The following is a 144,179-nucleotide window of genomic DNA, read 5'->3' as shown; positions in this document are numbered from 1 at the left end:
CATATGTTTTTGCCAGATAAGTAAACAGTGTGTGTCGGAAATGAAAAAAAAGCATTTGCAATTTAATGACATTACAGCTCCCAGCTTAGCCCGCCGTGCTGCGAGGCGAAGAGCAGAGAAAGGGGAGAGCGGAAGAATGGAACCGGGTGTCATCAATGTTTTTTTTTCTCTTTTCCCTTGCAAGAAGCAGCACTGAATTCTCCTCATTCTTTTCATAGCCCTTCACTTCTCCATACCTTCCTGCTATTTTCTCCTCTTGTTCATAGTTTCCTCTCCTTTGTCGGGATGAAATGATCTATTATTTTATTCAGAGAACTTGCCATTTTTCCTGCCACCTCTAACATCAGATTTCTGGAGTTAGGAAAGATCCACCCTGGTTTGGAGTCCTCCTCTTTGTCTCTCTCTTCCTCTCTTCTTATCCGTCTCTGTCTGGCTTCATCAAAGCACAATGGCCTGTCTGCACAATAAAGCAGCAATGTCTCTGTGTTGTCATAACATTCAGACTTAATACCAACACAGCAAGTGGGAAAGTAAAAGCAGAAAAAGAAGCTTCTACATTTCAGAAGAAGTCAAAGATCCTTGCCTGTAAAGACTCAGTGATTTTCCTTTTTTCTCTTTTCTTCCTGTGGGCTGTCAGACAGCTGCCTTATTATAGAAGGCTAATTGTGCAGGAAAGCAGATTATGAGAGTGGTAGGATGTACTCCTTGACCATGTGCTAATGTGATGACAAGTTTGGGGACCCTCTAAGCGAAAGGCATTGCATGCCAGGGCACCTTTTGGCACTGGCTTTAATCTGCCTTTGGTATTAACTCAGCAAACCGGTTTGTTTGAGTACGGATCAATCGCTCGCTCATTATTTTTACAAGAAAGCTTTATATTCGAGACGCTTTCCTGGTGTTGATCTCTCATTAACCATGCTATGTAAATGCACTGGCAATCCCTGTGTAAGGGATACGATGTCACCCCCGGGCCCAAGCTTGCAGAGGCACGTTACCGAAAAGAAGGGGCAGGTATTTGGGTCAGCTTCCTTCGCCAAAACTTGAATTTCAGGTTTCTGCTTAAACCCCCTGCTCTGCCATTCTCCTTTAATGTGTTTTTTGTTTGGTGATGTTATGTTTTAAATGTCAGCCCTGGAGCTGTCCAGTAATTCAGGAGAGACAAAAAGAGCCCTGTGTCTCAGAATCTGATCCAAGTGTTCATGTTACCTCTGTAATCGCTGCTGGCTGCAATGTATACGCCCTCCATTCACTCCCTGTCTCTTCTACCACCTTCTCTATATTTACTGTATAGGCGCTGGGTGAGGAATAGGTTAAATAGGGCTAGAGTTGGGTGATACAGATATGGGACTAAATAGAAATGAGTCAATGGATCACTAAGTCAAAGGGTCATCTTGATAGCATAATGGGATGACTACTACCCATTGTGTAGGCTACGCTGTTCATGTAGAGGGAAATGAAACTGCATGAATAACTGACTGTTAATAACTGAAGGATTCAGCTACCTGAAATACCCAAGCAGTCAAGATGCATTGTACATCAAATTAGGGATACATATTCCAGCATGACTACTTGCTGTTCACCAAAAAACAAAAAATATATATGAGAGACATCCAACAATGTGAGATATTCAAATATCTGTTTGCATGTTTGTGAGAACAAGATGTCTGTGGTATGAGACATAGGTGAGAAATGTATTTGGCAAAAATATACTCTGGCATGGTGAATGACGCAACAGTAAAATTAAGGTGACAGCCCCAGTCATTGACTTTGCATTTCTAAAGCGCCCTACATCCATAAATCTATGTCTCATTAGTGCTCTATGTCAACTATATGTATTTTTACACCTGCCTTCCTTAATCTCTTCAGTAAAGTCTGGAGCTGGTTTGAACTCATTCAAGTTCCTAGTGTGTCACCTATGACACTTTCTATGGGTACCAGTCATAAGGAAAAGTTAGGGTGCTGGTGAAGGCTCTAGCCTTCAACCCATTTTGAAATAGCAATTCAAGAAACACTTTTCCACATGACCCATTTCAGATTATAGCAAACAACTACATTTCCTATTTGCTTGAAAACTTTGTGTGCAGGCAGTTTCAGACCTTTTCCACCTAGGAAACTTTAATCTGTGGCCTCATTGACTGCAGAAGCAGTGCTGCCACTCTGTACCATTGGGCCAAATAACTAGTCTTTACATTCATGTTACTATTGGCAGCTTTATATGGGAGCTATTTTATATGCACTTTAAGGCAGCACTAGGGCAGAATGAGACCATGTAAGCTAAGTGATATAAAAAAGCATGAACATTATTCAACACACTCTTCCAAATGAAGGGCCTCTCTGACTGAGGAGAGAGATCTCAGAATAAGGAATGTCCACAGGTACTTGAACATGTCATGCCTGCTTTTGTTAGTCTATAGTCATCACAATGAGAAAAGGAAGTATGGACGGACCTCTATTTCTCTCTCTCGCTCGCTTTTTCCATCCCTCTCTCCAGTCCTCCTCCTGACTTCAAATCAAATCACATTTTATTTGTCACATGCGCCGAATACAACAGGTGTAGACCTTACCGTGAAATGCTTACTTACAAGCCCTTAGCCAGCAATGCAGTTGTAAGAAAATAGAGTTAAGAAAATATTTCCTAAACTAAATGAAAAAAATAAAAAATAACATATTTTTTTAAGTAACACAATAAAATAACAATAATGAGGCTATATACAGGGGGTACCGGTAGCGAGTCAATGTGCGTGGGTACAGGTTAGTCGAGGTGTGCTGAATTAATTAATCAATTAAGATGTGAACATGTTACATCCAGGTCAGTTTCACAGCACCTCAAAACAAAGCCAATACACATGCTTTGTTCAAGAGTCAGTACTGCTCTGTATAACTCTACTATAATGACAAGGAACAGACAACATTACAACAGTTGCTCTGTTCTCGATGTGTTCACACAGCAACATGTGAAATCTGAGTGGACCATTCATAATAGATTTATTCTGAAGACCTTTACATTATTTCACAATTAAGGTATGAAGTCATGCTCTTAATGAGTACAACGAATGGCACGTTTCATATGCTGACCAAGTTTAAAGATTGAAAATGTGCATTTGCTGCTGAATATGACATGGGTCCCATAACAATTATGCATTTGTGACCATCAGTACACCATGACAGCACAGGCAGGGTATACAGCAGTAGCTATATACAATTTGAAGTATTGTAATACATAAATCATGATTCACACTATTTACATATGCACTACATGAACAAAAGTATGTGGACACCTGCTCATTCAAAAATAAAGGGCATTAATATGGAATTGGTCCCCCCTTTGCTGCTATAACAGCCTCCACTCTTCTGGGTTGGCTTTGCACTAGATGTTGGAACATTGCTGTGGGGACTTTCTTCCATTCAGCCACAAGAGCAATAGTGAGGTCGGGCACTGATGTTGGGTGATTAGGCCAATTCATCAGGTGTTTGATGGGGTTGAGGTCAGGGCTCTGTGCAGGCCAGTCAAGTTCTTCCACACCGATCTCGACAAACCATTTCTGTATGGACCTTGCTTTGTGCACAGGGCATTGTCATGCTGAAACAAGGAAGGGTCTTCCCCAAACGGTTGCCACAAAGTTGGACGCACAGAATCATCTAGAATGTCACTGTATGCTGTAGCGTTAATTTCCCTTCACTGGAATTAAGGGGCCTAGCATTGGGGCAGGTAGCGTTCTCCTGGCATCCGCCAAACCCAGATTCGTCCGTCGGACAGCCAGATGGTGAAGTGGGATTCATCACTCCAGAGAACACATTTCCACTGCTCCAGAGTCCAATGGCGGTGAGCTTTACACCACTTCAGCCGACGCTTGGCATTGCACATGGTGATCTTAGGCTTGTGTACGGCTGCTCGGCCATGGAAACCCATTTCATGAAGCTCCCGACTAAAAGTTATTGTGCTGATGTTGCTTCCAGAGGCAGTTTGGAACTCGGTAGTGAGTGTTGCAACCGACGACAGACGATTTTTATGCGCTACGTGCTTCAGCACTTGGTGGTCCCGTTCTGTGAGCTTGTGTGGCCTACAACTTCGCGGCTGAGCCGTTATTAGGGTTGACGGTCCCAGACGTTTCCACGTCACAATAACAGCACTTACAGTTGACCGTGGCAGCTCTAGCAGGGCAGAAATTTGACAAACTGACTTGTTGGAAAGATGGCATCCTATGACGGTGCCACGTTGAAAGTCACTGAACTCTTCAGTAAGGCCATTCTACTGCCAATGTTTGTCTATGGAGACTGCATGGCTATGTATTCTATTTTATACACCTGTCAGCAATGGGTGTGGCTGAAATAGCAGAATCCACTAATTTAAAGGGGTGTCCACATACCTTTGTATATATATATATATAGTGTATTCAAATGGTTTTTACTACGTAAAGAGACAGATTAAAGGCAGAAAATAGTTTAAAAGTGTTTCTTACACAGTAGACATGGGGCTGTTGTTGATGATGCCATGAGCGATTCAAGATACAAATTAAATTAAAATAAACTGACATCAGGAAATTGGGATTAAATTCACCTTTTGCTTTTCAGAATCTAATGTTAACCAGGTGGTGCACCTCCTTCCACTGATAAAGCCAAAGTTGTCATCCACTAAAGTGGGGGCTGAGGATTCAAAAATGTCAGGACATGGAGATTAGTAATGGAACAACATATCATTTGGCAATGATCTATTTTGCTGCTGTTGTTAATTAAAGCAAGTATGCAGAATTTGTGTGCAAAACCATGATATCACAATGCACAGAGTGAATCCCAAATCAAGCTTTGCATATTATAATCCTGTTGAAATGTGAATAAATAAAGCCTATGACTTAATGTGGGCAAGATTTGATTTTAATGTGCTGGGAGAAATGGAGAAGAAGTGAGCATTACATCTCACTTACTTCAAGTAGTTGTGGAGAGTGTGGGAAGGAATCATTCCTTCTCATTAAAGGTGCAATCTAGAGCCCCCCAGATCTCCAATGTAATAACCAGTTAAAATAATCTGTTTTATTGATAGGCACATGTAGCAGTGTGTGCCAACTGCCAGGTACTTATCTTTTGCCTGTGTCCTGTCTTATAGAAGGATATAATTCTTTGTGACTGCTCCTCGGGGCATCAGCTCTTCAAGTTCATTATTTCTCTTTCCGATATATATATTTTGCCCTAAAAACCTGAGAATTTAATATGAGAGCTGACAATCTCTGCCAGCGGTCATTTGGAAATGGAACAAAAAAATGTCATGTCAGTTGACAGAATATTTTTTAAAAGCTGTATACCTTCCATCTTATTTTAATGTATTGATGGATTCACAAAGTAATCCTACACATGCCACACACTTTGGATTTTTTCAAGGGGAGAGTGGATGCTCTTACTTCACACTGAGCAGTAGTAGAATGCAATATTTCAACAAAGTCTAATTTTGTCAATGTATATATTGTTTGACTGTGCTGAACAATAGGTTATTGTCTACATAATTACACGTTTGGCTTATGAGAGTAATCATATTTCTTTCCTTCAACACAGTAGAGGAGATTGGGTTTGGTTGTCACACTTTTTACTCGTCTGTATTTCTCAGCTCCAGTATATCTTACAAGACTCTTTTCAACATTAATAGAAAACCAAGGTCTTGGGTTGAAATAGGGACCCCCTTTTATCCTCATATCTTATTCCAACATGGAGTTATAAGCCATCAAACGCAATCTGTCCACTTATGACAACCAGCCCCATCGCGGGGTTGGTTGTCACACAGTATGTAGTTGGTTGTCACAATGTTTTCTAGTAGCTTATTCCTTTTGTAACAGGAAATGAAGCAATATACATTTACATTACATTTTAGCCATTTAGCAGACGCTCTTATCCAGAGCGACTTACAGTTAGTGCATACATTTAATTCTTTATACTGGCCCCCCGTGGGAATCGAACCCACAACCCTGGCGTTGCAAACGCCATGCTCTACCAACTGAGCTACATCCCTGCCGGCCATTCCCTCCCCTACCCTGGACGACGCTGGGCAAATTGTGCGCCGCCCCATGGGTCTCCCAGTCGTGGCCGGCTACGACAGAGCCTGGATTCGAACCAGGATCTCTAGTGGCACAGCTAGCACTGCGATGCAGTGCCTTAGACCACTGCGCCACTCGGGAGACTATACCATACAGAGTCTTAGAAATAGCCAAGCCTTTCTTTGATAAAACATATTCCTAACAAGATCCTGCATTTTATGCTTTGAGAACAACATATTTGTGTGTGTATGCGTGACAGAAGAAATGTGCGAGAGAGAGGCAACAAACCCAGATAGCACAGATAGCTCTGCCCAACAGATGTATACATGATGCATCGGGAAGATGCAGTTTTGACAGTTTGCTAATTGGCAAGACATAGATGTATTTAGAATACCTACATTCTAAATTCTACAGCTCAAAAATCGTTTATATGTCGGCCAGGCATCAACATTCTATTCTGATGTCTCGGCGACAACTTCCCAATGTGCAAACGCTGTCCATACCAAATATTTCCAACACATTTTGATAAGTTGGCCAAAGGTGTTCGTGTTTACTGGGAAGGGAGGTATTTAAAGCTACAGCACAAAAGAGCTTGGGATTTATTGTATACTAGTGGCAATGTCCCTGAACAATATGGTTATAATGGAGTTGATAGTGACTACCAACCCCACATTGCATGTGACAACAATCCCCCACATGGCTTGACCTAGCAACTCAGAAATTGGTTAGGAATGTAGCACTCCCTTTCCTCTTTTCAACAAACATAATTGTTTTATGTTTTATGTATACTCCCATAATTAAAACATTTATAATGAAAATACCAATACCCTTTTTGAAAAACACATACATTCCCCTCACCTCAATGTTTTGTCATGCTGAAATTAATTGACCCGGTGGATGAGTTCTTTCAAATAATTCAAACATTTTAATCTTTAAATTATTACACAATAATAAGCACTGTGACAACTAACCCGTGAGACAACCAACCTCGGTCTCCTCTACTTATCTGTCATGTCTCCACCATGATTCCATGTTAAATCATTCAGATCCGAGTCTTATCTAATCTCATCACATAAAATACTTAATCCAAATCACACCTTCGAATTGACGTTAAATGTCTTAAAATAAAATACAGTAAAAAAAGAAACAATAAATACCTCTCCATAGATGTTCCACATTTATTTATGTAAACACATTCTACTGAACCAGGGATCAATCTTGAACATATTAGAGTTATTCTACAGTTGAATTGACAATTCCCAGTAATCCTAGACATTGACTAATCGATCAGTAATCCCTACAATGAACCAGTACAGTGAGTACTCACTGAGTAGAAGGACTCACATTGTGTCAGTGGGAAGATTTCATACTGCCCCCTGGACCAAACCACTAGGATTCATGAACTGAAATGACACAATCTAGAACCATCAAGCAGCTCCACTGTTTCTTATCAGAGAATGTTATTGTAGTAATGTCTTTCAGACAGTAGTGGGAGCCTTAGTGTTAGACAGCTTATTACAGTAAGGACAGAGGAGAGTCTGTGCCTCACGAACTGTTGTTTACCAAGTCCTCAATGTGTGTTTAAGAAGGGATACAAGTGTACAGTCATGGCATGAAGACAGTGGAGTAGCCCTGGTCCTAGCTGTCTAACACCTACCTGTCTCTAACACCTATGGCAATTCGATTCATGTTCGAATCCTCTTACTCCTATGAGTAATTTGTAATTGATGTTGACAGTAAACATGATACTGATACAGTTAATAAAGACACCATTTTGAATTATACTCTCTGTGATATACCACAACTATTTACGAAAGGCACTGAACACTTTATACAGGAAGTCTAATCTTGATACTGTCAATAAAGACAAGGTATTCCCTAGAAATGGCTCCCAGATGACCTAGCTAGCTTTGTCTGGCAGGCTACAGAACACAAGAGCTGACCACTGAGTCAACTGCTGCTGCTATATCTACTGTAGATCATAATTTTTGTTATTTCGTGCGAAGATCATAAGGAAATCCCAGTCCTCTCCCTCATAATATCTTGCGTAACTGCTTGACTTCGTTGGATGAATTCTTGGCCTGGGGGAAAACGATGAGTAATTTGATGACCACACAAAGGCTGAACAAACCTTCCCTGAATAATTTTGTACAGTTATGCCAAAAATACTTACAGATGATCACAGATATCATTCCTCAGTGTCTCCAAAGCATGATGTTCCACAAACACAAGAACGAGGAAATAGTTTCACGAATTCCTCCTGCAGCAACAAATTTTTTTTACCACAGTGACAGTACAAGCATACGTATGTAAAGTTGTTGGAGTTTAACCCAGTTATTTGAGTTAAAAATGTCTCATCTTGTGGTGGCCTTTAATAATATGGATTCCTAAAAGTACTATTTGATAAAAGACCAAATCACCACTTCAAATATTTCCGAGATACCCATGGATAATGTTAGTGGAAATGTGATAAATACATTGGTTTCCACCATGCTCTCACCTGGGCATGAAGAGACCTTCAACTCACCCCGCAGTTCCTAATTTCAGCATGCCTTCCTGAGCCCCAGCAGAGTCCATACACCCATTGCATTATGTACTTTTAAACAAACTTGGACCTCCTAAAAGTGGAGCCAGACTTCAGAGGATGTGGCATGTTTATGGGAATGTACTGCATATAGAGATTTTCTCATTTCTTCTGGTCACCTTGGGCATAGTGACATGTATGGTTTGCAGCCTTTGATTTGAGACATGGAGGTGTGGTGGAAAAGGTGCAAAGCAAGATAATTTTTGAGGCATTTTCACCTCCTGGGAGCATAGAGAAGCAAGAAATGTAGCCAGTCCTTCTCTGGAGATTACAGGTAATATTGCACATAGCCTTCATAAACATTCTTGATACAACCTGGTGATGGAGAGATTGCTTCAGGAGAGAACATTTCACATTTTGATTTGCCTAAAATGAGCTGGAGAAGTCAGCGATCTCTTTGAGGTTCTTAAGAGAGAAACCTACCCTATAGCAGTAGCTCTCTGACTCCACACATACTAAATTAGAATATGCAGGCGATTCCCAAATACATGCCCCAAGTAAATACATAATATGTATAGAATGTATATACTGTATATAAATACCCCAAAAACAACAAAGAGCTGATGATGGTTTATTATTATTCATCTCAGAAAATAATTCTAAATGTGATCCATTTAAGCCATTGAAGCCCGGTTTTAATCCAACCCCTTGTGGGGTAGCCCCGAGCGAATTAGGAATGTAGAAACGTCTGTATATCAATCCGAGGTCAACATAGAGTTGAACCAGCGCTACATATGTATGATAATTTGCCTAATCTCCCCTCTACAAATGTCTTACAGGCACATAAAGGCTTTAACACTAAGACACTAATGATATCAGTGCATCAGAAGGGGTTTATGAAAATCTGAGACAGCCAAGGCTTGAAATCGTATAAGAGAAACCTTTACATTGCCTCTCAATATGTAATTGATGTAGTGTAGTGCAGATGGATTTTTTATTTATTTTTTATTTTAAATAATGTGAAACTAGAAAAAACATTTGCATATGTTGACAATGATGAGACTTCATTCTCTAATGCACTACATTATCTTTAACAGTACACTACATCTTTGTTTAATGAATTATTTTGTTAATTTATTCTGTAACTGGAAATAAAATAAAAATAATATAATATAATATGCCATTTAGCAGACGCTTTTATCCAAAGCGACTTACAGTCATGCGTGCATACATTTTTGTGTATGGGTGGTCCCGGAGATCGAACCCACTACCTTGGCGTTACAAGCGCCGTGCTCTACCAGCTGAGCTACAGAGGACCACAAATCACTTTAAACATCAATTTCCAAGATTATGTATAATGAGAGACTCATATAAGAGTTAAACAAATTCAGAAATGCCCAACTATTGAGTAATTTATAATAAATTACATATTGCCTTATGTAATCTATGGGAAATTATAGTGCTTTACTGTATTGATCTTGTGTGATCCCCTCATCTGAAGAGGCATTGTATTTTCAAATACATTGTGAAAATTACGTAAATACAACTCCTCTAGCAAAAGGTGATTGTGTCATTTTGAGTAACAGGGGAATTGTTTTACCCCATAGGGTTACCATCCAAGATAATGACAAAAATGTTGTCCCCTGCAAAGATTTCCACAGCCATTACTTAACCACAAGGTCCAAGACATAATGGTATAGCCAGCATGAATTGCCAACATGATATCTTTGTAGACCTCTCTACTCCTCAGTTCAATTACTGATAAATGTTGTCCTATAGTCAGTGACGAATAAAGCTGACTTTCAAGCTTACATTAGCAGTAACCCACACTAAACAATGTGCTAAATAACACACATGTAGTGTTCATTGAGTCGGTATGTAATAACCAATTCATTAAACATGGAAAATATGTTTTTCTCTTACAGCAAGTGTCCCAGTATCTGTGAAATGTCATTGATCCCGGACAAGCCTCTAATCTCAGAACATTAAAAGATGCAGGGCCTTTTTTAGAGCAGGAGTTGCTCTACAATACACAAACTGCCATCCCAGAACCCTTTCACAAAGACAAGACAAACACATACCATAGCTAGGCCTACAAGGCATCTCACAAATGTCCATAAACATGTGTGAATTAAAATCTACACAATCCAGACAATAAAATCCAGACAACTCCAGACAATCACTGATTATAAAGGGAAAGTAAGCCATGTCGTGGACACCCGGACAAGCGAAACACCTTCTTTGCCGGCTTTGATGAAAACAACACCGAGCTGCCGATGTGGGCCCCCGCCGCTCACGAGGACTGTGTGCTCCCGATCTCTGTGGCCTACATGAGTAAGATACTCAAGCGTGTTAACCCTCGCAAGGCTGCCAGCCCAGACGGCATCCCAAGCTGCGTCCTCAGAGCATGTGCAGACCAGCTGGCTGGAGTGTTTACGGACATATTAAATCTCTCCCTATCCCAGTCTGTTGTCCCCACTTGATGTTCACCATTATTCCTGTGCCCAAGAAAGCGAAGGTAACTGAACTAAATGACTATCGCCCCGTAGCACTCACTTCTGTCATCATGAAGTGCTTTGAGAGGCTAGTTAAGGATCACCTCCACCTTACCTGACACCCTAGACCCACTACAATTTTCATACCGCCCCAACAGATCCACAGATGATGCAATAGCCATTGCACTGAACACTGCTCTATCCCACCTGGACAAGAGGAATACCTACAGTATGTAAGAATGCTGTTCCTCGAATACAGCTCAGCCTTCAACAACATAGTGACCTCCAAGCTCATCACTAAGCTCAGGGCCCTGGGTCTGAAACCCACCCTGTGCAACTGGGTCCTAGACTTCCTGAACGGCAGACCCCAGGTGGTGAAGGTAGGCAACAACACCTCCGCCACGCTGATCCTCAACACAGGGGCCCCACAGGGGTGTGTGCTCAGCCCCCTCCTGTACTCCCTGGTCGCCCATGACTGCATGACCATGCACATCTCCAACTCAATCATCAAGTTCGCTATCAACACAACAGTGGTAGGCCTGATTACCAACAACGATGAGACAGCCAACAGGGAGGTGGTGAGAGCCCTGGCGGAGTGGTGCCAGGAAAATAACCTCTCCCTCAAATTTAACAAAACGAAGGAGCTGATCGTGTACTACAGGAGACAGCAGAGAGAGCACACCCCCATCCACATGGACAACTTGGTTCCTAAGATCCTCACAAACTTCTACAGATGCACCATCGAGAGCATTCTGTCTGGCTGTATCACTGTCTGGTACAGCAACTGCACCGCCTACACTACATGACCAAAAGTATGTGGACATGTGCTAGTCGAACATCTCATTCCAAAATCATGGGCATTAATATGGAGTTGAACCCCCCTTTGCTGCTATAACAGCCTCTACTCTTCTGGGAAGGCTTTCCACTAGATGTTGGAACACTGCTGCTGGAACTTCCTTCCATTCAGCCACAAGAGCATTAGTGAGGTCGGGCACTGATGTTGGGCAATTAAACTCGCATTCGGCGTTACAATTAATCTCAAAGGTGTTCGATGGGGTTGAGGTCAGAGTTCTGTGCAGGCCAGTCAAGTTCTTCCACACCGATCTCAACAAACCATTTCTATATGGACCCCGCTTTGTGCACGGGGCATTGGAAACACAGAATCATCTAGAATGTCATTGTATGCTGTAGCGTTAAGATTTCCCTTCACTGGAACCATGAAAAACAGCCCCAGACCATTATTCCTCCTCCACCAAACTTCACAGTTGGCACTATGCATTGGGACAGGTAGCATTCTCCTGGCATCCGCCAAACCCAGATTCGTCCATCGGACTCCCAGATGGTGAAGCATGATTCATCACTCCAGAGAATGCGTTTCCACTGCATCAGAGTCCAATGGTGGCAAGCTTTACACCACTCCAGCTGACGCTTGGCATTTTCATGGTGATCTTAGGCTTGTGTGCAGCTGCTTGGCCATGGAAACCCATTTCATGAAGCTCCCGACGAACAGTTATTGTGCTGACGTTGCTTCCAGAGGCAGTTTAGAACTTGGTAGTGAGTGTTGTAACCGAGGACAGACTATTTTTTATGCGGTACGTGCTTCAGCACTCGGCGGTCCCGTTCTGTGAGCTTGTGTGGCCTACCACTTCGCGGCTGAGCCGTTGTTGCTCCTAGACGTTTCCACTTCACAATAACAGCACTTACAGTTGACCAGGGCAGCTCTAGCAGGGCAGAAATTTGACGAACTGACTTGTTGGAAAGGTGGCATCCTATGACGGTGCGAAGTTGAAAGTCACTGAGCTCTTCAGTAAGGCCATTCTACTGCCAATGTTTGTCTATGGCGATTGCATGGCTGTGTCATCGGATTTATACACCTGTCAGCAACGGGTGTGGCTGAAATAGCGGAATCCACTGATTTGAAGGGGTGTCCACATGCTTTTGTATATATAGTGTGTGTGTATACTGTATTCTAGTCATGGCTCATCATATATAATAGTAGTTTAATAAAAAAAATAGTGTTTAACATTATTTTTGAATGACTACCTCATCTCTGTACCCCAAACATACAATTATATGTAAGGTCTCTTAGTCGAGCAGTGAATTTCAAACACAAAGACCAGGGAGGTTTTCCAATGCCTTGCAATGAAGGGCACCTATTGGAAGATCATTACAATTAAAAAAGCAGACATCGAATATCCCTTTGAGCAGGTTGAAGTTATTAATTATACTTTGGATGGTGCATCAATACATTTACATTTTACATTTTAGTCATTTAGCAGACGCTCTTATCCAGAGCGACTTACAGTTAGTGAGTGCATACATTTTCATACTTTTCAGTCACTACAAAGATACAGGCGTCCTTCTTAACTCAGTTGCCAGAGAGGAATGGAACCACTCAGGGATTTCACCATGAGGCCAATAGTGACTTTAAAACAGTTGCAGAGTTGAATGGCTGTGATAGGAGACAACTAAGGATGGATCAACAACATTCTCATTACTCCACAATACTAACCTAAATAACAAAGTGAAAAGAAGGAAGCATGTACAGAACAAAAGTATTCCAAAACATGCATCATGTTTGCAATAAGACACTAAAGTAAAACTGCAAATAAATGTGGCATAGAAATTAACTGTATGTCCTGAATACAATGTGTTATGTTTGGGGCAAATCCAACACAACACATCACTGAGTACCACTCTTCATATTTTCAAGCATGGTGGTGGCTGCATCATGTTATGGTTATGCTTGTCATCGGCAAGGACTAGGACGTTTTTTAGGATAAAAATAAACGGAATAGCGCTAAGCACAGGCAAAATCCTAGAGGAAAACCTGGTTCAGTCTGCTTTCCAACAGACAAATTCACCTTTCAGCAGGACAATAACCTAAAACACAAGGCCAAATATACACGAGTTGCTTAGCAAGATGACATTGAATGTTCCTGAGTGCCCTAGTTACAGTTTTCACTTAAATCGGCTTGAAAATCTATGGCAAGACTTCAAAATGGCTGTCTAGCAATGTTCAACAAACAACTTGACAGAGCTTGAAGAATTTTAAAAAGAATAATGTGCAAATGTTGTACAATCCTTGTGCAAAGCTCTTAGAGACTTACCCTGAAAGACTCACAGCTGTAATCGCTGTCAAAGGTGATTCTAACCATGTATTGACTCAGGGGTGAGAATACTTATGCAAATTAGATATTTCTGGATTTCATTCTTATTAAATGTGCTACAATTTCTAAAAACATGTTTTCACTTTGTCATTATGGGGTATTGTGTATAGATGTAAGAGAAAAAAATATTTTAAATCTAGAAACATGCATTTCACTGCATCTGCAATAACATCTGCAAAACTGTGTACATGACCAATAAACTTTTATTTGATTTGAGTAGGGGGTGCAAAGTTCAGGGAACTTTCAATACATTCGCTGGTTTTCCAGAAATCCTGGTTGAGGGATTTCGGATTTCCTGCTTCCGGGAATCCTCCAACTGGGATTTCGGGAATTCAGGAAAACCAGGGAATTTTATTGAAATTTCCCAGAATTTTGCAACCCTATGACTGAGCATGGGCTAATATAAATCTTCATTATTTTGTTTAATTATTTTAAATTTGAGAGTCATTATTTACAGTTGAAGTCGGAGTTTTACATACATCTTAGCCAAATACATTTAAACTCAGTTTTTCACAATTCCTGACATTTAATCCTAGTAAAAATTCCCTGTCTTAGGTCAGTTAGCATCACCACTTTATTTTAAGAATGTGAAATGTCAGAATAATAGTAGAGAGAATAATTTATTTCAGCTTTTATTTCTTTCATCACATTCCCAGTGGGTCAGAAGTTTCATACACTCAATTAGTATTTGGTAGCATTGCCTTTAAATTGTTTAACTTGGGTCAAACGTTTTGGGTAGCCTTCCACAAGCTTCCCACAATAAGTTGGATGAATTTTGGCACATTCCTCCTTACTGAGCTGGTGTAACTGAGTCAGGTTTGTAGGCCTCCTTGCTCGCACATGCTTTTTCAGTTCTGCCCACAAATGTTCTATAGGATTGAGGTCAGGGCTTTGTGATGGCCACTCCAATATCTTGACTGTGTTGTCCTTAAGCCATTTTGCCACAACTTTGGAAGTATGCTTGGGGTCATTGTCCATTTGGAAGACCCATTTGCGACCAAGCTTTAACTTCCTGACTGATGTCTTGAGATGTTGCTTCAATATATCCACATAATTTTCTTTCCTCATAATGCCATCTATTTTGTGAAGTGCACCAGTCCCTCCTACAGCAAAGCATCCCCACAGCATGATGCTGCCACCCCCGTGCTTCACGGTTGGGATGGTGTTCTTCGGCTTGCAAGCCCCCCCTTTGTCCCCATGTGCAGTTGCAAACCGTAGTCTGGCTTTTTTATGGTGGTTTTGGAGCAGTGGCTTCTTCCTTGCTGAGCGGCCTTTCAGGTTATGTCGATATAGGACTCGTTTTACTGAGGATATAGATACTTTTGTACCTGTTTCCTCCAGCATCTTCACAAGGTCCTTTGCTGTTGTTCTGGGATTGATTTGCACTTTTCGTACCAAAGTACGTTCATCTCTAGGAGACAGAACGCGTCTCCTTCCTGAGCGGTATGACGGCTGCGTGGTCCTATGGTGTTTATACTTGCGTACTATTGTTTGTACAGATGAACGTGGTACCTACAGGCGTTTGGAAATTGCTCCCAAGAATGAACCAGACTTGTGGAGGTCTACAATTTTTTTTCTGAGGTCTTGGCTGATTTCTTTTGATTTTCCCATGATGTCAAGCAAAGAGACACTGAGTTTGAAGGTAGGCCTTGAAATACATCCACAGGTACACCTCCAATTGACTCAAATGATGTCAATTAGCCTATCAGAAGCTTCTAAAGCCAATTTTCCAAGCTGTTTAAAGGCACAGTCAACTTAGTGTATGTAAACTTCTGACCCACTGGAATTGTGATACAGTGAATTATAAGGGAAATAATCTGTCTGTAAACAATTGTTGGAAAAATTATTTGTGTCATGCACAAAGTAGATGTCCTAACCGACTTGCCAAAACTATATATATATATATATAACCTACACTTTTTCATTCTGAACTTCTAACGCTAGTGAGATGGGTGTGGCTTCGACACAATGATCACAAGAGCAGCTGCTCACCGATTTGACAGCTCCAACTCAGTTCCACTTCTGGTTAACGCTTGATCTGATTGAATCCAGGCCCTAGTTCCATTTTAATTTCCCTTATCTACACGCAAGTGACCATCTGCCAATTACAGCACACGACAGAAAGGTTGTATTGCCACAAGGCTGCATGACCACTGTTCACTTAGAGAAATGGGTGTCAAACTCATTCCATGGAGGACCGAGTGTATGCTGGTTTTCATTATTTCTTTTTAATGTTGTGTCCAATTAAGACCTAGACCCCCAGGTGAGAGGAGTTCCTAACTAATCAGTGACCTTATTGATCAGTCAAGTACAAGGGAGGAGTGAAAACCCGCAGATTCTCGGGTTTGACACGTGACTTAGTTAGAGAATCATGCAGTTTATTTACAGCGGGGTATTACAATATTTAGTTTCAGACCTGAATAGAATTATACTGGTAGATGGAAGTCTGGACGAAAAGTGTAATAGCATAATCAACTGCAGACAAGCTGAGACAAGCCGTTTCCTTCCATGCTGACCTGTTGGCCATATTCACCTCAGCAGGGTCAAAGTAAAACCCTTCATTCCCCATGGGATGAATTTGACAGACAGGGATGGCCATCTCAAACACTTCCCTCAGTTCACATGTCCACATCATGCCATTTCAAAAAAATATGGTCAAACCTTGATTTATGCTGTACACCATACAATGTGTTTTTGGACTGTCACATAACAGACATACTGCCGCAGCCATTCTGGATTCTACAAGTGTGAGCCTGCATGATAGATGGTGTTTTGGTGGCCATGGTTTTGGCTATGAGGCTGAGTTTGGTTATACTGGAGCAATCAGAGACATTAAATACAATTTTGAGCTGTGATTGAGGGATTTGAGAAAGATCCTCAGTCAGTCTTTGTGCATTCAGTTTTAAGACATTTTTAGAAAATGAAATTATAATGAAATCCAATCTTGTTTATGAGCGTGATTGTTTAAAATGTTTAGGCCTTTTCAACACTGGCACTCACATTCAGGGAGTTCAGTCCTGAAAGTCTGTAATTCTATGACTTGCCTATTTTGGAATCAACTCTGGAAAAACATGTTCTAGGAAAAAAAGTTTCCTCCTAGTTATTTGCATAGTTGCATCTCCACCTTTCCCATTGAGTCCAGTTTTCTTCCATGGAGAAAAAGCATATCTATTCAAAAGGCATTTAGTCCATTTCTTTCTTTGCCGGATGACCTATTCATCAATTGTTCTGCCTTGTAGATTGCATTCTAATGCTAATCTAGCGTGTTAAATATATTTTTGTTCCTCTTTCACCGTTTTGTCATTCAGTTTATCCAGTTTTGGCCACCCATTTTATTTATTTATGCTCCTGCTTCTATTCATGTGCTCATGTATTTTTTATTGTGTTGTTTCACTGTCATGCAGTGTCAACTCACTCCATTCAAAGTGGGCTACTTGAAGGGCTTGGTGGGACAAAGCGTGTACACATCGCAGTGCTATTCACTCCGGCCAGCTGGATCGGCTGAAAAAAACCTTGTGAAAAGAAATCCTCCACAATGGACACAGAAGAAGTGCACAATGCTAACAGTTTTCCAAATACCACTGATTGCTTTCATCGCAATGAGGGAAAGCAGCCGCTTTTTGCTGAGCTCCACTTCAACAAACAACACTCTCACAAAAACCTCCCAACCCACGTTTTGTTCCCAGACAAAACCTCCTCGACCGTCTAAACGCTCCCAGTGAAGAAAAAGTTCTTTCAGGTTTCTTCCCCCTTTCCTTAAGTAAAATATAATAAAAGGGCAAAGAAAGAGAGGGAAATGGTCACAGAGCTGGTAATGCGCGCTCTTTTATCAACCTGGCGACCTTCTCAGGAGTTTTGGTCAGCAAACTGTTGGCTACACTTTCAGAATATCTTATTTCAAACCAAAAACAATCAAGTGATAGCCTAACTTTCAAGAAAACAATAATCAAAAGATATCCTTTCTGTTTTCGAAATAAAATCACACAATAGCCTATACTCTAGGCTATTGACGTGTAGGCCTATTATCTAACAAGGCCAAGCAGCAAGTTATAAAATATTGGTGTCAGAATGGGGACCAAAGATACAGATAAAAGTCCCCCGTGAAGCATTGACTTCGTTTGTTTTCAAATGTGCAGAAATAAATGAGAGGATAAATGTTTGTTATTTTTTTGTTTTATACTGCATGAAACAAGCTCAATGGCGCGTTATTTCCAGGGCGCAGTAGGAAGTTCCGTGGAGAGAAGTGATCGGGGTGTTACAATAGAGAATCCAGAGTGGTGAAAGGGTTTAATTAACCGTGTCGGAGATAATTATCCCTGGACAGTCTAAATTAGTTTTGCATAATCGCTCTGATCCATATGAATTAACTTCTTAATGTTATCTATGAGGGGTAGTTTGCTTGAATAACATGTCCAATGTATTACATGTCATAATGAGCATAAATTCAGATATCCCCGACACAGGCACACGCACACGCACACGCACACACACCACACACACAGCAGAGGTGATAAACTGTGCCATAGCTAAGAATATTGAAGTATTTTCATTGAATAAGAAAAATACATTAAATACAATGCTGTTAGTTGTGTTTTGTAATTGGACGCTGGCACTTAGACCTAATTCAGCCCTGTTTTAAACCTCAAAGAGATGCCTGTTCTACAGGCCCAAAGAGCTCCCTTTTTACTGGGAATAGAGGGCTTAAAAGAAACCCACTCAGTTGTATCTTCCTTCCTACTCACGATTAAAATTGAGATAAATCAGGTTTTGGCTCTTGATTACAATGGGTTGATTTAGATTTCCAAGTAATGCTATTCACAGCACCAACAAAAGCGGCCTTTGGAGGATACCTTACACTTCACCTGGACTGACCACGTCAGGGCAATTCAGATACAAATCTTGTTAGCAATTCAACAAGAACTACAGCGATGATTTATGTTTGTCCGCATACGCTTTATTATAATCCTTTGTTCAACAAATGAAAAGAATAGCATTTAAGAGTTTAAAGTACATGTAAGTGGTGTTAAATAAAACACAAAACAGACAACTTCATTAAGAGTTAGTAAAAACGAATGATGCTCCTTATGCACGTAAATGCAGAGGTCTCAAGAAACAAAAATGATCAGTGATAATTTTGTGTTTTGCCAATGTTGAAAGAAAGGCGAACGATTGTAGTCGAATTAAAAAACTTTTGAGCTGGTCATACTTTTAAATAAATTACATCCTATAAGCACTTCCTATTTCCTGTGCAAATGTTACAGGACAAGGTATGTCCTCTGTTCAATCGACAGGGTCACCATAATCATTCCACTAAACAATAAATATTACAGACATCTATAAAACAGTGTTTAAAAACTCAAAATATACACTGGATTTCTAGTCAAACAACCCAGTCAGTTCCAGGCCCTATCTCAAGCACTAGCCTAATGGCAAATTAACTATTAGCATCATTTATCTGTACACATTTACAGGCTTATGTCATTCTGATTGAAACAAGAAAGCAACATGAGTGTAGCCAGACGGACAAACAATTACCAATCCTTCTTGACCAACAATATAAATCATAATAGCCAGTGATAAGACTCCTTAAACAATATTGAATTATCAGATACAATATATTTAGAAAATTATGGCCAGTTCATGTTTACCTATATCTGATTTGTTGTGGGACGCAGTAAGCTAGGCCTACTTGATAACAACAAATAAAGCAGGTGCATTTGCAACAGATATAAATCAAATATGGTACCTTTCAAATGAGTATTCACATTGACACGGGCAAATAGGTCTCATACCCTTTCCTCCCCAGTTCAGTATTTCTGCCATCCTTTTGTTCTATCCCTCTGGGATTTGCCCGGTGATGGCTGAATATTAGTTTAGAGAGTTCTCTATATAAGAATTACCTTAGATAAAGGCATTAATCAATATACATACACATGTGATATCTGAGACAACGAGCACTTCATCACATGTACAAGTTTGTGCATGCATAATAAACTCTTGCATGAATATTTTTTTTCTTCACATTTAAACGTCTCCTAAATCCGATATAGCCTATCATAATGCCGCTGCATATGCAGGGTAGTCAAGTTGAGGTTTGCCCATGCCAGGCAGCAGGATGTAGGCTAGCGGTGGCTGAAGACCCGCAGAGGGCCAGCCCGTACAGTTACAGGGGATCATGTAGCCTGGGTTGCCCGGGGCTGGATGAGAGTGAGTGTGGGTGTGTGTTCCACCAACACCGCCAGTTCCAGAGAAAGCCGTGCCACCAGGGTACCCCAGAGATGGGTAAGGAAACGATGGCGAGGAAAGCTCTGACATCTTCGACCCGAGGTCAAAAAATGAATAGGGGTTCGTGGTCATGGACGGGTTGAAGAAGACTCTCGCTGCTGCGGCCGCCGCTGCCGCTGCTGCCTTGTCTGGGTTCCCTAATAGGGACTCGTGAAGTGCTCCATGAGATAGACCGCTAACTTTAAGCGCGTCGTGCTCCCCAAGATTGTAGGGGACTGGGAAGGCAAACTTGTCTTTTTTCATCAGAGTCTTTGGCTTCCGCCTAGGTCTGTATTTATAGTCAGGGTGTTCCTTCATGTGCATGGCTCTCAGTCGTTTAGCTTCGTCAATGAATGGCCTTTTCTCTGACTCGGTGAGAAGTTTCCACTCCGCTCCCAATCTCTTGCTGATCTCGGAGTTGTGCATTTTTGGGTTCTCCTGAGCCATTTTTCTTCTCTGCGCTCTGGACCAAACCATGAAGGCATTCATCGGGCGTTTTACGTGATCCATTGGTTTAGACATGTTGGTACAAAATACTTTTGGTCTGAAAAGGTAAATATCACAGACAATATGTCAAGTCTCTTTCTAGTATTTAGTGACAGTAAAGCCTCAGTTTGCCTAACACACGGTAAAAAGTTACATAGGCCTACATATATAATACAACTAAGTATTCCAATTAAAATATATTTAGCAGAGAAATATTATTGTGTGAGATAAAATGCTTCAAATAGTATATTTCCTTTACTTACGTAAAATATCAGTGCTTCATCACACCGTTGTAAGATATCCGTTTTGAAAAGAGCAATGCGCAGAATTCTGATGAGAAACTCTATAAAAGTTAGGTTCTCTGATGCATGTTGATATCCGACGAGGACAATATAGCATAGAAGACAGAAGGCAATATATCTAGCGCTGTAGTTCTTATCTTGTTTTGCTGCTATCGCCAGAGACTGTTAACCGCCACTCAGCACTTGAATCCAGCGTTTACGCAAATGGTTGATAACTCCGGGCTGCCCCATGTGAAATAAGGTTTTCAGAGGCAGGTAGTGAAAGTGCCCCAGGAGCATGCGCAGTATGTCTAACACACACTGAGCGCTCTTTTAATCCCACCCTGAGCGCGCGGAGGACTAGGGACTCCGAGGAAAACGCATCACCATATCCTTGGCTATATGATATCCTATGTGCCCTTTATAGTTAAATTAATCGTACAGTTCTTTAAAGCATATTATCATAAGGATCATTTATCACGATATTATTATATTATAATAAATTAGTAATATTATTAGTAAGGCAAACTTTTTTTTTTTAAGTAATCATTTTAGTATAGTTAGACATATTCAGGGACATATACATGGCTTGCAACCAAAAGTGGACGGTTCCTGAGAAGTGTTGTCTAGGCCTAGCTTTAGTAATTCCCCAAGTATGTAGAAAATTCAGCCCAAGACATACAGTAAATTTAAGATCACTAAAAGCATGAGGTTTCAATAAATGAACTAAAAGGTTTGTTTTAAAACAATTGATTGCATATGACGCCCAATGACAGGGGAAAGATCATGGAAACGTGAATAGGCTATACTCTCTCTCTCTCCCTTTCTCTCGCTCCTCTTTCTCTCCCTCTTCCCCGACTGCACACTATTTTATTTCTAAATAACTATTGTCTTTACTTGTTATTTGATCTAAATAGCCTACTGTTATAGTCTACTATGCACTGGCTCTTACATTTACAGTAGCCTAATATTGTCATTTAATCTCTTCCTGAATGGTAGGCTACTGCCTGTCCCTTGCTCCATGGTATTACAGAAATTTTACACGTCTAGACGCAAGATAACGTGGTAAAGAATGTCTTTTTTAATTTTCTTATATTGTGCAAAAGCATTTTGTCATAAATATGCCTAAATATAGAGGAGGGTAGAGTGTCTCTAAACGTGCTTGGTGAAATTAATTATTTTCCTGAATTTCCCTTTCACTTTCACTTCAAAAGACTTTCCCAAGGGCGGCGAATCGACAATCGAAATGAGGTTGTCGAATATTCAACTAAGCAATTACAGTTATCTGAAACCCTCGTTGAGTAAATTGTATGTTTAAGTGGTTTGTTCCCGCACCTTCTCTGTTGTGCATAATTATTAAAATGAAAAAGTGAAAAGAAGGCTGCATCAAACAATTTACAATGCCGATTTACAGTCATTGGGTTTTATTTGATATAGTGTATGAATTAATGCCAAATTGAATTAAATATAAAGTCGTCTTTCAAGAATGATTTGCACTTGTAGGCTGAGTCGGAATTTCTGACACCTCAGCTGGTAAGATACTTAACAGTGGCAATATTAAGTCTTATTCCTCCTGTAATTTCTTTATTATTATTATTATTAGTAGTAGTATTTGTAGTAGTAGTAGTAGTAGTAGTAGTATCATTATCATTATCATTATTATTGTTGCATATAAATGATGTGTCCTATGTAAAGTCTTAACATCAATTTCAATTAATTCTCATGAAAACTCTCATGTCCGGCACATCCCATCAGCCATTACAATGTTGAAATCAACAGTAATACAAGGAGAGGGGTTGATGCGATACGTTGCGATAATGTGCTATAAATCATGCATGAGAACAATTAATTAAGAAAAAAAGTTGTGATTGAATGACATTGGATGAACTCAATAGGATGCGCTATTTAGAAGGGAAATACAGCTCCATTGACTGCTGTCGTTTTCTCTCAGTTGGTGTGATATACGTTTTCAAATGTAATAAGCCTAAACGAGCGAGAATAATGTTGTATCATTGTGTCCGGGAAATGGTGCCCTCGGCACTGAAAGACCGCTCATTATCTCAACCTGGAGGAAACCTGATGATCAGGTGGAGATGATGCGCGTCAAAAGGACCGGCCGTTGATTGACAAGCGCGCGATGACGCTTCTGAGAGAGACAAGCTGCTGCCTTAACTGAAAGTGTCCGCGTCTCTCAACACTATGGTGTGCTCCTATTGTGGGGCTGTCATTGCCTTAGATAACATTCCAGCAGTGAACCGCGCGAATCATTCTGAAGAGCATCTCATTTTATGACACAAACACGCAAATAGCAATGAATTATATGAATAAGTTAAGGGAAAAGTTATCATCTGCAGATAGTGTGTAAGCCTACAGTCCATTGAGCACACAAAGTTATGCTTTTCATCCTCTCATAATCATGGACCTTATAAACGTTACTCCCCACTATTGCAATTTGTTGGGGGGGAAATAAAACACACATTTAATTCTGAACTCAGCAGTATTTAATACTGTGTATAATTACTGAATCATAATAGCCTGTTGCTGAAGCATGACCAGGAGATTATAGTGTGCCCCCAGAGATTGACTTTCCTGAAAATGCCCATAGTTCTTATAAATGATAAGGGCTTGCTGAATAAACCTTCAATTCAATTAGTATTTCCACACCTGAACCTCACCCCTATTTGATTTAGCAGATTGTCAATGATTCATTCATTGCCTTTTCTATTTAATGACACAGTAACACTATTTCCCAGCTTGGCAAACACATGTAATTAAGATTGAATAAATTGATGTAAATTAGTGTTTTTTAAGCTTTTTCTGTTGTGTTTCCCTCTCTGGGTTAGAATGGGAATAACAGTTAAATAATTCAAGATGGGCTAGTGAGAGTGGGAGAATTACCTTGTGATAAAGCCTGGGTCCATCCTCTGAAACGAAGGGAGCAGAGCACTTCCACCTCACAGCACACTGTTTGGTGATAAGGCTGAAAAGAAAAATTGCATGCAAATGGAAGGCAGACAGCACAACAAGCGCATGGGGACATTTTTATGGAGAGATCGCACACAGTTCACTCCAAAGCCATCATATAGTCTGAAATGGGTGAGAGGTGAGCAAATTTGCAGATAGGAGCACAAGTTGGTTGTTTTCCTTGCAGTAAAATCCATATAACTTTGTCTGTAATATGCAACGTACTGTATTACATAGTTGACAAGGACATTACCCTATGATCTTGCAGTTGACACAAAGAAACCCATCTACAAAGACACTTAGAGGATGTGCAGTTTCTCTCTTCATTTTCCTTTCACTGATAATTGCAGTATCAAGGCATAGCTGCACCCTGTTGTTTACTGTCATTCTCCAAAGCAGAGAGGGAAAATATCCTAATTATTTCTAAAGAGGAAATTGTTAGAGAGCAGATGACTTGTCCTCCTGGTATCAGACATCTTTTATTTTACACAGTAAACTGATCTGGGGTAAACAACAGCCAGCTACTGTCAACCACTTCAAACCACAGGACTCGACCATATTTACTCCAACATGAAAATGTGGTCATTATCATGGTTAGGGTTGGAGATGTGGAGAGGGAGGGGTCCAGATCATGTACCTGATGTGGTGGTCCTTTTCTGTCAGCTTGGCTGATCACAGCACTGCCTTCTTCCTTTCACCCTACTGTATCATCTCCTTCCTGACAACCAGGAAGAGAGTAAGGCAATCTATAAGTAGATCTATACCAATTAGACCAATAGGAAGGTTGTCAGGTATTCATGTTCTGGTATTCATGTTGCTTTACGTGTTTTTCTTTCAAACATTTCAAACCATCTTTATTGTTCCTGTTTTTAAAGCTGCTTCTCAATGTACAGTAAAGCATGAGAACATCATTATTTATTTATTTTAATTAAACAGTTTTGTTTGCATCATTGAGATACATTGAGATATTAAAGTGGATAAGGCTGAAATGAAACAGGTTCAATATTCTCTTCTCCATAATTGTACGAGAGCTTAGCCAGCTTACCTCACATAGCCCATTTTGTGTATCTGCATTGAGCAATACTGTGTATTGAGAATTAGGGTACAATGACAAAAAGCTATTAGAAATTAGGACAAAATTCTTTACATTTCAAAAGAAAAAACGCCAGAGCAGTGAAAGCTGTTTAGTTTCAATGTAATCTAATTAAACATAGAGGAGAAAATGTTCTCTGCATGATCTCCTGAGTCAGACGCTATTGAAAGTCAATTTGTCATCCATTAAATACTATTTGCTTCAGTATCTTATCTTAATACCTAGTCAGCTTTTGAGATAGAGATAATGCTTAAACAGTTCAGTCGTGTGTAAAATCCAATTGATTACTATTTAAAGATGTATGCATTTAGATTAGAAGTCATTTTGTCTCATGTCTTCTGTGTTTCTACAACGCCTAGTAAATGTTCTCAAGTGTCAGGGTACATAATGTCAGGTTTGGCAAATCAACAATAAGGTCTCCTGCATTACTTGTAATGAGCCACATTGAGCTTGGAATAAATACATAATTAATGTGAGCAAAGTTAATATTGTGTTGTGGATTAAAAAATTCTATGTGACCTATTTTGCATGATGTGTTCTTAAAACATTCAATAAGTGCCAAATGACTTCTCCAGTTCTGTAATTATTCTAATTATACAGTCTTTATTGGTCCTCAGGGCAGACTTTAGTGTCTTTGTTCTACTGTGAATTACTGTGGTAAAGAAGCAACACATTTACTCCACCAAAACCTAAATATTATGCATATCAAGATGATTTAATGAATAAAAATAATATTCTCATAAAGCTGAGTATTAACCAAAGCAGCAGTAAAGAATGTAACCTCTACCCTGAAGAATGTTGTATTCTACCATATTGTAGACACAGTTTGTCTATCAGTGGTACAGCAGTGGTACTGGATGTAATAGCAACTCACCTGCTTTACTCAGCACGAAGCTGAATTGATGTGGGATGTTGGGAGCTGGGGAGGGGGGAGGAGGGGTGCTTGTCAATTTAATCTTTTTGGACCTGAGAATTGGCAGATACAACAGATAATGCCAAAAGTTTGAAAGCACATTATGGAACAAGAAGAGCTATAGAGGAGGGAGGACAAGGAAATCACAAGATTGATAAGAACACCAAGTCTTGTCAGTGCATTACATATTATCTTCCATTGAGGGATATCGCCACACCTTGAGGCAAAACTAAATAACAGTGGCGGCTAAACAGACCACCTGAATCATTATAGAGCGACCTTCAGAACCTTTTGTCAAAAAGTCAGATTTTCTCAACGCAGATATCTCTGCAACCTCCCACAGGGCACATGTTTAGCTTAAAAAAAAACAATTTTCACTCTCGCTGGGTCCTATGGTTTAAATCCCAAAGAAGACACTTGTATCCCTGCAGGCATCGAGATGACTTTTGCCATGATACACTATTTCCCACCATTTAGCGGGTGCATTATCGCTGCCCCCTTTCCTCATTATTTCCTCCTTATCGGGCCTGGCATCGCTGCACAGCCCAAATAGAAAGTTGTAATTACCCACCCTGCCACCTGATAGCACCCCCTCCATCAGCTTTATCACCAGGTCCTGCTAACTCATCACAGGCACACAGGGAAGAAAGCAGCTGCGCCATAGATAGATAGCTCATCTCTCAGATACATTTATAGTTCCAGTTGGGATCAGAGGGAAACTGATGCACCCAGGCAATTTTTCATCCACCCTCTCCCTTAGCCACCACAAAGGCTCTTCTTTCTCAGTCCTCTTTTAGTCTCTCTCCCCTTTTCTGTGGAGGCAGAATTGAGGCCGTTTGGCACACAAAAAGTGATCCAATCTCCTTGGACCTGTAGCAGCGCACTGACATGCTATTTGGTCCTTCATATTGTGCCATCGTCCTTCTGCAAAAGAGAGTGAATGCCTTGTTCATCTGTGACATTGTACACAAGCTCAAAGGCAAGCAGAGACAACGTTGGCACTTCTGTGTAAAGGTTGAAAGTACATCTATCTTGTTCAACCTTTGACTTTCATTAATACTTTACTGATGTTACTGTGGGCCTGAAAATAGAGCCTTCAAGGGAAGTGAATACCTGTGTCACAATAGCGCCACAGTTAAAGCCTTACCATTCTGACTTTAGATGTGTGGATGTGACTCAGGATATTGGAAGCAATGGGGACCATTACATAAATGTTATACAACTGTACATGCATGGATCACAAGTTTAGACCTATAAATTAATTATAAATGATTACTCAAAATACCCAGCACACATTTCAAGAGCTATTTTACAACACATAAAAGTATTTAGTCAGCCACCAATTGTGCAAGTTCTCACACTTAAAAAGATGAGAGAGGCCTGTAATTTTCATCATAGGTACACGTCAACTATGACAGACAAAATGAGAAAAAAAAATCCAGAAAATCACATTGTAGGATTTTTAATGAATTTATTTGCAAATTATGGTGGAAAATAAGTATTTGGTCAATAACAAAAGTTTCCCAATACTTTGTTATATACCCTTTGTTGGCAATAACACAGGTCAAACGTTTTCTGTAAGTCTTCACAAGGTTTTCACACACTGTTGCTGGTATTTTGGCCAATTCCTCCATGCAGATCTCCTCTAGAGCAGTGATGTTTTGGGGCTGTCGCTGGGCAACACAGACTTTCCACTCCCTCCAAAGATTTTCTATGGGGTTGAGATCTGGAGACTGGCTAGGCCACTCCAGGACCTTGAAATGCTTCTTACGAAGCCACTCCTTCGTTGCCCGGGCTGTGTGTTTGGGATCATTGTCATGCTGAATGACCCAGCCACGTTTCATCTTCAATGCCCTTGCTGATGGAAGGAGGTTTTCACTCAAAATCTCACGATACATGGCCCCATTCATTCTTTCCTTTACACGGATCAGTCGTCCTGGTCCCTTTGCAGAAAAACAGCCCCAATGCATGATGTTTCCACCCCCATGCTTCACAGTAGGTATGGTGTTCTTTGAATGCAACTCAGCATTCTTTGTCCTCCAAACACGACGAGTTGAGTTTTTACCAAAAAGTTCTATTTTGGTTTCATCTGACCATATGACATTCTCCCAATCCTCTTCTGGATCATCCAAATGCACTCTAGCAAACTTCAGACGGGCCTGGACATGTACTGGCTTAAGCAGGGGGACACGTCTGGCATTGCAGGATTTGAGTCCCTGGCGGCGTAGTGTGTTACTGATGGTAGGCTTTGTTACTTTGGTCCCAGCTCTCTGCAGGTCATTCACTAGGTCCCCCTGTGTGGTTCTGGGATTTTTGCTCACTGTTCTTGTGATCATTTTGACCCCACGGGGTGAGATCTTGCGTGGAGCCCCAGATCGAGGGAGATTATCAGTGGTCTTGTATGTCTTCCATTTCCTAATAATTGCTCCCACAGTTGATTTCTTCAAACCAAGCTGCTTACCTATTGCAGATTCAGTCTTCCCAGCCTGGTGCAGGTCTACAATTTTGTTTCTGGTGTCCTTTGACAGCTCTTTGGTCTTGGCCATAGTGGAGTTTGGAGTGTGACTGTTTGAGGTTGTGGACAGGTGTCTTTTATACTGATAACAAGTTCAAACAGGTGCCATTAATACAGGTAACGAGTGGAGGACAGAGGAGCCTCTTAAAGAAGAAGTTACAGGTCTGTGAGAGCCAGAAATCGTGCTTGTTTGTAGGTGACCAAATACCATAATTTGCAAATAAATTCATTAAAAATCCTACAATGTGATTTTCTGGATTTTCTTTCCTCAATTTGTCTGTCATAGTTGACGTGTACCTATGATGAAAATTACAGGCCTCTCTCATCTTTTTAAGTGGGAGAACTTGCACAATTGGTGGCTAAATACTTTTTTCCCCCACTGTATAATGACAACTTTACATGTAATGGATTTGCAAATAGATGATGTCCTGCCAGTGTCACTTGGCAAACATTGAATGAAATGGGACTGAAAAGAAGAACAAAAACTGCTTATTTGTATGGTCACCTCCACTGTGTGTAAAACAATAACATTACAGAACTAGAGCAAGGTCATCTCCTTATTGTCATCCACGTCTATCAAGATGCACCAGATTGTCTTACATAAAGAGAATTTGCATTTATATGACACACACATTTACATTTTCAAAATTTTTAGTCATTTAGCAGACGCTCTTATCCAGAGCGACTTACAGTTAGTGAGTGCATACATTTTCATACTGGCCCCCCGTGGGAAACGAACCCACAACCCTGGCGTTGCAAGCCCAATGCTCTACCAACTGAGCTACAGGGGACCACACAAAACCATATCTTTTCCTAGCATGAATTGTGGAGGTATTTCTGCTCTTCTCAAGCAGTTCTAACAATGAAAGAGCCTTTGTATGTTAGGCCATCAGTATGTCAAGAGAGCACCCATAGTAGCTGTGACCTCTAGCAAATGAAGGAATTGTGAGGATGCATTGGAACCTTGACTATGGTTCCCATGGCCTGGATGCTTTCCAACAGAGCCACTCTAACACTGCTTGAAAAGGGAAATCAATCTTATTTGAGGAGATTAAGTGACCAGGATAATAACCATGTCATTGAAAGAAAAAAAAACTTGCTCTTTTCAATAGACTAAAATAACAGTGTCCCTGCAGATGGCTCATTGTTGCAGCTGAATGTCACATCTCTCAAGGTAAACCTATTATAGCCATGGTGTCTGACATGCCAAAGTAACAAAACAAGTGGCCATTCCTGAGACTGGGATATGTTTTCAAAAGGTCTGGGTTATAACATGTAGGGCGACACAGTTTTTTAAATTAACTACACAGCCTCTAGATGCTGCATTATGTTTATATTTCTGATGCATATGTACAGTAGGTATTTGTTTGTGTGTGTGATCACACTGTCATTCAAGCTGCCATGCTCTGCTTAAACATACACACAAGCCTACACAGACACTGGGAGTGCACACTGTTTGTGAATATGTGTGTTTAAGCAGAGCATGGCAGCTTGAATGACAGCGTGATCAATGGTGGGGGCATGTGTCCTGTCAGCACGTCCTGTGTGAGAGGGCTATGACAGAGGCTGTCTCAGGTGATCTCATTATTTGATGGACACAGCAGTGGAGAGGCTACATTCACACAGGGCCCTCACATGTTGCTTATTCAGCCTGTTCTTAATGCAGAGCACATGAGACATTTATGGGAATTATTGATCACATTTTGACAGAGTACACTCTCCTCTCCATAATCAGCAATACATTACTGCCATGGGGCTGGAGTTGTTACTGTGCAGACAGCAGCACACGCTGCTGCAGTGTTATTCGATGCTACTGCAAAAGGGGATATACTTATCAGTATTCTACGGCAGGCAGTCTGTATTTGGGCGTTAAGATAATGTTTGCTTAATGAGTTAAATAATCTGTTTATCTATGGAGCCTGAGAGGGAGGGGTAGTGATACGGTGGAACAGGGGCCTTCACAAATCAAAGACTTCAAAGCGCTAAACGGTTGCGTCAGGATTAATGCTGGGTCATTATGAACGCTCCTTTTGGTTTCCACCGCCGTTGCTTTTTATGGGAGGCAAAAGTCGATACCCGTGCAGAGCACCACCCCAACCGACTGGCCACACCAAAGGGTTAGCTGCACCCTCACACAGCACATTGAATGATCCGGTGGGACGTCCTCAGCTAAAGACGCCAGTGACAGCTACGTCCATAGAGCTCAGCTTCCCTATAGCCCCACAGAGCTGTTGTAAGGCATCAGACAGCCCAGAGTGTCTGTTTGAGCAGTCCAAATTAAGCTCTCTCTGCTGAGGGTCAAGTCAAATCAATAATGAGATCCATAAATTGTGCCCAGTGATAATTACTACGAGGAACAGTAATTACAAAGACCATTCATTTACTGCCTAGATTTTGTGCCAGTGGTTAGTTTCACATGCTCCTGATTCATCTGCAGGCAGACAATGTGAAGAGGAAGCTTCTCTTTTTAAGCAGCCGGGTTGATTCTTTGAAGGAACAGTAGGCACACACAGGCTCAGGGTCAAAGCAGATTTGGGTTCGCCCCGGGATCGTAAGCAGGTTTGTGAACCCCTGTGTAGTCCATTCCAGGGTTCTTACATTGATCAGTCACTTGCAGTGTAGTGATGACAAAGGTTTCCCATAATACACACTTTTGTTTTGCTTCCGACATTGTGTCCTGGGCATATGCATCATAAAACAAAAAAGTCCACAGGGACTATTTGGGGCTAAAACCTTGATGTCCTCAGCTCCACTAAAAGGCACAAAGGGATCCCATCCAAATGCCATATTGCTTTAGCCGAGAGACAACCTGTATACATTTTGGTCTTTTTCTTCCCAGCCACTTTGAGGCATGGCACAAACGTTGTACAGGCATTCTATTCTAAGCCGCAGGTTGCAGCTGGTCTGTCACTTGCTGTGCACTGCCAAGTGCAAGGAATGGTCTCTTTTATCAGAATGGAGCAAATCTGGGCTAATGTGTCTGCTAGAAAGAGTCCCAGGGAGCCTCAGTCCTCCATTCTTCTGCCATTCTTTCCACTTTTCTCCTCTCTTCCACTTGGGATAATTGCAGTTTAATTGGGTGACAAGAAATAAAAACTGTAGCCACATTATCTTGGATTATCTATTTTTCCTCCAGCCTGCCAACAATTCAAAGAAGCCCATTTATCAGTGCAGGGAGGCTGATGCTTGGTCAGCGACGGGGAAGCTTTGAACACCAGTTAGCAGAATGAAGTGAGAAGGGGGCCATGAGCTACAGTGAGGGAAAAAAGTATTTGATCCCCTGCTGATTTTGTACGTTTGCCCACTGACAAAGAAATGATCAGTCTATAATTTTAATGTTAGGTTTATTTGAACAGTGAGAGACAGAATAACAAAAAAAAAATCCAGAAAGACGCATGTCAAAAATGTTATAAATTGATTAGCATTTTAATGAGGGAAATAAGTATTTGACCCCCTCTCAATCAGAAAGATTTCTGGCTCCCAGGTGTCTTTTATACAGGTAACGAGCTGAGATTAGGAGCACACTCTTAAAGGAAGTGCTCCTAATCTCAGCTTGTTACCTGTATAAAAGACACCTGTCCACAGAAGCAATCAATCAATCAGATTCCAAACTCTCCACCATGGCCAAGACCAAAGATCTCTCCAAGGATGTCAGGGACAAGATTGTAGACCTACACAAGGCTGGAATGGGCTACAAGACCATCGCCAAGCAGCTTGGTGAGAAGGTGACAACAGTTGGTGCGATTATTCCCAAATGGAAGAAACACAAAATAACTGTCAATCTCCCTCGGCCTGGGGCTCCATGCAAGATCTCACCTCGTGGAGTTGCAATGATCATGAGAACGGTGAGGAATCAGCCCAGAACTACACGGGAGGATCTTGTCAATGATCTCAAGGCAGCTGGGACCATAGTCACCAAGAAAACCATTGGTAACACACTACGCCGTGAAGGACTGAAATCCTGCAGCGCCCGCAAGGTCCCCCTGCTCAAGAAAGCACATATACATGCCCATCTGAAGTTTGCCAATGAGCATCTGAATGATTCAGAGGAGAACTGGGTGAAAGTATTATGGTCAGATGAGACCAAAATGGAGCTCTTTGGCATCAACTCAACTCGCCGTGTTTGGAGGAGGAGGAATGCTGCCTATGACCCCAAGAACACCATCCCCACCGTCAAACATGGAGGTGGAAACATTATGCTTTGGGGGTGTTTTTCTGCTAAGGGGACAGGACAACTTCACCGCATCAAAGGGACGATGGACGGGCCATGTACCGTCAAATCTTGGGTGAGAACCTCCTTCCCTCAGCCAGGGCATTGAAAATGGGTCGAGGATGGGTATTCCAGCATGACAATGACCCAAAACACACAGCCAAGGCAACAAAGGAGTGGCTCAAGAAGAAGCACATTAAGGTCCTGGAGTGGCCTAGCCAGTCTCCAGACCTTAATCCCATAGAAAATCTGTGGAGGGAGCTGAAGGTTCGAGTTGCCAAACGTCAGCCTCGAAACCTTAATGACTTGGAGAAGATCTGCAAAGAGGCGTGGGACAAAATCCCTCCTGAGATGTGTGCAAACCTGGTGGCCAACTACAAGAAACGTCTGACCTCTGTGATTGCCAACAAGGGTTTTGCTACCAAGTACTAAGTCATGTTTTGCAGAGGGGTCAAATACTTACTTCCCTCATTAAAATGCAAATCAATTTATAACTTTTTTGACATGCGTTTTTTTCTGGATTTTGTTGTTGTTATTCTGTCTCTCACTGTTCAAATAAACCTACCATTAAAATGATAGACTAATCATTTCATTGTCAGTGGGCAAACGTACAAAATCAGCAGGGGATCAAATACTTTTTTGCCCTCACTGTATGGGAGAGGGGCTGACAGCTAAGAAAAATGCTCTTTGTATCTTAACGTAAATGTACATTCATCTTCAAGATTCAAATCTTGTCAAAGCTTCCAAATCAATATAAATACTGCAATAATATGCTGGAGAAATATCTCCCTCCAAAAAATAGTTACGGAACAATAGTATTTCATTGTCAGCCCACAGACAGAATTCAACAGCAAAAATGTCTGTGTCTTTCTCAAGTGACAGCAAAGCTTGAACTCTACTCTTGTAATCTTAAAATATTTCACAATTTCTACAAAACTGGCGATACATCACTTCCCCTTTATTCTACTTCCATCTAAATCTGTCTCTGAATACAGAGTGAGCTACAGGTATTGTGGTTTGGTTACTATACACGCTGGACCCAGTTTCATTCATTGGTGGAGCGTATTCATCCATTTCTCAGGGGTCTTGAATCTTACATGGTGAGGTTATACACATTGAGTCATTCTCAGGCCAGCGCTAGCCTACCTTCTCCTTTGTCAGAGCTGTACTCAACTTTAAAAGCCCCTTTCAGGCAGCCTGAATGCACTTCATTTTCTCTCAAAGAACTTTGCATTGATAGCTGGAAAAGGGAAGGTTGTTTAGAAAAGGAAGGAGAGACAATGAGAACAAAAATGAAAGCTTTCAGATTCCATTATGAACATTACCATCCATTCTTCTCAGCTGTTTATACATTTTCCGTAATGTTTCCCCCGTCTTTCAGCAGCTTTTCTAAATGGACCTTGCATCAGGGCTAGGGTAATAAATACTTGAGAAATGATGGAGAAATGCTGTTGCTTGGCATTATGGGGTAAGATCAAGGTACAGACGTAGGATCTCAATTTGAGCCAGTTTCCTACAGCAGGAAAATAATCCTGCAGCAATAGAATATGTGAATTATTATGTGGATTATTATTAATGGACATTTTTGAAGGTGTTGATACATTTTTTGTAAGGGAAAATCAAGTCTGAAATGTCAAAGTGGAAATTACAAACTTCAGAAGCCTTTTTGAACCTCAAATACACTACGATAGGGTGATCAAATTAAAATCCTACATCTGTAAAGCTAGCAGATCAGAAAACTGCTTCATTAATACTTCTCTAGACAGCTGAAAGAAAAGCGACCTTGCCAGAGCACTACATACAGTACCTATTCAGAGACGGGGGCATTGTGTAAATATCTAAGATGGCCTGATCGTTGGGTAGAAAGAGGCAGGCTTTGTGTGCCTCTGAAGCACTGAAATATGCTGTACAATGTCTTTGCAGGAGTGCTTTCTGTTCAGAATGCAGTGGGCGACCTTAGTCCTCTAAGCACAATACACATGAAGGTTACAGGAGATATTGTTTGCTTTGAGGTGATGTGTGTTTTTGTGTGTTTGTGTGTGCAAGCGTGCAAGTGTTTGAAGAGGGCCATCGGGCCTCGGCTTTACGCAATGCAACATCCTATGTGAAATCAGTTGCTGAAATCATAACCCATTTTTTCCTCTTCTCTTATCATTTTTGTTATTGTCATTTATTTTGAATACTCATATCATTAATACGGTCTAGCCTTCTTGTGATGGCAGACATTTGAACACAGCTACGAACAACATGTGGCCATGAAGGGCAGTTTTCAGTATACTCACTATGGGCCAGTTGTTATAACATGTACTAAATGGAATTCATTAATTTAGGACCCAGAGTTGTTCCTTGTCAGGCCACGTTGTCCGGAAGAACTCCTGGCGCAATGTGTTCCATGCAAAGCAAGTTTGAGTGTTTTTAACCGGAAAGGCCCACTAAGTTTGCTTTTGTTTGGCCTAGGGAGCGTGATAAGATCAGAACGTTAGTGAGAGGTTAGTCTCAGCAGCATTGAGAGGTGAAAGGGACCAGTGTCCTGCTGACTCAGCCAGTCCCTGTGTGTCATTGCCTCTCTCACACACAGACTGGGTGGCCCACCATACAGGCCAAACCTTGCCTGCTCCAAACTGTAGCCCACTATATCCACATACTATCACATGAAAACAGTGTTCTGATGTGGGAATATTTTGTGCGTCTCCAAACCACCAATACGCAAAAAAACAAATAGGCCTATAGGTCTAGAAATGTATAATAACACACAGTTATGGCATCAGACATTATTTGTACTGAATGATGATAAACATGATCCATGCACTGAAGATGAATTGAGTTATGTTCATCTATACACAGTGTCCATAAAAAGTGAATAAATGGTGTGATCAGAGAGAGTGAGGCTGCTCCCAGGACCCGGGCAGTGCTGCTAGGATATTGCTGCGGAGAGGTGAACGACCGGCTGCCACGTTCAGTCAGTCACTGTTAATCATTTTTACCACGGCCAGCCGTATAACATTACTAAAGGGGAATTGCTTCAGGCTGGTCAGTGCAGGGAGCAGTTTGTCTAATCACAGTGCAAATAAGGTTTGATCACTGTCCAGCATAATCTAGTCCACACGCTGCATTCACAGCCCTAAATCATGGCGCAGGGAGGCTGCAGGTGCTGCCTCACAGACAGCCCTCCCCCGGGGGCTGTAGACTGGGGAATAAACAGCAAATAAATGGAAGTGCTGGGGAGAGGGATGAGCTGATTAACTCGCTGCAGGGCAGTTTCTCATTATCCCCGTACCTGCCTCAGACCCACCCAGGCCCTGAGTCTTTAGCGCCGTCTGTCTCTCACTCTCACTGGGTGCTGCTGGCTCACTCCAGGCATACCAGTGGTACCTGGGCTGAAGCCACCAGTCTAATAGTATTTGTACACTGGGGGGGGGGGGGGGGGGGGGGGGGGTAGATTTGTGTGTGTGTGTGTGTGTGCTGTAGCTGAGCCCCGTGCCGTCCAGTCTTCCTATGCAGTCTCCTGGGAAAGTACTAATGTGTCAGTTCCATGGCTCATTTCTTTCAATTACACTGGCTGGTCCAGGAGAGCCTAACAGAGGGCCACAGACAGCTCCATATGCACACAGCCATCACTGCTTATCATGGGCCACTCAGGGGCTATTCATATAGCCTTCATTGGAGATGACAAATGGGTGCACATCCTGTCTGTAAACAAGAGTTGTTAGTTATATTTATCTCAGGATTAACATTCTATTCATTTAGGTCATGTTTTCTCCTAGGCATTTTAGATAGCAGTCATATATGATCATGTGATAACAGTCAAATCTGTGGTCATTTAACACTATCAGATATTCTGATAAAAGAGCTCTCCTTCTCACATGTTATCACCCAACAATATGTATTTCCAAATAGAATATCCAGTCAAGTTAGACATTGGATTGAATAAATAATACCCATTATAAAACATACAAGAACAAGACAAAACAAACAAAAGAGTAAGCTGTAAATGTGGGCAAATTTCATAAATGTGATCAGTATTGTCATCCAAGTCCAAAGCTCACATTACCCACATAGCAATTCTAGACTGAAAAATAGCAACAGCATTTAAATGCTACCTTATTCTGCCACCGGTAGAGTGTTATCTGTCCTCCAGAGAAATAGAGAGCATATTCTATTGTACAATGTTGATTTAGCACATCATCTGAATATAAAGCATTATCCGACATACTTTCAATGAGCTACTCTGTTTTCCATTGTGCTTTCCCCTATGGTTTCTAAGCAAATTAATTAACATGATACAAAAAAAAGGTAGAATGCAAATGTTGGAGGCCTCACTTTAGGCCTGCGTATCCTTTTGTTACACTTTATTGTACCAAATTATTTAATTGGGTCTCTCTGATTGTGCGCAGACACAGGAAGGAACACAGGCCATTGTGAGCATCCATACAAGCCACAATGCAGAATCAAATTCAATTCCCATCAAAACGGCTGGTTGCCACAGAGACCACAGCGGCCCAGGAGATTAATGAAGATCTGCATTAAGGAAAAGCGCGGGTCTGAGATGGGAGATTTCTCCCAAATAAAAGGGCCCTTCACCAAGAACAAAGGGGGCCCTGAAAAGCAATGCGACGTTCGGAGAGGATGAAATAAATCAAAATGAAAAGAAAGGAGTTGGGGAGGGAAGGGAAACGGTCTGAAATAAACCTATTTCTTTCCCTGTCGTTTGATTTACTTTTCTAAATCAACCAGTTGAAACTTATCATATGGACGCCTGATGTTTTTGATATATGGCACATACTTGTTTTGGGTCAAGAGCTGGGTATCAGACTAGATAAACCTTTTACAAGATATCCGGTTATTTAAAATGTTTAAATACGAGATCAATATGTTAGCGATAGCATTATGAACTACAGTATAGTGCTACAAAAACCTGTTCTCACATGAAGACAACAAAGTCATTAATCTGTTTATAATAGTTGTATTACATGTATCAATTCATTATGATGATCTAGTATGAAACGTGACATGCTGCACAGGAGGGCACACAATGACTGACAGTGTCTGAATTAAAAGTCTGTCTGCTTTGTTCCTTATTAAAACAGAATCATCCGCAGGGCGACATACAGATGTAGGATCTTAATTTGATCATTATTATGTTTGCTAAGATTTTTCCTACACAGCAGGAAATGCAAACTTGTAGTGTATTTGAGTTTTTAAAAGCCTTCTAAAGTTTGTAATTTCCACTTTGAAATTTCAGACTTCATTTGCCCTAATGAAAAATGTATCAACCCCTACAAAAATGTCCATTAATTACAATTCACATTTCCTGTTGTTGCAGGATTATTTTCCTGCTGTAGCTCAAATTAAGATCCTACATCTGTGCATCAACTGGATTTAAAAGGTGTGTGAATTGATTTATATTCTTCATTTGTTGTGATGTGTTTGGTATAACTTCAGTGATTAGAAGACTTGTTATCTGAATACAGCTTGTGTTGAAAGGTGGCCTGTCAACTTAGAGTTAGAGCAACACTATCTGTTTGGTCTGATACATTTGAATCTCTATGTCCCTTTGCTCATGTTGTGAGCGATTAACACTTTCTGACATAAGCTTCAACATTTCTCCATTTTCTCATCTTAACACTAAGATTGAGGCATTTTAAGTCTAAAATATTGTATGATATTGTTTTTAATAAAAATTCATCATTCTCAATCCTAAGTATCCTTTCAAAAGTAGTATTCCCACAACAATGTCGTTTTTTTCAGGTTTTGACCTTGATTTCAGGTGAATTATGATAATGTTTCATTGTTAATGCATGGTCTGAATGTCTCTAGCATCTTCCATTCTGAAAAAAGAGATTAAACCGAGAACACAAAGCAATATTCCATTCCAAACTTTTTGGGCGATGCCACCCAAAACAGTGCACTCCACTCTTTCACATTCTCCGCATGGTGTGTCCCGGTCCGCCATATTTACTTCATTTCCCCGGATTCATAGATGCTGCTCGCTGGAGCAGAACATTCCAGCTGCCACCTGAACATCTCATTATTTTTTGAAATATCAAGCTTGTATCTTCTTGATAAATAATTCGCAATAGTATAATGTATCAGACTAAAACATATTTGCAGGGGGCCATGGAGGTTAAAGTGCCAATCTCACCTTTTTAATTTTTTTTCGCCCTGAAGACAGTGATTTCCATATATAGAGTGACCAGGGTTTGTGTTGAACATGAGCAATCGGGATGAAGCGTGCGGCGACACATATTGCTGTCAGAGATTGGAAATGAGGCCTGCTAACCTGTAGGCAGCCTCACCGGACCAATCAGCTTTGCGCATTGCCAATGCGTTATCCGCAACTAAAAAGAATTGTGACTGAAGTTTTTATCGGAGTCGTTGACAAACATTACTCTTTAATGCAGTTTTGTAGAAATGCATTCTTATCCCTCTTGGAAGGCATTTATCTACTTGAAACCTGCAAAATGGTTGCCACAGGGAAGGATTTCTTTTAATAGACCACAATAGGCTCAGTATGGGACACGTTCTGATTTTGGTGAGCGATAGGGCCCCTGCCTTATATTCATGGGAAATTGTTTATCTTCAAGCAGGAGAGAAAAGGTAATTTTACAATAGCATTTTAACTTTCATCTGAAATGATTCTTTTCACTCATAAATTGTTCTTTAGAATTTTGAGGCAGGTGCTTTTCAAAGTGAATATTAATCTGCAAAAGGAGACATCGAATATGAATAGCAACCACCCAGGAAAAATACAAATAATATATTGCTACATGCAGGGTAAATATAAACCACATTGTTACTGCATTTATCAATTCAAGAAAAATATGTTTGTATTTTTACTAGAACTCAGCAACATTTTTTTACAAATAGCTGATGATAAATATCTTTATAGTATCTAGACACATTTTCTTTTTAACAAATTGAAAAATGATTACATCCACATTTTGGAGGGAGCGTTTAAATGAATCCCAACCCCCAAAAAGAAAAACAGTGTTCTGTGGGAAGCAAACGATCCATGCTCTATTCAGATTTGGCTACATTATGCACGGGCACTTTCTCTTAGGCCTATAGCTTGGGGTCCTTTTCTTGTGGGGTCCCTGTGATATTTGGGCAGGGCCTATCTCTGAGACAGAGCCCAGTGAGCAGGGGACACAATGCAGGACTGATGCAGAGCAGGGCCGGGAGACGGATGGCCTTGTGCACTCTTAACGCCGCTCTCAGGAAGCAGGGACAATAAATCAATAGACTGTCCCTCTCTGGCAGGGGCCAAATGTAAACAAATTGAAAAGGATCCCGAACAAATCAGATTGGTGACTGAAACACACAGACTCAATAGGGGGACTCCTACAATTGAAATGCCTTTGTGGAGCTTCCCTTACAGCTTGCACCCGGAATTGCTCCACTCACACCAACATGGCAGGTCATTGCTAGTCTTTTTTTTTGTTTTGTTTGTGCTTCAAACCTAAAACTTTAGACTACAAACCAACAGGTACGATGCCACACACTTAGTATCTAAAGTAGTTAGATTGTGCAACAAACTTCAGACCTGCTATATGATAAACAGACATGCTACAATAAAATAGGATCCAATGCATCACCAGCAGTGTAGAGGCTGTAGATTCTGAGTCCACTGCTGCTTTCCCGATCCTCTTCAGATGAACCACAGCATCCTCCTAACAGTATCATCCTACACTGTATAGAGCCCAAAGGCACAGGCAGAGAGCTCTCTGCATGTCAGTGCTGCACGCCACAAGTTCAATTAATGAATCTATAAAAGGTTTAGGTGTTTTTAATGAGAGAATCTGTTGTAGCTCTTTATCGAAGCACTTCATATTTCAGTGAGGTGGAATGTAGCACATTTGCGAGGCAGAACTAATGCTATATAAATCTCAAGTAATAAGCAGGTCCCGGGGACATCATCTAAATGAAGATTTTGTAGCAATTTGAACCTGCCTGCAATTTGATTCCAGCCTTAAGTGCATTTGTTTAACAGGTGCTTGAGATGCAAGCGTTTCCCCTCCAAAGTGTTGCTATGTCTCCTTTATTAATTTCTGGGGATTGGGTGTGGGCGGGAGTGTGTAGAAAAAGGGGAGTTTACAAACACTAATCAAAGGTTCAGAGGGGGCTGACTCTTACATTCACCCCATCTACTTTTTGCTTCATTTGCAAACTAATGATTTAAACCCCCACAATCTGTTTGGGGTCAGCTCTTGTGTATTTTGGATACGCTTGGCTATTAGCATCACTGAACGCTTCAGATGTGTCAAGGCTGCTCCCCCTCCAGTGGTAGTCACCTACTTTAATTTCCCTGCAGGCCTCAGAGGGGGATGGATTCAACTAAAATCACAAGCTGTTTTGTTGGCAATCCTTTGTGGCCTATAATGAATCTAATGAATATAAAGAGAGAGAGAGACCGAGGGGAGGGAGGGAGAGAGGGATGGAGGCGAATACATTTTGACCACGCTGTGTGGCTTTTACTCGACGATTTGTGACCCACAACAATGGGACAATGGCGAGTGTTTTTGTACCCTTAATTTGCCTTTGTATTTCAGCTTCATCACTTTCACAGCACCGCATTCAAAGTCGGCAGTTAGAGAATAACTGCTGACTCCACTGTCCCTCGGACAAAAGGGAGGCTTTAAGATGAATCCCTAACTATCATGGAGCCGGCAGAGCAGAAAGGGGGAAAAGAAAACAGACAAATCAAAAATAGTATTTACCAGGGGTTGCTAAATAGAGCCCTGAGGCACTCCACTTCTTGTCGAACAACACCAATCCGTGTTGCCAGTTCCTCCAGTCACCTTTCAAACCTGCACTACATTTACTCAGCCACCTCGGAGAGGACTTGTAGCAGGAGTTTGGCACGTTAATTAAAGTGGTACATCTGATAGGAGTGTGACTGTGTGCAGGTGGAGCCCCAGTGGAGTCGTGGTGATCTGTCGGAGCAGAGCGCTGATTTCACAGGCCCCTCAGGTGGCAGGATCGAATTAACAGCTCCATTGTTCACCTCTCAAACCCAAATTCAGGTCAGGTCTTAAACTAAAAAAAAAAAAACTTTTAAGAAACTCTCCTAAACACGTGTCTATTCTACAAAAAAAGACATAAAAAGAACACACCAAAGTCACAGACACACATATCACACCCCCAAGGGTCTGTAACTTTCTCACTCATCATTTTTCACGATTAATTCAGGACTATCCGTAATCATGGTAGCATCCACATTAATGTAGAAGTGTTTAGAAACATTCTATTCTCCACGGAGAGAATGACTTTTAGTCCCCTAAAATGGGGGGACTATGTACAAAAGTGCTAAATGGTACACCCGATTAGTATAAAAATGCCCTCAAATTAAAGCTGACAGTCCGCACTTTAACCTCAGTCATTGTATCATTTCAAATCCAAAATGCTGGAGTACAGAGCCCCCCAAATAATTGTCACTGTCCCAATACCTTTGGAGCTCATAATGGAATACTGCAAATCAAAACGTGTATGCATTATAACCATAAATATAGCTTTTTTGATACTTTGAGGGTTCTCTTGTGGACGGATATGCACATTTACAGGGTTTATGATAAAAAAAGGTGGTGTGTCACTGCTCTGTGTGAGTATGTTTCCCGGTCCCTATAATCATTTCTATTCATAAGCTACCCTCCACTTAGCAGCTGCCTCTGTGCATTGGAGATTACCATTATGCATCTACAGTGCCAGGGATAAACATCTTTCCCCACTTTTAAAGTTTGCAAGCATGAGGCATATTTAATACCATATGACTTAGGCATCCCTTCAGGTATCACTTGCAATCTTTTTTTAATTCTATATACATTGTTCAACTTTAATGGGTATCTAATTTGTGTTATCAGCTTACAGGGCAGTAAGTAATAATTTGCATGACTGCCCTAAGTAAATATGCTTCCATAAGCAGCCCATAGAATAGACTCTGGAATGGATTATACTCCATATTGGCTATGCCCCGACGATCAATGCTTTTAGAAATAGAGAGAACAGATAGTTTGGTCTGCTGGCAAAATCTTTAAGTCGAAATTGCAGCATTTTCCACAAAACCTCTCTACTTTTAGATGTTCATGATAAGGCCCTTTAGCCCTATGCTAGTCTTGCCTCCTACCAGAGAGTGACCCGTTTCCTCCATAAGGTCAATACCAGGTAAAGTACACCAAGCTGAACAAACACATCATTTGGATTTGTACTTGAATTATTCCATCCTCTCTGTGCACTGTGGTAATAAAACCCCAGTGATAAAATGCATGAAGTGCTGTCACTATTAGCTTCTTGCTCTCTAAATCTTCCTGCACTGTTCTGTGGCCCTGTTATGTACACAATTGTGTGTATTCCTATTTGAGTGTGTAGACAGACTACTGTACAAACTGTATCTCTGAGTGTATAAGTATTCAGGCAGCTCCGTCATCTTTTTCCATTTTTCCCATAGAAACCATTCCGGTCTGACCAATGATAACAAGACTGAGCAGACTGAAGGTCAGTGTGATTACTTGAACCTGTCGGCTTTACACATAAGGGGCTAACACTACTGATAACCTTCTGCCACTCACAACTCTACTAATACTCCTTAAGACACTGAGAAAGCCTCTGGCACCGTTTGATTATCTGAAACCACTTTGCCTCTGACAGCCCTGATAGTCTACCCGGTACACTCTACCATATGGAGGAAAGCTTTTCCTTTTGATTACTGTAAAGGATTACTGTAAAGGATCAAATCAGGTGTAGTCACTGGCATACTGCACACCCCCGCAAGGCGGGGGAGGGCCTCTCTCTGCCCCAAGGCATTATGAGTAGAATTGCAGGAAATTAGCTTTAAAACTGCAAATCTTCTCTTTGCCCCATGGCAAAATGTGTAGAATTGTAGGAAATTAGCTGCCCCCCCCCCCAAAAGAAAACTACAAAAAACTAAATAAATAAACAGACATATGCCTTGCTGTTGAAAGTCTTAAATTGGGAGGAAACTGAATAGACACTGAAGTTAAAGCCATTACTTTGTAAGGAGTAAGAACATCTCCAGTATAACTAACAATACAAGTCTTGACATATAGGCCTTGATAGAACATGTTCCATTGTGTGGGGTAAATAGGGATACATCTCAGAAGAAAACAGATTGGCATTGTACTAGGTTGCATCAGGCTTGTGGTGTGTTCATGTGTTCTGGTTGTTAGCTTACTAGACAGCTAATCACCATGGTGTTGGTGGGAGTGCCACTGTAGGAGGCTGATTATAGGAATATGTCAGAATTATCAATCAGACACGCAAATGCAAATAACAACAGACAGGCTGTGCTGAACATTAGAACACCATCTAAAGACTACCATCATTTGTTAGCTATTTCCCGCACAGCCCACATATAGTATTATGGTGCATGTACGTGGTATGTGCATTATTACTGCAGAGTTGTTTCCAGTATCCTATATCACATTATACCTGCATCAATTAAACCTTCAACCAACTGACTACCGTTGTGAGGCAACCGAAGCTGTAGGTAGTATGGCCTGCATAGCGAAGTGATCACTTGGCCATGCGACCTCATTGCCATGCCTACAATGATTTGCGATTTGCTAAACTATTAGCAAACCCCTGACAGTGTGGTACTGCCTCTTTAAAACCACGCTGGTCAAATATACATACGGCTAAAAGGTCTGCCCACAAAGATTGATTAAAATGCTAAAGATTTTGGATCAAAAGTGTCTCTGATTAAAGCTATCGGTTTCAGCGCCATAGAGGTGATGCTATTTTGCATGTGTCTGGTAATTTCTCCCACTAGGTGGAATTGTTGTTAACGTGGAAATAATATCAATGCAAAAAATATTAATAACCATGATGTGAGGAGCTGGGGAAATGTCACTTAATCAATGAAAACAAATCATGTAGACCGTGCTATGATTATCTGGAGGTGTGTGAATATTAATGCTACTGTCCAAATCAATGGAGGGGTTGCATACATTGTCTCCTCAGTGTAGTCACGGTAAAGAGATTTCTTATTATTATATTCCTGTTGCATCGCTAAGAATGATCCATCTGGGAGATGCTAAATGGCCATACGCTAACAGATCATAGTTGAACAACAAAACATTAGTGATTTTACACTTTCCAACTATCAAATTGGGATGCTCACATTTCAATTAACGTTGGTCTATTTTGGTGAGTGTAATGAAGAGGGTTTTGAGGGGGACATAAAAGAGACAGGTTCATTGTCTCGGATTATTCAGATGTACATAGTATTAGTATGTAGTGCAGCGCTCTTCAATTAACTGGTATGAGAAACAAGTCATTACTGTGGAAACTGGGCAAGAGACAGATTCTTTATTTCATTAATTGATAAGACGGCTGTTAATGAAAATATCAGCCAGGAGCGATACAAGTCAACACTCCTACTTCAGTCCACAGAACACACTTCCAGGGTTCTAGTTGGAGACAAGGAATCACCATAACACTCAAGCTCATTAAATAAAAGTTGAAAACACCTGACTTGATAATGGATTTTATATGACTTAGCGACTCCACAAGCAATAGCTTGAGAAACAATTTCAAAACAATACACAGGAATACAGCACTTTGTTAAAGCACATGCACACTGTAAATAAATACAACTTCCACAGGGACTCTCCTGAGTAGCTGTACCGAAACCCTGAACTGTTCTACCTATGAGCACACCTTCTCATGACTACCCAGGGTGAGTAACCTAACTAGGTATATAGCGTGGCATTATTGTATCAGTATCAGTGTCCATTAAGTCACTGAGAGCAATCATAACATTCCTTTCCTCAAGGTCTGGCTGGGCCAGATTAGGTTGTAAAGGATGCTGCAGGGGGTCAAATATACCAAATCTCCCTACAATAATGGCCCTGAATATCAGTTACATCTCTCACCTGTAATCATTGGCCGGCATTAAAATCATTTTTCAATGGAGGAGACTTCTGCATACTTTTCCAGTGAATGCTTTTGAACTGGGTATAATGTCATCCGTGCTGCAGATATCTTCTGCTTTTGTGTGTCTATCCACGGAGAGAATGGCCAGGCCTATCGGTTACACACTGGGGGTGATGCATATGCTCTCTAGAACAATGTTACAAACAGATTAAGACCATGATACGCTGTCCATTCTTGTTCTGTGTCATTTTCAAAAGGTTTTTTGCCTTCAAAATAATTGTTTTCCTTACAGATAATAAATGGATCAAACTTTCTCTGCAGGAGCACAAAAACACAAGCTTATATTTCCATCCAAATTGACTCAACTTAAAATAATATCTCCCAAGTGACGCGCACAAACCTCCACATAACAGGCCACTTCAGACATTGTGAGCTCACCAAACAAAGTTAGCTGAGGACAGGGCTAGTTCAATTTACTGTGTCAAACCCAGGGGACTGGAGAGAAGGGGGTCGTCCAACTGGCAACAAAAGCACACATTGACATCAACACAAGACCAGGTCTCTGAGAAAATTAGAAAATGATAAGTTGTTTGCTTTACTTCATTTTCTCAGTTTCAAACTTTCACTTTCTAACTTCCACTTTCTAACAAATGTAGCGTCGATTGAGCATGAAAGTCGTGCACATACAACAGATACCCTTTCATGACATTAAAGACTAATATTTTGACAATATCAGGCAATAAGCTCATTGGGGATCTAAGGTTTTTGACTGTTTCTTTTCATTCTATGACTGTAATACGTGTCAGATTATATAGCTTGCAGTCCCATCTGTATTACTATTTCAGATTCACTCAGACGCATTATAAAGACATAAGGCTTATATCATTCTATCATGTGTGTGAGCATTCTGTGACAGTCGTTTCAGCAGATAGTGTCACGATAATCTAAGAATATCACAGTATTAAATACATATCACATTTCCAGTGACAAAACTGCCAGATAAAAGCTAGTGAATAAATACCTTATGCAAAATTAACTTTTGTGAAAAGCACAACTGTTCATAGCATGGACAATGTGCCATTTCCTTTTTGGAATAACAAAATGTAGAAAAATAACAACCAACACAATTCACTTAGCAAACCTCTATCCAAATAAAATCACATGAAAATAAGTATATGAGGAGAAGATATACAAAACAGTTTAAAACTAATGAATGGACAAACGGAAGTCGTTTGAGCAATTGTAGAGCAACACGAAGCAGCCCAGTTAGTATACTCTGTCCCACTTTATCAGGCATCTAGACCATTGTCCATGGGGAGTTAACTTTAGACTGACTGTTTACTGGCTGAAAGGCTAGGTATGCATCTGAAGCCACACAGGCAAGATAATGTATCCCAGGCCACAAAAGCAGACGAATCACTGTGCATTAAGACTGACTATACAAAAGGCAACAATGGCTTGCATAAACACTATTTAGAACTGTTCACATGGCATTGAAGAGATGGGCGTCGACTCAGTATTTCAGCAAAGCCGGCGCATTGTGCCGAGGTGAAAAGAAGTCTAATGAACAGGAAGCCTTATTTGAGAGAGCTGACAGTAACCATACAACGGCGCCATTGTGGGCCTGCCACCAACCCTGTGGGTCTCTACATTAGGAAAAATGATGAGAAAGTAAGCCCAAAAGACACACTGGGCCCTTGGACCAACGTAAATGGAGGCCAACAATAACGGGGAACACAAGCTGTCTGCACCTTTACCCAATGCTGCACGTTTACATGCACAGAACATCACTACTCTCATGGTCCTGATTAAAAGCCCCCTGGACAGATGGAACTTTGAAGTACATTTGGAAAGATTTACCAGGAAATCCTTTAAATTTTAAAAGCAAGTTAAAATACATTTCACACTTTTAAAGTAAAATATAGTTTAGCAGGGAAAACTTGTAGACTGTCACACATATACACACACATGGTGTACACACACACACACGCACACAGCCCCTACCTCAAGCTCCATCAATCTTCCACAAAGGGATGACATCACCAATAAGCATTCCCTCCTTAAGCTTTAAGCAATAAGTAACCTTATTTACTGATGAGATAATCCCTCCCTATTGTCTAGCCCTCCACTTTGCCCTTTTCTCTCGCAGCGGAGGAATCAGACAGCATTTTGCTAAGGTGACGGAGCATGCACAGGATTCAGAGCTAAAGCATACAAAGGGTTTCCTATTTGGTGGCCTTTCACATGGCCACAGGCTTAGCCAGTTCAAAGCAACAGGACCAGGTAGAGATCACTGCCACTCTAAACCCGTTTGTTTTTTCCAAAGTATCTTCCTGTTTTTTACACCGTATAATAAGGCTTAATTTGTATGTGATGTTTTAAATGTAACAGAGCATTCATAGTTGCAATTTCATGAAGCTAGTTTGGAAAAAGGTATGACACTAACAATTTAGTGAGTATTGTGTCCACTCAATTCTTTGTGCAGATTACATATTTTATAAATTATGCATTCCTGGAATTTCATAACTATGCATTACAAAGTGGTATTGATTACAAAATGTGGTGGCTGCATCCGATTAATTTCCACGCAATTGCGATGAAAAATGACTAATCTTGATTTGACAGTTAGGCTTTATCCAAAGACATACAGCAGCCAAGAGAGCCTACCTCTGCACTTCAGACAAGTACACATGCCACCTAGCTATATAATTGGAGGTGTAACTAGTATCCCGGTCTTAGTAAGGTCAGGTAGGGGTGGGGAGAAAACTGCTGAGACAGCATGATGTGCCTAATAGAAAGGAAAGTGATGACAACGTGGCATAAACAATAAATAGTCAGCATGTGTTAATGTCAAACCTTTTTTAACGTTGTCAACCTTTTGGATTCTATTCCCTTATATACAAGACTAACACAAAAACACTGATTAAAAGTGTGGGGAGAAGACTAACCATTCTATTCATAAAGATTTTAGAGGAAATATAAAGAAAGTTATAAGTCACATAGTTCTCCCAGTTTTTCAGTGCCACTTGAGTTTAACTTTAACAGGGAAAATAAACAAGAAAGTGTAATAATTCTAGAAGATAGGAATCAACACAGGGAAAAAATAAAACATCTATTTTTAACAAGATATAATGCCACTTCATATCACATTTCATCCAGTGTCAGAGCAAGTCTCTTAAAAGGTGCCAGTTGTTGTTTGTTTTTCGGAGCGGTGCATAGACAGTCATGACAGGCCTTGGGAACTTATCAGATATTCAGTTTGCCGGCGCTTTAGAAAAGCTAAACACACAGTCTCAGGGGAATCACTCAAGACTCCCAATCTCTCCCCCATGTCACCAGAGAAGAACAAAGCTCCCATAGTCATTTCTCCTAATTTCACTACAGCCTGTCAAAATCCTGTTTTCCTTTTCTCCCTTTCTTCAACAAGTACTTTACGCTGGGATCAGTCAGGTCTGAGCCGCCCACAAAAACCTGCGGCTCTCGCGCCGCCGTCTTTCAGCACAAAGTTTGACAACTCCCTGCCATTCACTTCCCTACACCATGCAATTTGCTTCCATTTGTCAAACAACAGTATCCCTCACAAAAGAAGATGCTGGCACAATAAAAAGTTACAAAAACATTGTCCCATCAATCCAAAATGGCCACGTGACTAGCTCTTTATTAGCCCTAACAAAACAACCTTCCACAATTTGCAGTACTTTTTCTTGTTATGGATACTTGTTGTTACATTATGTTTTCACTCAATTGATAATGAAACACCTTTTCACAGAATAGAATGTCTTACACCTCTTTAAAATCAGCACCACCATATCATATGTCTCTTAAAATGCAGGCGGGCTGACTGACACGGTCTGAATTCATCCATCATGTCATTCATTGCCTCCTCATTGTGCTGACTCTCATTTTGTATTTGATTTCCTTGGGATTAACTTCATTGTGTGGCCGGATAGGTTTCTCTTTCTGTTGCTCAGACGGCTATTATTTATTAGAGCTACATCAGCACTACGTTGACAGCATTGCTATTTCCCCACCTATTCAGATAAGTCTTAAAATTGCCCTATTATGAGAAACGTGGAAAGGTATCAGGTTAATAATACTTATTGTGCCAACTTTGTTGTTGCCATTCTCGCGGCGGCCGTTATCGAGAGGCGAGCATAGGGATATACGCTGACTGTAATTGTAGATTGTGCCCCGAGTATTTCTATTGTGGCGGGTGGTGTGCGCTGCAGTCCCAGATAAGTTGTGAATGCTGTCAATGCTGTGTCAGGTGTATTAGCACCTCGTAGAGCCAGGCTGCTCCAGCTGCTGTGCGCCTCAGCCCTCCCAGGGCCCTGGCCACCAGCCTGACACCCGACACAAAGTAATCACAGATCACAGCGTTTAATCACTGAAACAAGCACTCCAGAGGACCGCCGTGTCAATATCCCACTCTCTCATTATCTGTTTGGATTGCACATCCACACTGTCAGATAAACAGAGTGGAAAATTAAGATTAAAAATATGGTAATTTCATTTCAGGCAGCCGGCTCCTCTCACTGGCCCATTATGCTATTGATTACCTCTGAATTCAATTTCTGTTTCAATGTAAACTTTAATCTATTCGCAACCCAACAATTCAACTCCCCCGGGGCTATTTGAGAGTAAGTAACCATTTAATATGACGGAGGCTGAAAATTCACTGCCGTTAATGAATTGTGTAAATCAGTCCGCTTTAAAAGCACCTAATGGCCTGCAGTTCACGAACCCACATCTCTGCCCCTTTCTAGAGCCTACTTAACCAAGGCTAAATACTGCCATTTAGACATAACTGTGTACTGACACCCCTCTCCAAATCTGGGATGATTACTGCTCTCAGTTTGAGGGGAGTCAAGTACCTCTCCTAATTTGAAAGGATAATAGTAGTATTATATTTCAATTAGAACATATTTGGTTATGTTTCTTGATGATCAAAATAAAAAAAGGTAAAAACTAAAGAATGTAACATACTCATTGTTTAATTGTGAAAATGTTGTTCAACTACGCGTATGGTTTGGCCTTGTACCACTTACCACTCGTTGTGTTGGGGGCGTCAGGGCTAAGACCGCTTCACACAGCAGCTAACTAAAAGGTACCTGAGGTGAAACAACATTCACACAACTTAATATATTGATTTAACTAAAGAAAATTATAACAGATACTAATAAGGTCATGACGGGTTGTACACTGAACAAAAATTAAACGCAACATGCAACAATTTCAAAGATTGTACTGAGTTACAGCTCATATAAGGAAATCAGTCAATTGAAATAAATAAGTTAGGCCCTAATCTATGGATTTCACATGACTGGGAATACAGATATGCATCTGCTGGTCACAGATACCTTTAAAAAAAGTTGAGGGCGTGGATCAGAAAACCAGTCAATATCTGGTGACCACCATATTCCAGAAGAGGACTGGCCACCCCTCATAGCCTGGTTCCTCTCTAGGTTTCTTCCTAGGTTTTGCCTTTCTAGGGAGTTTTTCCTAGCCACCGTGCTTCTACACCTGCATTACTAGCTGTTTGGGGTTTTAGGCTGGGTTTCTGTACAGCACTTCGAGATATTAGCTGATGTAAGAAGGGCTATATAAAATAAAATTGATTGATTGATTGATTTGCCTCATGAAGCGCGACACATCTCCTTCGCATAGAGTTGATCAGGCTGTTGATTGTGGCCTGTTTACAACATTGACATCAGCAAACTGCACGCCCACACGACGCCATACACGTGGTCTGCGGTTGTGAGGCCGGTTGGACGTACTGCCAAATTCTCTAAAACAACGTTGGAGGTGGCTTATGGTAGAGAAACATTACATTCTCTGGCAACAGCTCTGGTGGACATTCCTGCAGTCTGCACGCCAATTGCACACTCCCTCAAAACTTGAGATATCTGTGGCATTGTGTTGTGTGACAAAATTGCACATTTTAGATTGGCCTTTTATTGTCCCCAGCACAAGGTGCACCCATGTAATGACCATGCTGTTTAATCAGCTTCTTGATATGCTCCCGAGTGGCGCAGCGGTCTAAGGCACTGCATCTCAGTGCTTGAGGCGTCACTACAGACCCCCTTGTTCGATTCCAGGCTGTATCACAACCGGCCGTGATTGGGAGTCCCATAGGGCGGCGCACAATTGGCCCAGCGTCATCCGGGTTTGGCCGGTGTAGGCCGTCATTGTAAATAAGAATTTGTTCTTAACTGACTTGCCTAGTTAAATAAAGGTAAAATAAATGCCACACATGCAGGTGGCTGGATTATCTTGGCAAAGGCGATACACTCACTAACAGGGATGTAAACAAATTTGTGCACAAAAATTTAGAGAAATAAGCTTTTTGTGCATATAGAACATTTCTGGGATCTTTTTTTCAGCTCATTAAACATGGGACCAACACTGTAGATGTTGCGTTTATATTCATGTTCAGTATATTTACTCATGGCAAGATCATAAAAAAGTTAAGCAAAAAAAAGTATTCAACTAATACAGTTTTTATTCATTGGATTACATTCACATTGCATCTTTAATGGTCATATTGTGTCTTGATTTTTTGCATAGCTTATTGATAAAGCTTAAGAGTCAATCATCTGATGGTAGTAGTCCCACAAACTGAAACAGTGGATCAATGGTTAAAGTTCCATAACAGCATACATATAACATAAGCAGCATATTTAGCTCAGATGATCAGAGTGGAGAAAAACCTTTTGATAGTACACACTATTTCTTTCTTCAAAAACATTCATGCCTTTCGCATCATTTCATAGGCTCTTTGAGTGGTCATCTAGTATACATGCTAACACATAATCCATCTACTTCTGACCTGCTTTCCATTCATAGCTTTATTCCAAAAAAGAGGTAGCAATAGTCATTCTACTCAGAGAACAAGAAGACCAAATCTGGTCTTATAAGACAATCAATGAATACAGTGCAATTACAAAGGATCAATATTCTGATCAAGGCACAATGATTATTGAAAACAATTAGACAGGTGCATCCTCTCTGGTACACAAGTACAAAATCAAATTTGACTTAAAACTATTCAGAATCACTGGTCAAACCCACTGTACAGATAGGTAGGTTTTACTCTGAATAACCCAAAATGTGTATCCAACCAGTATAAGCTACTTTTTTATTGTACCATTAAAAAAACACTCCACACCCCTAAATCTTTACAAGCACCTAAATGCAAGATTATGAATAATCCTACCCCAGGGGCCATGCAACACACATACAAAACAAATATCGCAAAACATAAATCAATACAACACAACCAGTAATTTGTTTCAATAAAGGCACACATTGCTTCAAACAACTTCTCCTGGGCAGTTATGGACCCATAGCCTATGTATGCTGATCACATGTGACACACAGAGGTGGCACCACATGTCCCAGAGAGGTGGGGACATTTTTTTACTCATGATGGTAACCAGGTAAAACTACAGAACCTAGTTGTAGCAGGGACCTTAAGGGTTGCCCTATTGCCTGGGGCAAGTGAACTGAGAAGTCGGGCAAGTTGAGCCTGCTCTAAAGTTGCCCCAGTTGATTTTGTTTTACTGAAAACAAAACTCTAAGGAATTCCAGTAGGCTTAGCCTAAAACGAATCTTTCTGGTTCATCCCCATTGTTTAAGTGAAAGACAGACAATTTATGGCATTTATGGCAGCCGAGAAAGTTGAGCCTGCTCTGTCGCTGTTCCATTAGGCAAGGGATTTTGAACTGAAAACAACCAAACTGCAAAGAATTCCAGTCGGGGCATCGCAAAAGAAGCAGATTGTTTTTTATCTGCTACACTGGGAGCATAACTTTTGGTCAGGGCTAGCAGAGCGAGTCACTTTACCCTATTGCTCCGGCCAAGATACACTAAATATATAGCGGTGCCACGCTAGCCTAGCCTAGCCATGCTAGCTTTGCCCTCATGTGGGTGCTAACAAGCTAGCATGCATGTTAGGTAGTGCTACGTATCAACAGCCATTGTTAGCTTCCAACACCTACTGGATTGGCTATGACCTTTGAATGGTTACTCGCGCTGTGATAAGATTTGCCCAACTTTAGTCCCGCCCTGTTCAGCGCCCCTCGCCCATGCTCCTGTCGCCCAACATTCCCCTGCCCACTCTGCTCCTCACCGCTTTCCTTCCATTAGAAATGTTGTTGAAATTAATATGAGCGCCCAGGTTGTTGAAATGAATAGGAGTGTCTTGCGCTCTGTAAAAGTTTGAGATACGCATCCAATGTAGCAGGCCAGTTACAGATTTTTCTGCTTCCTCCCTGTTGTTTAATTAAGAGACCAACACCTCATGGCATTTCTGCTTGTAAATAACTATCTACCAATTTTCAGGCAAGTGACCATAAACTTCGGGCAACCAAAAAAATACTGCTGACTTGGCCGATGAGAAAGTACCTTTCAGACCTTATAGTCAATCTCTGTGTAGGGTATGACATAGTGATTAATCAGTTTCAAAACTGATTTATATGGGCTATGATGAGGACAGAGTTTTTCCTAATCAGGTCACATAGTATTAAACTTCTGGAAAAACTCCTGGCCCTATAGGGAGAATGAAAACCCTGTCAAACTGCAGCAACCTTGTACTTGTTCATATTAATTATATTTTAAAACTAGACTAACAGGACACAACTGTGATTAGACAATATAACTTACAGGACTGAGCTTGCTTTACGCAGGGTTGCATCCCCTTTAATGTCTATGGTTGCATCATGTAGGCCCAGGGATTGGAATGGCCAGTGCCCCCAAAAAAAGTTCCATCCCTGTGTAGGCCTATACACTGTACATCTGTAATTAAAAAGTTACAGGTGCATTAACAAAGTCTAGCCTATGTCATCACTATTTGTTGATTTGATACATTTTGGATTAAAAAAGGCCTAAGTAGCCTAGCTAACTGAAGTTTGAATATAAACACAATTTTATCACATTCACATTTCCTCTTAACACAAATAAATTGGCTTAGGCTATGAACACAACGTTACAGCTAGTTTCCCCTGGCCAGATGGGACAGCGCGCAGAGGCTAGGCCTGCAGTTTACCAGACTGATACAGCATGTCGGATCGAATTGCTTGAGTCTGTCGGGAGTGAGTTCTTTCCCCATTTGCTAAAATAATATCAGAGGAATGTGGAGTCTATTGGCGTGCGCCATGCCTGACCTGTGATTTTCATGAATCTGACTGGTCAACACACACGAGAAGGACATAGTGCATACATTGACGAATTATGAGGCAAGGCAAGTGAGTCTAAAAAAAACAGTATGCCTGCTTTGTCACTGTTTTCACTGCTTTTGCCTTTTTTTATTTTATTAAACCAAATCAAAACTGGTGGGGCACTGCCCCATCTAATTGAAAAGTGCGGAGGCAAATGCCTGCTCACCACGTTTGCCGGCAGCCCTGGCCACAAACGATGTCTTGAAGAAGGCATTGTGAATTCAAGAGCTGGATAATATTTGGTCACCTCTGGTACAGTGTGTGAGGCATCCTCATGGTGTGGCCAGCACAGAGGGCCACATTACAGGAGTCAAAGGTCAGACAATGGTGTCCGGTCTGTCACAGGGCCGTCTCAAAGATGACACAGCTCCCCTCGGACAGGCTCAGGTCCATCAGTCCGTTAGTCACATTGGGATGGCTTTTGTTCATATGAATCTGAAAGGGTATCAGGAGAGCAGTGTCACACATAGATTCTACTGTAGTTTGTCGTCTGAGGTAGAATCTGTGAATGGCTGACTTAGGATGGATCTCAGACTGGATTGAGGAATTTGTCTCCCACAGGAGCATGAGAGCATTCAAAGTGGTTATTTTGGTCTCGAAAGAACTGTGAAATTCTTCTGCGATAATCACAACAATAACGTAGACTTCACCACACTGGTTTCTAACTGACTCTATGCTGTTTAACATGACTATTTAGCACAGACAAGATCTAAATCAAGATCTTGCTTACATCAACCACTTTCAAAATGAACTTGATACATACAAACGCTCATTCAAAATGGCTATTGAAAAACTGTTGTTTTCCACAGAGAGCCAAAGGTGTCATTTTATCTAGTTCCAGCCGGCACAAAGAGACTATGACAAACCAAGTATTTTAGCAACACGAATGCACAAGGAGAGAGGAAAACAGGTGAAAACGGTTAGCCACAATATCAGATATACTCCCAACTCAGGGATTCTCATTCTGCTCGGACAAAGGAGTGTGAGGTTGGTATCAGATGATTTAATGTATTTAAACCTTGACTGACAACTATAGAAAGTTCACACTCGGTTTGTGAGACGTCTCAGTATTTAATAAGTGGTGCTAGAGAGCGGTTCTGGGAGTTGGAGTAATCTGATCTGGAGAGAGCAGCCCACAATAAAGAAAGGAGACGTAAGGGCCTGAACAATGTCCCTACCAATCCGCCACTGTGCAGGAGAAGACGATACCAAATAATACGACAGTGTGCTGAGTCTTTGAAATCAGTATTTTACCCATTTCAGTCTGTGGCTGGGGAGATACAGTTCTCCTGATAAATTTGTACCAGGGACAGAGAGAAAATGAAATGATGCCTACTTTTTCTTATTTCACAAAGACCTGTTTGAAGTTGCAATATCGTATCTGTAGTCCCTGACAGATGCACATAAAAATGGAATTGAACGATGAATAGCTACCCAGCCCTTATCTGGAGAGTGGCTGAAGGGGAAATACATCACAAATGAATTTCAAAGAAAAAATATATATAAGGATGTGCTCTATTACAGTAATCCCCATAGGAAGTTTATCCCAAATCGAGACAAAGTTAAAACCCAATATTTCAAAATAGATAAAGCGCAAAGAAAGCTGCTTTTCTAGAATGATCTCTGAAATGATTTCAAAATTACATTTTTGGAAATAGATTACACGGAAGATTCATTTGATAATATCAGTCATGTAAAATGACAAAAGGGCAATTTTTCTCATGAAATTAAACTTATGGTATAGAATATACAGTGAGGGAAAAAAGTATTTGATCCCCTGCTGATTTTGTACGTTTGCCCACTGACAAAGACATGATCAGTCTATAATTTTAATGGTAGGTTTATTTGAACAGTGAGAAACAGAATAACAACAAAAAAATCCAGAAAAACGCATGTCAAAAATGTTAGAAATTGATTTGCATTTTAATGAGGGAAATAAGTATTTGACCCCTCTGCAAAACATGACTTAATACTTGGTGGCAAAACCCTTGTTGGCAATCACAGAGGTCAGACGTTTCCTGTAGTTGGCCACCAGGTTTGCACACATCTCAGGAGGGATTCTGTCCCACTCCTCTTTGCAGATCTTCTCCAAGTAATTAAGGTTTTGAGGCTGATGTTTGGCAACTCGAACCTTCAGCTCCCTCCACAGATTTGCTATGGGATTAAGGTCTGGAGACTGGCTAGGCCACTCCAGGACCTTAATGTGCTTCTTCTTGAGCCACTCCTTTGTTGCCTTGGCCGTGTGTTTTGGGTCATTGTCATGCTGGAATACCCATCCACGACCCATTTTCAAATGCCCTGGCTGAGGGAAGGAGGTTCTCACCCAAGATTTGACGGTACATGGCCCCGTCCATCGTCCCTTTGATGCGGTGAAGTTGTCCTGTCCCCTTAGCAGAAAAACACCCCCAAAGCATAATGTTTCCACCTCCATGTTTGACGGTGTTCTTGGGGTCATAGGCAGCATTCCTCCTCCTCCAAACACGGCGAGTTGAGTTGATGCCAAAGAGCTCGATTTTGGTCTCATCTGACCACAACACTTTCACCCAGTTCTCCTCTGAATCATTCAGATGTTCATTGGCAAACTTCAGACGGGCCTGTATATGGGCTTTCATGAGTAGGGGGACCTTGCGGGCGCTGCAGGATTTCAGTCCTTCACGGCGTAGTGTGTTACCAATTGTTTTCTTGGTGACTATGGTCCCAGCTGCCTTGAGATCATTGACAAGATCCTCCCGTGTAGTTCTGGGCTGATTCCTCACCATTCTCATGATCATTGCAACTCCACGAGGTGAGATCTTGCATGGAGCCCCAGGCCGAGGGAGATTGACAGTTCTTCTGTGTTTCTTCCATTTGCGAATAATCGCACCAACTGTTGTCACCTTCTCACCAAGCTGCTTGGCGATGGTCCATTCCAGCCTTGTGTAGGTCTACAATCTTGACCCTGACATCCTTGGAGAGCTCTTTGGTCTTGGCCATGGTGGAGAGTTTGGAATCTGATTGATTGATTGCGTCTGTGGACAGGTGTCTTTTTATACAGGTAACGAGCTGAGATTAGGAGCACTTCCTTTAAGAGTGTGCTCTTAATCTCAGCTCGTTACCTGTATAAAAAGACACCTGGGAGCCAGAAATCTTTCTGCTTGAGAGGGGGTCAAATACTTATTTCCCTCATTAAAATGCAAATCAATTTATAACATTTTTGACATGCGTTTTTCTGGATTTTTTTGTTGTTATTCTGTCTCTCACTGTTCAAATAAACATACCATTAAAAATTATAGACTGAATTTCTTTGTCAGTGGGCAAACGTACAAAATCAGCAGGGGATCAAATACTTTTTTCCCCTCACTGTAGAAATGCATCTACATAAATAGCATTACACACTTTCAGTGCAAATATTCATAGAGCTCCATTGACATGCCAGGCTAATGAACACACAGTTGTGTATGACTGACTGTTGTTTTGGGCAAAGAAGGGACACCAGTTGTTATAAGGAGTGTGTTATAAGGATTAGGGTGAGTGTAGCTGTGTGCACTAAGAGTGCTGACAGTTAGAACAAAGGAGGGCGGGGTTGGTTGGGTTGATTACCTGTTTGGCTGCATGGAGGAGGGAGGCTGCCTCTGCCTTGCCTGTCTGCTGGACCATCTGGTAGAACGCTCCTTCCTGGTTCTGAAGCAGAACATAGGGCTCATCATACTCCTGGATCCTCCCAGCATCTAGAACCTGCAATCAGACACAGGAGAGAGTAGTAGGGCGTGGGCCACATGGGCTATATACTTTAATACTTAAAAACTAGCATTTCAGCTGTTTCACTGGTGAGTGATCCACACAGACAATAGAGGCCAAGTGAGAAACAGTAGTTCTCTACTGTCTCGGAACCATCCATTTCATGTGACTCATGCCAACAACAAACACCAGGGCTTGTTTCTGCCGGACGGGGCTGTGGACATTCCCTGTTGCTGCTGTGAAAGTGTACGCTGACAGTGTCAGACAGAAGATCAGGCCTAAGCAAGGTTATCCATGCATTTATCCATGCATGCATTTCAGCACCGCAAGGGTGGTCCTCAACTGTGTCAAAGGCAACAATCACACCTTCAGCACGCTTCAGAAAATTACAATCATGTCTCTGTCATCACATGCACTGTAAAACAGGCAAAGAATACCTTCTATTCAAGGAGCTCCATAAAGGCCTAGCATTACATTCTGGCTCCCTTTAAACAAGAGCAATCTCCTTAAAATAGGCAAAGCCCACTCTTACATCTTAAGCCTAATTTTGGAACAATAACACATAGCATTATAGAACTAGTGTGATCAACAACAGAACACTTTATTTCTCTGCCTTAGCTAGCTCCGTAGAACATATGCAGGCCTTAGAGTTTCCTACTCAAGAAAACTCTCCCATTCATCAGGGGTGCCGCTTAATAATTTGGACGAGGCAATTCAGGTGGGTCCCAAGTCTGTTCTATCAAACAGCGTGACAATCTGGGGGCGTTTGACACAGGGACAGGTGTGGAAACGTTTCCGCTGTGTGACATTTGGCTTTTCTCCTTGCCCATCTCAATAGCCAGCCATTTACCGGGTCAGCCAGTGTCCTGGAGGACAGGAAACAAATGCTGCCACAAATGGCACTAATTGGCACCTCTGCAGGCAGTGGGCTAGAAGAGGCCAAAGATCAAGTGGCACGGGGGTACGGGCTGGCCTGGTCACCTCTCAGTCTCTGCCCACCTGGCCCCACTAAGAGGGGGTGAGATTAGGGAGTAATGGGTCCAGCTGTCACAAACTCTGAGTGGTACTTCACTGACAGGGCTGATTGTAAAGTCTGACCCTGAGCTATTCTTAGATACTGTACTGTACAGTAGAGGCCTTCACAGGTCTAAAAAGTTGGACCCGTTCCGAAATGGACCTGGGGCTTTCCCATCCAGACCTGATATGCATAAATTAATTATGTAAATATAGAGACCCGTTCCTAACGGACCCAAGGACAACTAGACCCATTCCGTATAGACCCGTTTCCGATCAGAGTGAGGGAGCAGCCGAAAAGTCCATTTGTAAGCTACTTTATTAACCAGAGCTGATAAAGCACGAGGAAGAGAGAGGTGACGCTCTACAGGGGCCGTGTTGTGTGTGTGTGAGCGAGTGACACAGGGAGGAGGGAGAGAGAGACGAGTGACAGCAACCAACCAAGCCCACTAGCGCTATAGTAGACTAATAGCTGCCATAGCTAGGTTATTTATCATCCAATATGATTATGTAGTACCTGTCTTGGCTGCATCAAACCGGGAGAAGCTAGTTAAGCTAATTGAGGCTGCATGCACTTTCTCGTCCTACACAAACAACAACTCCATTCAGAATATAAAGGAGCAGCCTACTTTTTGGCTCTAGGTCGTTGTAGCCCATCCTTCTCCTTTTAATTCCATTGATATATATATATATATATATATATATATATATATATATATATATATATATATATATATATATATATATATATATATATACACACACAGTGAGGGAAAAAAGTATTTGATCCCCTGCTGATTTTGTACGTTTGCCCACTGACAAAGAAATGATCAGTCTATAATTTTAATGGTAGGTTTATTTGAACAGTGAGAGACAGAATAACAACAAAAAAATCCAGAAAAACGCATGTCAAATTTTATAAATTGATTTGCATTTTAATGAGGGAAATAAGTATTTGACCCCCTCTCAATCCGAAAGATTTCTGGCTCCCAGGTGTCTTTTATACAGGTAACGAGCTGAGATTAGGAGCACACTCTTAAAGGGAGTGCTCCTAATCTCAGTTTGTTACCTGTATAAAAGACACCTGTTCACAGAAGCAATCAATCAATCAGATTCCAAACTCTCCACCATGGCCAAGACCAAAGAGCTCTCCAAGGATGTCAGGGACAAGATTGTAGACCTACACAAGGCTGGAATGGGCTACAAGACCATCGCCAAGCAGCTTGGTGAGAAGGTGACAACAGTTGGTGCGATTACTCGCAAATGGAAGAAACACAAAAGAACTGTCAATCTCCCTCGACCTGGGGCACCATGCAAGATCTCACCTTGTGGAGTTGCAATGATCATGAGAACGGTGAGGAATCAGCCCAGAACTACACGGGAGGATCTTGTCAATGATCTCAAGGCAGCTGGGACCATAGTTACCAAGAAAACAATTGGTAACACACTACGCCGTGAAGGACTGAAATCCTGCAGTGCCCACAAGGTCCCCTGCTCAAGAAAGCACATATACAGGCCCGTCTGAAGTTTGCCAATGAACATCTGAATGATTCAGAGGAGAACTGGGTGAAAGTGTTGTGGTCAGATGAGACCAAAATTGAGCTCTTTGGCATCAACTCAACTCGCCTTGTTTGGAGGAGGAGGAATGCTGCCTATGACCCCAAGAACACCATCCCCACCGTCAAACATGGAGGTGGAAACATTATGCTTTGGGGGTGTTTTTCTGCTAAGGGGACAGGACAACTTCACCGCATCAAAGGGACGATGGACGGGGCCATGTACCGTCAAATCTTGGGTGAGAACCTCCTTCCCTCAGCCAGGGCATTTGAAAATGGGTCGTGGATGGGTATTCCAGCATGACAATGACCCAAAACACACGGCCAAGGCAACAAAGGAATGGCTCAAGAAGAAGCACATTAAGGTCCTGGAGTGGCCTAGCCAGTCTCCAGACCTTAATCCCATAGAAAATCTGTGGAGGGAGCTGAAGGTTCGAGTTGCCAAACGTCAGCCTCGAAACCTTAATGACTTGGAGAAGATCTGCAAAGAGGAGTGGGACAAAATCCCTCCTGAGATGTGTGCAAACCTGGTGGCCAACTACAAGAAACGTCTGACCTCTGTGATTGCCAACAAGGGTTTTGCCACCAAGTACTAAATCATGTTTTGCAGAGGGGTCAAATACTTATTTCCCTCATTAAAATGCAAATCAATTTATAAAATTTTTGACATGCGTTTTTCTGGATTTTTTTTTGTTATTCTGTCTCTCACTGTTCAAATAAACCTACCATTACAATTATAGACTGATCATGTCTTTGTCAGTGGGCAAACGTACAAAATCAGCAGGGGATCAAATATTTTTTTCCCTCACTGTATGTATGTATGTACAGTGGGGAAAAAAAGTATTTAGTCAGCCATCAATTGTGCAAGTTCTTCCACTTAAAAAGATGAGAGAGGCCTGTAATTTTCATCATAGGTACACGTCAACTATGACAGACAAAATGAGAAAAAAGAATCCAGAAAATAACATTGTAGGATTTTTAATGAATTTATTTGCAAATTATGGTGGAAAATAAGTATTTGGTCAATAACAAAAGTTTCTCAATACGTTGTTATATACCCTTTGTTGGCAATGACACAGGTCAAACGTTTTCTGTAAGTCTTCACAAGGTTTTCACACACTGTTGCTGGTATTTTGGCCCATTCCTCCATGCAGATCTCCTCTAGAGCAGTGATGTTTTGGGGCTGTCGCTGGGCAACACGGACTTTCAACTCCCTCCAAAGATTTTCTATGGGGTTGAGATCTGGAGACTGGCTAGGCCACTCCAGGACCTTGAAATGCTTCTTACGAAGCCACTCCTTCGTTGCCCGGGCGGTGTGTTTGGGATCATTGTCATGCTGAAAGACCCAGCCACGTTTCATCTTCAATGCCCTTGCTGATGGAAGGAGGTTTTCACTCAAAATCTCACGATACATGGCCCCATTCATTCTTTCCTTTACACGGATCAGTCGTCCTGGTCCCTTTGCAGAAAAACAGCCCCAAAGCATGATGTTTCCACCCCCATGCTTCACAGTAGGTATGGTGTTCTTTGGATGCAACTCAGCATTCTTTGTCCTCCAAACACGACGAGTTGAGTTTTTACCAAAAAGTTCTATTTTGGTTTCATCTGACCATATGACATTCTCCCAATCCTCTTCTGGATCATCCAAATGCACTCTAGCAAACTTCAGACGGGCCTGGACATGTACTGGCTTAAGCAGGGGGACACGTCTGGCACTGCAGGATTTGAGTCCCTGGCGGCGTAGTGTGTTACTGATGGTAGGCTTTGTTACTTTGGTCCCAGCTCTCTGCAGGTCATTCACTAGGTCCCCCCGTGTGATTCTGGGATTTTTGCTCACCGTTCTTGTGATCATTTTGACCCCACGGGGTGAGATCTTGCGTGGAGCACCAGATCGAGGGAGATTATCAGTGGTCTTGTATGTCTTCCATTTCCTAATAATTGCTCCCACAGTTGATTTCTTCAAACCAAGCTGCTTACCTATTGCAGATTCAGTCTTCCCAGCCTGGTGCAGGTCTACAATTTTGTTTCTGGTGTCCTTTGACAGCTCTTTGGTCTTGGCCATAGTGGAGTTTGGAGTGTGACTGTTTGAGGTTGCGCAGGTGTCTTTTATACTGATAACAAGTTCAAACAGGTGCCATTAATACAGGTAACGAGTGGAGGACAGAGGAGCCTCTTAAAGAAGAAGTTACAGGTCTGTGAGAGCCAGAAATCTTGCTTGTTTGTAGGTGACCAAATACTTATTTTCCACCATAATTTGCAAATAAATTCATAAAAAATCCTACAATGTGATTTTCTGGATTTTTTTTCCTCAATTTGTCTGTCATAGTTGACGTGTACCTATGATGAAAATTACAGGCCTCTCTCATCTTTTTAAGTGGGAGAACTTGCACAATTGGTGGCTGACTAAATACTTTTTTTCCCCACTGTGTATACACACACACACACACACACACACACACACACACACACACACACACACACACACACACACACACACACACACACACACACACACACACACACACACACACACACACACACACACACACACACACACACACACACACACACACACACACACACACACACACACACACACACACACACACACACACACACACACACACACACACACACACACACACACACACACACACACACACACACACACACATACATACATACATACATACATACATACATACATACATACATACATACACTACATTTTTTAGGTTATTGTCATTCGGATCCGCATGGATCTTTCTGGATAAGTCCGTTAAAATTACACATACCCGAGGCCCGTAACAATCATGTCAGATCCTACCAATCAAATTATTTAGAATTCTGGATCCGGACCTGCTCGGTTCCCGGATCGGTTCTCGGGTATTCGGGTACAGGTGGATCCGTGAAGACCTCTACAGTATAGTAGGAAGCAGAAATGTGTGCAATTCTTTTCATATCGAGTGTACTGTGAATGGTTAAGTGAAGAAAATGTGCAGACAGTGCTAGCCATATGGTTACTGGAGGGAGGCCTCACCAGGATCCGGTCACAGTCGATGATGGTGTTGAGTCTGTGGGCGATGGTGAGCACAGTACACTCCCTGAACTTCTCCCGGATGGTCTGCTGGATGAGGCCGTCGGTTCTAAAGGAGCAGGGGAAGAGATTACCTCGGCATCCATGCAGAAACAATACTCTCTTCCTATACACCCTTGGGCAGGGATTTTACTTTACACATCAAAACAATGGCTAATCCTTAGCCAGGTATGTGCAGCTGTACTGAAGTAAATGGGATAGAGTTACAGTGTCACTGAGTACCAGGGGCCATAGCTTTATTCATGAAGGTGTTAAACCTTTGTATATACTTTTGTTTTAGTTACATCTATATTATGTTGTTGTCCTAAAATGGAATGTACTGATCTATGGGACAGACCAATGTTACGAATCAAATCAAATTTTATTTGCCACATGAGCCAAATACAACAGGTGTGGACATTACAGTGAAATGCTTACAAGCCCTTAACCAACAATGCTGTTAAGTAAAACATTAAAAACAGCAAATAATTAAAGAGCAGCAGTAAAATAAGATAACAGTAGGAAGGCTATATACAGGGGGTACACAGGGGGTACCGTTACAGAGTCAATGTGCAGGAGTTACAACATCACAATGACAACTAGCACAAATATGTGGGTCAGTGTTCAAAGCGTGTTCTCACCTGGGGTCCACGTTAGCGGTGGCCTCGTCAATGATGAGGATGTTGTTCCGTCTGAGGATGGCCCTGGCCAGACAGACCAGCTGCCTCTGACCCACACTGAAGTTGGAGCCCGACTCAGCCAGCACCGTCTCCAGCCTCCCAGGCAGCTCCTCCACCACAGTCCTCAGCTGCACCTGCAGGGAGAGGAGAGGGAGCAGGGACCCTCCATTACCCCTGGAGAAAGGCCTCCCGGGGGGGGATCTCTTTAAAAAAACATCCAACACACACCCATTAACCGGCTGGCACAATGCAGGGCCAGGTCCACTGATGACCTTGGCCACCGCTCCCTTGTGACCAGCCTATTGCTTTAATCCAGGCCAGCAAACCCATTGAGGAGCGGGGAGACTGAGGACCAGGAGCTGGAGCCCTTCACTGTGGGGGAACCCTGCCTTCATCCTCTATTGCCTAACTGGCAAACACAGCACAACACACATTTCCCCAGCACTTTGAATGGCTCCCAGTTACAAGCTGCACATTGAGCTGGGCCCCACGGCCCTAATGGGATTTCCCCCCATGACTTGTGGCGAGCACGGAGGCTGAATGGCAGCATTGTGCATGGGGACAGAGGGATCCCCCCATGGGCCGCTGAGGGGGAAGCATTCAGAGCCCACGCTGGAGTACCTCTCCCAGTGCATTCCACAGGTCCTCGTCTGTGTGCTGGCTGAAAGGGTCCAGATTCTTCCTCATGGTGCCCGTGAAGAGGACCGGGTCCTGCATGGGGATGGATGGATATAGAAAGAGAAGGCCATGGCCAGTTAGGATAATGACGAGGGGGAGACGTTTGAAAGGGTTAAGACAGGCTGTATAAAGCGGTGCTATGTGTGAGGGATAGGTGTTCACAATGGGGCCTGCAATGCCACACTCAGGAGCCCGATTCAATACCTCGGCTCCGGCCCACTATCCAACATTAAGTTCTTTTTACTTTGGAAAAGCTTGTGCTGTGGTCTTGTTTGAGAGCAAAGGATGTGTATAAAGGTTGTCTGGACATAGAAAAGGTGCACCAGCTACTATGTATGCAATCATAAAACATTTTTAAAGCATTTCTCAAATTACCTAAAGGTAAACTATAGTCATAAATTTTTAAATCATCTCTCAAAAGCTGCAAAAAATATATATATAAAAAATTTAATTAACAATGTTCATTCAAATTCATGAAGATAGATGCTCTCTCTAAATTACAGTTGGAAAAGTTTATGTCAACATCCCTAGTTGAGTAAAAAGGAGTTATCCTTCAGTTGGCTGATTTTTCTCCATGCTATAAAATACAGCTTGGAGCAGTTCTGTGGGAGCTCTGTGTATTTACAGTGAGCTACACACCTACATCAAGGTTCAGGCATACAACCACCCTTAAGAGAGCAAATACAGCTCTTTCTTATAGTGCAGTCAAAATAGCTCGCCACTCCGAAGACACTGTTCCAGCATGCCCTTGTGTTTGCTGTAAACCTGGCAAACAGGAGCACGGCTACACGTCCTCATGCCAAGTCTCTCTAAAATATATTTATTCAGAAATCCTAGCCCAACATAAAAGTGATTTTACAAATCTCTTACAGGGGACTCTCCTTTCTAGCCATAAACAAAACGTCACAGCATTCACGGAACAATATAAAGCTAGATTACATTCACAGGATAATTTCCTCATTGTTTTATCACTAAGTAAATACTTGAGGGCTTTTCTTCTGTGACACACAACAGAGTTTATGAGGCTTTAATGGGTATAATGACTATTAAAAAAAACATTAACGAGTCTGTATAGACCTGTGTAATAGCAATAGAGATAAAGGAGGACATGGAGAAACTGTCAATCCACAATGCAGAGGAGGGAAGACGATAATAAAATCAAGTTTACTCAAGATGCTAATCTGACCTCCTACCTGGCAACTGCAAGATACGGCCAGGAACAGGAGTAAAGTACACAGTCACTGGAAGACTCACTAGCTGTTTACTGACTTTGTGATACTAATAATCATGTCTCGTGGTTAGAAGAATACTGTTGTGTGAGTGACTCATATCACCCATGCCCCGTTGGCTGCTTTGATGCAGGTCATAGGCTCTGAGCCAACACTGTGACAGCACCAATAACATGAGGTTGAGAAGAAAATGCGCACACACATACAGACTTTTGTGTCAGTCTCGAAACCCATGGCAAGTGTTTAACTTTGAGCAGATTCCTTGAAAACAGAGCTGTGAATTTTAAGCATTCAGGAGTTCATCCCTTTCGCTCTATAGCCTAAAAACTGTTCCACTTCTCTACTCCCAATGAGCTTTACCCCTGCCACCAGCAGACTGCCTTGTCATTAAGCCAGCTCAAGTCCCAATTCAAACTAGTTTTGTGACTCACTTTAATTGAGGATTCAATGTTAAGTTGGAAAAACTGCTTTCAAGCACAGCTTTCCAAAGACGATTATGTGCTCCAACAATTCTAAGCCCTCTGTTTGCCGCCGAATTCATTTTTTACTGTGAAGTCATTCCTGAGATTTCAATAGAACCTGAAATGGATTCTTTTTTAATGCCATATACTAATAAAAGTTTATCATAATCAAATCTGAGGGAAGCTGTAGAATAATAAAAAGTCCTCACTGGCAATGTATAGAATACATATCAGAATCTGAAGACTCCACATCACAAGGTAGAGCAACAAGCATCTTATACATCAAGTTATTTTCCATTTAAAAGGCTGAGTGAATAATCACTTACACTTTTCCGTTTCTAAGGGAAGTTCTGAAAAATGGGAATATAGGCAGAAGAAATCCAATCCTTGTAATATTAGTAATAGCAAATCATACTCTGTGTCTTTCATGCTTGAATTTTTTGAGTGGAATAATAGGACAATAATCGAACCCGATAGATCATCTCTATTCTGTTTGTGTACAGATACAGTGCTGCTCCTCTTAGATAAGCCAACATTTCAGTTATGCGTTCAGAACAGAAGTAATCTAAATATGCCTCCACTTTCCCCACCCCGCCTTGTTTGCTGTTTTACCCATGATGCAACTGGCTGTCCCCCTGTCAGAATGAGCAGTACCCAATAGGAAAACATTACCTTGACATCACTCAGGTAGTGGTAAAACAAAACCAGTTCTAATATAGGAGTGAAACTTAATCTGGTAAACTATTGCGTTACTAGAAACCCATCAAAGCCATACCAAAAACCTTTAATGAACTTGTTTTGGCTGCAATGTGTGAAATGTTCAACACTTGGGCTAAATGATGTTGGTAGACCTATGTGGGACTGTGAGGATGGGGATGGGTTGAGAAGTCTCCTAAGCAGCTTTGCTGATGTTTCGGGGGTAGAATGCTAATCTCCTGTCACTGACGGGTAGGGAGCTACTCTGCTCTCCTCTCAGAGCTGGGCCGTGGGAGTCTTCACCGCCACAGAGCGCTGACTCACCCAGGGGGTGGCATTTTCCTAATGCTGTATCACTTTCAACAAGCGGAAATAAAAGTTAAACTGTCTCAAGGCATCCGTTTGTCTCACTTTCCAAAATCCACTGAGTGACGACTGTAATTCTCCTTAGCCTGTTGTTGCTTTGAAACCAACAGGGACATAAAAAGCAGGCCAGACCTCACAAAGGTGGGAGGGTTTGGGTTACCAATGGAAGTTCACCTGGCCATTGAATGTGCATCATGTCTGGGGAATGCTAAAAATATGTCATAGAACCTTACAGAATATGTCAGGGAACCCTGAACCTCCCACATTCAGGCTTTAACTGTTTTACTTAATGATCTATAATGACTGAGGTAATGTTTGTCATTTTAAGGCTTCCATAGTCATGTCATGTGTACTATAAATGTACTATCAAAGGACTTACAGGATTATGCTGAAGTAACTAAAGATGTGCTATACAATGCAGCCTAGCCGATAGACTACAATAGGCGGTAGGAGGGCAGAGAATGTACATGCCTGGGGGATGATGGACATTCTCTGGCGCAGGGTATGCAGGCCGATCTCAGAGGTGAGAATGCCATCGATGGAAATCCTGCCATTAGGTTCAGCCAGGCGGAACAGAGCAGAGATCAGGGAGCTTTTACCAGCGCCAGTCCGCCCCACGATGCCAACCTAGAGTTCAACATACAGAGAATTCATGTTTTATTTTGTGTTTTTCTCTGAACACATTTTCTCCACTATAAAATCTGATGTTAATATTATATAACACCATTCAAAACCTCCTAGCCAAGACCTCTTCCTTGTACAAAGTTGACTTCCAAGTGCTAAATTCAAGGTCTACTTCACTTCCCATTGCATCATTGTAACCTTAATCATCTATGTCCTTTATGATGGAACCTTTGCCTTTCATGGCCAGTTCTCCAGCAGAATGAGAGATTATCTTTGTGGAGATGTTCCTTCCTGTTTGAGATCAGCACATCAGTTGTTAACGTGACAGCCCCACAAGCAATGTGACATTAAAACAGCAGAATACTGCTAAAGCTGGCATGATAGTATAAGATGCTATCGTAATGTAATGTATGCATTTCAGTGTCTTTTCTGTAGGTGCTATCAACCACGTTCCGCATGGATCAATCACATATCCCTTCCTACAGTAGCCTATATGCTCGGATTCCGATTCCCAAAGATGTGCGTCTAACTAATCAGCAATATTACATTGCCGCTTGGATTCAAACAAAGAATGCAAAAGGTTATCTAAATTAAATATATAAATCACCTTGTGGAATCACTACACTGGAAGTATGGAAATGTATAGTAAGACATAAGAAAATGAATAGTTAACAGTTAAAAGTAAATGTCTTGAACCTTTTGGGGCTGTGTTCCTACTGTACCAAATCATGCGTCATGTCGTGTGCATGCATGAGTGTTGTGTGTGTGTGTGTGTGTTTGTAGAGAGAGAGGAGTGTTCAGAGTGCTAGATAGGTGCTCGTTTCCCTGTGAAAACGTTGTCTCAGGGGGACTGTCAGGATGCACAAAGCCTGTTCAGGCCCACGGCATCGGGTGAAGATCCCTCCCATGGGCTGTCAAGAGTCCAGGCCTCTTCACTTATCAACCCATCCATTGTGAAATCAGCCGCCCTGGCGAACCGTGGCCATGCAAAATACACCCCCTGCATTAAACGCTGGGTTTCAATCACCCTCAACCATCTCCACCTCTCTCTCTCCCTCTCGTATTCTCTCTCTCCCTCTCGCTCTCATATAGTGAATAAACAGTTGTCACCGTCAGGTCTCCTAGAATGCAAATGGGAACAAAATGGATCCACTTGACTAGTCTTAATTACATGATATGTATTCCATGAATCACAAATGGTATATTCCTTGGGAATCAGCGGCACAATAAGGTGTCCCCTTAATAATTGATTTGAAAAATAATGACACATAGAAAAGAACAGCACCCCACCTATTACACTGGCTGCATATCAACTGGAGTGTGTTGGGGTGTGTTGTGCATTGTCGTAAACATGGACATATTTCAGAAGAATATCTAGTGGGTACCTTTTCTCTGGATCTGAAGACCGCAGTCATGTTCTTCAGGACCACAGGACTGTCCGCATAGTAGGAGAAGTTGACCTGGTCGAAGGTGATGAAACCATGCCTGGGCCAATCAGGTGGAGGGCGTTTGTCCGTCTCCCAGGGTGCTTCACTCTCCAGTTCGGTGTACTCCACCACCCTTTCCACAGAAGTCATCTAGAGTGTCAGAACATTATTAGAGAATCATTGTTATTCTATGGCCATTAACATCGAGATCATATTATTCACTCTGAGGGAATATTCTGTTCTATTTCATTCTGTGATCACCTACAGTGCCTATCATAAGTATTCACACCCCTTGTATTTTTTCACATTTTGTTGGGTTACAAAGTGGGATTGAAATTGATTTAATTGTGTGTGTTTGTCACTGATCTACACAAAATGCTCAATAATGTCAGTGAAAATTTATAAAAAAATGTATAAAACATGTCTTGGTTATGTACAGTGCATTCGGAAAGTATTCAGACCCCTTGACTTTTTCCACATTTTGTTACGTTACAGCCTTATTCTAAAATTGATTAAATTAAAAATGTTCCTCATCAATCTACACACAATCCCCTATAAAGATTATTTAGATTTTGTTTCCAAATGTATTAAAAAAATAAGAAAACAGAAATACCTTTACATATTTATTCAGACCCTCGAGGGAAAGATTAATGGAGCAACATTTCTAAAACCCAGTTTTTGCTTTGTCATTATGGTGTATTGTGTGTAGATTGATGATGTGTGTAGATTGATGATGGGGAAAAAACAATTTAATCAATTTTAGAATAAGGCTGTAACGTAACAAAATGTGGAAAATGTCAAGGGGTCTGAATACTTTCCGAATGCACTGTAAGTATTCACCCCCGTTGTTATGGCAAGCCTAAATAAGTTCAGTAGTAAAAATATGCTTAACAAATCACATGAAAAGTTAAATGGATAATAGTGGTTAACATGATTTTATAATGACTACCCCATCTCTGTATCCCACACACAATTATATGTAAGGTCCCTCAGTCGAGTAGTGAATTTCGAGCACAGATTCAACCACAAAGACCAGGGAGCTTTTCCAATGCCTCGCAAAGAAGGGCACCGATTGGAAGATGGTAAAAAAAGCAGACACTGAATATCCCTTTGAGCATGGTGAAGTTATGAATTAGGCTTTGGATGTCACTACAAAGATACAGGCATCTTTCCTAACTGAGTTGCCGGAGAGGAAGGAAACCGCTCAGGGATTTCACCATGAGGCCAATGCTGATTTTAAAACAGTTACAGAGTTTAATGGCTGTGAAAGGAGGAAGGATCAACAGTTGTTTTATATTAGTATTGTGGAGTAACTACAGAGTGAAAAGAATGAAGCCTGTACAGAATAAAAAATATTCCAAAACATGCATCCTGTTTTCAAAAAGACACTAAAGTAATACTGCAAAAAATTTAGCAAAGGAATTAACTTGTTGTGCCCAATACAAAGCATTATGTTTGGGCCAAATCCAACACATCACTGATTACCACTCTATATTTTCAAGCATGATGGTGGCTGCATCATGTTATGAGTATGCTTGTCATCGGCAAGGACAGGGGAGTTTTTCAGGATAAAGATAAACAGAAAACCTGGTTTAGTCTGCTTTCCACCAGACACTTTCGGCAAGACAATAACCTAAAACACAAGGCCAAATGTACACTTATGTTGCTTACCAAGAAGACAGTGAATGTTCCTGAGTGGCCTAGTTAGTTTTGACTTAAATCTGCTTGAAAATCTATGGCAAGACTTAAAAATGGCTGTCTAGCAATGATCATCAACCAACTTGACAGAGCTTAAAGAATTCTGAAAAGAATAATGGGCAAATATTTCACAATCCAGGTGTGCAAAGCCCTTAGAGACTTGCCCAAAAAGACTCACAGCTGTAATCGCTGCCAAAGGTGTTTCTAACATGTATTGACTGGGAGACTAGTCAGGATCAAGGGAAAGGTGGACGGAGCAAAGTACAGAGAGATCCAGAAGGGGACTGGCCACCCCTCAGAGCCTGGTTCCTCTCTAGGTTTCTTCCTAGGTTTCTGCCTTTCTAGGGAGTTTTTCCTAGCCACCGTGCTTCTACATCTGCATTGCTTGCTGTTTGGGGTTTTAGGCTGGGTTTCTGTATAGCACTTTGTGACATCTGCTGATGTAAAAAGGGCTTTATAAATACAATTTGATTGATCCTTGATGAAAACCTGCTCCAGAGCGCTCAGGACCTCAGACTGGGGCAAAAGTTCACCTTCCAACAGGACAATAACCCTAAGCACACAGCCAACACAATGCAGGAGTAGCTTCGGGACAAGTCTCTGAATGTCCTTGAGTGGCCCAGCCAGAGCCCGGACTTGAACCCGATCGAACATCTCTGGAGAGACCTGAAAACAGCTGTGCAGCGACGCTCCCCATCCAACCTGACAGAGGTTGAGAGGATGTGCAGAGAAGAATGGGAGAAATACCCCAAAATCAGGTGTTTAAAATCAGCGTCACACCCAAGAAGAATCAAGGCTGTAATCGCTGCCAAAGGTGCTTCAACAAAGTACTGAGTAAAGGGTCTGAATACTTATGTAAATGTTTCAGTTTTTAGTTTTTATACATTTGCAAAAAATTCTAAAAATCTGTTTTTGCTTTGTCATTATGGGGTGTTGTGTGTAGATTGATGAGGGGAAAAAACAATATAATCCATTTTAGAATAAGGCTGTAATGTAACAAAATGTGGAAAAAGTCAAGGGGTCTGAATACTTTCCAAATGCACTGTACATTAGCAAAACTAGAAACAAGTATAGCTACATTATTTTAATAGCTAACTATATTATTCAACTTTTCTTCAGCCAGGCAAGTCAAGACATTGATCTAATCAGTAAAGAGGTTTTTACCATGTTCTCCACCTCTGCACTCTGTCTGACTCCCCACTGAAACATGCCGATGAGGGTCACTGCATAGGACAGAGCCAGGCCCACAGCACCTGCCTTCAAGTCTGTCACACCAGGAAAGAGAGAAACTAACTCACTGTACTGCATGTTCCTCTAAGTACTGCAGAGTATGTGGTGTATACTGTTGATTATATGTATGGCCAGGTGATTATTATTATGGTTGATATAGGAGCCATACTGTACCATCCCTGAGGAACAGGCAGCCAAAGGTAGTGATGGTGACAAATATGGAGCAGATGCCATCCAGACGCACTGCGAACCATCGGGATGTGGTCAGGAATAGGAACCAGGCCTCTGCAAAAGGAACACAGCATGGTTACTGATTGTATACTATAGTTTTTACACCAAATTAAAACATGTAATTCTGTGTGTAGACATCAGTTCTGGTTCTTACCGGAGTGGAGGTCTTGATGTGCGTCAAATGCCTGCTGGAACCTCTGCTGGGCTTTAAAGGCACGGATGGTCCACAGACCTTGGAGGGATGAGGACAGGTGGGAGAAAACTGGGCTCCGGGCTGTAGAGGATAACAACCAAATTCTGAATGAAGAAGTTAACATTTAAAACACCTCTAGTATACACAGTGTTTATTCATTTCTTTCAAAAGAACACACCATTTTGCTAGACTGTACAAAGCTGGTTAAATCCGGCTTCAATACAGACGAATGAACACATTCAATTGTCTGTTTTGTTATAAAGCTCAGCTGACATGACAGTTAACGTGATAACCCCTCATGCACGTCTCCCATACATTTTCATGTACACCTTGCTACCAAAAGCAGTGCTTCTGAAAGAAATGGTTTAAAGAAAATGGCTAATATTAGCATTCCTGTAGTCCAGATGTATTAACGTTAGGCTTCATAAAAACAGAGACAAAGCCTGAACGTTCCATTGGAGCTTCTTAATAGCCACTTTTGTTCCTTAAGATCAGCGGACCGGTCCTTCTATCAGCCCAGAATAAAGAGGATGAATACAGAGGATGAACTAGTGCCTGCCACGGGCCCGCCATGCCCACTTGGCATTTCCTCCATTGTATCTGATGCCATGAACTCCCAGCGCTTAAGGAAACTGTGTGTGGGCAACCCATGGGCCACAACCACCTTTAGCCTTTTATGCTAATGCACAGGGCCTTCTTCAATGCTATTCAATGGTCTATTAGCATTCCCGCGCTAGCTCTCCCTTTGTCTCCCACCATAAACGGACATGTCCCTAAAGACAGTGAAGCCTACTGGTGGACTCCAGGCGCTTGATGTCCCTGGAGGTCTGCAGGAAGTAGCGTCGCAGGAACAGGAAGACGATGAGAAGAGGGACGATGGGGATGAGGATCCAGGGGATGACGGCAGCCGCCACAATGATCACCCCCAGGATCTGCAGGAACACCTGGGAGACAGAACACCGAGGGAGAGAACAGATCGGTGTGGTGAGCTCAACATCAGCTCAGTAAATGGACTCCTGCTGACTTGTGGGCTACCGCTGAAGTTGGAGGCCTGTCCTTACACTAGGGATGATGTAAGCAACCCTCTTGTTTTCTGTCACAGCTCCAAAGGCAGAAGGTGACAGCAACATTAGGAGAGTGTGTGTCAAATCAAATCATATTTGTCACAGGGGCCGAATACAACAGGTGTAGACTTTACCATGAAATGCTTACTTACGAGCCCTTTCTCAACGACGCAGTGTTAAAAAGTAAGTAAAATATGCACCAAAAAAAAGGAAATAGTAACAAAATAATATAACAATAATGAGGGTACATACAAGGAGTACCAGTACAGAGTCAATGTGCAGGGGTACGAGGTAGAGGGAATACGTACATGTAGGTAGGGGAAAAAGTAACTAGGCAATAAGGAGAGACAATAAACAGAGTAGCAGCAGCCTATGTGAAGAGTGTGTGCGTGTGTGTCACAGTGGTGAGAGGATGGTGGCACTTAGTGGCAGGTGACAATTTGCCGCTCTTCCACTGTGGCTCACCTCCCTAACCTTAACCCCCAGGGGCTTTCCCTTCAACACCTAAGGTTTAAGCCTCCCTCGCCAAGTTGCTGTGGCCTCAGCCAGTAGGCATTGTATAGTCACTGTGACTGGCAGAGAGCTGTGGGAACCACACTGTGGGTGTCTGATACTTCAGTACACGCAGACCGCATAGCCCTGACATAGGCCTCAATAACACAATGACTCATCACTCTTGTTAATGGCCACCTGACGCAGGTAGACCACTAGCCACATGCAATCTGATGCCTGAACGGGAGGGACTGCAGACAGTGACACAGCAGCACCGGAAACCTTGGTGGCTGCAGAAACACCAGTTTCCTACCCAATGACAGAGATTGAGGACCTTGCAGTGCATTATTTCACTGTACTGTATATCAGATGATTCTCATTGGTTTAACTTGGTGGATAGAGTAGATACTCTTTTCACAAATATGATCTTTGTATATAGTATTATTTTAGTACAAACAACTCATAAATCTGAAAACTAGTTTTATTTAACTAAACAGTTTAACTTGGTAGATTGCATTATAATAAACCGGTATGAGAGAGTCCTTCACTACATATTTTACCTTAAAGATATACTGCCACGGCATATTTGATATTCACTAGATAGCTGATAAAATTGAAACCTCACACCCTGAAATTAGAGACAAACTCAAAAATGACTTCTAAGACGAACAGATTAGGATCAGTATGTTACCTTCAATGGTCTCAGACTAGCCCTCCCAGATGAACATTTAATTTAGCACCTTAATTATGGATGTTATCGGGCGCTTAAGCGCACGTTTAAGCATGATCACTTTCAATGTCGTTTTATGATGAAAAGCCACTCAATTCCGTTTACAGTGCAGATAAGAAGGTATTACCAGCCCCACCATCGCCGCGCTGCAGCACACACAATCAAGCAGTGAGTGGAAACTACTGAGCACAACTGATCCCAAGAATTTCACAGTACATAAGTTTCAATCTGGGCTATGATGGAAGGCTACCGGACTGCAAAGTGAGATGGGAGCGACGCACACTATTACCGCATGTTATCCAAGCTCACACTGAGTGACTGGCATAACTATTTACACATTTCAACAAATGTGTAGGCCTATTTTATTTTCTGTCAATAGTTGAAATAACACTATTTTACCAAAAAACTTTGATTTTGAGCTTTGCTACAGTGATGTGTCATGATGTGCAGTATGTAACACTAGCGGAGTCCTTTTCAAATCCCTGAGATGCGACAAAACTGGCCTGCTGGTAGTCTAGTGTAAAGCCCATTTAATTCTTTACTGTCTACTGTGAGTGTCTGACAGTAGGGTCATCTGAGGGGAAGGAAGGAGTCTAGGAGGCAGTAGGATCCATTAGAGAGAGGAGTCCTGCCACAGCCTCTCCTGCTCCCCTGGGCAACACTGTCGCCAAGGCCTTAGCTGTTTGATCTCAGGCATTTGCGTGGTCTGCCGCTTATCATGTCAGCATCGGAGAAAAACCACGGCCCCCACCCACACTACACACAGATGAGCCCCGATAAGCACTGACCTACCTCCCCCACCAACCCCCTGTCCTCATCCACATCACATATACCCCGACTCCCCCCCCCCCCCCCCCCCCCCGGCAACCACACAGGAACAACAGGACAACTCCCTGTCCGAGGCAAGCCATAGCCCGCTGCACATAAAAGTGGATAAAAGCTTTTGTATATAAACAGTTTAAATAAAGCATTACCTCTAATTGCTCTTTAGCCAAAGAAGAAAGCTACAGTAGGTATGCGATGCCATGCAGCCCATTCATACCAACAGGGCACACTGCTGGGCCCAAAGACCATTCACATCTCCACTGACCCCTAATTGCTTTATTTTGGGAGGTGATACCATCAGGTCTTTGATGTCCAAATAAATGTAGAAAATTGAAGTTAATTGCTATATTTGTGCTGGGTGCTGATAGCAACTGTTGTTCCAGAGCGGAGCATAAACACTTCCCGACAATTAAACATCCCTCCGGACATGAGGACTCGGTACGCTTCTTTACAACTCTTTTTTCATCCTCCCCTTTCTTTAGTGACAGCGTGCAGTGTTTGAGAGAGAGACGGCTGCTGGGGGGAAAAAACCACAAACAAAACAGGAAATGGAGGGAGAAAAGGGGTAAAGAAAATCCTCTGTCATCGCTAGATTTTTTTCACCACACACTTTCCCTGACAGAGTAGGGTTTCCCTGACAGAGTAGGCACAATAAAATGTAGGGGTCAGTGGTACTGAAACAAAGCAAGGCCGTTCCACTTGGGCTCTGGTACAATAGGAGTGACCCAATCCATTCTGCTCTGCTTTGGGCTTTATTTTACCCCTAAATGCCCAGATGCTGGGGCCTTTCTTTGGGAGAAATTACTGTGGACACCTCCTTCACATTTTCCCTTTCTGTGCCATTTTCACTTCATAAAGCTGCAGTCAATGTGTTTTGTGTGTGGTGAGGAGGGCCTGACACATACTGTGGTGGTCTCAGTCGCTGTCTACATTGGTGGCTCAAGTAGTCCCAGGATTAGGCCTTTGTGTGCTGTGAAAAGGTAAGAGAAGTCACTTATTTGAGCTCAGTCAAGCTGCTGATTTCCACCCCCATTTTGGAAATAAGAGAAAGGCTTTGAAATGCTCTCCCTCTCTCTCTCATATAAATCACTAGCATCCACCAGAAAGCAGCTGCCCTGCCTGCCCAGCACTCTGCATGCCCTCACATACAGCCATACAACCGCCCCCTTTTCTCTCTCGCTCAGTCTGTCAGTCACACACACAAACCACAACACAAACATTTTCGTAGAAACAGGAAGGAAACTACAATACATGTTCTACAATAGCAGCCTTATAGTCAAAGCCATCATATGGTATCATCCTCCTCCTGATAGAGTTGTTGGTGCGGTCTCAGGGCAAAGCCTAGTAGACTAGAGTGTGTGTGCGCGCGCGCGCGCTCTCTCCGGGTTCCCAGGCTCATAGCAGTGGTTGTCCAGCTTGGCTGAGTCAGGAGATGTGCCAGACCACAGTGCCATGAGAGACCAGACCACACAGAGACTCTGGATCTTTTCACAGGCCAGTGCCTACTCGCCATCACCATGAGAGGTACTGCTAGGTGTCAGAGTCACAACTAACCCCCTTCCTAATGCACAGACACACAGAAAGACACAGTGACAGACACAGAGAGAGAGAATGAATGAGTGACACACACACTCTAAATGATAAAAGTGCATGTGCAACAACTAAATAAAATACACAAGTACACAACCCAAAATGTTAGTTTACTGAATATTTTCAGCCTCTCACCTTTCTGTGTCACTCATGTTTTTCCACCGTGAGCAGCAAGACAATGGTCCTGTCAGATAACAATGTTCAATAGGAATTTATGGCATATATATTTCCATAATGGATCGACCTCTAGTGTTTCTGACTAACCAGGTATGTGTGGTGCCTGGAGCCAATGCATTCTTCACTTCCTCTGTCACCCGGCTGGTAATGGCACCAGAGAAAGCCGGTGAAATCCCATCCCACACAGCACTCACGGTTACATCAGCAGTTCTCATAGCCCACAAAACCAGAGAAGAGGCCCACCACACAATGTACCACAATATACAGTCTCGCACAGCGATCACTGATCCACCCGCCAGTGTTTTCAAACAATGGCCATCCTCTGCCCTATGTGTCTTCAAAGTGTTTCTTGTACACTCAGACTGTTCTCTTCCCACCTCCAGACCACCGATGCTTTCCTGCTGTAATTTATGACGGGGGGCTGTGTTGGCCTCTGCTTGTTACTAACTGGTGAGACCAGGGTCAGTCCCACTCAAGCTAAAGGTCACCAGAAAACTAATTGGAATATTTAGTTCAGAATCCAAACAACATTGCAAAATGTAGGGATATAATTATTTTTAAAACATACTAAATATCCCTCTGAAGTCCCGTAAGTCCAAACAGACTTGGTCTCTTACCCAGATTCTACTGACAAACAACATTTTAACTGATGGCCAATGACTGTAGGCAGGGACCCCACAGTTAGTGGTGTGACTTGGTCAAGAGCCTTCACAAGGGATGGGTCCATTCAGAGCCCCCTGTATTGTCCTGCCCCATCTCTCAAAGCACAGGCAACCCAGGATTTAAAGGTCAAGTCCACACAAAGGCCGGCCGTCTACACTGCCTGAGGTGCTTTTAATTGACATTTCTGTCTTTGTCCCCATAACAGAGGGAAGAGAAAATTGCACTTTTTTTCAAAATACTAAATTGCGACTAAATGAAACCCGTGAAAAAATATGGCTTTGGAATGTAACTGGGTTCCCGAAGTTGAGGGAATCCCCTTGTTAGGAAGTGTATTGGGGGGGGGGGGGTGATGGCTGTGAAGCGCTCACTCCACCATAAAGGGCCCAGCTCTGATGCAAATCCCCACACAGAGGCGGCCTCTCCCCACAGATGGAGATAAACCACTTAGGCCATTGTTTATGGAGTTTACCTTTATTACCCCTGACAACCATTTAAACAATGACCGTGGGGAAATGTCCCTCCAAGAATGAGCAACAATGGTCAGGATCAGCAGCTTTTCTGTCCGGCTAATACTTTGATAAAAAGAGTGAAAATCTTCCTTCCTGAAAGCATTAAAAGAGTGCTCCATAAAAGGCACCTGCAAACAAGAGTAGAAAGAGCGGCAAACAAAAGCACTTGTCCAACGTCTACAAAAAAATAGAAAAATAATATCACGTGTAAAAGCGTGGTTCAGACACATGTATTAAGAAATCCCGTGTGAACAAATCACAAAAAATATATACTTTTTCCCGCCAGTTACAAAATCACACATGTGAAACGTATAATATCACGTGAAATGTCTGAGTCAATTTTCATGAGTCAGACACATTGTTTTTGGACACGTGAGACGTTTCACATGAATTTTTGACAAATCACATGGGAAAAATGTCACATGGGAAAATGGTGAACAATTAATTTTAAACGTCACATGTGTCCGAAAACCATGTCTGACTCATGAAAATTGACTCAGACATTTCACGTGATATTATACGTTTCACATGTGTGATTTTGTAACTGGCGGGATTCAAACCTGGGTTTCCCACGGGAGACGATGACGTCTTGACCACAGAACCAAGAGGACCAACACTAATGTTGATGTCGCGGGCAGGGCTACCTCATCATGTGACCATGAGCAACCATGACCGACTCATGACCTCTACACTTTCACATGTGCATTTTCACATTTGAATGTCAACTAGTGCTGTCAATCATAAAATAATGTAACTGAGTTTATTGCAGGATTTGCTGTGATTAATCACGATTAAGCGCAAATTCATAATTTGCTAAACTTGGAGCTGTAATTGAAATATTTGTTTTATACAGAAAGCATTTCAAGAATATTGCTGTTTAGATTTTGTACAAAGTAACAGTTAGCAAAATCAGGTAAATGGATAAACACACCTCAAAGTCAACTTGTTTTGACATCGCATTGTTGTTTTTACCTGTATAGATGATGTATTTTGGATGTTTTCAGTGTATTTTGAACGCTTTCAAAAAGTTAACTTGAGTTAAAAGATGCACTCTCAAACTTGTATAATTTCAGCCAGTAGTTTTGAAAGTGGTGCTCACGAGCCAAAACAGGTCCCCGTTTTTTGTGTACCATTTTTTGTGTACTACATCATCCATTTCGTGTGATATGTTACGAATTTTGCAATTCGTCTGATATGGTACAAATCCAAATAGTGCAATATGTTACGTACAGTATGTTGTGTTTAAGATCCCGGAGTGCATCTTTAACTTATCAACTCTGACAGTGCTAATTATAATATGTTAAAACAGATAAATAAGGAGACAAGCAGCGCTAGTTTCTCTATTCTTTTCACTGGGCTTCTTCCAACGGTCACTGACCAACGTATGAAGAAGAGAGGCGTGTGCCTGCAACAGTAACACTCTGAATTGATGGCTCAGACATCAGAAATAATACTTAACACACACTATTATTATTATTATTATTATTATTATTATTATTATTATTATTATTAGTTAGGCTAAGTTACCTTTTTACAGAATGGCATTACAGAATTTGCAATTCCATACTGTACGTGGAAACATTTCTACACCACCATTTCACATGTAAGGAGAATACAACTATTTCACCACCACATGAACTCGCAATTCCACATGTGAAATTTTTTTTCATATGAAAATCGAACTTTCACATGTAAAACTGCATATCCAATTTTCACGTGAAAGTTAACATGTGAAACCATTAATTTCGCATGAGCAACTCATGTGAAAGTGGTGTTAACATTTTAACTCTAAATTTAATACACATGAAAATATGGTTTCACGTGAAATTTAAGGTCAACATGTGAAAACAGCTATTTCACATGTAAAACAGATTTCACATGTAAAATTGAGATTTCACATGTGTGAAACTGCAAATTTGGCATGTGTTTTTTTTGTTGTAAGGGAAATGATGCCACCTTTGTCGCTCACACAATGAGTCCCTATTTATCTTGCAGTATAAGACCACATTGTGAATACATAGTGCCAGCACGGTATCTGGCTGGGCTCCAATATTAGATTTGACCAGCTAGTTCAAATCAACAAAAGCCTAGTTCTAACATGGGTTGCCTAGGCTACACATATTTTCTCACAGCAAAACAATGAACATAATACAATAATTAAAAGATAGTGTATGTTATTTGCGTATTGTTAAACTTCTGTTGTGTTTCTACAATAAGAGATGGATAAACATGAAGCTATAGAGTATGTGCAACACAAACACAAGACTCTGTTCTGTTATGACCTAGTCTAGCTTTAACAGTTTATCAGTTGGTGCTACAGGCCCTCCGCAGCGTTATTTTATTCTGCCCATTATCCACCTTATTATTAAAATGGGAAAACTATGGTGGACAAAAAGCCTTTGTGCTTATGATCTTTTGTGCTTTCACCATTTAAGATGGCTTTGTCTCCTGTGAGATGGGTATCTGCCACAAACATCACTCAGGCATTGTGGAGGAGGGATTCGTTTTCAGCCCAGCTTTGTTCCTTTCTTTGGCCCTAACCAAGGAGCCACGCCTGCTGCTCTACACCGGATTGTGCGGCGAACATTCCCTCTTTTGTGGTGCTAGGTGCATGAGCTGGCTCATCTTCGCAGGCCTTTCTTTCCTGGGAGATTATTGTTGCGCTGCTGTGTGGTGGCGGTGGGTAACTTTACCTGGCTATGCGTCAGGGTGGGCCTTGGCTACCAGGCCTGCAGTAGACAAGCAGCCAGGAGAGGATGCTAGAGGATAGTCTCCTTTTCTCTGTTTCAACTGACCTGTCCCATTCCTCCTCTACTGTTCCCTTCCAGCACCTCTGTCCATCCATCCATCCATCCATCCACATATTACATGGCTGCTACTCACACTCCCTCTCTTTGCCACTCCAGAGATCCTCCTACCTTCTCCTTCCTACTCACCACCGCCTCATCTCCCACATCTTCCTGATGTAGCCACTATTTCCTATGTGGTACCTTTCTTTCTCCCAATCACTCTGCTAGTCTCCTGACACATTCCCTGGCGTCGCGGCCTGTGTCGTGGCACCGCCAGGCAGCCACGGCCACACCCTCTGCCTATGTGCAGACACTTTTATTAAATCTGTGCGGGCGCTGGGCCGCGCTGGCGGGTAATCCTACAGTAATTGTTTCCAGATTAGGGGACCCGGACCACAAAGCAGGACTAGCCAGGCATGAAATGGCCTCCCCATGCAGTAGAAGAGAGAGGCAGGCAGCAGGAACCTGGTGAGGTGAGACTCACCTGGATAAAGTCCACAAAGGTCCAGGGAAGCAGAGAGTCCAGGTGACCGATGTCCTTAGAGAACCTGTTGAGGATTCTTCCTGGGTCACAACAGGGGATGGAGCACAGAGGTTACATATTAGACATGTGGACCAATGAGGGTATTCTGCACCATGTGTGCACTGTCAAGTAGTAGTATCTAGTTTCACTATGGTGTGTGATGTTGATTAGCATTAGCTTTTAAAAAACGTATTGAAAAATAAAAAAATTGACAAATTGGTGTGATTGAGTTTCACATTAGTTAAACCTTAGGAAAGCTTGATGTGACATTGTCTAAGACTTACAGTAGTAGGAATTCTATTCACAGGGCGGTGCGCAAACATGACTCATTTCGACTTCTGTTGAATCGCACCATTAAGTCAGCTTGTCGTACATTGGGAGGAACAACACTACATATCAAGAGAGCATAATATTTCTAATCCATGGACTAATTTGTTCGCGGACTTTGCACACAACGTAAGACGTTACTCAATAATGTTTTAGATTCCTTTTGCAACAGTCCGTTGCTGCTTCTATTGAAATTAATCTCTGTTACCTAGGTGGCTGCTATATTAATAGAATGATGTATATACACCTTGAGAGGGCGATATCAGATGGACAAATAGAGAGGCTTATCTAAATTAAACAATGAATCATTATTTGGTCTAGGCTGCATAAAGCCTGCCCTACTCTAGACTGAATACGTTGGGGACCCTTTTGTTTGGGAACAAAGGGGAAACAGAATCTCCGTACCTGCCTTTCTGTCCTGACTGCCAGAGTCAATGACGTTAATTGAGTTGCGTCCAATCTGCTCAGGTGTTCATTATTCTGGAGCGGGAGGGAGTGGGGCTCTGCAGGTGTTCCTGACGCCCTTTATTGTGCATCCTTTACAAACGTTGCTCCCCAGCCTGATCCCCGAGTACATAAGATTACACTCCAGCTGCTTTCACACAAACACGCACACATACACAAGCACACACAGTTTACTGTAAGGCCCAGTCATAGCTAATCCCAAAGCCATGGGCAGAGAGACTGGCAGGACAGAAAGGAGCGCTTCTCATATCACTTGGCTTGGAGGAAGAATACTTCAGATTGAACAGTGTGGCCGGATGCTGTTCAGCACCATGTAGGGCTAGGAGTGACAACACCACTTGAATTGGCTGAAGGACACTAACAGACTGCACGTTGATTGTCATCCCTTTTACTTCAAGATAGTGTCAGAATGACTCACCATAACAACCCACTCACAATGTGTCAGGTCACCACACGCGTAGTACTATCTGGTTCATAAATGGAGTGTATGCTAGGCAGGCCTCTAGTATTCAGGGCCTCACCTCCCTGTAGTGAGCTTCATTCTCCAAACACACTGCCAGCTCAGTTAGAGCACCCAGGAGGGAGCTAGCTGACTATAGGAAGGCAGGGAGAATGGAGGGGAGGTTTGGCGGGATGTGGAGGTGACCTAAAAGTTGTCTCGGCAGCTCCCAGAGGGTCCCATGGTGGTGGGCCCTGTAATCACTACTCTCCACGGCCATAAGCAGCTTACAGCTTTATCCAAAACCACCGCTGCTGCTCCCCGCTCCCGCCTAAAAACATGCATGCAGACGAGGCCAGGGCTTTCCATAACAGCCATTGCATAAACCCAGCCGGAGCATTATTCCCCCTTACAACCCAGCAATGCCTCCAAATCAGCACTGATTCAAAGTCAAGTGGCGTAAGCATGTTGTACACTTGGAGGCAGACTAATCTTATTCACAGTGTGAGTGGCCCTTTAGCATGCAGACTTCCTGAGGGGAGGGCTCAAGCCAAGGGGGAAGTAACGCGGCTGACTGTTGTTATTTTCCTAGTCTCTCCGCTTTCTTCTGGAAACAGGAGGGGGGTGAATTATTTGTCAAACTGTGTTTGTGGAAGATCCTATAACGCATGTATAATGTTACTGTCTAAGCCATAGATGACCTAAATTCATGTGAATCCAGCAAACAAAAACGTACAGAAACAGGATACATTACCCCGAGTTACATCATACCATGGTTTCAGGGGGTATGCGCACCAGAGAGCAATCAGCTGTTTCACTAGCAGCTCGCCGTTTCAACTGTGATGCACCTGAAATCCCTCAACAAACTATAGGTAAGATCCATTACAGGGATATAGTTACACAAAGACATTCAGTGCATGGAAATGCCTATGAGGTAAGACAGGTCCGGAACAATAGCTTCAATCACGACTGGTTGCTGTCAACAATATCACATATTGTGTGGTGGAGGGGGATAGAAATTTCAGGATATCAGTAGCATTAATATCAAACCATTTCTCATGGTGTTAGTCTCCAGGGGTGATTTGCACCACTTTTTGGGGGGCTGGCGAAATGTCAGGCCTTTCCGAGCGAGGTAGCGGCCCCTTGGGTGGAGACATTAGGCGAGCAGGGCTCTCCGATCAGAGTTGAAGCAGTGGAACAGTGGGGTCTGGAGCTGGAGCAGGGCGTGTGGCAAATCGCTGTTCCCTGTAAACATCTAGATAAGGGGGCCACTATGAGCCACTCCATGTGTGGGCCCCGCTGCTGTTGGGCCGGCCTTTCACTGAGGCGGGAGCGATAATGCAGGGAATTGGGGAGTGGGCTGACTGCTGCTGGGGCTGGAGGCTGCTGAGGTGGTGGGCTACAGCTCACCTGAACTCTTGTGAAGCCCAGAGGCCTGGGGGCCGGGGCCGCCTCCCCACCCCGCCCCGCCGGCACCTTGCTGCCAATACTAATACATTCTAAATCCATTCTCTCCGCTCACACCTCCAGGGTCCTGCAATCTCCTCCACTTCCCTTTCATGCAATTAAATAGTGGAAGTGGTGAGTGAAGGAGAGCCCTATCAGCCACACTGCACACACACACACGGCTCCATCTCCACATTCAATTTGCACACTTCGATATCATCGTCCTCTCTGCAGCTCTTTCACCACTTCTCTCCTACACTGATACTGGAGCCCAAAATAACAAATATAGACATTAAAAACATTGCCTCCGTAGACACAGTTAGATTGTCCTGTTGTTACATAGACATTGTATTGACATTTCCCTGTGTCAACAACAGACACTGGAGTTGAACTCTCAGCTGATAAGTGAGGGTAGATGTTAAAGGGAGAGTGTATGTGTGTTTACATGAGTGTGTGTGTGTGTGTGTGTGTTGCCTGCATGCGTGTCTATGCAGGTACGTGTGTGTGATGACCGCTGATACTTCACTACGGAACTGTGCTGATCGGCCTGGGCCTGCAGTCTCTGAGGGGATTAGCCCATTCAATGACACTAAATTAAAGGGATCAACATCAGCTCAACACATCCACTGCTGCTCTCAATGGAACACATTGGTTGAGCAGTGATAATCACAAAACATGCGAGTATCATGTTGAAAGAAACAGCTATCGTGTTATATCTGGATATTCAGTCAAATGTTGTTTTACGCATCATAACCAACTTAAATCTATCTAGACATAATAAGATTGTTTGACAATCGAATAACACGAAAAAAGCCTCCAAAGTCATTCAGCCAAACATACAGTATTGCGGAGCTACAATAGCTATCTAGAATAGCTATCCATCAATCATAACCCGCCATTGATTAGTTCAATTGTTATACAAACCACATCTATCGCATGACACAGAAGACTTTTGTGCAGTGGTAACCTTTAACTCCCAGTAAGACTGTATTGGCAGCCAACAACGTATCAAACACAGGGCCTGTTCAGAAGCAGCAGCACACATCACTTACAAGTGTAAACAGCTGTCATATCCTTAACAACGCGGGCACAATTACAAGTGCATCACTCACACTTCTGTTGGCAACAAGGGAAAGTCACAGACATTATGCTGCAAAAAGTCTGAGAGAAAAACACAACAGAGAGAGAGAGACAGTAATACCAGTGCTGACAATGCCCCTGATGACAATAGCTCTGTCTATCGTTCTATTCATTCACGGGATGTACCTACTTCACAATTACAGCATGGGAAAAGTACAGCATGATTTAGAAGACTACATAACAGATAGACAAACCTTGGGAATGCCATTCAAAACTGGCAGAAATATGTTGTGGTGGTTTGATATGTTGTCAATATCTTTTTTTGGGGGGTGGGCCAGAGGAGAACCTATGTTCTAATATAACGTTGTTGTGTCTGATCTGAATCCGGTCAGACATACTGGAGTGTTTTCCAGTCTAGGGCTGAAGCTGGAATGATTGGACCAGTCCATCAATGGTTACTGATAACACAACAGCAATCAGATAGCAGTGTCTGTTAAGCCTCTCCTTTACTGCGCTATTAAAACAGATTATTACATTATTCAAACTGTTTGTGCTCCTCCTATGTGTAGATTACCAGGGAGGTACACGCCCAGATAAGCCGTCAGGTAGACGAGCACACAACAGAACGGCAGCAGTAAAAACAAAACCCTAAGATTAAGACCCACAGTGTTTGCTCCAAACGCAACCTGCCTCGCTACACCCACTTCTAATGCCAACAGAAACCACAACGCTACCGAAAAACACCCTCAAATCATACTTGCAGTTTTGTTACCATCTTTTGTGACTCATTATACTGATAAAAGTTTCCTTCATGCTGAAAATTCCCAACCGTGCTGATTGTGCTGTACATGCATGTCACTATGGAGAGATTAGCCTGAGTAATTATGTGCTGACAGGTGAACAATGGCCTAGAAAAAGACTAGTTATCAAAGTGGCCCATGACATTTGACCTGGGATATGAATGAAAATGGGCAATGACATTACCTTACCTAAACATACATTTACCACAGAACCATCAACTTTCAGATGAAGTCAAATTAAAAAATGCGGAAGAACTAATTTAGTCTTCAAATTGAACAATTTAGGTAGACTTGTTGAAACTGCCTTTATATGGAGACGTATTGTGAAGCAGCCTTGTTATATGAAGATAAGGAGGAAGTCTCCTTTAGAGCAGGTAATCTTAGTTGTAGTGTTTGCTCAGTTTTAAGATCATGTCCATATGCCCACTCCACTCTGTCCAAACAGCTACAGCCTATAAAGCTAATTAAATAATCAAAGATTTCTGATACAACGCACAAGGCAAATCGACCTGTATTTGCTCAGCTCTGTCGTTCAAATACCACACTCTGTCCAAGACCTACTGCAAACAGTATTCATTCAATATCATTGTTTGCTTCTTGGTTCAGGCTCATGGTTAATAGATAACCCTCTTCTCACTCATTTCCAAAAGACGTTACACCTAAGTCTAGACTTATTTCACATGCATTTTGACTCAGAATTGGCCTCTCGGGTGATTGGTTTTAATGATTAGTTTATATGAAGCAGTTATTTGAAACAAAATCAACTCTGGGATGGACCAAATGGACAGTATTGTCCTTAACCCCTAAACAGTCCCCATATAACTAAAAAGTGGCAAGTAGCTCTTTAAAGTCAAGGTAAGCCTGTAATAATAATCACTCAGGAATTGTAACCATATCTAGCAGATATATGAAAAATGTATGCACTCACTAACTAAGTCGCTCTGGATAAGAGTGTCTGCTAAATGACTAAAATGTAAAAATATTATTACGTGAACAATTTATTTAGATTGATTAATAACAATATTACTAAGAATAGTGCATGTATTTGATTTGAATCAAATCTAATATTTTGAATTTTAACAGATACAAATCTATTGTCTAAAGGTGTTTTTGTGTTTACCTCAGTGGAGAGCAGTTGTAAAGTGGGGACAGACATAGGTGTGCATCTACCCTACTGTATGTAAGCCAAGGCAGAAGCTTTGGTATGTCCCAGGAATAGTCTGCACTCTAGTGGACAGAATGGTCATTTAAGATGAGGACTCCAAAATGTAAGCAAACCTACTGTACATTTAAAATTAAATAGGTAAGGATGGCATCTCTCCTTGAAACATACTGTGTGTCCTTGAAGAACGGTATAACCCTGGGATGGCCGGGCCCCTTACCAATGGGATTGATGTCAAAGAAGCGGACAGGGGTGCGGAGGATGGCAGTGAACATGCGGTTGTGGAGGGTCTGGGCTGAGTTCACCAGCACGTTGAAGAACACAAGACTACGCAGGAAGCCAAATATGATTGTGGCCCCCGTTAAACCTACACACAAACAGAACAAGGTAAAAAAATAAAAAATACAAATACATCAGGAGTGTGCAGTAGTATTTTTTCCCCTCTTCCTGCTCCAAGTAGGTCAATTGTTCACTTTACTGCACCATTGTTGGGCTTGAAAACTCCAAATGGGGCTAGATTCCACTACAATCTCTCCCTCAGTGATTCACTTTTTATTCTCAAAGGCTGAGCTGCCAATAGTGACTGTGAACACAGGCTGAGGGGGAAACTGAAGAGGTGAGGAGTCATGGGAAGACAATCACATCAGACCTGAGAGCAATCCAACTCTTGAAGACAAGAAGAGCACTCCTATCTTCCCTAGCAGCTGAGGCCCGTACACAGAGTACAGACACTGGGCCTTGAAGGCCTTGGGCTCCAGCCAAAGCCCGGGGATGTGCTCAGTGAATGGCTGGGTTGTGCGGAGCCTCAGCGGCAGACAAAGGGAGCGGAGCTCACTGTGCCTCACCTGCGTAAACACCCAAGTAAAGGTCAAGGTCCAGCTGCTGAGTGGCACTGCTACCATTGTGGATGGGCTCCGTCACATTGAGATGCTCCTGTTCAGAGGCCCTGCCCGGCACAGAGGAATGAAAGCCACAAGGACAAATAAACACAGCAGTCATCAATAGAAGAAAGCAGAAAGCTGGAGGCAGGGTACAAAGCAATATGATCCTAACCCGGGATACAAGGTCAGCCTGAATGGCAACACATCAAGGTCAACAAAAACACCATAGGTGGGGATCATAAAACCAATGGTATTTCAATAAAGTCCAATCAACCATGAGCTCTCACAAAGTTCTGACCAATTATTTCATTCATTTGTAAGCAAACAGGTTATAAAGGTTAAGTCAAAATAATTTTTGGGACAAATTCAGCAACTGAACATAGGTATTAACGGAATCAAAACATTAAATGATTGAATTTCTCACCAGTAAGCAAGCCACCAATCCTGTAGAATATATGTGATCTTGAAAATATATATGAAAAAGCACATTAGTTCTACCTTTCACATTATTCCTTACAATCACATTGATCTCCTACTGTATGTTAGAAAATGTTCAATAGCCAATTTGTGATTCCGGTTTTGTTGCTACATTAAAATACCTTTACTGTGTTATAGTGTAGTGTAAAAGCCACTCACATGTGCCAGCAGGTTAAGGAAAACTAGGGCCACGAGAACCAGGATGTTAGCGCCTGCTCTGAAGTACTTCAGATAAAGATGGAGACCGATGGTTCCCTCTGAACGACTCTCCTCCACCATGTGTTGCACTGGCTAAAAATACACAGAAATAGTAATGCAAATGATTCAGTTACTCTGTACATGTAGGCCAGGAATAATCAAATAGATTCAGCCGCGGGACAATTTTTTTCTTGAGCAGATGATCAGGGGGCCAGAACATAATTGGAAATAATTTGTAGACTGCAAATTGACCGCAAGAAGCCCAAACAAATATAATATTTGACTAAAACAATCATTTCAAACCTTGCTTACGTTTGTAAGCTATCACACATACATCTCTATTATGCATGGGAATACTTCGGAACAGATTTCCAAAACTAAAATCTCTGAGCTGATTTGCTGGTGTTTTTACAGTCTTTTACATCCAACAACATTTTTACTTTTGTATTTTTGCCTCAGAAAATTTGGGAGGCCAAATAAAACTACCCGCCGGGCAAATCGGCCTGCCTGTTGGGGAACCCTGATGTAGGCCCACCGTGATGGTAGATCAAGCGAGAATATCTACTGCCCTCTTGTGGGAGAAAAGAGGAAGCAGCAGACAAATGTTTTTACTTCAGTAGAGTAGATGAGTTTAAGTCACAGGATGTAATCGCAGGGTACAGTGAAATTATTATGCTCCAAGCTCCAACAGTGCAGGTAACAGAAAAGAGAATGAGACCATAATAAAATAATAATAAATCAATAAATACACATTTACAACTAGCAATGATAAAATGTCCATTGGGGGTGGGGGGGATAGGAAGTTTGGGGGGCAGGGGGAGCAGGTGGCTGCCTAGTGGCTATTCAGCAGCCTGATGGTCTTGGGGTAGAAGCGATTGGCCAGTCTGACAGTTTTTTTCCATGATACTCCTATACTGCCTGCGTCTGAGTGATGGAAGCGGGGAGAACAGGCCGTGACTTGGGTGGCTGAGGTCCTTGATGATCTTCTTGGCCTTCCTGCGAAAGGGAAGGCAATGAGCGTACCACCCTCTATAGAACCTTGCGGTCAGCGGCAGTGGAGTTGCCGTACCAGGCCGTGATGCAGCCCGACTGCACGCTCTCGATGGTGCTCCTGTAGAACACTGTGAGAGCCCTCGGGGAGAGGTCGAATTTCTTCAGCCTCCTGAGGTTGAAGAGTCACTGCCGTGCCTTCTTCACCACGGTGTCCGTGTGGTTTGACCACTTCAGCTCATCGGAGAGGAGTACGCCGAGGAACTTGAAAATGTTTGACCGTCTCCATGGTGTCCCCGTTGATGAGGATGGGGGCGTGCCCAACCTGGTTCCTCCTTAAGTCCACAATCAGCTCCTTTGTTTTGCTGACGTTGAGGGAGAGGTTGTTTACCTGGCACCATGCCTTCAGAGTGCCTACCTCCTCTCTGTAGGCCGTCTCGTCGTTGTTGGTAACCAGGCCTACTACTGTTGTGTCGTCAGCGAACTTGATGGAGTTGGAACTGTGTGAGGCCACGCAGTCGTGGTTATACAGGGAGTACAGGAAGGGACTGAGGACACACCCTTGTGGGGCCCCGTGTTGAGGATCAGTGTGGAGGAGGTAATGTTGGCTACCTTCACCACCTGGGGGCGGCCCATCAAGAAGTCCAGGACCCAGTTGCATAAGAAGTTCAGTCCCAGGGTTGAGAGCTTTGTGATGAGCTTAGAGGGCACTATGGTATTGAAGGCTGAGCTGTAGTCGAAGAACAACATCCTCACATACCCACCTGGACAAAAGGAATGGATAAGGGCAGTTGGTAGTGCAATGGCGATTGCGTCGTCTGTGGAACTGTCAAGGCGATAGGCGAATTGGAGAGGGTCGAGTGTGTCTGGGAGGGAGGTGGTGTTTGTCTCTCGAGGCACTTCATGATGACGGAAATGAGTGCTACGGGTCAGTAGTAATTCAGTTCAGTTACTTCCCATTTCTTGGGCACAGGGATGATAGTGGACATCTAGAAGCAGGTGGGGATAACAGCCTGAGCTAGAGAGAGATTCAAAATGCCCGAAAACACAACAGCTAGCTGGTATGCACATACTCTGAGGGTGCGACTAGGGAGACCGTCTGGGCCGGCAGCCTTGCGAGGGTTAACTCTTACATACGTCCTTTGTGGAGACTGTAAACACGTAGCCCTCGTTGTCCTCAGGGGCTCTCCTCGGCAGCTCAGAGCCGTTATGCTCGAAGTGGGAGGCGTTTAGCTCATCCAGCAGGGTGGCGTTTGTGTCAGCGACATGACTGGCTTTCTTTTTGTAATTCTTGATTGTTAGAAGCTCCTGCCACATACGCATCGTGTTCAACCCGCTGAATTGCTCCTCCACTTTGTCCCTTTACTTGTGTCTCTCCATCTTGATCGATCTGCGAAGGTCGTATTTGTACTGTTTAACCATGCAATGGTCCCTGGTCTCCTTGCAGTATTAATAAGCAGCATCCCTCTCCTTCAGTTTCCCGACAAGGCTGCCATCAAGCCACAGTTTTTGATTCAGGTGAGTTTTGAAAGACACCGTCGGTATCATATCATCTATGCATTTTTTTATGAATCCGTTGACCGAGTCTGTGTATTCATTGATTTAGTCCCCAGAGGCGCCCCGGAACATGATCAAAACAGTCCACGTGATCAAAACAGTCTTGGAGCATGGATTGTGATTGGTCAGACCAGCGTTGCACAGACCTGACCACCGCAACTTCCCTCAAGTCTTTGTTTGTAGGCGGAAAGGAGCAAAATGGAGTCGTGGTCAGATTTGCCGAAAGGAGAAGGCCTTATTCCCTTGTCGAAAAGGCGTGTAGCAGTTGTCAAATCTAGAATTTCGGCAAGTTGGACAGTCAATGTGTTGATAGTAATTGGGGAGCACGGACCTCAAATTGCGTCCACTGCGACAATGAATGCTGCCTCCAGGCACGCGGTCTTCAGCTTATTCAAGGTCCAATGAAGATCCTTGAGAGCATTTTTGGTGTCTGCCTGGGGCGGGATGTACAAAGCAGTGGCGATAGAGCAGAAGCTTGCAAGTTCCGGTACGTTTCCCCCTCACACCACTTGTTATTGGTAATAAAGCAGACGCCACCGCCTTTCTTCTTGCCAGAGAGAGCCCGCTTCCTATCCATTCAATGAATTGTAAACCCCGCTGGTTGTATATATTCTGTTTGGATGTCGGAGGAGAGCCAAGTCTCAGAAAAACAGAGTATGTTGCAGAATCTGATGTCCCTCTGGAAGGAGATACTCGCTCTCAATTCATCAAGTTTATTCACCAGTGATTGAACATTGGCGAGCAGTATGCTTGGTAATGGAGGCGTCTCAATCTCACTAAGATGCCTCCACGTCTGCCTCTCCGTCAGAGTTTCCCTCTCACCGGTAGGACTCCCAGGCGCCTCACCGAAGAGGCTGGACCATTTCCCCCGAGAATTCGGAAATGTTGGGTGGACGGTGAGTACTCAGCGATTCATATTCCAATAGTTCTACCCGGGAATATGAAGTAATGCACGAAACAAACTGCAAAGAACATGGTATACAACTAACTTCAGAGCGGTCATTGGTTTGATACAGTCCGTCACCGTCCCAAACAGCACCATAGTCTACATTTAGTGCACTACTTTTGACCAGAACTATTTCCTATATAGTGCACTACTTTTGACCAGAGCCCTATGGACTTCGGTCAAAAGTAGTACACTAAATATGGAATAGGCTGCCATTTGGGATGCTACCTCAGAGATATGATGCCCTGTAATTCTTCTGACAAACAAGACAGAACAGGAAGGTTCTGCGACCTCTATTGGACATGGATAGTCAATGCAGTTTGCTGTCTCACTGTCTCAACTGCTACTGAATGGAAGTACACACACAAAGGGGGGAGGGTGTTACTACACTGTTACCCACCTCTGGTTGGTCCACTCCCTCCATCACAGAATGCATGGAGGAGGAGAGGGAGGGCATAGAGCTGTGGGATAGGGTGTGTGGGGAGCCGGTGAGTGTGCCTGGGGCAGGCTCTGTGTCCCCCTTCCCCTCGTCCTCCTCATCGTTTTTCAGCAGCGTGGTGAAGTCCACTCCGGAGCCCTGGAGTTCCGTGAACGTACCCCGCGCCACCATGTGACCCTAGAAAGAGAAGATTCTTAGTCAGCCCTCTGAAGTGTGTTTACAAAGTTTTGTGCTATTCATGGTTTGCACCTCTGTCACGCTGTCGCGTCGTTGCCATTGTTAAGAACATTCTACAGACACAGCAGCCATATTGGTGCCCAAAAGTCCAGAGATGCCCACCATTCTGAACAGGGGCTTACGACGGTTTCGTCTAAATTACACTAGTGGCCTGGAAATACGATGACATTGCTAAAGGCGGCAAATATTTAGTAGGAATCAACTTTGCCATCATTATCATGTCTTCAAATTTACTTTAGACAGATAGCAATGTCGTCATTAGCTTGCAAAGTTTGTCAAAAATAGCTAGCAATGCTAAAATCCGGTGGTCTCCCCTCAATCTTAGCTAGCTAGCGAACATTATACTGCATCTAAAGTAAATCTGACAACATCAAAATTATGACAAAAGGTTTTCCTACTAATTATTTGCTTAATTTCCAAACCACTGTAATGCCCTGTTCATTAAATCTTCCTCAGCGCCAATTGACAATGCATTGAGTAGAACGCTCAGTCGATCGTCATCCTTAAACAAATGTTCAAAAACAATAGTGACGAAACCCATGAATAGAGATGGTATGGTACCCCATTTGAGCCACCCATACGCAAATACACACACTCACTTCCTTCAGAACTAGGATCTGGTCTGCAGCCTTCAGGTACTGCAGCTGATGGGTGACAAGGATGCGAGGCTTCTTCCTCAACAGGCCACAGATACACCTAGGCAAATAGACAGATAGCAGCACAACAAACCATGTTATAAACAGCATACTAGTTTTGTCAAAGTATTCAAACTGCATGTGGGAGAGAGATGCTGTGCTAGTGGGAATGTTTCCAGCTGCTCAAGGACTTACTGCTCAAAGAGGTGTTTCCCCACCTCAGCATCCACAGCACTGAGAGGGTCATCCAGCAGGTAGATATCAGCATCCTGGTACACTGCTCTGGGAAGGAAGGACACACACACACAGGTTCATTCACTTTAACCAATGACACAACAGCTATAATACATACTTAACTTAAAAACAATACATAATATATGTTATTATGACAGAAAATTGGTTTTCTTGACCATATGACCTGGCTAGGGAAAACACTTGGCCCTATTTGTAATATAAAGTGGATGTGTTCCACTACTGCTTTTTGATATAAGGGCAGAGAGAGAGACGTACCTGGCCAGGCTGACCCGGGCCTTCTGTCCCCCGCTGAGGGTGGCCCCTCTGTCCCCGATCACCTCCAGGTCCCCATCAGGCAGCATCTCCATGTCCTACACATACAGACAGTAGCAGACTACGACACTTACCATGGGGAATCAATCACATTCACACAGTGCACTGCACAGAACGTTTATAGTGATCTATTTAACCCAGAACGGCAATGATTCAGATTATGAATATTTGTCAATGAGAGTCTTACTCTCTTGAGAGCACAGGCTCGGAGGACCTTCTCATACTTCTGAGGGTGGAGCTCTTTGCCAAACAGGATGTTACTCCTGATGGTCCCTGGGAAAATCCAGGGCTGCTGGGATGCGTAGGTCAGTTCACCTTTGAACTTGACCACGCCCTTATCCGGGGTCAGCTCCCCCAGGATGGTGCTGAGCAGAGAGGACTAAGATATGAGATAAGTTATTAAAGATAAGAAAAAAAAGATAAAATAATACTTAGATAAAGAAATGAGGGGCTCGCACAAAGAATATTGTTGCTCCTCAGTTGCTTTTTATTCCTGAAGCACTGGAGAGTCGCAACATTCTGTGTGGGCCTCTCAGAAGTTAAGATATGGCATTGAAACCGTACAACTCTACCAGGTGTAAAGTAAGACTAGAAAGTAAATTGTAATTTGATTAAGGAATGCAGTGGCATACTGCCCATTTAAAGGTTTAATGAAGATTAAGGTCAAGCTTTCAGCATAGCCAGCCGTCAAGAACAAAACACTGGCAAGGCAATATCCTCGCTCTGATAATCATTGATATATTCTCAGGTTGTTGAGTACTACTACCACATGCTTATATTCCCGCCGCCATATGCCCCATAAGACATACTGTATGCATCTTCATCTCTAACTTGTAGTGAGCTTTTCACGGTATAAAATGTCAGTCTGACCTTTCCAGCCCCGACTGGTCCAATGACAGCCAGGAGTTGATCTGACCTCAAAGTGAAAGACAGGTTCTGCAGCGTCGGAGAGTCTATTGTCTGTAGGGACCACAGAGGAACATGAGTGTGTGAACAACATCCTTACAGTACATTGGCTACTGTACACTTACAGCTTCAAGATTAGGCCTATAGTAGCAAGGAAGATACTGCTTGGTAATTTGCGTAGTGACATCACCTTCCTGAGATCTAAGGTCAACTGTCCTTACTGAAGCGATAAGCTAGCGGCTTTCTAGAAGGTTGCATAGAGTGCCGATAACTGATGGGAGCATGGTATCAAATCCTGGTGCAGACTTGTACATGCACTATTTTCTATTGACGCTGAAACAGCTTGAGTCTTGGTTAAAACAACCATACTGAAACATGCCTCCATATTTATGGTGTATCAAGGACAAAAGACTAGGCCTCCCCACCTTGTCCCAGTAGCAGATTAAATCCTTTATTTCCACCATACAGTCCTTCTTCTCTGCCACAGGGAGTCTAAGATCCTGCTCCGTCCGAACTTCATCCAACATAAGGAAATTCTGTGAAAGAGAAAAAAAAAAAAAAACGAACGATCCGATTAGCAACACACATTTTAGACACATAAACCTTACATCACTGCATGAATGGAACATAAGACCATCAGGTAAAATAATGATGTACTCTAGCCTACAGGTGTCACAGCAGTATCATACTCAACTCTACCAGCTGTACCTAGTTAATGCCTGTGTGTATTTACTTTAGTGTAGGGTGAAGTTGCCCCTAGACGCTGATCGTGGGTCAGTTTTGCATTTCTCCCACTAATTGTTAATGCTAGGATTGGGGTAGAGGAAGCTGATCTCAATCTGCACCTAGGGGAAATTTCATCCAGGAGCGTTTACTTTGATCCTGCGGATGCTGATGAGAGCCTCAGAGACCTTCTCTATGGCATTGGGGAAGAAGAGGGTGACGGTGAGTCTCACAGCCCCGTACAGAGAAACAGCCACAAACACCCGGCTGGCAGAGATCCTGTTCCCTATCAACACGTAGACAGTGAAGGTGATGAAGACGATGATCTTGCTGGCCACAAAGAAGGAGGCCATGTTGAGGCCTCTCAGGTAAGAGCTCTTCATGATCTTGGAGATCTCCTTCCTGAAAGTACAAGGAGAGGGAGAGGTTTTCAGATGTTTGTTTTCCTACAAAGATTTTACAGCACGATGAGTTCCATGCCTAAGGAGCAGAAGGGTGCTAGGTCACAAATCTGATGTTGACCTCTTGGGTTTAGCCTACAGTATAATATTAGAACAAACATGTTGATCATATCTAACTTCCCCTCTTAATATAGGGGGACTACGTTTTTAGTGGGGTGGCAGTAGATTACATTCTGTTGAATGAAGAGAATACTTGTGTCGTATAAGAGATCTTTAATTTAGGTATCTGACAGTGTTTTTTCTCCTGGTCCTAGGGACCCTTTTTTTCCCCCCCTTCTCCTAGCACTACACACCTGATTCCAGTAATAAACTCATCATCAAACCCTTGATTAGTAGAATCAGGTGTGTAGTTCTACGCCAAAAACTAAGGTTGTGTTCCTCTGCTCAGATGTTTCTGGCGCATGCCAGGATAGGTATTACGTATCAGCTAACTACATCATATGTTATAGCAATCTGGTGCCCGAAAGCACTGTTGATGAGTGGCACGCAACCATTGGTTGATGCATGCAACATCTCAGCGAGATAAAACCCCAAAAATGTGCGCTCCTTTGGGTTTTAAGGACCAGGATTAAGAAACACTAATCTAACACATTCAAAGTCAAAAACTCATGAGTGTCAGGTGCTGACTACCTCAGGTCCTCATGCCTGGCCAGGCTAACTATGATGACTGACTTAAAAAGGTAGACTCAGCAAAATGACGATGCCACGTGCAGCACCACAGATAATGAGATGAGCGAGATGCAAGACTTCGCTCTCACACCGTATCTGCAGATGCGTACAGAATCGCTTCTTGCTGTTAGAGCGTAGTAGCCACGGGACCAAAACAGCAGAGAAGTTGGGCCTCGTGCTTCAACACTCTTAGTTGTTGTGGAAATTGACCCACTATGCTGTTTACTTTCTGCATCCACATCATATCGCTGAAGTCTACCTTTCATTAATGTATACAATAGCACAAAGTGGAGAGGCATAAGGACATCCATTCCACCAAACTTCAACATGTGAAATACTGTGCGTTGGGATAGTATCCACTTTCTAATGCATATTGCAAAATAGGGTTGATTAGGCACTGGGAAATGGTGGAACTGTTCTGATATAGTTTTAATAGTTATAATATGACTTCAGGCTATACAATTCAGACTCAATCTTCGTAAACTATGTAAATCAAACACAAAATAAGTAAATAAAACATAATTCACCTTCTGACTTCATCTACCAGAGCTGCAAAAGGCTTCTCCCATGCATACATCTTGATGATTCGGATCCCAGAGACCACTTCATTCATTGTGCGGATTCTGTTGTCTGTCAAGGCTGCGGTTGTGCCCCTAAACATTGCAAGAGACAAATTAGTCAGATCCTAGGGTTCAGGTTTCACTTTTTCTAGGCATTGGGGCCAGTGCAAAGTTTGCCAAACCTATTTATTCAGCAGATGACAGCAAGAACCTGTTTTCATTTTACATTCATCACTTTGACTTTCAACTGATATTTATACTAAAGCTTGGTAAAACTGGGCCATAATTATGAATCACCCTTGTAGATTGTAAGGAGGTATGGCTTTGTCGCCAGCCTAGAGGAAGCATCTGGGGTCAAAAGCTCACTTGAGCTACACTTAAATGAAGAGACCTGGACTTAGAGTAATAACCAATCTGGAACAAGTACTGTAGCAGACTGTAACAGGACACAGCACCCATGGATACAGTAATAAACCAGACAAGTTTGTAAAACCCTTCGCATGAAAGTAAAAAGGCATCAAAGTGTCTCTCCACCACTATTATTCAGTGTCATCAAGGTATGCACATATGAAATGCATAGCTACTTACAACGCCAAAGCAAAACTGGTTCAGATACATTCCTACAGAGTGATACATTATGGTACATGTACAGTACCTGAAGGAGGAGAACAGGCGCCCGAACAGAGTCTGTATAGGCATCAGGAAGACCAGGACGGCCATTCCTGCAAGGCATGATGGGCCGACCTCATACCACAACAACACCATCACAGCTGCTGCTTGTAGAGGACCCACCCAGAGGAAGTGCAAAAATATAGTGACCTGTGGAAGGATGGGAGAAGGCTGTATGTTATTGAGCAGTGTCATCTGATATGCAAATATCTTGAATGTGTCTTTTCAGAGCATACCTCATCAAACTTGTTGACATCGTTGGATAAGAGGTTGACGATTTGTCCAGTGGTGGTTTTTCCCAGCGCTGTGCTGTTAAGACAGAGGGCCTTTGGAGATATCAAAGGACCATGTAAATTTAGATTCATGCAACAGTCAATTTGTATGCCTCATGTTGCATGCATTGTAAAGAAATGTAAAAGATTGCTGATGATGACTAACTGAATGACCTGTCATAATAACCAGGAGTGATTCCATAGTGACGAGTCTAGAAAAAAAACTCTGGGCCCTGTTTATAGGCTTTCATCTGAGAGCTGGCGGTTACTGACCTTCCGATAGATCATGTGACACATGGCCACCCGGATCTTCATGCCGGCTCGCTGCACATGGTAGAAGTAGAGGTGGTGCAGAGCAGCCAGACCCAGGGTGGACAGGGAGACACCTGCAGCATAGCCACAGGCCTCATACAGAGCATCCATGTTGTCGGGGTCATAGCTCTCAAAATACTGGATCAGCTTCCCCAGAAGTACTGGCTGAATCACTTTGATAATTTCCTGATGGGAGGAGAAGAAACACGATACGTTTTAACCGAAAAGTGCAGGTACATAGAACACCATTACTATTAAAGGTGGATGTGTTTTGAAATATATACACTACCAGTCAAAAGTTTGGACACACCTACTCATTCAAGTGTTTGTCTTTATTTTTACATTGTAGAATAATAGTGAAGACATCAAAACTATGAAATAACACATATGGAATCATGTAGTAACCAAAAAAGTGCTAAACAAATCAAAATATATTTGAGATTCTTCAAATAGCCACTCTTTGCCTTGATGACAGCTTTGCACACTCTTGGCATTCTCTCAACCAGCTTCATGAGGTAGTCACCTGGAATACATTTCAATTAACAGGTGTGCCTTCTTAAAAAGTTAATTTGTGGAATTTATTTTTCTTAATGCGTCTGAGCCAATCAGTTGTGTTGTGACGAGGTAGGGGGGTATACAGAAGATGGTCTTTTACCAAATAGAGCTAAGTCCATATTATGGCAAGAACAGCTCGAATAAGCAAAGAGAAACGACAGTGCATCATTACTTTAAGACATGAAGGTCAGTCAATACGGAACATTTCAAGAACTTTGAAAGTTTCTTCAACTGCAGTCGCAAAAACCATCAAGCGCTATGATGAAAATGGCCCTCATGAGAACCACCACAGGAATGGAAGACCCAGAGTTACCTCTGCTGCAGAGGATGAGTTCATTAGAGTTACCAGCCTCAGAAATTGCAGCCCAAATAAATGCTTCACAGAGTTCAAGTCACAGACACATCTCAACATCAACTGTTCAGAGGGGACTGTGTGAATCAGGCCTTCATGGTCGAATTGCTGCAAAGAAACCACTACTAAAGGTCACCAATAATAAGTAGAGACCTGCTTGGGCCAAGAAACACGAGCAATGGACATTAGACCGGTGGAAATGTGTCCTTTGGTCTGGAGTCCAAATTTGAGATTTTTGGTTCCAACCGCCGTGTCTTTGTGAGACGCGGTGTGGGTGAACGGATAATCTCTGCATGTTTAGTTCCCAACGTAAAGCATCGAGAAGGAGGTGTTATGGTGTGGGGGTGATTTGCTGGTGACACTGTCTGTGATTTATTTAGAATTCAAGGCACACTTAACCAGCATGGCTACCACAGCATTCTGCAGTGATACGCCATCCCATCTGGTTTGCGCTTAGTGGGACTATCATTTGTTTTTCAACAGGACAATGACCAAACACACCTCTAGGCTGTGTAAGGGCTATTTGACCAAGAAGGAGAGTGATGTAGTGCTGCATCAGATGATCTGGCCTCCACAATCCCCCAATCTCAACCCAATTGAGATGGTTTGGGATGGGTCGGACGGCAGAGTGAAGGAAAAGCAGCCAAAAAGTGCTAAGCATGTGGGAACTCCTTCAAGACTGTTGGAAAAGCATTCCAGGTGAAGCTGGTTGAGAGAATGCCAAGAGTGTGCAAAGCTGTCATCAAGGCAAAGGGTGGCTACTTTGAAGAATCTCAAATATATTTTGATTTGTTTAAACACTTTTTGGGTTACTACATGATTCCATATGTGTTATTTCATAGTTTTGATGTCTTCACTATTATTCTACAATGTAGAAAATAGTACAAATAAAGAAAAACCCTTGAATGAGTAGGTGTGTCCAAACTTTTGACTGGTATTGTAGTTTTGTATTTCTAACAGTATTGCTTCCGTCCCTCGCCCCAACCTGGGCTTGAAACGGGGACCGGGGACCCTCTACACACATCAGCAACAGTCACCCTCGAAGCATCGTTACCTATCGCTCCACAAAGCCTCGGCCCTTGCAGTGCAAGGGAAACAACTACTTCAAGGTCTCAGAGACTGACTTCACCTACTGAAATGCTACTAGCACACAACACTAACTAGCTAGCCTTTTCACACTGGTTACATATTCATGGGTAAGCTACTTTGTGAAAATGTTAAGTATATGCCTGCAGACAGTGTATGTGGTACCTCAATGAGAGTAAATATTCCTATGACAGAATAGGACCTCCAATAGCATGCAATGAGGACTTTGGTTAGTTTGGGTGTGCGCAGGTCCTTAGCAGCCCTGTGTACTTCTTGATCCCAGTACCTACAGACAAGAGGAATGTAACACTCAAACAACAGCCATAGCATCCAACTTACTGCATTCATCAAACTCTCAGAATGTGTCTGGTTGCATTAAGATGTGACTTACCACTGTAAATCTTCTCCTAGTCTCTCGGATCCATCCTCTGGAAGAACTTTGTACATGTCATGTTCCTCTAGCCTCCGCTTATAGCCAATACGGAATAAAGGATTCAGCCAGCTGGTGACAAGAAACAAGTATGTGTTTATGTACAGTACATGTATACAGTCAATTAAATCTAAAGTTCTGTGTAAGTTATACTGGTAGAGGATAACAAACAGTATGTTGGATTTTTTGTTATTCACACATGCATAAAAAGAGGGCCTACACGTAAATACATTTGAATGCATTTTCTGCCAATTAGGTTTAGAGTAATAAACAAAGTACCCTAATACATTTCAAATGTAATGTTTACTTTACGCACACCCGCAGCAATCAACATAAACAGCCCTGTGGACAGACAGTAGCTATGTTTTAAACTTTGATAGAGGAAGTGATGAGGCCATTGTATGAGCACTTTATCTACCGGTAGTCGTCCTTGTTCTTGCGCTCTAAAAGGCTATGGCAGCTGAGCTGGTAGGACACACATAGGGATACTGCAAGCATCATTCACACTTGACCATTCATAGCAATTGTCAAAACCCGAGTCGGCTTTGCCAGTCAATAGCTGTCAAACACTGCTGCTACTGTACTTTCCTTACCAGAAGAAAATCTTGGAAAGAAGATTAGCTGTAGCCGATGGATTATCCTTCGCCTCTTTCCGCAAAGGTTCCATACTCTAACAGTGACTGTAAACTGAAAACAACCTCTGTATGTGGCTGAAAAGATATCATTAAATACAGAAGGCAACTTAATAGAAAATATAGATTATTTTCTCACCAGCAGCACATAGCCTACAATCAAAACAGATAATAAAACCCGTGTGAAGCTAGATTATCTGTGCATAAGAGCTGCGGCTCGTCTTTCATCAGTGCGACCGCGCACCCCGCCTACAGGTTGATGATTGGCTGTAATATTTCTCCATCAGGTGTCATTGAGGAGATTCGATTAATGTCCCGGGTGAACCGGGTTTACGTTGATTGCATTCGATTTGGAGCTGAGTACCCCGTCTGGACGACGGCGAAGTCGGCTCAAAACAAAAGTGACATAGGTTAAGAATGAGTAGGATTCCGTGTTCACATTCAAAAGTGGATTGCTTTTGATGAAAACGCTTCATCTGAATTCCCAATGCTGACGCATGCCATCTTCTATGGTATTGCGATCACACAATTTAATGATCATCCTGCCACCTACTGTGCGGGATGGAAACAGGATTCCCCAAAAACTAAACAAACTACAAAAAAAAATCTATGAAAAAATACAAAAACACCAAAATGTCCAGTTTCTTAGACTTCTTTGAGCCTTGTGCCTTACAGTTTATAACTATGGCAATGAACACAACAAAATCCACCTTTTTAACACACAGGGTATCTTTGGTCTGGAAGCAAACGTTTACTACAGGCTGTGGTGCATCTACTACCCTATCTTCACTAGCATAACCAAGCTTCACATGCGTAGATATTTGCTCTTCATCAAAAAACAACAGGATCGACAGACTTTCTTCTTTTTCTCTATTCACCCAGCGGGTCAGACACTGGGCACCAACCACACCAGGAATTCTCTTCAGGTATTCAACCTGAACATTTGTCATCACCCCTGAGATGACTCCTTTGACGGGTACTCTACTCCGAAGTTCAAAACACAAAACTTTTATTGGCCCACTGCAATCTTCCTCTGTTCTTCAGAAATACAATTAATCAAAATAAGACCACTCCTGGTCACTCTGACAGACTTCACCATTTTCGACACCTCAAACAGGTCTCCCACTTATGCATCCTTATTCAACAAACGCATCCCAACAAGAAGCAATTCATTTTCATTCATACACGTATCCTCCACTCCAATTTGAGACAATTTCCTTTTTGTTTCAGTTTTCAATACTACTGATGTCCATTCAGAACATTTGTCTTCACCAACTTTGCTCGACACGCTGCTTGATTTGAACTTAGCATCCACTTCCGCCATCTTCTCCACAGAGACCGTCCAGACATGCTGATATAACCAGAAATTCCTAACGCATTCCAGATCTTACAATGCCTAGATAGGTTATGTATCAGCTAACCACGTGATGGTGCTTTCAAGACAACTGGGAACAAACAAACAAAAAACGAGGTCAAATCATGACGTCAGTGATCTTCAGGTTGGAAAGTTGGAGCTCTAGAAAGAGGCCCCAGTTCGGACTTGGAATTCCGAGAAGGATGACCATTCAGAACAATTTTTCTCAGTCAGAGCTAGTTTTTTCAGAGTTCCCAGTTGACTTGAACAAACTGAAGTCGGAAATTTGAGATTTCCGAGTTCCCAGTTCCCAGTTGTTTTGAACGTGGCACAACAACAGCTGTGCCCTGGACACCATATGTGAATTGATTGCCCCCCATCTATCCTCAGAGTTCGTACTGCTTGATGACTTAAACTGGGATATGCTTAACACCCCGGCCGTCCTACAATCTAAACTAGATGCCCTCAATCTCACACAAATTATCAAGGAACCTACCAGGTACAACCCTAAATCCGTAAACATGGGCACCCTCATAGATATCATCCTGACTAATTTACCCTCTAAATACACCTCCGCTGTCTTCAACCAAGATCTCAGCGATCACTGCCTCATTGCCTGCGTCTGTAATGGGTCCGCGGTCAAACGACCACCCCTCATCACTGTCAAACGCTCCCTAAAACACTTCAGCGAGCAGGCCTTTCTAATTGACCTGGCCCGGGTATCCTGGATGGATATTGACCTCATTCGGTCAGTAGAGGATGCTTGGTTGTTCTTTAAAAGTGCTTTCCTCTCCTTCTTCAATAAGCATGCCCCATTAAAAAAATTCTGAACTAAGAACAGATATAGCCCCTGGTTCACCCTAGACTTGACTGCCCTTGACCAGCACAAAAACATCCTGTGGCGTACTGCATTAGCATCGAACAGCCCCAGCGATATGCAACTTTTCAGGGAAGTCAGGAACCAATATACACAATCAGTTAGGAAAGCAAAGGCTAGCTTTTTCAAACAGAAATTTGCATCCTGTAGCACTAACTCCAAAAAGTTTTGGGACACTGTAAAGTCCATGGAGAATAAGAGCACCTCCTCCCAGCTGCCCACTGCACTGAGGCTAGGAATCACTGTCACCACCGATAAATCTACGATAATCGAGAATTTCAACAAGCATTTTGCTACGGCTGGCCATGCTTTCCACCTGGCTTTCCACCTGCCCCCCCCCCCCCCCCCCCCTCACACACTTCTCCTTCACCCGAATTCAGATAGCTGATGTTCTGAAAGAGCTGCAAAATCTGGACTCCTACAAATCATCTAGGCTAGACAATCTGGACCCTTTCTTTCTAAAATTAGCCGCCGAAATTGTCGCAACCCCTATTACTAGCCTGTTCAACCTCTCTTTCGTATCGTCTGAGATCCCCAGAGATTGGAAAGCTGCCGCGGTCATCCCCCTCTTCAAAGGGGGTGACACTCTAGATCCAAACTGTTACAGACCTATATCCATCCTGCCCTGCCTTTCGAAAGTATTTGAAAGCCAAGTTAACAAACAGATCACCGACCATTTCGAATCCCACCGTACCTTCTCCGCTATGCAATCTGGTTTCCAAGCTGCTCATGGGTGCACCTCAGCCACGCTCAAGGTCCTAAACGATATTATAACCGCGATCGATAAAAGACAGTACTGTGCAGCCGTCTTTATCAACCTGGCCAAGGCTTTCGACTCTGTCAATCACCGCATTCTTATTGGCAGACTAAATAGCCTTGGTTTCTCAAATGACTGCCTCGCCTGGTTCACCAACTACTTCTCAGATAGAGTTCAATGTGTCAAATCGGAGGGCCTGTTGTGTGGACCTCTGGCAGTCTCTATTGGGGTGCCACAGGGTTCAATTCTCGGGACGACTCTATTCTCTGTGTATATCAATGATGTCGCTCTTGCTGCTGGTGACTCTCAGATCCACCTCTACGCGATGTCATTTACAAAATAGCCTCCAACACACTACTCAGCAAATTGGATGTAGTCTATCACAATGCCCTCCGTTTTGTCACCAAAGCCCCACATACTACCCACCATGGTGACCTGTACGCTCTCGTTGGCTGGCCCTAACTACATATTCGTTGCCAAACCCACTGGCTCCAGGTCATCTATAAATCACTGCTAGGCAAATCTCCGCCTTATCTTAGCTCATTGGTCACCATAGCAACACCCACCCGTAGTATGCGCTTCAGCAGGTATATCTCACTGGTCATCCCCAAAGCCAACAACTCCTTTGGCCGCCATTCCTTCCAGTTCTCTGCTGCCAATGACTGGAACGAACTGCAAAAATCTCTGAAGCTGGAGACTCTTATCTCCCTCACTAACTTTAATCATCAGTTGTCAGAGCAGCTTACCGATCACTGCACCTGTACACAGCCCATCTGTAATTAGCCCACCTACCTCATCCCCATATTGTTATCTATTTTGCTCATTTGCACCTTAGTATCTCTATTTGCAAATCATCTTCTGCACATCTATCACTCCAGTGTTAATACTAAAGTGTAATTATTTTGCACTATGGCCTATTTATTGCCTTACCTCCATAACTTACTACATTTGCACACACTGTATATAGATTTTATATTTTTCTATTGTGTTATTGACTGTACGTTTTTGTTTATCCCATATGTAACTCTGTGTTGTTGTTGTTTTTATCGCACTTCTTTGCTTTATCTTGGCCAGGTCGCAGTTGTAAATGAGAACTTGTTCTCAACTGGTCAACCTGGTTAAATAAATTTAAAAATAAAAAATCTGTTGCAGTCGATGAAGTGCCATGCAACTAATGGTTGATGCATGCAATGTCTGAGCAGGGAGACCCGACCAATATGACAAAGCGGAGCAGAATACAGTTCGATTTGAAAATGGCGCGTATCTCTCACCGGCTACGCCCGGTCACGTGACGGGCCATTGCCCGGTCAAAGATTATGGATCTACTGACAAGATACACGTCTCTCCGCCATAACAGTGTGAGTCATTGTCTAGATCCCGCCTGTCCTTTCTTTGGATTGGTGGATATATTTCATTATTGTAATCGTTTTTGGAATATTCGATGAGGGTTGTTGACGTCACAACCGCCGGTATTCATTGGAGAGAAATGCTATGCTACTAGCCTCATGACATTGATATAATGCATAGCCATCTCGGTATAAAGTCAAAGTTGCCGGGATGTCACATGTCCTACTTATATCAGTACATTCCTAACAACTTAAGCATGACGAAATTTATGTTCGTTCAAATAGACCTCACGTTGCAAATAAGCCATGTATTTTTTTGTTGACCAAATTCGACACTCTTATTAACCTCCATACAAAAACTCCTTGCTTGGTGGGCAAAACAATGAAAAAACGCCATCTGCTGGAGGGAGACAGATGTTCCACCGAGTTGGACCTCTCTCTTGCTCTTCTTCTCTGGCCCTGTTCACTGGGGCAGTTTAATCTAATCCTCTCCTTCGTGCTAGCTAGCGTCAAACCATAGTCGAAGATGATGGATAAAGAAAGAAGTCCCACTCAGGCCGTTTACCATTGAAAAAGTTGTCAGTTCCGGTCTGCTTAATGGGGTGGCTCGAATGATGTATATAAACCCTGGATTGCTATGCATTGCCATTGAGAGGCTTTGAAGCCACCGGTTGACCATGTTGGCACTCCCAAGTAGGAGCAGTCCTCCATAGGAATTAATGAAATTCTACAGTATTTTAATTAAATGTTTCAAGGACAGCATTACATGTATTTAAGTATGTTTTTGTTGTGGTGTGGACAGTAACATTAGTAATCTCCAAAGAAATACACTTTAAGGAAAAAATACATATTTCAAATGTTTTTGTTTAGCTCAGATAATATAATTTAAGAGTATGCATTATGGTGTCTGTAATAAAATAAATGTGGCAAAACTGAATGTAGACATTAATAAATGCATTTCTACACCTTACAAAATATTTTTTACAACAGTGGGGGAGTGGCAAGATGGAGGCACGGTGGCTTCAACACAGCGCCTCCTATATGTCCTCTAGTGTACATATAACTACTGGGTGGCTCTCCCATAGGCACCCATAGAGCCCCACAGTGGAGGTGTCATAATACCCAAAAAACCTAGCGGTCATACAGGGAAATGGTTCCAATAGTTTTTCCACCATTCATTTTTCCCATAGGGGATTTTAGAAACACTTAAAATAAGGGCTGTGTTTCATGTAGGCTTACTCTGGCGTGACATTTTGATAACCATGTAAATCTCTCTCGGACAAGGTGACTTTTATTAATATATTCGGCTCTATTTACTCTCAGATTCTAAAATGCTAATTAGCATCAAAGTAGAAATCATGCAAAACAACAAATCCCTGCAAGCTCCTGCACGTCATCTCTAGCTGACACCTTTGCTAACAGGTATTGTGTCAATTTAAAACTTGCATAAGACAGTTTACAGAATTGTCCATTTAAATAAACGTAGCCAATTTATTCATTACTACATTTAGCTAACATTACATAGTTAATCCAGAGATTCTTACCTTTGCCTCAATTCGGCAGTCTCGTCAAGATCATCATGGCATTTGTATTTCTTTATGATAGCCACATCAGCAGTAAATTAGCATTTCATTTTTTGGGGGGTAATTACATGCAAATATTAATATAAAAGTAGAGAGATTTGCATGGTTATCAAAACGTCACGCCAGGGTAAGCCTGCACGAAACACAGCCCTTATTTTAAGTGTTTCTAAAATCCCACATGGGGAAAAATGAATGCTGGAAAACGATTGGAACCATTTCCCTGTTTGACCGCTAGGTTTTATGGGTATTATGACTCATACTGTGGTACTCTATGCATTAGCAGCTGGGTCTGGTCTGCTTGGTTCATTGACTGTGTGAACCACCCACTCTGGAGCCAGCCCCCCCTCAGACGATCCCGCAGGTGAAGAACCCGGATGTGGAGGTCCTGGGCTGGCGTGGTTACACATGGTCTGCGGTTGTGAGGCCAGTTGGACGTACTGCCAAATTCTCTAAAACGACATTGGAGGCAGCTTATGGTAGAGAAATTAACATTCAATTATTTGGCTCTGGTGGACGTTCCTGCAGTCAGCATGCCAATTGCACACTCCCTCAAAACTTGACACATCTGTGGCATTGTGTTGTGTGACAAAACTGCACATTTTAGATTGGCCTTTTATTGTCCCCAGCACAAGGTGCACCTGTGTAATGATCATGCTTTTTAATCAGCTTCTTGATATGCCACACCAGTCAGGTGGATGGATTATCTTAGCAAAGGGGAAATGCTCACTAACAGGGATGTAAACAAATTTGTGCACAAAATTGTAGAGAAATAAGCTTTTTGTGCGTATGGAACATTTCTGGGATTTTTTATATCAGCTCATGAAACATGGGACCAGCACTTTACAGGTTGCGTTTATAGTTTTGTTCAGTGTATACACTGAACAAAACTATAAACGCAACATGCAACAATTTCAACAATCTTACTGAGTTACAGTTCATATAAGGAAATCAGTCAATTGAAATAAATAAATTAGGCCCACCCACTTGGGAGCCAGGCCCAGCCAATCAGAATGAGTTTTTCCCCACAAAAGTACTTTATTACAGGCAAAAATACTCCTCAGCAAAATGAAAAATGTCTGGGATCTTTTATTTCAGGTCATGAAACACGGGACCAACAATGTACATGTTGCGTTTATATTCTTGTTCAGTATATTTTGCAATTATATTGATTTATTATTCAAAATATGTCTCTAGTATTCTTGGCTCCTCAATACTGTCTTCCTCTATTACTAACCTATCCTTTGCATGCATTGTGCTTCGCATGTTCAATAAATCAGTCAAATTTGCCAAAAGGTCTCTTATGACCAGGGGTGCAATTTTGGTTTTAGAAGTGGGGGGGACATATTATATACAGTGGGGAAAAAAGTATTTAGTCAGCCACCAATTGTGAAAGTTCTCCCACTTAAAAAGATGAGAGAGGCCTGTAATTTTCATCATAGGTACACGTCAACTATGACAGACAAAATGAGGGGGAAAAATCCAGAAAATCACATTGTAGGATTTTTAATGAATTTATTTGCAAATTATGGTGGAAAATAAGTATTTGGTCAATAACAAGTTTCTCAATACTTTGTTGTATACCCTTTGTTGGCAATGACACAGGTCAAACGTTTTCTGTAAGTCTTCACAAGGTTTTCACACACTGTTGCTGGTATTTTGGCCCATTCCTCCATGCAGATCTCCTCTAGAGCAGTGATGTTTTGGGGCTGTCGCTGGGCAACACGGACTTTCAACTCCCTCCAAAGATTTTCTATGGGGTTGAGATCTGGAGACTGGCTAGGCCACTCCAGGACCTTGAAATGCTTCTTACGAAGCCACTCCTTCGTTGCCCGGGCGGTGTGTTTGGGATCATTGTCATGCTGAAAGACCCAGCCACGTTTGATCTTCAATGCCCTTACTGATGGAAGGAGGTTTTCACTCAAAATCTCACGATACATGGGCCCATTCATTCTTTCCTTTACACGGATCAGTCGTCCTGGTCCCTTTGCAGAAAAACAGCCCCAAAGCATGATGTTTCCACCCCATGCTTCACAGTAGGTATGGTGTTCTTTGGATGCAACTCAGCATTCTTTGTCCTCCAAACACGACGAGTTGAGTTTTTACCAAAAAGTTATATTTTGGTTTCATCTGACCATATGACATTCTCCCAATCCTCTTCTGGATCATCCAAATGCACTCTAGCAAACTTCAGACGGGCCTGGACATGTACTGGCTTAGGCAGGGGGACATGTCTGGCACTGCAGGATTTGAGTCCCTGGCGGCGTAGTGTGTTACTGATGGTAGGCTTTGTTACTTTGGTCCCAGCTCTCTGCAGGTCATTCACTAGGTCGCCCCGTGTGGTTCTGGGATTTTTGCTCACCGTTCTTGTGGTCATTTTGACCCCACGGGGTGAGATCTTGCGTGGAGCCCCAGATCGAGGGAGATTATCAGTGGTCTTGTATGTCTTCCATTTCCTAATAATTGCTCCCGCAGTTGATTTCTTCAAACCAAGCTGCTTACCTATTGCAGATTCAGTCTTCCCAGCCTGGTGCAGGTCTACAATTTTGTTTCTGGTGTCCTTTGACAGCTCTTTGGTCTAGGCCATAGTGGAGTTTGGAGTGTGACTGTTTGAGGTTGTGGACAGGTGTCTTTTATACTGATAACAAGTTCAAACAGGTGCCATTAATACAGGTAACGAGTGGAGGACAGAGGAGCCTCTTAAAAGAAGAAGTTACAGGTCTGTGATAGCCAGAAATCTTGCTTGTTTGTAGGTGACCAACTACTTATTTTCCACCCTAATTTGCAAATAAATTCATTAAAAATCCTACAATGTGATTTTCTGGATTTTTTTTCTCAATTTGTCTGTCATAGTTGACGTGTACCTATGATGAAAATTACAGGCCTCTCATCTTTTTAAGTGGGAGAACTTGCACAATTGGTGGCTGACTAAATACTTTTTCCCCCCACTATATATATATATATATATATATATATATATATATATATATATATATTAAAGAATTGTACATAAAACAATTACAAAATATATCCTAGGCCCACAGTAGGCTACCATCTTGGGTCTGGAACGAGCAGCCTGTGGGCCAGATCTGGCTATATTGAAGTGTCAACTACATGCATTCTCACTGCACTCAATAGTATTGGGGTGAAGCACTGTAGGTAAAAGGTCAACATCTACATAAGGTGAGTTCAGATGAAATGTCAAAAACACAAACAGGGAGGATTACTTTGGGGGAACTGCTCTCAAACAGCAGAGGACAGTACAGACAAACAAGTACTAGAGGGTGACGATAGGCTGCTCCTTCTCCGGTCCTTCCGACCTCCAACCACCAGGGACACTGCGGAATAACAACAAGGCTTTCAGGGGAAGGACAATGACACCAAGTAACTGCTACTCTCGCACACACACAGGTTAAGTCAAATCAAATTGTATTTGTCACATCCTTTGTTAACAGGTATAGGTAGACCAACAGTGAAATACTTTCTTACGGGCCCTTCCCAACAACGAAGAGGAAGAAAATAGAAATAATAGTAATAAATACACAATGAGTAATGATAACTTGGCTATATACACGGGGTACCAGTACCGGGTCAATGTGCAGGGGTACGAGGTAATTGAGGTAAATATCCAGTGCCTTCAGAAAGTATTCACGGCCATTTACTTCTTCCACATTTAGCTGAGATTGTGTCACTGATCTACACACAATACCCCATAATGTCAAAGTGGAATTAGATTTTTCAAAAGGTTTACAAATTAATTAGAAATGAAAAGCTGAAATGTCTTGAGTCAATAAGTATTCAACCCCTGTATTATGGCAAGCCTAAATAAGTTCAGTAAGTTGCATGGACTCCATCTGTGTGCAATAATAGTGTTTAACATGATTTTTGAATGACTACCTCATCTCTGTAGCCCACACAGATTATCTGTAAGGTCCCTCAGTCGAGCAGTGAATTTCAAACAGATTCAACCACAAAGACCAGGGAGGTTTTCCAATGCCTTGCAAAGGGCACCTGTTGGTAGATGGGTAGAAATAAAAATAAAAAGCAGACATTGAAAATCCATTTCAGCACAGTGAAGTTATTAATAATACTTTGGTTAGTGTATCAATACACCCAGTCACTACAAAGATACAGGCGTCCTTCCTAACTCAGTTGCCGGAGAAGGAAACCGCTCAGGGATTTCACCAGGAGGCCAATGGTGACTAAGTTTAATGGCTGTGATAGGAGAAAACTGAGGATGAATCAACAACTTGCATCCTGTTTGTAACAAGGCACTAAAGTAATACTGCAAAAAATTTGGCAAAGCAGTTCACTTTCTCTCCTGAATATAGTGTTATGTTTGGGGTAAATCCAATACATTACTAAGTACCACTCTCTATATTTTCAAGCATGGTGGTGGCTGCATCATGTTTTAGGTATGCTTGTAATCGTTCAGAACTGGGGAGTTTCAGGATAAAAAATAAACGGATTGGAGCTAAGCACAAGCAAAATCATAGAGGAAAACCTGGTTAAGTCACTGGGAGATGAATTCACCTTTCAGCAGGACAATAACCTAAAACACAAGGCCAAATCTACACTGGAGTTGCTTACCAAGAAGACAATGAATGGTTCTGAGTGGCAGAGTTACAGTTGACTTAAAATCAGCTGACAGAGCTTGAAGAATAAAAAAAAAAAAAAAAAAAAAAAAAAAAAAAAAGGGCAAATGTGGCACAATCCAGTTGTGGAAAGCTCTTAGTTACCCAGAAATAATCACAGCCAAAGGTGCTTCTACAAAGTATTGACTCAGGGGTGTGAATAGTTATGTAGACAAGATATTTCTGTATTTCATTTTCAATACATTTGCAAAACCTTAAATTATGTTTTCACTTTGTCGTTATGAGGTATTGTGTGATGGTGAGAAAAAAAATACATTTAATCCATTAAAAATTCAGGCTGTAACAAAATGTGGAATAAGTCAAGGGGTATAAATACTTTCCGAAGGCACTGTAAGTAGGGATAACGTGACTAGGCAACATGATAGACAACCAGTAAGAGCAGCGTATGTGATAGGTCAAAAGAGTTAGTCCAAAAACGGTCAATGCAGATCATCAATAGCTACCCAGACGAACTATTTAACTAACCATTTAGCAGTCTTATGGCTTGGGGGTAGAAGCTGTTCAGGTTCCTGTTGGTTCCAGACTTAATGCATTGATACCACTTGCCATGCGGTAGCACAGAAACAGTCTATGACTTCGGTGGCTGGAGTCTTTGACAATTTCTAGAGCCTTCCTCTGACACAGCCTGGTATAGAGGTCCTGGATCACAGGGAGCTCAGCCCCAGTGATGTACTGGGCCATACGTACTACCCTCTGTAGCACCTTGCGGTTGGATGCCAAACCAAGTGGTGTGCAGCCAGTCAAACTGCTCTCAATGGTGCAGCTGTAGAACTTTGAGGATCTGATGGCCCATGCTGAATCTTTTCAGCCTCCTGAGGGGGAAGAGGCATTACATTTACATTTAAGTCTTATCCAGAGCAACTTAAAAATTGGTGCATTCAACTTAGGATAGCCAGTGGGACAACCACCCTTTTTCTTTTTTTTTTTTTTAATGGGGGGGGGGGGGGGGGGGGGGGGTAGAAGGATTACTGTTATACTATTCCAGGTAGGGTTTCAAGTGTCTCCGGAAGGTGGTCAGTGACTCTGCTGTCCTGGCATCGTGGGGGAGCTTGTTCCACCATTGGGGTGCCAGAGCAGCGAATAGCTTTGACTGGGCTGAGCGGGAACTGTGCTTCCGTAGAGGTAGGGGGGCTAGCAGGCCAGAGGTGGATGAACATAGTGCCCTCGTTTGGGTGTAGGGTCTGATCAGAGCCTGAAGGTAAGGAGGTGCCATTCCCCTCACAGCTCCGTAGGCAAGCACCATGGTTTTGTAGTAGATGCGTGCTTCAACTGGAAGCCAGTGGAGTGTGCGGAGGAGCGTGGTGACATGAGAGAACTTGGGAAGGTTGAACACCAGATGGGCTGCAGCGTTCTGGATAAGTTGTAGGGGTTTAATGGCACAGGCAGGGAGCCCAGCCAACAGTGAGTTGCAGTAATCCAGACGGGAGATGACAAGTGCCTGGATTAGGACCTGTGCCGCTTTCTGTGTAAGGTAGGGTCGTACTCTGCGAATGTTGTAGAGCATGAACCTGCAGGATCAGGTCACCGCTTTGATGTTAGCGGAGAACGACAGGGTGTTGTCCAGGGTCACGCCAAGGTTCTTTGCACTCTGGGAGGAGGACACAATGGAGTTGTCAACCGTGATGTGAGATCAGAGCGGGCAGTCCTTCCCTGGGAGGAAGAGCAGCTCCGTCTTGCTGAGGTTCAGCTTGAGGTGGTGATCCAACATCCACACTGATATGTCTGCCAGACATGCAGAGATGCGATTCACCACCTGGTTATCAGAAGGGGGAAAGGAGAAAATTAATTGTGTGTCGTCTGCGTAGCAATGATAGGAGAGACCATGTGAGGATATGACAGAGCCAAGTGACTTGGTGTATAGAGAGAATAGGAGAGTGCCTAGAACTGAGCCCTGGGGGACACCAGTGGTGAGAGCACGTGATGCGGAGACAGATTCTCGCCAGCCACCTGGTAGGAGCGACCTGTCAGGTAGGACGCAATCCAAGAGTGAGCAGCGCCGGAGATGCCCAATTCGGAGAGGGTGGAGAGGAGGATCTGATGGTTCACAGTATCAAAGGCAGCAGATGGGTCTAGAAGGATAAGAGCAGAGGAGAGAGAGTTAGCTTTAGCAGTGCGGAGAGCCTCTGTGACACAGAGAAGCGCAGTCTCAGTTGAATGACCAGTCTTGAAACCTGACTGGTTTGGATCAAGAAGGTCATTCTGAGAGAGATAGCAGGAGAGTTGGCTAGAGACGGCATGCTCAAGACTTTTGGAGAGAAAAGAAAGGGATACTGGTCTGTAGTTGTTGACATCGGAGGGATAGAGTGTAGGTTTTTTGAGGAGGGGTGCAACTCTCGCTCTCTTGAAGACGGAAGTGACATAGCCAGCGGTCAAGGATGAGTTGATGAGCGAGGTAATGGAGAAGGTCTCCGTAAATGGTCTGGAGAAGAGAGGGGATGGGGTCAAGCGGGCAGGTTGTTGGGCGGCCGGCCGTCACAAGTCGCAAGATTTCATCTGGAGAGAGAGGGGAGAAATAAGTCAAAGCATAGGGTAGGGCAGTGTGAGCAGGACCAGCGGTGTCATTTTACTTAATAAATGAGGATCGGATGTCATCAACCTTCTTTTCAAATGGTTGACGAAGTCATCCACAGAGAGGGAGGAGGAGGATTCAGCAGGGAGGAGAAGGTGGCAAAGAACTTCCTAGGGTTAGAGGCAGAGGCTTGAAATTTAGAGTGGTAGAAAGTGGCTTTAGCAGTAGAAGCAGAGGAAGAAAATGTAGAGAGGAGGGAGTGAAAAGATGACAGGTCCACAGGGAGACTAGTTTTCCTCCATTTCCGCTCGGCTGCCCGGAGCCCTGTTTTGTGAGCTCGCAATGAGTCGTCAAGCCATGGAGCAGGAGGGGAGGACCGAGCTGGCCGGGAGGATAGGGGACTAGAGAGTCAAAAGACACAGAAAGGGAGGAGAGGAGGCAGAATCAGGAGAGAGAAGGATTTAGCACAGGGAAGAGATGATAGGATGGAAGAGGAGAGAGTAGCGGGAGAGAGAGAGCGAAGGTTCAGACGGCACATTACCATCTGAGTAGGGGCAGAGTGAGTAGTGTTGGAGGAGAGTGATAGAGAAGATGATACAAAGTAGTGGTCGGAGACTTGGAGGGGAGTTGCAGTGAGATTAGTAGAAGAACAGCATCTAGTAAAGATGAGGTGAAGCGTATTGCCTGCCTTGTGAGTAGGGGGGGGGGGGGGGGGGGGGTGAGAGGGTGAGGTCAAAAGAGGAAAGGAGTGGAAAGAAGGAGGCAGAGAGAAATGAGTCAAAGGCAGACGTAGGGAGGCTAAAGTTACCCAGAACTGTGAGGGGTGAGCCATCCTCAGGAAAATAACTTATCAAGGCGTCAAACTCATTGATGAACTCTCCAAGGGAACCTGGAGGGCGATAAATGATAAGGATGTCAAGCTTGAATGGGCTAGTGACTGTGACAGCATGGAATTCAAATGAGGAGATCGACAGATGGGTCAGGGGGAAAAGAGATAATGTCCACTTGGGAGAGATGAGGATTCCTGTGCCACCGCCGCGCTGACCAGATGCTCTCGGGGTATGCGAGAACACATGATCAGACGAGGAAAGAGCAGTAGGAGTAGCAGTGTTTGCTGTGGTAATCCATGTTTCCGTCAGCGCCAGGAAGTCGAGGGACTGGAGGGTAGCATAGGCTGAGATGAACTCTGCCTTGTTGGCCGCAGAACGGCAGTTCCAGAGGCTGCCGGAGACCTGGAACTCCACGTGGGTCGTGCACACAGGGACCACCAGATTAGAGTGGCAGCAGCCACACGGTGTGAAGCATTTGTATGGCCTGTGCAGAGAGGAGAAAACAGGGATAGACAGACACATAGTTGACAGGCTACAGAAAAGGCTACAATAATGCAAAAGAGATCGGAATAAAATTAATAATTTAGACAGGTTACCTTGCCGTGCATTGTCGTGCCCTTTTCACGACTGTGTTGGTGGTTGTGAACCATGATCATTATTTAGTGATGCGTACACCGAGGAACTTGAAGCTCTCAACCTGTTCCATTACAGCCGCTTTGATGTGGACATGCTCGCCCCTCCGTTTCCTGTAGTCCACGATCAGCTCCTTTGTCTTTCTGACGTTGAGGGAGAGGTTGTTGTCCTGGCACCACACTGCAAGGTCTCTGACCTCCCTGTAGGCAGTCACATCGGTGATCAGGCCTACCACCGTCGTGTCGTCGGCAAACTTGGTGTTGGAGTTGTGCACGGCAGTCATGGGTGAACAGGGAGTACAGGAGGGGACTAAGCACCCACCCCTGAGAGGCTCTCGTTTTGAGGGTCAGCATGGTGATTGTGTTGTTCCCTACCCTCACCACACAGGAGCGGCCAGTCAGGAAGTCCAGGATCCAGTTGCAGAGGGAGGTGTTTAATCCCAAGGTCCTTACCTTAGTGATGAGCTTGGAGGGCACTATGGTGTTTGAACACTGAGTTGTAGTAAATGAACAGCATTCTCACACAGGTGTTCCTTTTGTCCAGGTGGGAAAGGACAGTGGGGATTGCAATAGAGATCGTGTCATCTATGGATCTATTGGGGCGGTATGCGAATTGGAGTGGGTCCAGGGTGTCTGGGATGGCAGGTAGCTTAGTGGATAAGAGCGTTGTGCCAGTAACCGAAAGGTCGCTGGTTCTAATCCCCGAGCCGACTAGGTGAAAAATCTGTCGATGTGCCCTTGAGCTAGGCACTTAACCCTAATTGCTCCTGTAAGTCGCTAGGGATAAGAGCGTCTGCTAAAAATGACCCAAAAAAATGATGGTGTTAATGTGAGCCATGACCAGCCTTCCAACGCATTTCATGGCTACAGATGTGAGCGCTACGGGGCGATAATAATTTAGACAGGTTACCTTGGCGTTCTTGGGCACAAGGACTATGGTGGTCTCCTACTCTCCCGAGTGGCGCAGTGGTCTAAGGCACTGCATCGCAGTATGACATTTTTTTAAAATAATGTATGCACTCACTAACTGTAAGTCACTCTGGATAAGAGCATCTGCTAAATGACTAAAATGTTGTTGTTTTTTTATGTAAAAATGTGGTCTGCTTGAGACATGTAGGTATTACAGATTGGGTCAGGGGGACGTCAAAAATGTCAGTGAAAACACTTGACAGCTGGTCAGTGCATGCTTTGAGTACGCGTCCTGGTAAGCCGTCTGGCCCTGCGGCCTTGTGAATGTTAACCTGTTTAAAGGGCTTACTCACATCAGCTACGGAGAGCGTGATCACACAGTCGTACGGAACAGCTGGTGCTCTCATGCATGGTTCAGTGTTGTTAGCCTCGAAGAAAGCATAGAAGGTATTTAGCGCATCTGGTAGGCTCGCATCACGGGACAGCTCGCTGCTTGGTGTCCCTTAATAATCCATGATAGTTTGCAAGCCCTGCCACATCCGACGAGCGTCAGAGCTGGTGTAGTAGGATTCGATCTTGGTCCTGTATTGACACTTTGCCTGTTTGATGGTTCGTCGGAGGGTGTAGTGGGATTTCTTATAAGCGTCAGGATTAGTGTTCCGCACCTTGAAAGCGGCAGCTCTTACCTTTAGCTCATTGCGGATGTTGCCTGTAATTCAAAGCTTCTGGATGGGATATGTTCGTACTGTATGGTCACTGTGGGGACGACGTCATCTATGCACTTATTAATTAAGCCGGTGACTGATGAGGTAAACTCCTCAATGCCATCGGATGAATCCCAGAACATATTCCAATCTGTGCTAGCGAAACAGTCCTGTAGCTTAGCATCCGCTTCATTGGACCACTTCCGTACTGAGCGAGTCACTGGTACTTCACAAATGAATCCCTTATCTGTATCAGGCCTGGTGTGCCTGTATATCGCAGGTAAGTCTCTCCAGCAACCCAAACAGACAAAGACAATCTACACACAAAATGTGCTGCTGCATTAGACTTGCAGCAACATTCAAATGAAAGGCTTCAAACTCTTTCTGGCCTGAACACCCCTTTTAAATAAAAAGGCCTATCCAATCAGATTCCTAACTCAGATTGAGCTCAGGTGTGATGAATTACCAACATCATTATTTTGTCCATATATGGAGTTCCTGACAGGGCCCCAATTCAACACAAATTCTACAGGAGCCAGATATGCCCATATATGGAGTTTCTGTCAGGGTCCCCATTTCAAAATGAATTTGACCCAATTAAGACGGTCAGCTCCTGACATTTGCATTTGGGTTAATTGAATTCATGTAATGCATCATGTATTTTCATGATATAGGTTCCTGTTTCCTTTTCCAGACATACATTTTGGGGGGTTCTTTCTAACACATATACATTGTATAATAGTGAGTTTATAGCCTTTAATGTTTCTTTAAGGTCAAACGAAAGGTATTTTTACCGTAATGCTGCATTCGTAAACAAGTGGGAAGTGGGAATTTACCACACATGACTGTATGAAAAACCACTTGAACACCCTTCGAACTGATAACTACTAGTGGAAAACTCGTCTATCATTCCTGAGCTCCGACTTCTCCCACATGCTGACCTCTGACGTCACCTACTAAGTAAACGACCATGATAACAGAATTTTCCGCAGTTAAATGTAACAAGAAAACATGATTTATAAAAAGCAATCTATTAATATGGTTTCTGAAATCTATAATTTGTTTACAAGCATTATAGCTGTACTTTTAGTTTATGGTTGACACAGCTTGTTGGCCATTAGCCAATCGGCATTTCTCAACGAGTTCAAAGCACGTCAATGCGTCCAACTGGTATTTACGACTTCACAACTGATAAATTCCCACCTCCCACTTGGTTACGAACGCAGCAAGTTGGTCTTCCTCTAAGCAGCAATAGTTTACTAGTAACTGGACTTTGTCACATTGCTGATTGTCATATGGCTTACTGATTGTCCTTTTTTTTTTTATGTTAATATGATACTTCACCTCACTCAAAGACCAAATCTGGAGAGCAAAACAAAAAGCCCCCCCCCAAAAAAAAGAAAGAAAGAAAATAACCGTCAGTTGACTTTATTCTTCCATGTCTTTCCCTCTCTTCTCAGTAAATGGTGCGAGGCAAAATGTCGTTAGTGTAAATCATTTCTGTGGAACACCTGTCCCCTGTGTAATTTGCTTGCTTGGGGCATTTTATTTATTCTCTTTTTTTATCTGCTGAACCCTTTGAAGAACCCTTTTGGGCTCCAGGTAGAACCCTTTTGGTTCCAGTTAGAACCTTTTGGGTTCCATGTAGAACCCTTTCTATAGAGGCTTTTACATGGAACCCAAAAGGGTTCTCTTATGGGGACAGCCGAAGAACCCTTTTGGAACCCTTTTTTCTAAGAGTGTACTAATCACAGACTAGAATGGATAGCTGACAATTAAATGATTCATATTTGGCATAAGATTTATCTGGACAGTTGATGGTGTCACTCTTAGCTAAACATTACAGAGTTCTATGTGCAGAACTGATGTATTGAAGCAGGAATATCTTCATAAGTCATCAATTTGTTAAATACAGGAACTAAACTAAAACTGCATTATTTAAAACACAAAACTGAAACGTTTGGATATCCAAGAATAATAGGCATTGTACTGTCCAGTATATAATAAGTATTCACCCCCCTTGGATTTCTTCACATTTTATTGTGTTACAAAGTGGGATCAAAATGTATTTAATTGTCTTTTTTTTTGTCAACAATCTACACAAAATACTATTTAATGTCAAAGTGGAAGACAAATTCTAAAAACATTATTATAACTTGATTAAATAAGTATTTACCCCCCTGAGTCAATACATGTTAGAAACACCTTTGGCAGCGATTACAGCTGTGATTCTTCTTGGGTAAGTCTTTAAGAGCTTTGCACACCTGGATTTTGCAATATTTGCCCATTATTCTTTTCAACATTCTTCAAACTCTGTCAAGTTGTTGGGGATCATGGCTAGACAGCAATTTTCAAGTATTGCCATAGATTTTCGAGGAGATTTAAGTCAAAACTGTAATTTGTCCACTCAGGAACATTTACTGTCTTCTTGGTAAGCAACTCTAGTGTAGATTTGGCCTTGTGTTGTAGGTTAATTGTTCTGTGAAAAGGTGAATTCCTCTCTCAGTGTCTGGTGTAAAGCAGACTGAAGCAGATTTTCCTCTAGGATTTTGCCTGTGCTTAGCTCCATCCCGTCTTTACCGATGTCAAGCATACCCATACCATGATGCTGCGACCGCCATGCTTGAAAATAAGGAGGCAGTTACTCAGTGATGTGTAATATTGATTTTCCCCAAACATAAGGCTTTGAATTTAGGCCAAAAAGTGTATTCCTTTGCTGTGTTTTTTTTCTTCAGTATTACTTTAGTGCCTTGTTGCATACAGGATGCATGTTTTGGAATAAAAATGTTTCTGTATGTTTGTATTCTTCTATTCACTCTGTCATTTAGGTCATTATTGTGGAGTCAATACAATGTTGTTGATCCATCCTCAGTTTTCTCCCATCACAGCCATTGAACTCTGTAGCTGTTGGCCTCATGGTGGCAGTTGCCTTCCTCTCCTGAATCTCTGTTCAGAAGGAAGACTGTATCTTTGATGTATCTGGGTGGTTAAATACATAATCCACAGCATAATTATTAACTTGATATCCAATGTCTGATTTGTTATTGTTACCCATCTACCAATCACTGCCCTTCTTTATGAGGCTTTCGAAAAGCTCCCTGGTCTTTGTATATGAATCTGTGCTTAAAATTCCATACTTGACTGAGGGACCTTACAGATGTTGTATGTATGGGGAACAGAGGAAGGGGTAGTCATTCAAAAATCATGTCACATAGAGTGAGTCCATGTAACATATTATGTTTCTGGATCATTTCTTTTGGATATTTAGACTTTAGAGATGTAGCGCTTATGATAATTCCTTTTTGTATGGTATGCTTTGCATGTGAAATGCAAGTTCATCTCTCAAAACTCCCTCATGTGGTAGTGTTTGAAACTGTGCATGTAAATAGTTCACCACTAGATGGGGCTCTAGTGTAAAAAAGAGTTGGGAAGAAAGTATTCCTTCTGTATCCCTATGAATTAATGTAGGATCTATGACTATGTATAGCCTTTTGTTTGCTTGTTTTGTTCAGTTGATCCTTCCTGTTATGTTTGTCATATCGGATGTCATTATACTTCATTTTTAAGTACCATGTCCTCTACTCATTATATTGTATACATTGAGTTGCTCCCACCTCTCTTCTCTCGTTCTCTCTCTGAAGCATCAGTCCATGTTGCGAGTGATGAGGGTTAATGAGTGATCAGTATTATTCCATTTTTAACCTTATGAGAAACTTTTAGTTTGCCCATTTTCTTGTTATTTAATACTTAAATCACTTCCCTATGAGCAGGTTGTTGTGACAGAGTCGAAAGTGGCTGTATGATGTTCTCCATGCTATATGTGATGATCCCCCTTTGAGATGCACAGGGGCTTTCAGGCTGGTTGTGCCTGTTGATGTGCCTTCATTAAGTTATCGGCCTATAAGTTCTAAATGTTCTGAATCATGTATATTCATCCTGTTGTTATGTGAGGCATCATGAAGTCATCATGAGACATTTTGACACATCATGACACCATCTTTGACCATTCAACACAGTTAGCTGCCATCAACTCTATCACAGTGAGTGACGTGTGTGAGGTGAGGTGGTGGAGGAAGGTAGACACCATTGGTCAGTCGTTCATAAAGAGGGCTAAACCCCTCCCTACTGAATATGAAACAGTCCAGGACATATTAACCATCAATTCCAACATGGCCATTTAACCTGGGTTACTACTCTAGAGCCCACGCCTGGGATTGTCTTCAACAATATTCATTGGCCAGTGGACCATCAGTCACACCGTTACTCTTTTGTCACCGCTGAAGTTCTCACCAACTTCAGTAGTAAGCACTGTATTGTACACGATGAGTAACATGGTGACAGAGATTTTGGCCTTTATTCTGACCACGTCTGGCTGGGTCCTGATCTCCTCCACCATACCCACGGATTACTGGAAGGTGTCCTCTCTGGATGGCACGGTCATCACCACAGCTACCTTCTGGTCTAACCTGTGGAAGGCCTGTGTCACTGATTCAACAGGAGTCTCCAACTGCAAGGACTTTCCCTCCATGCTGGCACTGGACGGTCTGCTCAAAGTTTATTTTTTGTCATTGGGAAAGTGTCTTATAGCAGCTGCTTTACACGCTTGAGAGGGCCTACTGGCCTGCGGTGATACAATACACAGCTTTGAAACTGTAAGAGCTCCTTATATGAGCCAATTATTGTGATTCTAATGTCCTCATTGTATAAATGTATAGTTATCCCAATTTTTTGTTCCAGATGATCAAGTGATTACATCTCAATGCATTCATTATGCATGGACTAGTTGTAAAAGCTTGTTACATGGATTGTATTCAATTTCGTGGGCGCTAATGAAAGTGCAGTCTGCAGGCTAGCAGTGTTTCAGCATCTGGTCAGCGTGTCTCAGATGAGGGTCAGTGGATCTGCCACCTCAGTGTAACTGTGCCACAGTTCAATTTCAAGCTCATTACTTGGAAAAAGAAGGGCTCATTACTTGGAAAGAGAAGGGCTCAGAGCTTGCCAGTGCTAATAGATTTTGGGGGAAGGCACAATGCAAGTTTTCTCCCAGGGACAACTCATCTACCTTCAGAGATGTCAATGTTTAGCCTAACTTCATGGGAGTTGAAGGCTATAAATTAAATTTACTGGGAGCTTGGGGCTTTCTCCCATGGCTGGCTAATTTCTGGGGTTAACCACCAAGCTAATATTTGCCTGTTAATCACATCTCAAAGGCAGCTCCAATTTCAAGACTACAAAAAAAAAATGTTTTATTGTCACATACACCGGATAGGTGCAGTGAAATGTGTTGTTTTACAGGGTCTGCCATAGTAGTACGGTGCCCCTGGAGCAAATTAAGGTTAAGTGCCTTGCTCAAGGGCACATCGACAGATTAGCATATCTCTTTACTTAGAAACAATTACTGGTTGTGCTTACAAATTACAGTTTATGCGTACTGAACCAATGTGTTGCTTGCACAGTTAGCTGAGCAAATGAAAAGTGAAATCTAAGCAAGCCTAAATATCTTATATTGAGTGATAATTCACTTAAAATGTGTTTTTTTACTACCAAGCTACAATATTGGCAATATATTTTAGCTTAATAAGACGATTAAGGTAAAATATCTTGAAATAAGATAAATTACTTATTTTAAACTTTAAAAAAGGCTTAATACAAGCAAAATTATTAAAATAAGCAAAATTATCTGCCAATGACGTTAGATAATTTAGCTTTCACTTTTTGCTGTGTTGTGATCCTGTATGGTATGTGGGTGTAATGAGATGGGGAGGGCATTGGGGGAAATGGCTGGGGTACATTTAGCTATTGAGAATGCTTTTGACTATGCTTATAACTACAGCTGACCATACATCAAATCAAGATGCATGGCCTAAAGGTATGTGTAACAGATGTCTGACATGGTCCACGTTTGTTCTTCCAGGCTACATCCAGGCCTGCCGGGGTCTGATGATCACTGCTGTCTGTTTGGGCTTCTTTGGTGCTGTCTTCGCCTTGGTCGGAATGAAGTGCACCAAGATTGGGGGATCAGACCAAAGCAAAGCCAGGACAGCTTGCATCGCCGGGGTCAATTTCATACTCAGCGGTAACTATCATGCCACAGCCATTGATCAAATCAAATCAAATCAAGTTTTATTGATATACAACAGGTGTAGACATTACAGTGAAATGCTTACTTACAGCCCTTAACCAACAATGCATTTATTTTTAAATAAAAAAGTAAAATAAAACAACAACAAAAAAGTGTTGAGAAAAAAAGAGCAGAAGTAAAATAAAATAACAGTAGGGAGGCTATATAGGGGGGTACCGGTGCAGAGTCAATGTGCGGGGGCACCAGCTAGTTGAGGTAATATGTACATGTGGGTAGAGTTAAAGTGACGCATAAATAATTAACAGAGTAGCAGCAGCGTAAAAAGATGGGGTGGGGGGGCAGTGCAAATAGTCTGGGTAGCCATGATTAGCTGTTCAGGAGTCTTATGGCTTGGGGGTAGAAGCTGTTGAGAAGTCTTTTGGACCTAGACTTGGCACTCCGGTACCGCTTGCCGTGCGGTAGCAGAGAGAACAGTCTATGACTAGGGTGGCTGGAGTCTTTGACAATTTTGAGGGCCTTCCTCTGACACCGCCTGTTATAGAGGTCCTGGACGGCAGGAAGCTTGGCCCCAGTGATGTACTGGGCCGTACGCACTACCCTCTGTAGTGCCTTGCGGTCGGAGGCCAAGCAGTTGCCATACCAGGCGGGGATGCAACCAGTCAGGATGCTCTCGATGGTGCAGCTGTAGAATTCTTTGAGGATCTGAGGACCCATGCCAAATATTTTCAGTCTCCTGAGGGGGAATAGGCTTTGTCGTGCCCTCGTCACGACTGTCTTGGTGGGTTTGGACCATGATAGTTTGTTGGTGATGTGGACACCAAGGAACTTGAAGCTCTCAACCTGTTCCACTACAGCCCTGTTGAATTGATGTTACCAAGTCTGCAGCACTGAACGTTATTTTCTTCTCTGCAGGTCTCTGCTCGTTGTCTGCATGCTCCCTGTATGCACACAGGATAACATCTGAGTTTTTTAACCCCATGTTTGTCGCTCAGAAGTGAGTAACTAATTTGATGTATAGGATCAGACATACAGCAGTGACACACATGATCCTGGATGAAGTAATACTGCTGTTAATTAACCCGTCTCCTTTGTTCTCCTGTTTTCCAGGTATGAACTGGGAGTTGCCTTGTTCATTGGTTGGGCAGGATCTATCCTTTGTATTCTGGGAGGGGTGATATTCTGCTTCTCAATAGCAGATAGTTCCACTACAAGGTAAGTCATACAGTTCATTAATGATGTGTAATGATATTTGGTCAATTACATGTTTGGTTTACTTAACATTTTTCTCTCTCTCTCTCTCTCTCTCTCTCTCTCTCTCTCTCTCTCGCTCTATCTCTATCCTCTAGTCACACAGGCTATGCCTACAGAGGAGCTACCTCTGCCTCTCATGTCTCTTCCCATCCTAGAGGGCATGCACAGCCCATGAGCCAGAGGCCTCCACCAGAGTACAGTAGCTCTTCTAGAGTACAGCACTTTGATAAGAATGCCTATGTATAAGGGATGATAGGACAAATGCAGAACCAGAACAGCGGCATGGTCTCGAGAGGCCGACTTACCTCCATACCAGTTAAAAGGGGGAGAAAGAATGTGTTACAAGACTGGCATTGTGGCCCAAATCACGATTGATCAGAAAGAGGTCACTGCATATTGGAGTTGATCCCCCAGTTCACCTATTTATGATAGCACTAATTTCCATGCTGAGTCCAATGGAAATCAGTGCCTTTTTCAGTTCATAAGAGATTGGCTGATATTTTTGGCTTAGATACTTTCCTTTATTATATGTGAGCCTTCTGGTAGACCTAAACAGCAAATCAAAATACAGCGTCAATAATAACCACTTTTCTATACAATTGTTGATTTTTTTTCTACTTTTTTGATAATTGTTTGACATTAAAGTATGTGAATTGTTATATTGTGTTGTCTTGCCTGTCTCTAACTGTACGACACACATTAAAATGCTGTTAATCTATAATGACAGAACATTTAAAACAATGTTTCACAGCGAAACATCATGTTACTAAACTACCTTCCATGACATAACCATCAACTACAGTTTGTTTTACAATCAAAATATCTTTGAGGTCACTTTTGGAAAAGTGCTATCCATTTACAGTCCCTCTAGTATATTTTAATAACTCATTATTTATAGTCCTATTTCAGAAAATCCTAAACAATTTGTATTTAGCCTATTACAAAATCATGTGTATTTGTGCTTGTTTCAAATAATCCTCTCTCCCTAAAAGATTATGTAATTACTATGCCATTACTAAATTCCTACCACTAAATATAGAGTCTATAATAAAAGTTGTTTCAGAATGTTACATTTTAAATAAACTGATTAAAACAAAGGGTTTACCAGCATGACTCAAATGAAACACTTATCCTTTGTGTAAAGCTGCCAGTGATGTGATTCCTTTCAAGTTGGACCCACACTCCTTACAGTTTACAGTAAACAGCTTCCAACATGGTTTCGACAACAGAGCCCACATCAACACTCTCCTATACACACACCATGTCATCCAGTCCAGAGAGATGTGTTATCACCTACTGAAACAAGACAAGCATCAACATCCTGCAGCAGACCTGGCATCACGTGTGTCCTGAGTCTTGATCCCTCACACACACCTCTTCAGGAGCGCCTAGGAGCAGCGGGTTAGCACACCCATCCTTTCTCATCTGGAACCATGAGGAAAAGGCTGATCCAGGTTTTTGGTTTCCTGATCTCAACGCTGGGATGGCTTTTTGTGCTTTGTACCATGGCGATGGATTACTGGAGGATCACCCAGATAGGTGGCCAGGGAGGCTCCTTCATTATCAAGGTGGCCTGGTACTGGTCCAACCTGTGGCAGGACTGCATCACTCACTCGACAGCAGTCACCAACTGCAGAGACTTCCCTGTGCTGTGGTCTGTCACACGTAAGAACACCGTTCAAACATCTCATTTAAGTTTTTGAAATATAGATTACATTGTAGGATCTCTGCAAATTGATTACAATCTTGTTGCAATATTTCATACTCAAACATCACTTTGAATTCTTGAGAGCAGTTTGTAACTATTTTCTAATGGGAAGAGCAACAACAACACAGACTTTGTGCTGATCGATGAAATGTTGACTCATATCTACTTCTCCTTTTTTTTTTTTTTGCAGCTATCATCCAGGGAGTGAGAGGCCTGCTGATGTGTGGACTAACCCTTGGGTTTTTTGGTGCAATATTTTGCTTTGTTGGCATGGAGTGCACTTATATTGGAGGAGGGGAAAAAAACAAGGATACCCTTTTATTTGCTGGATCCGTATTTCACTTTGTCGGTGGTAAGTACTGTCCATGATATGTTTGGTTCTCCAAATGACAGACATTGTTTTCCATCAACATTTCCTGGTATGACTGAAACCTCTTCACACAGGTGTGTCAGACTTAGCTGCATACTGCTTATACATCAACAAAGTCGCAAGGAACACTTTCACTCAATCTTCGCCAGGAATCCTACGGTAACATGACTATTTCAAAGGTCTACAATGCTGTTTGAAATTAAAAGTACAAATTAACAGCTGCAAATATTAGTAACTGTACTGATTTATGCTTTCTACTCTTGCTAAGGTATGACTTAGGACCTCCCATTTTTACTGGAATAGTTGGATCTTTTTGCATCCTCTTAGGGGCCATTCTCTATGCTGTGACTGTGTACAAAGTCTTATTCCCTACAGCAAAGTAAGAACAAGTCATTTGATCAGAATGATAGACATTCATTATATCTCTGAACAATAAGATCCTATCATTCCAGCATGCCATCATTGTGTTTTGCCTTCATTGAATAATGGCAATGAGAACTATGTTGTATTTTGTCTCATTATTTCAGAGTGGTGCATGCCCATGGTGGTCCTGGAACACGAACATACATGGCCTCTCGGTCTGGAGGCAGAACCCTCTACACTGGATACTACAGACCACCCAGACAGTACAGATCCTACGGATCAGGGAGATCCAGCAGCTCTAAACTCACTAGGATCTCCCAGATAACACCTGAGAAACTGTCAGACAGAGATGCCTTTGTGTAGTGACACTGGCAACAGTACTAGTTCCAGACAATGCGTTCGTAAATACCATTAAGATGAAGTCTATTAAGGAAAATTGTGAACATTGTTTTTTTTCCAGCTACATTATTTGATTGTGTCTTTTCAGGTCAATCTTCATTTGATCACTCGGTTGTTGCTGAGAATTTTCCTGCGCAGAAGGAAATACTAATTCTAGTGTATTCAAGGTTTAAAAAGGCTTCTAAAGTTTGTCATTTCCACGTTAAAATGTCAGACTTGATTTATCGTAACTAAAAATCTATCAACCCCTACAAAAAAGTAAATTAATTATAATCCACATAATAATTAACATTTCCTGTTACTGCAGGATTATTTTCCTGCTGTGAGAAACTGGTCAAATTAAGATAGTACATCTGTATTGCTATGAAATCGGTTTTATTTTACAAACATGCCACATACTGTTAAGCTCATCTGTTTTCTGTCTGTATGATTGTATATAATTGTGATTTTTATGAATATAAATACAACTTTGGATATGCTATAGAAATAATGGAGTCATTCTTGCAGATATAGCAGTCAACTTATTATTTTGTAAAATCTCTAGTACAGACTGAAACCTATAATGAAAATCATGGCAAAGACATAACATGAACACGACCTGTGTTTTAAGGCCTACACAAAACAAACTTAATGTTGGTAGGATCCTGGATATTATACCAATAACAAACATGGCATGCCGGCATGGGGAGAAAAGTCATGGGTCAGCAAACACCTTGCCTCTTTTTCCATCAGTTTGGAGCAAGGAGGTGTGATGATATACACAAAGAGAGACTCTCGCTGCATTGAAGAGGGGCGGGGGTGGTGGAAGAAGAATGTGAGCCTTCCTTCTCCCGATAGCTCACAGTTCTCCTCAGTTTGAGTTCTGACAGGGACAGCAACAGCTCAACTGCCATTATTTGGCTCTCCTCCCTCCTGTCTGGTGTCTGTTGCATAAAGAGAGGCAGCAATGAATTACAGGACAGTAGCAATGTACATGGAGATTGGCTGCTATGTGGTCTGTGTGAGTGGATGGATCCTGGTCTGCTCTACAATGCCACTGAGATCTGGACCTGATCTGAGGTAGACAGCATCGTTCTGACCACTTCAAATTACTTCTCCAATCTCTGGAAGGATTGCACTTCTGATCCAACTGGAGTATCCGACTGCAAGGGTATCCCTTCCATGTTCGCACTGAACTGTAAATGTGAGATCCCCAGAGATTGGAAAGCTGCTGCGGTCATCCCCCTCTTCAAAGGGGGTGACACTCTAGATCCAAACTGTTACAGACCTATATAGATCCTGCCCTGCCTTTCTAAAGTTTTTGAAAGCCAAGTTAACAAACAGATCACCGACCATTTCGAATCACACCGTACCTTCTCCGCTATGCAATCCGGTTTCCGAGCTGGTCATGGGTGCACCTCAGCCACGCTCAAGGTCCTAAACGATATTATAACCGCGATCGATAATAGACAGTACTGTGCAGCCTTCTTCATCGACCTGGCCAAGGCTTTCGACTCTGTCAACCACCGCATTCTTATTGGCAGACTAAATAGCCTTGGTTTCTCAAATGACTGCCTCGCCTGGTTCACCAACTACTTCTCAGATAGAGTTCAATGTGTCAAATCGGAGGGCCTGTTGTCTGGACCTATGGCAGTCTCTATGGGGGTGCCACAGGGTTCAATTCTTGGGCCGACTCTTTTCTCTGTGTATATCAATGATGTCGCTCTTGCTGCTGGTGATTCTCAGATCCACCTCTACGCAGACGACACCATTTTGTATACATCTGGCCCTTCATTGGACACTGTGTTAACAAACCTCCAAACGAGCTTCAATGCCATGCAACACTCCTTCCGTAGCCTCCAACTGCTCTTAAACACAAGTAAAACTAAATGCATGCTCTTCAATCGAACGCTGCTGGCACCCGCCCACCCGACTAGAATCATTATTCTCGACGGGTCTGACCTAGAGTATGTGGACAACTACAAATACCTAGGTGTCTGGTTAGACTGTAAACTCTCCTTCCAGACCCACATTAAGCATCTCCAATCCAAAGTTAAATCCAGAATCGGCTTCCTATTTCGCAAAAAAAAGCCTCCTTCACTCATGCTGCCAAACATGCCCTCGTAAAACTGACTATCCTACCGATCCTTGACTTCGGCGATGTCATTTACAAAATAGCCTCCAACACTCTACTCAGCAAATTGGATGTAGTCTATCACAGTGCCATCCGTTTTGTCACCAAAGCCCCATATACTACCCACCACTGTGACCTGTACGCTCTTGCTGGCTGGTCCTCACTACATATTTGTCGCCAAACCCACTGGCTCCAGGCCATCTATAAATCACTGCTAGGCAAATCCCCGCCTTATCTTAGCTCATTGGTCACCATAGCAACACCCACCCGTAGTATGCGCTCCAGCAGGTATATCTCACTGGTCATCCCCAAAGCCAACACCTTCTTTGGCCGCCATTCCTTCCAGTTCTCTGCTGCCAATGACTGGAACGAACTGCAAAAATCTCTGATGCTGGAGACTCTTATCTCCCTCACTAACTTTAATCATCAGTTGTCAGAGCACCTTACTGATCACTGCACCTGTACACAGCCCATCTGAAATTAGCTCACCCAACTACCTCATCCCCATATTGCACATCATCTCTTGCACATCTATCATTCCAGTGTTAAAACTAATTGTAATTATTTTGCACTATGGCCTATTTATTGCCTTACCTCCATAACTTGCTACATTTGCACACACTGTATATATATTTTCTGTTGTATTTTTGACTTTATGTTTTGTTTTACCCCATATGTAACTCTGTGTTGTTGTTTTTAATCGCACTGCTTTGCTTTATCTTGGCCAGGTCGCAGTTGTAAATGAGAACTTGTTCTCAACTGGCTTACCTTGTTAAATAAAGGTGAAAAAAATACAAAAAAGCAATTGAAGTCAACATGGGCCAGCATCCCTGTGGAACACTTTTGACAGCTTGTAGAGTCCGTGCCCCGACGAATTGAGGCTGTTCTGCTCTGAGTGTTCTTAATGTTTTGTCCACTCATATATACACACACATGTATGTATGTATATATGTATGTATACACACATATATATACACACACACATATATATATATATATATATATATATATATATATATATATATATATAAAGCTATTTTGTATTCTATTCAAATTGCTGTGTAGCCTTAAACTCTAAATTACACTGTGAAGGTATTAATCAATGGTCAACTTTTTTCCATTGTAGGCTTTGTATTGCATCCCATGTCCTGAAATAAAACATCCCAAACATAGATTATCATACTTTCCAGTCATTCGTAGCCCTACCTAACCTTAATCATACTTGATTTCCATTGCACCCCCATATAAATAAGCATCATCATCAGTTTAGGCTACAGTAGAGAGAAATATTTAATTGTTGGCTGAGCCTTCTATTCAAAACCGTGACTGAGCTTGCCTACAGCTAGATCGATGTATTTTACATAGCGTCTGGCCCCTCATTGAATGACACGCACTTACTGCTTACTTTTGTGCTGCCGTGGCTCGACTCCGTTGAACAAACAGTGGGGGGCGGAGTTTTCCAACAAATGGCCCAATCAGAGCAACCCACGATCGGTGGACTCACTTTATGTCTGGTTGGATAACTGATTCCCTTTAGCTGTCATCCAGCTAATATGGGACTGTCAAGTATTTCGTGAGAGTTTCATGTTTGAATTATCGTAGGTAGTATTTTCCTTTATTTCTAAGAGCTTAATTATGGTTGCAATAAACCAAGTTGTGCGCAAAATTTTAAGTTATGTTCCTTTTCTTCTTGTTTTGATTGACCTGCGATACGAAGGTAAGCATTCTCAGACAATGGATTTCAACCTATATTTATTACAGTTATGTTACCAGGTCCAGTAGCCTGCCCTACAGACAGTAGCTACAAAAATATACTAGCTAGTTTGTTAGTTAGTGTAGATAACTAGCTAGGTTAGCGGTTTGAGTTTCAGGGGAGATAGCCTTACAAACTAGTTAGCTAACAATAGTATGTGCTTCATGCATTCCATCATTTGTGTTGGCCTTCACGTGCATACAGTACTTTGTTCGCTAGTTACCTAGCTTGCTAACGTTCTACAACGGAGTCAAATGTACATGGCTACAATGTTGTTACTATCACAGCTGTCACCTAGGTGCTTTTAGCAACGCGGGTGTATTTACATACACTAACGTTAGCGTTGCTTTCAATTGTATTGGGTTGCACAAATAGTCCGTGGGAATACAATTATATTTAAACTTATTGTACTGGTGGGCAGGGCGACTGGTCATTACGAAGGGGGGAATATGAGACAAAATATCGTATTATTAAACATACTTTCCAAACGTGGGTCTTGTTGTAGACCAACTTCCTGCTTACCTTATGTCAAAGTAAAAGTCCTGCACGTGCGCCATGTGTGGACAAAAAATGAATAACTTGTGTGGGATTAATTTTTTTTTTTTTACATGAGGTAAGCAGAGAAGAAGTGGGTCTACAACAAACCCAAGTTTGGAAAGTGTTTAATAATACGATCCTTTAGATATTGTCTCAAATTTCCCCCTCATAATAACCAACCGACATGCCCACCGGCACAGTAAGTTGAGATGGAATTGTTTTTAACCAGGGGAGAATGACTGCCCTCTCTCGTTGAAGCCATGGCAATCTTAGTGGTCAGTTCGTGTAAATTAAAAAATGTTTCGAAGACAATCATGGTATAAATAATTGTTTTTAATACACCGGATGTATGTCCTTGAACCGATTGTTTTAAAACCGATTGTTTAAAACCGCATATAAGGATAATTTAGTTGCTAATGGCAGCCTGCAGTACCCCTGTCGGCCTTCAACTTGAGTTACTCAATGAGAGGGGCAGCACTGAGCTAGCCTGCAACATCACTTCCTGGAGTAGCGCAAACAACGGATGTAATGTCTCCATGAGAAGCCATCTTAACAGACTTCATTTAGCTTCAATGCGCTATTGAGTCTTCACATAGGAATGAATGGTGTCACGTGATTGATGGCAGTCATTGTATTTAACTTCTGGCTTCCCATGGACTGTTTTTGTGCAACCCAATACAATTGAAAGCAACTCTAGTGCAGTGTTTCCCAACCAGGGGTACTAGGACTATCCACAGGGGGTACTTGAAAAGACCCATGAGACAATAGTCTTACTGGTCAAATGCACATGAAGGGGTACTTCAGGGGTACTCAGGGCAGAGCAAAAAACTGTTGGTGGTACAGTAACCGAAAAAGGTTGGGAACCACTGCGCTAGTGAATGGAAACTTTAGTCATTAGTGGAGTAGCTAGCTACTTTGTATTTTACATTTTAGTCATTTAGCAGATGCTCTTATCCAGAGTGAGTGCATACATTTTTCATACTGGCCCCCAGTGGGAATCGAACCCACAACCCTGGCGTTGCAAGCGCCATGCTCTACCAACTGAGCTACATTGGAAGACTAACTACAAGGTGGAAATACTGTAATCTGCACAAACTGTGGTTACTTACATTTTGGATGACATTCTCCTTGGTTTCAGGGGTATGTGGCAAGGATGGAAGTTTGGAGAACCATTTGGAGATGGGGAAGAAACTCCTTGCTGCTGGACAGCTGGCTGATGCACTCTCTCACTTCCATGCTGCTATTGGTCAGTACTAAAGGATTTAAATTGTTGACAGTAGAATCAAATTGAATATTCATAATGTGCACTTTTTAGTAAAGTAAAGAGGGTTTTATGATTTGTGTAAAACCTCTTTACTTCTACTTTATAATTTCTATCAATATATAGTATAACTATAGTATAAATAATATATATTTATTGTTTTGCCATTGCCTGTGTTTGATCATGCTCAGATGGGGATCCAAAGAACTACATGGCCTACTACAGGAGAGCTACAGTCTACCTGGCCATGGGAAAATCTAAATCTGCTCTGCCGGATCTGAGCAAAGTAATTGAACTCAAACCAGACTTCACATCGGTGAGTCCACTGTCTACTTTTAGTAGCAGAAAAATAAAGGGGAAGAGTGTTTATCTTACTGTTTCAAGGTCAGTGTATGCTTGAAACATTACAAACTGCTGTTAATAAACTAGTGTTTAAAGTCTGTTTAGACTAGAGGAAGACTCACTTTAGTTCATTTCATTAAAAACAACCACAAACGCACTCTTATCTCGTCTCTCACTCTTCCAACAGGCAAGACTTCAGAGAGGCAATCTACTCCTGAAGCAGGGGAGACTAGATGAAGCAGAGAGCGACTTTAAGAAAGTGGTAAGTAATGTCAACATACAGTAACAATCTCACTGGAAGTGATTTGTTCAATGGCAGAATTAAGGAGTAGCAGCCAGGAGATGTCAGTATTGACCAGTGGAAACAGCTCCGTCTACAGTACAGTACATCTAAAGGGAAACGATTTGATCAGATTAATGCACTTGCACTAATGTAGATATTGGCTTTGTTGTTTGCCATATTCATTGGCAAATAGCCTAAGGCTAAGATTTAACAATACCTACTTGAACAGGAATAATGATAATGCAATACAGTTATGAAATTGGTATTTTACTTTATAATTTATATCAGACATATTCAATAAGCCAAATTAACAATGGAAATGTGAAATTGTGTTCAGTAGGACAGACAATGTACAAACCAAGCTTAATTAGATGTCTAGTCATCTCTCCTCTTGCCCGTCAGGGACAGTTTTCAGGTGCCCATTAAGGTAGAAGAGTGAAAATCACTGATAGATTTTCCATTAGTATTACCATTCTGCCCAGAGCATCATAACATTGCCAGAAGACATAAATGCCCTTGCAGTTCTACTTTTAATTATTTGGTATTCTCGAGTAGGTATACCCAGTAGAACATGCAGTGGAAATCTTGACGTAGGCTAATTCCTCTAGCAGTAGAGTTTGATTGTCAGTCACTTGTGTCACCTCAGGTATTGTCCTGGGTCTACAGCCCCTTGGGCCCTGGCCATTTATACATCCCTCTTCAGATACAGGGAGGGGAAGCAATAAGGAACACTATGCGTTAGAATGTAGAATAGCAAGATTGAGATAGTCAGTGTTTTTGGTTGGCTTTAAATTGATTATTCAAGGACACTTCCCAGGTGGCTTACTAGGCAAAATGTAGAGCCGTTGTAATGCTGCTCTTTAAAATGCTAGTAGAAGTAGATTTAAGAGACCGCTCAAGGTGTGGAAAGTTCCATAATTGAAGTCAACTATCATGCTCCTGCTATTGGGCGGCACTGAGCCATAGTCACAGTTGGAGGGCAATATGCATTTGGACCTGTACAGTTTTATGTGTACCATATTTTGCCAGTATGTTGTCGACGGCTCTGGCTAGAGGTGCATGCTGTCCTGCTGCTTCAGCAGTCTATTACACTGGCATGTTGTAATGCATCACATTTATTCATCACTTCCCTGCCAGGGCTGAGCTAGCAGTAAATCCTAATAGGATAGCCAAGTCTATTTGTAACGTATGTCCCATTAACTAAGATTGCTATCATGGAGATGATGACCAATATGATGGGGATGACTGGTGGATAATGGGTTCAGGGATCAGGACTGCAAGTAAAGGGAGGAGTGCTAGGTAAAGCTTTTAAGAATCAGTTATTTTAAGTGTATTTACAATAGAGGGTTCATCCTTTCAATGAATGTGTTACTTTCTTTCAAGTAAATAGGCTGTAGTATGTGGCCTGCTTCCATACCTTTCTATTGGTTAAAATTAATTGTTCTATCTTGTAGCTCAAGTCGAACCCTAGTGACAAAGATGAGAAGGAGGCCCAAAGTCAGCTCATGAAATCTGATGAAATCCAGAGGTGGGTGACTCAGTCACGGGCTAACTTTGACCGCAAGGATTACATCACCGCTGCGGCCCACCTGGACTTAATTATTGAAGTGAGTGGCACACCTGACCCAACTCCTAATGTCATCAGAGATATAGCAAGTCCTGCTAGTACACTATGATCTGTGGCTGTTCTTCCTGAGACTAGATGTTGTCACTTTCACCACTAACCATAAATAACATTATACCAAATCTGTTTACATGTATTGAGCTGTACTGTTTCCCTGCCAGACGTGTGTGTGGGACGTGAGCTCCAGAGAGCTGCGGGCAGAGTGCTTCATCCAGATGGGAGAGATGGGCAAGGCCATCAGTGACCTGACAGCTGCCTCCAAACTGAAGAGTGACAACACCCAGGCCTTCTACAAACTCAGCACCATCTACTACCACCTGGGAGACCACGAAATGTCCCTCAAGTAAGACTGTCTGTGAATGTGAGATTGACACACGGTACATTTGGACAAAGCTGCATCCCTAGATGTAATTCATTGAGAGGATGCCTGACTGGTTCTACTGGTTCTGTTTCCTCTCTGATGTCGCCAGTGAGGTTCGAGAATGTCTGAAGCTGGACCCAGACCATAAGCAGTGTTACAGCCACTACAAACAAGTGAAGAAGCTCAACAAACAGATCCAGTCTGCAGAGGAGTTGATCCAGCAGCAGAGGTGTGTGTGTGTGTGTCCCCGTGTGTGTGTGCAGTAAGAATATACCCTTGGATCAGCAGAGATACTGTATATATCCTATAAATTATTGATTTATCCTCCCCCAATAAGCTATTAAAAGCAGACTGTCTCTCTAAATGGATCTGACATCACATTTAGCATCATCAGCTACTAGAAATGCAGATGTCACAGATGGAGTCATATAGGTCTGGGGGTGTAGTGATATTCTCTGAGTAGGTTGTATAAGAGTAAAATCCTGATGGCAAGAAGTCACTAAGACTCCTGTTTTACTTGTAGGTATGGAGATGCAGTGAGTAAATATGAGTCAGTGATGAAGACTGAGCCAAATGTGCCCCAGTACTCACACCATGCCAAGGAGCGCATCTGCCACTGTCTGGCACAGGTATGACTATCTGTGTAATGTAGATTTGATGGGACAATAAAGCTTTTTGAATTACAAATGAAATCTAGACATTTTGTGTATTTTGAGTGAGTTTGGGGTTGTAATTTGAGCATGTGTCCTTGTTCAGGAGCAGCAGGATGTAAGCAGAGCCATCACAGTGTGCAGTGAGGTCCTTCAGTCTGACCCTCACAATGTAAACGTGTTGAAGGACAGAGCAGAGGCCTACCTACTGGACGAACAGTACGAGGAAGGTAATGTCTAATTAATATTTAATAATTGAATTGATTTATTTAGCGATTTTCCAGTGCTTAAAGCACTTTTACATAGTATGGGAGGAACTCGCCTCTTCTCTAATGGCATCTGACTTTTTCCTGACATGGACGAGTCTTTGTCCATACAACATGCCGATCAGTGGAATCTTCTCAGGTTTGCTGTTCAACATTGTCTTGGCAGTTGTTGTTTTTTGGAGTGGTGTTGAGGGTTTGTTGATAACCGATGAGTTATTCTGAAGGATGAAAGTAGAGGGCACTGTTTTACTATCAGAGTAACATTAATCTATAGTCTGTATGGAAAGCAATTATTTGTGAGAAACTGATTGCTACTACAATAAAAAAGGATAGGAGGAAAAATATGTACTAACTTTAGTTTTCTTTCTGTTCAACAACATGTAGTGATTTAGTTAGCCCAAAGTGTTGCAATATTATTATAAATGCAGAGGGAGCAATTTCCCCTCTGGTCTGGACCCTAGTAAGCAGTAAGCACAACCTGGACCACTCGTTAATCAAGCCGCTAGCAATTCAGTGGTGGCAGAGCCAACACACACACACACACACACACACACACACACACACACACAGGCTCAGTGGTGCCATCTGGGCCGAGCCAAATGGAAGGGACCTTAACACTTTGCCAAGTCTTACCTGTGGTCTCTGGCTCTGGAGTAGTGTTGCTACAGTGTAGGTGTGTACTTCCAAATCCCTGAAATGTACTCTACTGCTACGTTAGACTAACAATTCTCACTACAAATCATTGAAAAGCTAGTCATGGATGTAGAATTTAAATAGCAAATTATACAAGAGTGCTAACATTTTACAAGGTGGGAAGTGTGAATGTAATTGTTCCAAAACAATCAGCTGATTAGAAAGCTTCCTCCTAGCCTCAGAGAGGAGGCAGTGAGTGTGTGTTTGCAGTGTATAAATAGCGTGGCATCTGTGGCTGGCTACGATGCGGCTCAGGCAGCTTCCATGTAGCCACAGGCGATCTGGGCAGTCAGAACTGCGCGCGCTACCCGCACCAGGGCTCCATCTCCTACACCAGCCTAGCAACCGCAGGGGATGTTGACTGGGCAGCAGAGGAGGAGTAAATTGTCATTAAGTCACTTTATCTGCTTAGGCGTGAACACAGAGAGTGGCGGGTGGGTGGGAGCATCACAGACTCAGTCATGTGGGCTTTTAAACTGTCAGGCTCCACAGGGCGCAGTAAACTGCAGCATCTCTTAAATCCTCCCTCCCTCTTGCCCAGCTGCCCGTCCGCCACACACCTCAATACGCCTCACAGAGTACGGCTGCCTTCAACCACCGCACGCCACCTTCTAGTCTACACAGGCTGCTGGAATCGATGCACAGCACACTGAACTAAAGATGTTTGGGTTTACTCCATGACTAGACAGCATATAATACAGATCTGGTTAATCACCAGAACCAGACTTCCGATTAGCCGTCTTTATTCTTGATTGTACTGCAAAGATAATGGTGGTATTGTACAGACCCCCCCCCCCCCATTTAATACATGTAGGTACTGTATTATAGGTTATTTATGGGTGTTTACTCTCTCTGCAGCTATCAAGGACTATGAGACTGCCCGTGAGCACAGTGAGAATGACCGGCAGATCAAGGAAGGGCTTGAGAAAGCACAGCGCCTCCTCAAACAGTCCCAGAAGAGGGACTACTACAAGATCCTGGGAGTCAAGAGGTGCATTACAAACAGCTGGGGTGCTCTGCTAGTCATAGCTCATGTAGAATACTGTAAAGCAGAACGGAATTGTATTACCTCTGTTTGACCCTGTCGCAGGACTGCCCAGAAGAAGGAGATCGTAAAGGCCTACAGGAAACAGGCACAGCAGTGGCACCCAGACAACTTCCAGGACCCTGTAGAGAAGAAGAAGGCAGAGAAGAAGTTCATTGACATTGCTCAGGCAAAGGAAGTGCTCACTGATCCAGGTAAATGTCCTATGGGTAGAGCTTACTCCCCCCCTCAGCAGCTGTTCACTAACCAGACATCAAGTGGATGTCAATGAAGACTGAAGCAGACCGATGTATAGGGTCAGATATACTGGAGTTCATCATTCACCACTCTGGACATGCCCAAGTTCTCCATAGTGCATTTAACGCAGCAGACATGTTTATCCTTCATCTACAAGCCAATACTTTCATGACATTCCATATAAATTGTCACTTAGTACCCTTCTAGGACTTATTTTTGCATACTGTATGTATCACCCTCTTTGTGCTATATGGTCAAACCTTCAATTTGCGCTTTAGTTGTGTTGATTTATCAGTACCCTCGTCACGTGGTTGGGAGGACTCAGGGCTGTCTACCTACCCTTTCAATTAATATCAAATGGTGTCTCCTGCCAACTCCTGTCATATGGATGAAAAACCAGCCACATGTCAAATATGCATAGTGTTCTCAACTGCTCTCGAAGCATTCTTTCACAGTTTCAAAACGCTGAATGCCTCCACTCAGTCCATTGTTGCTCTTCGTTATGTGGCGTTAACATTGCTGTGTCTGTCTGTGTGCCTGTACAGAGATGAGACAGAAGTTTGACCAGGGCGAGGACCCCATGGACCCAGAGAGCCAGCAGGGAGGACACCATCATCAGAACTTCCACAGCGGTTTCCAGGGCTTTAACCCCTTCGGCTCCGGACCGTTCAACTTCAAATTCAACTACCAGTGAGCCCTAAGAGAGGAGCTTATTCGTGTTCATCCAGTATGGCTGTAGCTTAACCTCCCTCGTTCAGGGAGAGCACAATTACCTTCATGATGACATGTCTGAGACAACTTGAATAGATTAAAGATGTCCTTGCTTTTGAATGATACATTTTTGGAGCTACGTTCACTCTGATGCAACTCTATGAATCTTTTCTAATCTTTGCAGCAACGCCTATCTTCAGGGATCTCACAATTGAGTTCTGGGTTAATTCCAAAGCGACCACCTTTGTGGTGTACACTGAAAATTGGTATCCATTCCTAAGACTAATGTGTACATAGATACAGTACTATTTTTATATGAATGGAGTCATTCTGAATTGTAAATAAATATATATTTATGCTTATAGTGTCATGGCATTCCTTTTTGGAATTCAATAATCAAATACCTAGGTGTCTGGTTAGACTGTAAACTCTCCTTCCAGACCCACATTAAGCATCTCCAATCCAAAGTTAAATCTAGAATCGGCTTCCTATTTCGCAACAAAGCCTCCTTCACTCATGCTGCCAAACATGCCCTCGTAAAACGGACTATCCTACCGATCCTTGACTTCGGCGATGTCATTTACAAAATAGCCTCCAACACTCTACTCAGCAAATTGGATGTAGTCTATCACAGTGCCATCCGTTTTGTCACCAAAGCCCCATATACTACCCACCACTGTGACCTGTACGCTCTTGCTGGCTGGTCCTCACTACATATTCATCGCCAAACCCACTGGCTTTAGGCCATCTATAAATCACTGCTAGGCAAATCTCCGCCATATCTTAGCTCATTGGTCACCATAGCAACACCCACCCGTAGTATGCGCTCCAGCATGTATATCTCACTGGTCATCCCCAAAGCCAACACCTCCTTTGGCCGCCATTCCTTCCAGTTGTCTGCTGCCAATGACTGGAACGAACTGCAAAAATCTCTGAAGCTGGAGACTCTTATCTCCCTCACTAACTTTAATCATCAGTTGTCAGAGCACCTTACCGATCACTGCACCTGTACACAGCCCATCTGAAATTAGCCCACCCAACTACCTCATCCCCATATTGTTATTTATTTTGCTCATTTGCACCCCAGTATCTCTATTTGCACATCATCTTCTGCACATCTATCACTCCAGTGTTAATACTAATTGTAATTATTTTGCACTATGGCCTATTTATTGCCTTACCTCCATAACTTGCTACATTTGCATACACTGTATATAGATTTTCTGTTGTATTTTTGACTTTACGTTTTGTTTTACCCCATATGTAACTTGTTTTTATTGAACTGCTTTGCTTTATCTTGGCCAGGTCGCAGTTGTAAATGAGAACTTGTTCTCAACTGGATTACCTGGTTAAATAAAGGTGAAATAAAATAAATAAATAAATAAATACAAATGTCCCATTATACATTTACAGATCTTCGGAAAGTATTCAGACCCCTTGACTTTTTCCACATTTTGTTAGGTTACAGCCTTATTCTAAAATTGATTCAATTGTTTTTATTCCCTCAATCTATACACTAATGACAAAGCAAAAACAGGATTTTAGAAATGTTTGCTAATTTATAAAAAAAAATGAAATATCACATTTACATAAGTATTCAGACCCTTTACTCAGTACTTTGTTGAAGCACCTTTGGCAGCGATTACAGCCTTGAGTCTTCTTGAGTATGATGCTACAAGCTTGGCACACCTGTATTTGGAGAGTTTATCCCATTCTTCTCTGCAGATTCTCTCAAGCTCTGTCAGGTTGGATGGGGAGCGTTGCTGCACAGCTATTTTCTGGTCTCTCCAGAGATGTTAGATCGGGTTCAAGTCCGGGCTCTGGCTGGGCCACTCAAGGACATTCAGAGACTTGTCCTGAAGCCACTCCTGCATTGTCTTGACTGTGTGCTTAGGGGTCGTTGTCCTGTTGGAAGGTGAACCTTCGCCCCCAGTCTGAGGTCCTGAGCGCTCTGGAGCAGGTTTTCATCAAGGATCTCTATATACTTTGCTCCGTTTATCTTTGCCTCGATCCTGTCTAGTCTCCCAGTCCTTGCCGCTGAAAAACATCCCCACAGCATGATGCTGCCACCACCATGCTTCACCGTAAAGATGGTGCCAGGTTTCCTCTAGAAGTGACGCTTGGCAATTCAAGCCAAAGAGTTCAATCTTTCATCAAACCAGAGAATCTTGTTTCTCATGGTCAGAGTCCTTTAGGTGCCTTTTGGCAAACTCTAAGTGGGCTGTCGTGCCTTTTACTGAGGAGTGGCTTCCGTCTGGCTACTCTACCATAAAGGCCTGATTGGTGGAGTGCAGTAGAGATGGTTGTCCTAATGGATGGTTGTTCTTCTGGAAGGTTCTCCAAGCTCCACAGAGGAGCTCTAGAGCTCTGTCAGAGTGACCATCGGGTTCTTGGTCACCTCCCTGAATAAGGCTCTTCTCCCCCG

General features: G+C 42.5%; 5 protein-coding genes across 5 annotated transcripts; 3 read left to right on the top strand and 2 right to left on the bottom strand.

Moving 5' to 3' along the window:
- Positions 1 to 19,156: 19,156 nt before the first annotated feature.
- Positions 19,157 to 20,995, bottom strand: sox21b (SRY-box transcription factor 21b; the record flags this gene model as incomplete). Its single annotated transcript, XM_084179262.1, has 1 exon — positions 19,157 to 20,995. The coding sequence occupies one exon, from the start codon at positions 20,993 to 20,995 to the stop codon at positions 20,264 to 20,266; it is 732 nt and encodes a 243-aa protein (XP_084035388.1). The 3' UTR covers positions 19,157 to 20,263.
- Positions 20,996 to 55,380: 34,385 nt separating this feature from the next.
- On the bottom strand, positions 55,381 to 103,587 carry LOC311143581 (ATP-binding cassette sub-family C member 4-like; the record flags this gene model as incomplete). The annotated part of the gene is made up of 31 exons (XM_084179432.1): positions 55,381 to 55,476; positions 58,621 to 58,755; positions 64,369 to 64,474; positions 65,046 to 65,218; positions 65,706 to 65,795; positions 68,986 to 69,141; positions 70,524 to 70,715; positions 73,428 to 73,528; positions 73,668 to 73,778; positions 73,879 to 73,998; positions 74,711 to 74,861; positions 83,241 to 83,320; positions 89,219 to 89,365; positions 89,844 to 89,944; positions 90,304 to 90,341; positions 90,516 to 90,647; positions 94,448 to 94,663; positions 95,323 to 95,419; positions 95,554 to 95,640; positions 95,869 to 95,963; positions 96,113 to 96,304; positions 96,796 to 96,885; positions 97,257 to 97,367; positions 97,707 to 97,956; positions 99,212 to 99,337; positions 99,900 to 100,063; positions 100,150 to 100,239; positions 100,459 to 100,683; positions 102,656 to 102,776; positions 102,882 to 102,992; positions 103,514 to 103,587. 31 exons carry the CDS (start codon positions 103,585 to 103,587, stop codon positions 55,381 to 55,383), a joined length of 3,978 nt encoding a protein of 1,325 aa, XP_084035558.1.
- Positions 103,588 to 124,027: 20,440 nt separating this feature from the next.
- LOC311143659 (claudin-10-like) lies at positions 124,028 to 127,284 on the top strand (the record flags this gene model as incomplete). Its single annotated transcript, XM_084179528.1, has 5 exons — positions 124,028 to 124,247; positions 125,620 to 125,781; positions 126,700 to 126,781; positions 126,895 to 126,999; positions 127,134 to 127,284. The coding sequence occupies 5 exons, from the start codon at positions 124,028 to 124,030 to the stop codon at positions 127,282 to 127,284; spliced, it is 720 nt and encodes a 239-aa protein (XP_084035654.1).
- Positions 127,285 to 128,471: 1,187 nt separating this feature from the next.
- LOC311143579 (claudin-10-like) lies at positions 128,472 to 129,842 on the top strand (the record flags this gene model as incomplete). Its single annotated transcript, XM_084179431.1, has 5 exons — positions 128,472 to 128,703; positions 128,937 to 129,098; positions 129,191 to 129,275; positions 129,385 to 129,495; positions 129,644 to 129,842. The coding sequence occupies 5 exons, from the start codon at positions 128,472 to 128,474 to the stop codon at positions 129,840 to 129,842; spliced, it is 789 nt and encodes a 262-aa protein (XP_084035557.1).
- Positions 129,843 to 133,487: 3,645 nt separating this feature from the next.
- dnajc3a (DnaJ (Hsp40) homolog, subfamily C, member 3a) lies at positions 133,488 to 142,116 on the top strand. The gene is made up of 12 exons (XM_084179905.1): positions 133,488 to 133,708; positions 135,420 to 135,527; positions 135,734 to 135,858; positions 136,072 to 136,146; positions 137,622 to 137,774; positions 137,953 to 138,134; positions 138,262 to 138,381; positions 138,676 to 138,781; positions 138,909 to 139,032; positions 140,620 to 140,752; positions 140,852 to 141,000; positions 141,589 to 142,116. The coding sequence occupies exons 1-12, from the start codon at positions 133,627 to 133,629 to the stop codon at positions 141,735 to 141,737; spliced, it is 1,506 nt and encodes a 501-aa protein (XP_084036031.1). The 5' UTR covers positions 133,488 to 133,626; the 3' UTR covers positions 141,738 to 142,116.
- Positions 142,117 to 144,179: the final 2,063 nt, after the last annotated feature.

This window comes from Coregonus lavaretus (assembly GCF_964263955.1).
Source record: "Coregonus lavaretus genome assembly, chromosome: 16".
NCBI classification, from domain to species: domain Eukaryota; kingdom Metazoa; phylum Chordata; class Actinopteri; order Salmoniformes; family Salmonidae; genus Coregonus; species Coregonus lavaretus.
Note: the sequence above shows the minus strand (reverse complement) of the source record. Positions and strands in the feature narration are given on the sequence as shown.

Bases quoted from the DNA above. Each gene is read 5' to 3' on its own strand.
- dnajc3a (XM_084179905.1), top strand. From the start codon at position 133,627: ATGGTTGCAATAAACCAAGTTGTGCGCAAAATTTTAAGTTATGTTCCT. The intron at 138,782-138,908 runs GTATGACTATCT...GTCCTTGTTCAG, and splicing joins TCTGCCACTGTCTGGCACAG to GAGCAGCAGGATGTAAGCAG. The intron at 141,001-141,588 runs GTAAATGTCCTA...GTGCCTGTACAG, and splicing joins GGAAGTGCTCACTGATCCAG to AGATGAGACAGAAGTTTGAC.